We start from the raw sequence: 141200 nt of genomic DNA, 5'->3' as shown, positions 1-141200 counted from the left end.
AGGGCGCTTCTGTTCTGGGGCTTGGCTAGAAGGGAGCGCATCTGTAATCTCTGAGTCACTCGCCGGGATGGGGCCAGTTCTGCGTTCCGGAGGGCGCTTTGCAGGGACCCACTTCTCGCCTCCTTTCCAACATCCCTGATTGAACGTGAGAGGCAGCGATTCATTCTAGGGGCGGATGTGCCAGGAGACCGCCACCTTCCAATCACCCGGGCGCGCCCGCCACTCGCTGTGCACGCTTCTTGCTACATGCTTTCCTGTTTGCCAGGGCGAGCTGGGCGCGGCCAGGGTTTCATAGGGCCCCGCCCGCTCCTCGTCCGCCCGTATTTTATCACCAGCTTCTGCGGATAAGCAAGGCCTGTGCCATTTGGGGTGAAACGGTGCCAGGGAAGAGGCGAAAGCTGAGTGCAGCGAGAGCTTCGTTAGCGAGAAAGTGCGTCCTGGCCTCTGCCATCCAGGCCGCCCGCTCACGCGAGGCTGAGTCCCGGCGCCACCATCAGGGCGTGACTGCGCTCTGGTTCACCTGGGGGTGGGGGGCTGGTCAGTGCCCAGCTGGCCGGGCAACCACCAGTAATCTCTCTGTTTGCTCTACAATGTCAGTATGTCACACAGCACCCTGCTCAAGGCCACCCCCGGTGCCGCTGGCTCGCAGGGCAGACGCTCCGTCTCCCGCGGGCTCTGCTCTGGGCACCGGCTCAGCACCTGGAAGGTCATCTTTACAGCGGCCCCGGGTGGAAAAACAGTCCCGTTTATTTCCGTTATTCACGCGTGTAGTGACCCCCACCCCTGGCTCCTTCGGAAAAGAAAAGTGTTAGACGTACCTGGTGCCTCTTGAGCAGTTTCAACCTCAAATTCAAGCGGGGACGTGTGCCCCCCGACTGCTCATGCCCCGGATGCCTGCTCGGGGGCGGGGGGGGGGGGGTGGGGGAGGAGAAACCTCTAAGGAGACGGGGGCGTTGGAACACCGGGCGGCGGGTGTGTGTGGGCGGCCTGGCTCTCCCCGGGAGAAAGGCTGTGTCGCACGGTGCAGAGCGGAGCTGCCCCGTGTCCTGCCCCGGTGGCAGTTCTGCAATGTGACTGCCCCACTCACGCCTTCACCGCCGACACCTATCGGAACAGCCGTGTCTCCCTGTGTCTGGGAGGCCCTGGTCCCTGAGGGCCGGCTCTCCTTCTTCTCCAGGTGCCGCGTCCAGGGCAGCAGTGGGGTGGCTGCTGTCCCCTGGATGCCGCTCTGCACCCCCTTGCCCTCCCCACTGCACCCCATTCCCTTGGGTGGCCCAGCCCCGCCCGTGCCCCACAGCGCTTTTGCTCGGTGTCTGCAGACCCGGGCGTGCACACGATAGACTTCAGCTCCCAGCAAAGCCGAGAACTGCCACTGAGGCCTGAGCTGCCGGTGGAGGACCCGCCCCTGCCCCATCAGCCGGTGGGCGGGGCCTGCAGACAGGGATCAGGGCCTGTGGGTCACAGCCAGGACCCGCTCGCTGTCCCCAGGGATGGATGCGGCACACAGGAGGACAGGTGCTCGCGGTGGCCGAGGGCTCCTGCCCGAGCCCCTCCTCTCACAGAGAGAGGAGGACGAAGCGGGGAAGAGAGAGAGGGGAGCGTGGGTGTTTCTGCCCCTCCTGTCCAAGGCCCACCTCCCGAGCGCGCCCCTAGGCTGCGGCTCTCGGTGGAAATGCCTGTTTCTGTTGGACCCACGCGGGACTGTGTTGCTCGTGGGGTTTTCTCTCGGCAGCAGGGCAGCGTGGTGCACGCGGGCAGCTTGGCCCCACTGTGCCCAGTGTCCCCCCGGGGCCAGGGGACAGAGGCAGCAGCTGCTCGGGACCCTCGGGACCCTCGGAAGAGCCCCCAGCGCATTCAGAAAGCACCTGTTCACATGGTGCGGCCGGGGCTGCTAAAGCCGGGTCCGAGGAGGAGGGGGACCCAGAGGCCTGGGCCAGCGGCCGGGGGAGGGGCCTTTCTGAACTTTTGTTGGAGCGTCTGCCGGCGACTTTCACATCCTGGTGGCGGCAGTTTCACTTCTGGGCCCTGTTGATTGGGTTCTCGGCCCCAAGGACGGTCTCGTCTGTAACCTTCCCATCGGAGTCCCCCCCGCCCCGTGTGTCTGCACCCCGTGTGTCTGCTCCCCTCCCCCCATCCCGTGTGTCTGCACCCGAGTGTCTGCACCCGCGTGTCTGCACCCCATGTGTCTGCACCCCGTGTGTCTGTACCCCGTGTGTCTGTACCCCGTGTGTCTGCACCCCGCGTGGAAGTCGCCAGTGCGTCTCCCTCACCTGGTGGGGCTCATGGGGGTTTGACACAGTCTGGATCCAGCCCGCCGCCCACATCAGAGACGGGCGTCTTCCATCCCAGGACAGTGGCGCCCGCGCAGCCCATGAGGCCCGCCGCAGGCCTGTGTGAGGCCCGGGAGCAGGGACTGCGGTGGCCTGGCCCTCCGTGCTCTCGCTCGGGGACTTCCGCGGCCTCGAGCTTCTGCAAAATGACTCAGCGCCCGCGGGCTGCCGTTTTAAAGCATGTTCTTCTCACTGGGGCCGTACCGGTTCTCTCAGTTCCTCCTGCTCATCTGCGCGCTGTGAAACCACCTGCTGGGCTGCGAGCTACTGCCTGAGCAGAGGGGCTTTTGAAGGTGACTTTCTCTTGGGATGACGTCGGCGGGGACTTCTCAGGGCCACTCTGCCGGCAGCTGGAAGTTCAGCTCATGGGCAGTCAACTCCGCGAGCGCGCCCGGCCTAGTATTCCCCTCGCCATGCAGCGCGGCTCCTGGGAGCTGGCGAGGCGTCTGTGAGGGGCTCCCCACCCCGGGTCTGCATGTGCCGCGTGCAGGCGGGTGGGTAGCTGGACGGGGCAGCAGATAAGAATCGCTTTTCGTGATACGTCTCTTGGCTTTCAGTGTCGCGCCTGCGGAACTCTGATGCAGGGTGGCCTTTTCCCCGGCGCCTGGATCGGCCCTGGCCTGGGTCTTTGTGTAGCATCCGCCGCCTCCAGCTGCGTGAAGGGTGGGGAGGCTGGAGGTTCACTTGGGTCGGGGGCTCGGGGGGAGGAAGGTGGCATTACCTGTCGCTCAGACAAAGGTCCAATCTTGGGGCCTGGGAGCTGCTCGCACCGATGGCCGGTTCGGGAACTGGAGGCCCGGTGGTGATTTTGGCCACAACCTCATCTGGGTAGCCCGGCCCCCGTCCTGGGAAAGACGTGGATGTCAGACGGAGGAGACGGAGCAGTGGCTGCAGTGATGGGACCGCGGACTGGAGGGCAGCATGAAGCTGGCCATGGGCAGTCCTGCCATGTGGCCCAATGGGCAGCAGGCCTCCGGTCAGATGTGGGCTTGGGCTGGCATGGCAGGGCCACAGGAGGGGCAGCGTGGGGCGGCAGGGCGGGGGTGGGGTGGGGCTCCAGGACGCCCAGAGAACCTCATAGGACAGTGGGCTGCGGGTGGGGCTGCGGGTGGGGCTGCGGATAGCCAGCCTCGCAGGGCAGCTTCAGAAACTGGGCCATGTATAGCAACGATTTTGGCCGAAACACAAATTTTTTAAAAAAGCCACCCTTGCCCCACTGTTGTGGCTCAGCAGTTGAGCGTCGACTTATGACCCAGGAGGTCACGGTTTGATTCCCGGTCAGGGCACAGGCCCAGGTTGCGGGCTCGATCCCCAGTGTGGGGCGTGCAGAAGGCAGCCGATCCATGATCCTCTCTCATCACTGATGTTTTTTTCTCTTTCTCCCTCTCCCTTCCTCTCTGAAACCAATAAAAACATTTAAACAAAGCGCGTCTGTCCCTGCGAGTCTCGGGCTTTGTGGTGTCAGAGGAACAGGAGCAGCTGGGGTGCGCTGCGGTTCCCCCTAAAACCTCCTGTCTCACAGAGACCGCGGTCGGAGGCCGGCGGGAGCCACACGGAAACCCTGGGGCCTGGGGAGCGGGCGATGGTTTCAGTGGGAACTTCTTGCTCCCAGTGGGTTTCGTACGGGTGGCCTCTGCCTGCAGGTGCCGCAGGGCCTGGCTCCGTGACCTCTGCCCCGGCCCCTCAGCCCCACAGGCCCCCCTGGAAGTGAACCTGGGGCCCTGAAGTGAGAACCGAGGGGGGCCCGGGGTCCATTCTGGGGTTCTGACTTGGGAGTCCTCTCGCCTCCTTAAAGGGCAGGCTGAGCGGGTGCGTGGGGGACTTCACAGGCCGGGAAGCCTCCGCCTGCAGCCGTGTCCCAGGCGTCCCCGGGAGACCTGCTGGGGGAGGCTGTGCCCGGACCAGGGTGCAGTGCCCGGGCGCCTGCTCTGAGGAGTCACCAGTTCAGGCTGGGCCGGAGCAGCCCTTCCCAATAAGACTTAGACCTGAATCCAACCTGAGCCAACACACAGAGCCTATGGCCTCCTGGGAGCTCCTCTCCGGACCCCGATGGCCACCACGCCTGCCCGACTGGCCCTGCACTCGGAGGGCCTGGCTCCGTGTGTCACTCTCGGCCTCGGGCTTCTGCACAGACTCGGCCCCACTTTCAGCGGCAGGGCCTCCTGCGAGCGGGGTGCTGCCTTCTGTTCAAATGTGCGATGTTCACGGGGTCCCGAGGGAGACCATAATTGGAGGCGTCACGGAGCGAAGGAGCGTGTTCTGAAATGGGGGGTGTGCCCCCCGACAAGGGGCCTGTGTGAAGGTCGCTAGGCTGGGAGGGTAGCAGCTCATTTGGACGTTCAGTCACAGAAGATTCGGAAGCACAGAGGTGAGGGTGTGAGAGCAGCTTTCTGAGCGGTGGGCTCGGGTCCCCTCGCCTCTCCAAACTGTTCAGATATCGGAGCTTCTAACATTTAAGTTCTTTTTCACAAGAACAAATCCTTCAAAGTTTGGGGAAAAAGATATACATAAATAAATAAATATACATACATATATATATATATATATATATATATATATATACACACACACATCCTCACCTGATGTTTTTCCATTGATTTTTAGAGAGAGGGGAAGACAGAGAGAAACATCAATGTGAGAGAAACTCATCGATTGGTTGCCTCCTGCAGGAGCTCTGACCAGGGCCCGGGCAGGGGAGGAGCCCGCAACCGAGGTACGTGTGCGTGACCAGAATCGAACCCGGGGCCCTTCAGTCCATTGGCCAACACTCTACCCACTGAGCCAAACTGGCCAGGGTAGGGAAATTTTTAAAAAAATGAATGTTGAATTTCTAATTACATTAAAAAGCAGACCTCTGTGAAAGCGTAATTTTTAAGAAGAGTGCACATCAGAACCCTTAGAATAATGCGGATGAAGGCCTGTCCAAGATGGCCCTTAGCTCATGAGTTAAAGAAGGAACCCATGTCACAACTAGTTCAAAGGAGAACTGGAAATGCACAGGGACCAGGCCCTGAGGTGGATTTACAAGTAAACCCCGGGGTATTCACAGCTCTGGTTTCGGCTGTGACATTTCGCAGGTTTCCCCGCAGGCCTCTTATCATAAATACACCAGAAGGAAGAGGAAAGGAGGTTATGACGTCATCGCTTTCTGCCTCACCCAGCCTTCCTGTTGGTACTGAAATGATGGAGAAAAGGGGCCAAGCAATGACGGGCGGGAAGAGGGGCAAAGGTCCTGGGGCACCACAGCAGGAGGCACCAGGGGACGGAGGGCTCCTGCGAGGCCGTTTCCTGTGAAACTGTCTGGACTGGAGCTACCAATCGCAGGCGCCGATCGGTGTGGCGGCCGCAGCCGGGACAGGCCCGCTTCTGCGTTTGCATGTGTTTTCACGTTAGGTTTCAGGTTGACTTAGCAGTTCATTCTTTCAAGGACAGAAGGGGATTCCTCCTCCCGCACTGACAGGAACTTCCCCGGCCGTCAGCTGCAGGGCCGCGGCCGGTGTGCGCCATGTTGGAGGCTTTCACCCCTTCTGCTCTGAAAGAAAAGCTTGTAAGTCGATACAGATGCTCTGGTTCTAAGCAGATGTTGGAGCCTCATTTGCATCTATTAAGGGTGATGTGGACTCAAGCCCTGCAGATCATCATGTTTTCTTTTAATAAATCTTTATTGTTGAAAGTATTACATATGTCCCCCTTCGTCCCCCTTTAAAAAAATATATTTTTATTGATTTCAGAGAGGAAGGGAGAGGGAGAGAGAGAGATAGAAACATCAATGATGAGAGAGAATCATGGATCAGCTGCCTCTTGCACACCCCCTCCTGGGGATCGAGCCCGCAACCTGGTCATGTGCCTTTGACTGGAATCGAACCTGGGACCCTTCAGTTCACAGGCTGATGCTCTATCCACTGAGCCAAACCAGCCAGGGCCCCTCACAGGGTTTAGACACAGGGATGCGTCTGTATCGATAAATGAGAAGGCGCCTGCCTCATGGGTGTCCTCCACCAGCGGTGCTGGTACATCCCTGTGCCCCCATCCACACAGCAGGGCAGGGCAGGGCGTGGCGTGCCTGATATTAGTTTCATTCTCCCTTGCGGGCAGATTCTTTCTGCCACATGCTCACTTAATTCTAATTGTGTGGCCCAAACATTTTGTGTCATGTGTGGCGTGGAAGGCTGGCTCTGTCCGCTCAGGGCCTCCTGTGGGCTGTGCCGCCCGGCGTGGGCCTGGACTTTGGACACACACGCTGAGTTCTTGTCGTTTGTGGTGTGGTGTCAGCCGTCCGCCAACAGGGCAGGTGGCACCAGCTTCATTGTTCGTTCGGCCCGTGTGGCTGACCCAAGGTCTTGGGTCCGATCTGTTCCGAGCAATTTAACAGGATGAGGCCTTTCTTTCTTTCTTTCTTTCTTTCTTTCTTTCTTTCTTTCTTTCTTTCTTTCTTTCTTTCTTTCTTTCTTTCTTTCTTTTTCTTTCTCTCTCTCTCTCTCTCTCTCTCTCTCTTTTTTCTTTCTTTCTTTCTTTCTTTCTTTCTTTTTCTTTCTCTCTCTCTCTCTCTCTCTCTCTCTCTCTTTTTTCTTTCTTTCTTTCTTTCTTTCTTTCTTTCTTTCTTTCTTTCTTTCTTTCTTTCTTTCTTTCTTTCTTTCTTTCTTTCTTTCTTTCTTTCTTTCTTCTTTCTCTCTTTCTTTCTGTAGTAGATATGAACCAGGCTGTTTTCTATCTTTGGGATTTTCCTGGGTTCTCTCTGTCTCAAATGTCCTTTTTTCCTTTGTACACCCCAAAAAAGGAGTACTCGTTCCTAAAAAAAGCCCCACAGCTAGATCTTAGTCATCTTCCCTGACAGCTACACATATATGTACATGCACGCACACATATATGTACATGTATGCACACATGCACGCACATGTCTGTGTGTATATATGTATATGCGTGTATGTGTATAAATATCCAGTTAGCACATAGAAAGGATCAACAGTGGCAGCTTCTTCGTCATCTCCCTTTCTGTTTACCTTCGTGCCTGCGGGCCCTGCTCAGTTAATGCCTCAGTCTTCGTACCTCCACGCGCTCTGTCCCTCGAAGCTCTCAGCTTTTCGCTGGTGTTCGTGCCTCTCCTCTGGCTCTCTGATCCCTCCCCCTGGAGATACCATCAGCACAGCAGGGGCGTTTCAGGGGAAGACGAGTTCGCTTATCATCTCACGAAGGTTTGATCTGATCTTGTTTGATTCTTGAGAACTGTGTCAGCTGTGCAGCTCGGCAGATGTTTCTTGTTGCTTTATGACCATGTTTCCTAGTTGGGCGCCCGACAGAGAGCAGAAGCACCTTGAACTTTCAAGAATCAGCCACACCGGTTCCTTGAGGTCGCCTTTGCTTGTGAAACAGCCTTGCTTCAGATCAGACACGGGTGCATTTACCCCACGGAAATCGGCAGACACTGCAAATCAGGGCTTTTTAAATTTTTTTTAAATAAATGGGGAGCCAGTTTCCTGTTGCATCACTAGTTCCAATGGATGGTTTGGGTTCCCATGACTCTTGCGTCCAATTGCATCAGCTGGCAGCTCATGGAACATCGGTGTTCTATTCGCCTGTTTTAAGTGCTCATTCAGATCAGGGGCTTTGAACAACGACGGGGCAAACACGATTAAAAATGGTTTTTTAAATCCAAGGACTTCTTACGGGCTTTAAACACGGTAACGTGCATGGTGACTGCTGAAAAGAGAAAGGGAGGCGGCAGGTCTGGCTCAGTGGTCGAGCGCCGCCCTATGAGCCAGGAGGTCTCCGTGCGATGCAGACAAGTCAGGCCTGACACAGGCGGCCGTACATGTGCGGACGTTAAACACCACTGCTGTTTACCGTGGAAACAAGGCCTGGGGTCTCCGGTGGGAGGCTGGAGGTCACATGGCTGGGCGTGGGGGAGGGAGAGGGGCTGGCACCGCCGCTCCCGTTCTAGGACCCTCGTTTGTCTGTGTCGTATCCAGCAGGATGGGTTTATCGACGGGCGACCTCAGGATCCGTCCTGTCCTGGGTGGGTCTGTAATAGGCCCGGGAGGGTGCAGAACAGGTGAAACCAACACTTCGAGAGCCAACTCCAGCCCAGGAGCCACCGCCGATGGCTCGCTTCGCTGCCACCTTCTCGTCAGTCAGGCTGCCCGGAAGTTGATGCAGGGACTGACATTAGCTTGGAAAGCACCGGATTTTGCCTCTGCAGCAGGCGGAGAATCTGGGAGGAGGTTTTCATCTGCAGCTGCCCGCCCCCGCCCCCCCGCCCTCCCGCTTGGTCACCTCATTCGTGTCACAGACGGGCCGGACCGGCCACTTGCTGTGTCAAATGTGCTGATGAGCGATGCGCAGGCACAGCTGTCCAGGTGCTGTTGTTTCCCGAGGCCGCACCTCCACGTGCACTTCCGCTACCGAAGGCTGCCCGCTCCCCGTTGGCTCCCACAGTCAGCGCCCTGGCCAAGCGCGAGGGGTAAGTCAGACGCGATGGGCGCGGCGTGGAGTGGGATGACAGCAGTGGCGGTGGGCACAGTGGGGGCCCGGGCCTCGGGGCAGCAAAGGAAGCTCTCTTCTCGCCAGACACAACTCCCAGAGCATCATCCCTCTCTCGCTTCCCGCCCCGCCCCGCCCCGCCCCCTTTGAATGCCATTTCATAGGTCAATGCTAGGTCCCTGGTGTCAAATAATCGATGCAAAGGCCTCTGCTCATGAACGGGCTACTTGCCAAAAGGGAAAGCGTTTTGCCATGAAAGTCAGGCTCTCCGGGTCGCGGCCAGGACACCGCCCGCAGAGAGGGTGCCCCGGGAAGCCGTCCATCGGGCATCACGCACGCGCAACGTTTACTGCCCATCAGAGCCACCCAGTTCCACGCAAAGCCATTTCTGGGTCTTGCCGACGTGGCTTCTTTGTTTTGCATCCCTATGTGGCCTACACCATCGCGGGGGGTTCCTGAAAGAAGTCTCGGAGTTTGATGCGCAGCGTGAAACTGCCCGGAGCGTGGACGCCAGAGGCTCACGTATGGCGGGTCTCCCGTCATTTGTCCCCTGCTGAGCAGCAGGACGGAAAAAGTAAGGCATCGTCCCCAGGAATGTGGACTCCATGTTACAAAAGTCGCTGGCAGCCTCGTCTCTGTTCTCCCACCACCCCCGCTGCTCACCCTGCCCCATCCCCCTCCTTTCTCTTCCGTTCTGTTCTGGCGACGTCTTGCTGTACCGTGAGCCAAGCGGCCGTGTCGTGACAAAGGACGATGACCGGTGGATACGGTTTGTGATTGTGCGTCAGGATGTCCGGCCGGGCTGGGCCGAAGGCTCCTGGGTCTCCCTCGGGGTGGCCTGGGATGGCTCAGTGGCCTGCCCTCCGTGGCCGGTCTGGCCTGGACCGTCCAGGCAGCTTCGCTCACACACGTGGAGCCTCGTGGGGCAGGCTCTGTGGTGGGGCCCCGTCCGTGCATCCACGCGGCGGCCTTGGCTGTGATGGCGGAATGCCCGTGCGCAGCCCAGACCCGACCCTCCTTCTCGCTCTCACCCCCGGCTCAGCCCGAAGGCAAGGCTCCCGGGGTCCTGGGGGGAGGCAGGGAGAAAGACGGAGATTTATTTGACGTCTAAACATGGATGGAATTAGGCACAGGAGAAATATTTGACAAGATGCACGTGAAAACAAAGATGAACTGAGGGCCCGTCTCAGCCAGCAGTCGCTTGGATCACAGGCCCCGTGTGTAATGCGAACGCCTCACGGAAGGAAGGAAGGAAGGAAGCCATCTTGCCATTTGTAACCAGGACGCACCGGATTCTAAAGCAGAAGGAGCTGCAAGGAGGCTGGTGAGTCACCGTGGCCTCTCCGCGCGAGGCATTCCTCAGATAATTATTAATTAGCACCAGAGACGAGTGCGAGGGAACAGTGTGGTACAGATCCACACACCCACGTGGAAATGCCTCTTATTCAGGTTTCTCATCTCTTCTTACAACGAAAATGCTAAACTAATTAAAACCAAAGGTACTTTGGAAGCAGTTTGCTTCGAAGCAGATTTCGAATAGACGGCAGCCAAGAGCCGGGAGCTGCTTCCTGGGGTGGCCTCGGGAAGCTGTTGACGGTGGGGTGTCTGTGGATGTCCACACGGCCGCCCTCATCGCCAGGGAGCGTGTGGCAGTACAGCGGCGTCGGGCAGAGCCGGGCGCCGGGGGCGTGTTTCAGAGCACTGGCCACGTTTCTGAGCGGCCAGCCGCTCTTCATCACCGCCCTGCGGCAGAGCTCCCGGCCTCCCGTCGCCCCTGCAGCGAATTCCAGCTTCTCTGCGAAGCCTGCCACGTCCCCGCCTCCACCTACTTTTTCTCCCTCATCTTGTTTTTGTTGGTCTTCAGCCATTTTAGCCTTGTTTTGCTTTTTATTTTTATAAAAAAATATATTTTCATTGATTTCAGAGAGAAGGGACAGGGAGAGAGAGAAACACCAATGATGACAGAATCATGGGTCGGCTGCCTCCTGCACGCCCCACGCTGGGGATCGAGCCTGCCACCCTGGGCATGTGCCTTGACTGGGAATGGAACTGTGACTTTCTGGTTCATAAGCCAATGCTCAACCACTGAGCCACGCTGGCTGGGCTACCTTTTTTTTTTTTTTTTTGAATAGACCATGCTTCTTCTTGCTCCCAGAGATTTTGTATGACGAATTCCTTGTAGAATGTTCTGACCCCAAAGCGTCACCAGGCCTCTTCCTTCTCACCACCATGGTTCTCGCAGTCCTGTCCGAGACCCAGGCCCGTGTCGGCCTCTTCAGGGCACACAGCTCTTGCTACAGTGTCTTAGCTTTTGTTTTCTCGATTATTATCTGCCTTCTTTCAACCAGAAGGCAAGCTCCACTCGAGGGCCGGGCCCTTCCCGGCGTCGTCCCGATCTGAATCCTTAGTGTGGACAGCGAAACTCCATCCGACGCGGTGGGAGGAGCGGAGGGGCTCGAGCCGTCCTTGAATGACAGTCGGGGACGGCCGGCGGCTGGCTGGGAGGATCTCACTGGTGTTGACAGAAGTTGCCTGTGTGCAACTGTGAGACCTTGAAGAAATGTAGATAAAAGTGTGTGGGCAGGAAGTGGGAACCATGTCTTCATACGCTTGGCTGATCTGTGAATCAGAGAGAAAGAAAGGATGACGCGTGGAAATAACAAGGCTGATAACGGTGAGGGGCCCGAGGGATCCATGTTAAGAAATAGAGGCTGGTTTTTGTAAAGTTTTATTTATTTTATTTTTTAATTTGCATCCTCTCTCTCTCTCTCTCTCTCTCAGGCCCAATTTAGTCTCTTCCTAGGTTTGGAGGTGTCACAAAATGCTTGTGAATGTTTATTTGAGAGTCCATCTTTTCTAGTTTTCTTTCTTCTTCTTCCTCATAGTTAATGCTGACTCACAGAATCCCACCACGACTGTGAGGAAATGGCTTGTTCACGACCTGACCAGATTGCTCTGTGTCACCCCCGTCTCCTCGAAGTCCCTCCAGGCTTCTCCATCGCCCCTGCCCCACCGCCCTTTCTGCCCCGGCGGCCCCTGGGGCCCAGGGGCCCATCTGACAGGATGTTGATGGGGTTCAGTGGGAACTCGCTTGCATCCTGGAGGGACGTTCCTCAGGGAGACGCCTGTCCCAGATGTTCTGGTGAAATAATCGATATTTTTGCATATTTCTACTTGTGTGAGCACCCCTTTCCCTCCTCTGTCTAAACCAGTGGTTCTCAACCTTCTGGCCCTTTAAATACAGTTCCTCATGTTGTGACCCAACCATAAAATTATTGTCGTTGCTACTTCATAACTGTCATGTTGCTACTGTGATGAATCGTCATGTAAATATCTGATATGCAGGATGGTCTTAGGCGACCCCTGTGAAAGGGTCGTTCGACCGCCAAAGGGGTCGCGACCCACAGGTTGAGAACCGCTGGTCTAAACCGTGGTCTCATGCACATCGCGAAGCCGTGCGTTTGGTGCTGGTTCATCAGGAAGGTCCGGAGCAGCGGGCGGCAGGTGCGGTCCGCAGCCCGGCACGGAGGAGCAGGGCCGGGGCCGGGCTCGCCTTGGGCACCTGCCAGTCACGTAGCGACTGTAGATCAAACACACAAGGAGGAGGGCGAGCTGGTGGCGCCCTCGTGTCCGTGCCCCGGGCTCAGGCTCTCAGCGGGGACTGCAGTGCTCCCTCGGCGCGCTCTCACGGAGCTCACAGACCGTCTCTGTGTCCAGGCTGGTCTGTCTTACACACGTCACACCTGCATGTATATATTACATGTGTCATCCATGTGCTGCACCAGCGACTCGACAAGCCCGTGTCCAAGGGTCACGTGCCTGAGTCAGGGCCGACTCCAGCCCAGGGGCGGCCAGGGACCCGGGTTTCAGGAAGTCCCTCTACGCTGGGTCATGGTTCTGAAATTTTCAAAATATAGTTTCCGATTTCAAAACATTGAGCAACTGCCCTGTGTTCACACGGGGACACTTTTGTCAAGAAGAGAAGACAGTGAAGCAACAGACAGGGGAGGGAGTCCCCCCCCCCCCCCCCCCCCCCCCCCCCCGTGAGGAGGGGCCTCCACCCGCCAGGGAGGGGGTGGGTGGGGGTGGGTGGGGACCAGGGAGTGAGTGTGAGCAGGGGAGGGTGTGAGTGTGAGCGGGGGAGGGCGCGGGCTTGGAGCCTGTCCCCGCTCCGCCGGCTGCTGACCCTGCCTGACCTGGGGGCGCGAACCCCGTGCTGTTCGAGAGCGGTTTAGGGGGACATGGGAAGGCAGACAGCGCGGCGCCCCGTGCTGGAGCCGCTGAGCAACCAAAGCGACCACAGGTGTTTTCCGAGAGGAACAGGCTGTTTCCAAGCCATTAACCCTCCGGCCTCCCAGGCCTGTGGCAGGTGTCAGGGCTGGCTCGTTCCTGTCCTCCTCCTGCCCCCCCGACTCCAGGGGCCTTTCACCCGCCAGCCACCGTGTGGTCCCCTGAGCCCTGGGAAACACGGCTTAGCATCGAACCCTGGATTGATTCCTAGAAAGTGGGAGCCTGGCTGTGCTGATGGGGTTAAGCTGAGGCCGCGGGGGGAAGGCGGGTCCTTGCCTCTCGGTCGCTTGCTGAGTCGCCAGCAACCTCCCTGACACCTGCCGTGTTACTGGCCTGGCCTTGGGGACGCAGGCCCCGTGGGGCAAGACCCACACGGAGCTGGGACACACCGTCCCGTCCCTGCTCTTCCTGCTCCCGCCTCTGTGCTCTGAGTCCCCAGGTGGCGCCCCCAAGCCGCTGCCTCCCCAGAGCGAGTTCCCTGCTCCTCTTGCCCGGGGTCTCCAGAGGCTGCAGCCAAGAGCTTGTCGTGTCCCTGGGCTGGGTGCTGGGGGGTGGATGGGACAGGAGCCCTGGGCCTGGGTGCTGGGGGGTGGATGGGACAGGAGCCCTGGGCCTGGGTGCTGGGGGGTGGATGGGACAGGAGCCCTGGGCCTGGGTGCTGGGGGATGGATGGGACAGGAGCCCTGGGCCTGGGTGCTGGGGGGTGGATGGGACAGGAGCCCTGGGCCTGGGTGCTGGGGGGTGGATGGGACAGGAGCCCTGGGCCTGGGTGCTGGGGGGTGGATGGGACAGGAGCCCTGGGCCTGGATGCTGGGGGGGTGGATGGGACAGGAGCCCTGGGTCTGGGTGCTGGGGGGTGGATGGGACAGGAGCCCTGGGCCTGGATGCTGGGGGGTGGATGGGACAGGAGCCCTGGCCTGGGTGCTGGGGGGTGGATGGGACAGGAGCTGCTGTCACCCCCCCTCCTGCCCTGCGGCGTCTCCCTGTGGTCAGCTGCGGCTGCGCAATGCTGGCCAGCGCCTGGGTGGGGGTGGGGGCGGGGGCGGGGGTGGGAGCCGCGCTGTTAGCTCACCCGCTTCCCTCCCAGCTGTTTGCTGCACAACAGGCTGCTGTTGGCAATTGCGAAAGGTTCCACACAGCCGCCCACGCCTCTGCTCTGTGCGGCTGCCACCCCTCGGGCTGACCTGCTTTATCTCACTTTTTACTTACAGGGGGACTGGCAGAATTCTCGAGTCTGGGAGCAAGCCAAGCCGGCCCAGCGCTGAGGGCAGAGAGATCCCATCTGCCTTCGGTGCCCGGAATTATTTTTGTTGTCTCCGGTGCACAGCCTAGCTACGGCTGCGGCAAGGAAATCGGTTGATTTCTCAAAACCAAACGCCTTTCCTGTTTATCAGCCTCAGAAAATCCCGCCATCATCGATCTGGGCCTGGCCTTCGCTGTGGGCGGCGTGGGCTCCGCTGATCTTTCTTGTTGTTTTTTTTTCTTCTTCTTGTTAATCCTACCCGAGGGTATTTTTTCATTAATTTTTAGAGAGAGTGGAAGGAAGGGAGGGAGAGAGGAGAGAGAGAGAGACAGAGAGAGAGAGCGAGAGAGCGAGAGAGAGATGGATGTAAGAGAGACACATGGCTTTATTGCCTCCCACATGGGCCCTGACCTGGGCCGGGGACCAAGCTTGCAGCCAAAGTACGTGCCCTTGACTGGGAGCCAAACCCTCGACCCCCAGTCCGCTGTGGGCTGATGCCCTAACCACTGAGCAACCGGCCAGAACTCCGTTTCTTCTTTCATCTGCTGTTCACTCCTAATACTGTCCCAGAGAAAGTAGCCATTATGTCTCCAGGCTAACTTAGCAAGTTAATATTAATATGAGGAGTCATACTAATAGGACCCAGAGGGACCTGGGCTTGGAGAGCCTGCGGGCGTTGACATCACGGGGTCACGTCGGAGTGAGGTGGCCACGGCGGGTGCCCCGCTCGCCTTCCCAAGCCTCAGGGGCCTTCCCTGCAGAGCGAACCTCGGGCTGTCTCATCGCCTACGGCCACAGGGAGACAGGACGCACCGGTCAGGGGTTCTGCCCGTGTATCAGTCTGCTACTGGCCTGCCGGTGCTGGTGACAAACACCCGGACAGTCTCAGCCGCTGTCACCCATGTATGTGTTGCAGACCTGAGTGTGGGCGCTGAGGTTCTGCTGGTCTTGGTGGGGCGAGGCCCCAGGCTCCGGCCAGGCTCGGGGCTGCTGCGTGGGTTTCTTCGGGGCTCACGGTGAGTGGGAAGTGGGCAGTGCTCCTCGCCTGCTGGGTCACAGGATCTCAGAGGACAGACCCAGCACACAAGCCCATGTGAACCTTCCATCCCATCCCCTGTGCTCACATCCCATTGGCCCAGCCACTGGCCAATCCGCAGTCAGCGGGGCAGGGAGGTTTGCTCTAGGCCAGCGATTCTCAACCTGTGGGTCGAGACCCCTTTGGGGGTCGAACGACCCTTTCACAGGGGTCGCCTAAGACCGTAGGAAAACACATATATAATTACATACTGTTTTTGTGATTAATCACTATGCTTTCATTATGTTCAATTTGTAACAATGAAAATCCATCCTGCATATCAGATATTTACGTGACGATCCATAACAGCAGCAACATGACAGTAATGATCCTCTGAACCAGCTCCCGGCGGCAGCCACTCCTGCTGGGATGTCATTGGTCGCAGGCTCTTATGTGAACATGTGATTTTTAAAATTTCTCTGTGTTTTTAAGGAGACTGTGCGTTCAGTGATGAGCACGGCGGAGGAATCGAACAGCGACTTTTCCCGGGAGAGTCCTATTCGTGGTGCCTCTCGGCGCCTGGAGTTACATGGACGGAACTTGAGACACGGGACCAGCCTTTCGCACCGCGGCTCCGGCTGGGGCAGCAGGCGCGGGGCCAGACCGAAGGACTGAAATCAGTCCTGACTTTGTTAGAATCGGAGGCAACAGGTCCCGAAAGAATGCCTCTCCCTGGAGCGTCTAAGTCTGAGATCAGGACTTGCTCATCCTTACGCGACCCCGGGAACCGTAGGGGCAGCGTCGCCTTTTGTAGGAACAGAACCTCGGCACCCACTTCCCGAAGGAACCAGGGGGAGGCCAGCGGCCCTGAAACCCTTCGGTCTGGCCCTGTCAGGCTACCCCGGGCGGGACTCGAGGTCCAGTGAATCCAGGGGCCTTTTTCATAGCAACGCTGAAGAGGGGCGGCTGAGAGGCCAGGTGCGGGAATGTGCCCTTTCTTCCTCCCTCCCCCCTCCCTCCCTCCCTCCTTTCTTTCTTTTTTTTTTGTGTCAATCCTCATCTGAGGATATTTTTTCCCCATTGATTTTTAGAGAGAGTGGATGGGAGGAGGAGAGACACACAGAGAGAAACATCGCTTTGAGAGAGACATCGATTGGTTGCCTCCCGCCGGCTCCCTGACCAGGGCCGGGATCGAGCCTGCAGCTGAAGCTCATGCCCTTGACCAGAATCGGAGCCGGGACCTTCAGTCACAGGACCACCTTCTCTCCACGGAGCCGCGCAGGCAGGGCAGTGCCGCGAACAGCGCTCCAGCTGGGGTAGCCGCCGGGGGTGGGAGAGAAGAGTGAGGGGGCGCAGTGCCCTGTTTTGCACAAAGAACGGGTAGCTGAGCGGAGCGTAGGGCAGAGGGTGGTTTTGCAACGTGGAGACCAAAGGACACGCCCTTTAAAAACCAACGCAAAGCTGGGTGGTAACTGGAAGCTGGGGTGCATGCTGCTACAAACGCACTGGAAGGGGGAGAAGAGAGCGCGCTCCGGCGGCCGCACGGGGCCCGCAGAGGCTCCCCAACGAGTGTCCGGTGAGCGAGACCACACGGCTCCGCGGTGCGTGCTCCTGAGGAGAAGTGGGGAGAGCGTGTCTTTTGCCAGGGGACCTGCGACTTCATGTTTCCACGCCAAAGTCAAGGTTTGATCCTGGTTTCCAGGTGATTATTTGCAGCTTAGCGACACCGCCCCTGTGCCCCGGGCCTGGCTTTTCGTCCGCTCCGGCTCCTGCCGTCTCCTGGGTGCCCTGGTTTCCTGAGGAGGTACGAGTGACAAGGGTGCTCCTAACACCTGGAGACATGGCAGACCAGCCGCAGGTCATTGTTGAAGTCAAAACATGCCCTGGTAAGCGTCAGTGGCAGCCAATGATACAGGGATTAGCCTGCCTTAGTGCACGCGTGTGCACACATGTTTGTGCATGTGTGTGCATGTGAGTGCACAGGCCGCGCACCAGGTCAGCCGTGAAGAGCTGGTATATGACAAGCTCTGACACTAAGTGATCGACACATGACACATTTTGTCAATACTTGTTTTGTATGGACAAAAACAAGTGCTTTTTCCTGGCCTTTCCCTTTCCTTCTTCCTAAGTTTGAGGGTCCAGGGCAAACTGGACCGGAGGCTGCGTTTCGGGGGTGGGGGGAAGGGGGGCTCTCTGAGCTTGGCATCCGCCAAGGAGCTGGGTTCAGAGGGTGCAGGGAGCGCCCGCCAGCCGCTCCGGGTGCTGGCCGGCGGCCAGGGCGGCACCGTGGGCCTCCCTCTGAGAGGCTGCCTCTGACCTGCCCCCCAAAGCGGGAGCAGCAGCCAGGGGGTCAGTCTCTCCTGACCTTCCCTCCTGGGACCGGGGGCCGGGCTGGCCAGTGGGTGCGAAGGGGCGGTACTGCTAAGTGTTGAGACGGTGCTTTCACAGGAGGGGGATGGTCTAACGGCTGAGGTCCCGGTGCTCCTGGGAGGGTGGGGAGCGGGAAGGGGGCTTGGTCTACATACGTCTCTGTGGTTGTGGACGCGGCTGGGGGTCGGCAGTGTGACCATGTGTGGGAGCAGGTCCTGTGGACGTTTCGGGATCGTGAGGTGGAGGGTCTCTGAGTCACGAGGGTATCTGAGTGTGATGCGTGTGGATGGGGCGCTGTGCTCAGCGGGAGGTGGGCGCTGTCACGTTTCTGAGGACGGGCAGGGAGAAACGGGCTCCAGGACAGCAGCCAAAGATGGCGCCTCACGCCGGGGAGGGCGAGGGAGCGTCTCTGAGTCAGCTCGGCAGCCATAATAAGATGCGTGGGCTTGGGGAGTCCGAGATGGAGGCGCCTCCCGTTCATGGGCGCTGCTCCTTGCTCTCCTCTGCGCAGAAGGCGAGGGGGTGCTGCAGGGTCTCTAAGAGGGACACTAACCCTATCCACGGGGGCTCCCCCCTCCTGACCTCCTGACCTCATAAGGCCCCATCTCCAAATACCATCAACTTTTGGGTTAGGCTTCAACATACGGATACTGGGGGACACACCCTCCAGTGGGTGGCACATCCATGGAGTCCTGGCTGGGCTCCTTGGCCAGGCTCCCCCGCCCTGAGTGGGACTGGCACTCCCACGGAGGCCGTGGTTGGACCAGATCCATGAGAGTCACTTTTGGGGCTGCAGGTACAAGCATGCGATGTGGACAGTGATCCAGGGCGAGGCGGACAGTCAGGGGCTGCGGCGGGAGGGGCTGCGGCCAGTCCTCTCTGCTCACGGCGGCCGGGACTCGGCTCTGGGCGGCACGCAGGCCACGCCATGTGTTTGCATTTGGTTCTCTCAGTGGTGAAAGGAGGGTTTGTGTTGACTGAACTCCACAAACCACTCTCAGCCGCCGCCTCTGCGAGCCCACAGTGCGCTCGTGACTGCCTTTCACCTTCGCCTTCGTGCGCCTTGGTCCTGGGTCCCAGGGGCCAGGACCCCTCTCCTGCCCTGTGTTCAGAGACGAGAATCGACAGCTGGCTCTGCTCCTCCACGTGTCCCAAGCCTTTTGCACAGAAAGAGGGGCTCGCCGGACCGTTTCTTCCTCCTTCTTCTTCTTGAGCAGATATTTTTAGCTTTTCTAAAAGCTCCTCACTCTGAGCCTGAAAAAGAAATCAGAACCTCTTCCAAAAATGCAAATACGCTGGCAAGAAGCGAGAGGGGTGTTTTCAATCTTCCCTGACCATTGTTTTCTCTTGCACGGATGTTCCAAGGGCGAAAGGGTGAATGCGGGGGGGGGGGGCGGGGGGGGGGGGGGCGGAGGGGGAGATGGGAGGGTGCAGTGACAACCAGCCAGCCCCTCCCCACATCCGTGGGTTCCATTGATGTTAAATTCGTTAAGCGTTTGTGAACGGAGCCTCTTTGGGGGACGTTTAGTAGATTCTGGCTGGAAGTAATTCTGCAGGACGTGGGTAGATTGACACGGCGATCTGAAAGGGAAGGGTCGCACCCTTACACACCCAGTCACACTTCCCAGGGCGGTAGTGGCAGGAGTGGGACCTGCCTTAGTGGGGAGCCAGGCAAGGTGTCCACGTTCAAACCCCACAGCCTCTGTAAGCCGGCCCAGCGTGTCTGTGGGGAATCTCGGGCCACAGAAGGTGCAGGTGCAGAGAATTCACGGGCCAGGCAGGTAAACCTCACGGGAACTAGACCTTCCACTAGTTCAGTGGTTCTCCACCTTGGCTGCGCATTAGAATCACCTGAGAATCTTTTTAAAATCCTGATTTCTGGGCCTCATCCTCCGGAAATTCTGTTTCTTTGTGATGGGGTGAGGCCACAACATGAGTAACAAAGAAACAGCATTTCCGGAGGATGAGGCCCAGAAATCAGGATTTTAAAAAGATTCCCAGGTGCTTCTAATGCGCAGCCAAGGTGGAGAACCACTGCGCTAGTTCCTTAGAGAAGCAGGTGAGCCGCGATTTACAACCGAGGAACCTGCTGGCTGCAGCAGGAACGGCAGAACCAGATACGAAGGGGAGGGGACGAATAGGGCTTTTATCCGAGAAGAGCCCCCCAGGTTGGGTCAGAGTCTGCTCGGTGCTGGCTGGTTAGAAGGCAGGGGAGGGAAAGTGGCAAAATAGGGTGTTTGAAACACAGTGTGTCCGTGTCTACGGCACCGGGCTTCTGACCTGCAGAGAAAGAAGATTCCGGGGCCGGAGACAGGCCTCCTCCTCCTTGGCTCACACGGAGCAGTGCAGGAGCTGCAAACGGCCACGAAGGTAAGTCTTCGCAGGACTGCGAGGGGGGCGGCATCATGCCTGCCATTTTGGGGTGCTTAAAGCTGCATTACCCTGCCACCCGGGATTGTATTTCATCCACCAAACATTTAGGGGAGCCAGCTATCTCATAATTACGATGATCCGGATTTTTACCACTTTAAACAGTTGCACAATGTTTTGATTGATTGTGTATTGCTATTTGAAAGTGATTTTTTTTAACATATTTTTTTATTGATTTCAGAGAGGAAGGGAGAGAGACAGAAACATCAATGATGAGAGAATCATTGATCAGCTGCCTGTTGCACGTCCTCATACTGGGAATCGAGCCTGCACTCCGAGGCATGTGCTCTGCCCGGGAATCGAACCGCCAACCTTTCAGTGCGTGGGACGATGCTCAACCAACTGAGCCACACGGGCCAGGGCAGGAAGCGATCTTTGAACAAGAGCCCCATCTATGCATAATTATTTATTTGTGAACTGTATGCTATACGATCGTGCGACTACATAATGCTTTTGTATCCTATGCCAAAACCGAGGTCTTCAATGAATGAGAAGCATAGAGGTTCTGGAAGTTTCTGCCTGAATCTCAGTGAATGTGCAGGTGTGGAAAACACTGGTCTAGCCTGAGACCTGGGAGAATATCCTCCCAAGTGACTCCCCTGGTGTCTTAGGGCCGCCACGGCAGAGTGCCCTGGACTCAAACCAGTCTGTTCTATGCCTGACCCCCGCCTTCTGGGGATTGGCTGGCACCTTGGTATTCCTTGTCTTGTAGAACAGTCACCCCGAATCTTGCCTTCATCTTCACAGCGCCCTCCCTCTGCGCGCGCTGGTCTCTGCCCAGATCCCCCCTTTCTGACCCCTTCACCAGGGTGTATTGACTAGGGCCCACCCTAATCATCTCATTTTAATGGATGGTCCCTGTAAAGACCCTATTTCCAAATAAGGTCACATTTTGAGACCACATATTTTTTTTTGGGGGGGGCACAATTTAATCCATGACACCTGCTACCCCTTAGTTTTAAGAAGTTAACTCATCCCTTGGAATTTGCATTTAGAAAGCGTTAGCAGGCGTTGCTGATGAACTGGCCCCTGGGATGCCCTCCCTTGCCTCCCCCACGATGGCAGTGCAGGCAGCGTCCTGACCCTCTGCAGCTCCATGATCCTGTCCTGGCTCCTGCTGCCATGGCGGATGCTCACACAGACCTGCAGGCTGATGGGGAGAAGTGTTTCCATTGACATTTCTGTTTTCTTCCTCTTCTAACAACTTCCCAGCTTCCCACTGCCAGGCCCAGGTGTCTTTTTTTAGAATCTCCTTGTACACGGCAGATGATCAATAGCGGCATCTTGAATCACATTGACCTTTTCGTGAAGTACGGGATCCTGGCATGAAGCTGCGGTAACTCCCTACCCAACGCCTTTGTGTGTCAGGCCTTGGCATCACTGGGTCTGGCCCTGCCACGGCGGCCGCAGGTGGGACTCAACATCCAATACATAAATCTGGGAGCTTTCTTCAGAGCAACATGCCTTTATAGTAAGTGAATTCCATCATCTCTCTATATAAAAGCCTAAGTGACCGAAAGCCCAGTCGACCGGTCGCTATGACGCACACTGACCACCAGGGGGCAGACGCTCAATGCGGGAGCTGCCCGCTGGCGGTCAGTGCGCTCCCACAGCGGGAGCACCGCTCAGCTGACCGATGGGTGCCAGAAGCCGGGCTCACGGCTGGCAAGGGCAACTGCAGCTGCACGAGCCTCTCCCACCTCCGTGGCAGCGCTACCGAGTGGCGGCAGGCGCCGAGGGGCTGGGATGAGCCGCAGTGGTGCTGTGCCTGGCCCGGGCTCGGGCTCCTCCCCGGCCGCCTGCCGCTTCGTGCACTACTACATCCCTGTGGCGATCGGGGCCGAAACTGGCAGTCTGACATCCCCCGAGGGGTCCCGGATGGCGAGAGGGCGCAGGCCAGGCTGAGGGCCCCACCGGTGCACCGTGTCCACGGCCCATGGCTGGAGAACGTTCCGCCCCTGCTGGGAGCACCCCTGCCAGCTGTGTTGGCCCAAGCGTCATCCCGTCAGCCACGTAGGGGGCAGTCAGAGGCCTGCGGGGGGCTTTTAAGGCTCAGGGGCAGATGTGGAGCCGAGAACGGTGCCTGACACAGCGATGGCACTCGACACCCGCCAGCTGCCCTGCTGCTGCTGTGACCACTGGTCATCGAGTCACTAATTCGCCTCCCCGCTTCCCAGAGGCCGCGGGCATTGGCAACAGCAGCTGCATACGCAGGGTCTCCAAGGGCACCGGTGCCTAGCCTTCCTCGCTGGCTCTGGATTCAGGGGAGTCACTTAACTCTGTCAACCTCGGCTTCTTCACCCACAGACGGAGCTAGGACAGCTCCTGCTCAGGGGGCGGTTGGCGCATTCAGCGATGTAGCCTGTCCAGGGCTATGCCCACGTGGGTTAGCTGCGGTGGTTTCTAAACTGCTTTTTTCTTTTTTTAATCCTCACCCAAGGCTGTTTTCCCATTGATTTTTAGGGAGAGTGGAAGAGAGAGGGAAAAACAGAGAGAAACACGAGTCCCGGCGAGGAGGAGCCTGCAAGCAAGGTACGCGCCCTTGACCGGAATCAAACCTGGGACCCTTCGGTCCGCAGGCCGATGCTCTATCCACTGAGCCACACCGGCCAGGGCAGCCAGGGTGGCTTCAATGCCGTGTCACCCGCACTGGAGGCACCGGTCACGCCCTCTCAGTCCATGGCTCCTCCTGGGACTCGCGCAGAGGTGGCCCCGTGTCTTCTGTGCGGCGAGCCCGTTGCTTCACTCACTCTGTGTCCATTTCTGACCTCGACCAACACCGTCCCCTGGACCTGAGATTTTGCAAATCAGAGTGAAGCTAAGATGGGATGAGACTGCTGACCCCCCACCCCGCACCCCCCGGGCATTAATGAGCCACAGATGGTTCATGTCTCGGCCATGGCCAGGCCCATCCTTTTCAATGTGAGTCACGTCTGGTTATTCCCCCGGATTCACAGGGTGTTTCCTGGAAAGAGGCCTGGGAGCTGAGAGCCTGGACCCGCGGGAGGAGACGGCAGAAGAGCTGAGGTGACTGGTCCTGGTCGGCTGTGAGCTCGGGCTGTGGTCGCCCCAATGGGGTCTAAAACCGTGTTTCTCAACGTCGTTCCTAGGCCCTCTTCTCCCCTCGCCCTCGGGGGTGGGGAACGTCCGGCCTGAGGGCCGTACAAGCCCTGGGAGTCATTGGGTCTGGCCCTGCCAAGGCGTTAGGGGTGAGTTAATGAAATGTTTGTCCAAAACCAGCAGGCTAGTTTTCTTTTTGTTTGTTTACAATTTTTTTTGTATTTATTTCATTGTTATTGTTAATCATCACTGGAGGATATTTTTCCATTGATTTTTAGAAAGAGTGGAAGGGAGGGGGAGAGACGGGAGAGAGAAACATTGGTGTGAGAGAGACACATTGACTGGCTGCCTCCTGTACCTGCCCTACCCAGGGCTGTGAATGAACCTGCAACGTGGGCACGTGCCCCAACTAGAATCGAACCCAGGACCCTTCCGTCTGAAGGCCAACACTCTAACCACTGAGCATAATTTTGTGTGGCCTGAGAATGATGTTATAAATATCCACATGGCCCCTGGAAGAACAAAGTCCCCCCTGCCTTAGAGCAAGGGGCCCAGCGGAGACCTGGCGCTCAGTGGGGCACAGAGCGGACACTCACTGGCCTCTGCCGAGCAGGCGTCTCACAGTCGAATCAGAAATCCGCTTCCAGGACTCACTTCAGAAACGAGGAAGGACTTCAGGACCCACCCACATGCCTGTCACCATCTGCTCGCGCCGCTGGCTTCTCCTCCTCCCCTTTGTCTAAATATAGGTGCACTGAGCCTGGCCAGGGTGGCTCAGGGGCTGAGCATTACCCTATGAACCAGGAGGTCAGGGTTCGATTCCCGGAAAGGGCACAGGCCCGGGTTGCGGGCTCGATCCCCACTGTGGGATGTGCAGGAGGCAGCCGATCAATGACTCTCTCTCATCATGGATGTTTCTATCTCCCTCTCCCTCTCCCTGCCTCTCTGAAATCAATTAAAAAATATTTTTAATAAATGAAAATAGGTGCACGGAAGCTTTGGCTCGCTGAGCAAGAAGACGGGGCGGGTTTCATTCCTGCTTGGCCCCTCGCCTGCAGGCTGGCGGCTCCCCGACTTCTCATCCCTCCTCCTCGTCCCCAGGGAGGACGCCTGCCGCTCGCAGACCCGGGCGTTGGAGGGTTCAGGAGAGAATGCCGCCCTCTTGGCTATAATAGGGTGCTGCCAACGGCCTTGAGGCCCGGGTGAAGGATGCTGTGAGAGAGCATTGTTACTGTATTTTGTGAAAAATATGGATCAAAGCCTGGCTATACAGCACATGCTAAATGTTAATTATTGTTATAATATCATGACGAAGCCTGTGCCAGCAGGCTGGGTCCCACGGGAAAACCTATTGTAAGGAGCCAGTGGGAAATGTTCATATTACAAAGATATTTGGCAAGGAGGCCGGTTTGGTTTTGAAATCTCAATGAACAATTAAACAGCATAAAAAATAACTTTTAATGCTATGAAAAATATAAGTGTCTTGACAAGCCTGTAACATCCAAATAAGAAGCTGCCTTCTCCCCAGAGAAAAGAGGCAGCGTTATCGGCCCCCCCGCGTCCCCCGCCCGCCCCGAGCAGAAGCTGTATTTGTGGCATCCTTGGATACAGGGGGGAAAAAAAGCCATATTTTTCTTCACAATGACCCCGAAAATAACTCTTTTTATAAGAGCTGCATTGGGAGGATTCTTCACGTTCATAATAGAGCTACGAGTCAATCTAATTTTTTTCTAACTTCACATGAGTTCCTGTTCTCTTGCCTGTCTCTCTCTCTCGTCCTCCAAACGTACTGATTGAATAGCAATGGAGAGGGGACCTGGGCGGGAATTCACAAATGCCCCCGGCTCCTGTCAGCTCCGGCTTTTCACATCTTTTCCGACCTGGGAAGCGGAATGCATCATGTGGTAGCAGCTGGGCGAGGGGGAGGCAGGGAGGGGACGCATAGGAAGACGGGTTTGGAAAGAGCCCTACAACACCAAGGGCGGGAGGACCTCACTGCCGTGTCCTCCTGCTTCTGCAGACTGGAGTGTGTGTGCCCTCACCCGCCACACGCAGCCTTTGCTCAGAGCATCGCGAGCAACGCGCCCCCGACGCGGGGGCAAGCGGAGCGGGTTGGCATCGGGCTGTTTCTCGCTGGGAAGGAGGGGAGAAAGGAGGGAGGAGGGGAGAAAGGAGCAGGACTGCCCACCCGGGAGGAAATTCCATCGATGTTCCCTCGGCGAGAAGCCGAGGGCCAGGCTTTCCCTGTGATGCCTCGGCTCCATCCCCGTGTCTGTCTGCCCGACGCACACCCAGCCGCCTCCCTGCTATGCAGTCCTTCAACGCTAACCTCCGTTTTCCCTTCTGATGGGTCCCCTGTCCCCTAACTTTAAAAGTGCAGCTGCTGCTAGAGATAAACGAGCCCCGTATTTGTGGGCCAGTCGTTTCACGTGCTGCACTGGGCAAAGGGGAGGAAGTGGGGGAGCAAACGTGGGAAGAAGAGCGTCTTTGGGTTTGAGAGGAACCGGGAAACCATCTAGAGAGACTTAGTTATTTCACAAAAATTCAGGCCGGCCGGCATGGTCAGCGGCTGAGCATCGACCTGTGAACCAGCAGGTCAGGGTTCGATTCCCGGTCAGGGCACAGGCTGGGGTTGCGGGCTCAGTCCCTAGTGGGGGGCACGCAGGAGGCGGCCGATCCATGATTCTCTCTCATCGTTGATGTTTCTATCTCTCTCTCCCTCTCCCTTCCTCTCTGAAATCAATAAAAAATATTTTAAAAAAACAACCTTGGAGACTTTTAAATGATGACTTGGGGTTCTGGCTCCCAAGGGATTTCTGTGGAAGAGGAGGTACCGTGAGCCCCGCAGGAAGCATGGAGAGTGAGGCAGGACCCAGCCGGCCTTTACCGGCTGCAGCCCCGGGCGAGGCGGGGCCTCGGGAAATGTCAGCGTGGGAGGGTCCCAGTGCCACGGTGGGGCTGCAGAGAGATGACCTTCGACCTCGGCCTTACAAGATGGGGAGGTTCCCCATTAAGTCTGGGGGTGGGGGGCATCGGACTGCAGAGTTGAGAATGACAGCTGACCTTGAACACACGGGTTGGACCTGCACGTGTCTGCTTACACATGGGTAGATGTTTTGTGATGAATACACAGCTGGCCATCCGTGCCCTGGCCTCGCACCCGCAGATTCCACATCTCCATCGCGGTGGCGAATCTGCGGTTCCGAATCTGCGGTCTGGAATCTGCGGTCTGGAATCTGCGGTGGCGAATCTGCGGTCGGGAAGCCGCGGCTGGGATCTGCGCATGCGCAGGGCTGACAGGCCCTATAAATGCCGAGGGCGGGGGCGGGTCGGACCCACAGTGCGGGGCGTGGGGCTCGCTGGCCGTGGCCCTGAGCGGAGGCGGTGCTGGGCCTTCTGTGGACCGGTCCGGCCCTGCCTTCCGGCTCCCCCTCCGCCAGAACCCGACGAGCAAACCCTGCGAACCAGGGCCTCGGCGTGGACAGCAGCGCAGAGGGGACGCGGAAACGACAGCTGTGACCCTGGGAGGCACGGACACCGGGGACACACCGGGGACCAGGCCTCGGAGCGGCAGGGGTGCAGCCTGGTCCCGCGGAGCGGCCTGGCGACCGAGACCCCGCGGCTGGGCCCGGCCGTCCCCCCAGGCGTTCACCCGCAGGCGGCCCACGGCCCCGAGGACGTCCCGCCAACACGAGGCCTCGCGGGCACGACGCTGAGCGCGGTGAGTCGGGGGCACGAGGCTCAGGTCGCGGGGGTCCAGGAACAAAGTCCCGGCACCGGCACAGGAGGCAGCGGGCCGGGCCGGGCCGGGCCGGGCGGGGGGCCCGCAGAGGCCAGGCCGATGAGGCGGGAGCCCGGGTGAAGCTGCTGAACCGCGGGTTTGCTCGGAGGGGAAGGCGATGCTCCCCCAGCGTTACCTGTGGGGACGGTGGTGCCGGCTGACCGATGGGGGACCCGGGCCCAGGGGCCCTTCCGCCGCCCGTTAGCGCTGCGCTCCGCGGGGGCTGCAGCCGCGAGCCGGGCTGTCCTGTGATTTGGTAAAAACTCTGGGATCCGAATGGGGGCCCACGTTCTGTCTCCAGCTCGGAGGCCAGGCCGAGCTGCCCGTCTCTGTCCCCGGCAGCAGGCGCCGGTCGGGCGGGCCGGCTGCACAGGGCGCGGGACGGGGCCTCCTCCCCGCAGGTGCCGGCCTGGGAATGAGGTCTGAGCGGGGCAGGCCCCCCGCGCTGGGGGCTGACCTTTGCGACACCTCGTTGTGGAAAAGCGGACGCTGGGGTTCCCTCCCGGGAGACGCTGCCCCGGCTCCTGCGCCCCTTGTCACCAGGATGGGGGTTGTCCCAAGTCTCCGAGCACAAGTTGGTCCCTGCGGCTTCATTAGCTTTTAGGGTTTTTATTTTCAGTTGGAGACACCAAGAGGGAAAGCAACCCAGGCATCCTCCCAGCCCCCGCTCCCCGTGGGCCTGCGGAGCGGAGGCCGAGGCTGTGACGCGGACTGGGGAGGGCCTGCGTGTTTCCTTGAGACTGTGATGGGCACCGGCGGGTTTAGGGCTTCAGCCGGGCTCTGTAGGGACGGCCGAGAGGCGCCGGGAGGATCCCAGCCCCAGCGGCTTTGCATTTGAGTTTGTGTACGAGCATCGGAAGCGTCTTCATGTCTCTGCTTGCGTTCCTGGTTTCTGCACTGCCCTCCCCGCTGGACTCGCCCCGTGGGCGGTAGCTGAGCCCGTGGGCAGGGCAGGGGCCGCTGGGCATGCTTCCTGGTGCCCCGTGGCTGTGCTGGGCCGGCATCCTCTCGGGCAGGGAGGGGTGCACCATTTCACGTGTGGCTGCTGGGTCTATGGCCTCAGGAGCCAGGGAGGTTCAGCTACAACACTGGGTTTCCTAAGACCGTCACGGAGTCCTCAGGGTCTTTGTGTGTCCAGTAACCCTGCTGCCATCAGCGCTTCCTCCGGTTGTTACACATGCGCAGCGGCAACGGTGCGGCCAGCGTGGGGGTAGGTCCCTGCGTGTTTGTTCTTTTTATCTCAGCGCCCACAAGAGGGGTGAGACGTGGTGATTCGGGGGAAAACCCGGGAAGTGTTTCCTGACGGAGGCAGCCCGGCGCCGCAGGCCCTGCTGAGCCAGAAGGCAGCTCCCACGGAGCATTTGACAGGCCTCCCGGCCTGGCCTCGGAGCCTGAGGTCCGAAGGCCCCTGGATCTCAGGGAGAGGAGGCTGCGCGGAGCCCGCCCTCGCAGGAGCTGGCTCCTTGGTCCTCGGGGAGGACAGGCACAGCTCAGAGCGAGGCCCCACCTTCAGGGCTGGGCTGGGCCTGAGGGCTGGGGTTAGGCCTCCGGGACCACCTTCCTCTCTAGGGGCTGGCTCAGGTCTTGGGAATGGGAGTCAGCCCTTCAGGGCCGGGCTTTGCGGTTTGGGGCTGGGTCCAGCTCTTCAGAGCAGGGTCAGCCCCCTGGGACCACCTCCCTCTCTAGGGGCTCCGCCCTGTGGGCCTGGGCCCAGCTGTTCAGGACCAAGGTCGGCTCTAGGGGGCTGGGCTCTGCCCTTCGGGTCCCGGCTCAGCGGTTAGGGATTCGGTTCTACTCGTTGGAACTAGCTGGGCCCTTCGGAACTAGGGTCACACGTGGAGGGGGGGGCAGTGCTGAGAGCGCCATTTGCCCTAAGCTCACCGGTCCTGCTGCCAGCTCCACAGGACCCCTGCGGGTTCCTCCAGGGTCACTCCCCACCCCCCGCCCCGCCCCAGCTCTCCATGCGGAGACGCCGGATAAATGCTGCCGGTGTTCGGGCAATTAAATGAAATATTGGGGGGAGGGGGCAGGTTCTCAGAAGATTGCAATGCAGAGTGAGAGCCCCATTCCACCCAAGGCTGGAAAGCAGAGGAGACCTGCTGATGGCCCCTCGGGCCCGACAGCGCCCGTTGCTGGTCGCGTTCGCTGTCCGCGTGGTCAGAAGCAGCGGGACCCGGCGCCCCCGCAGTGGGTTTCATTTTGAGAGGCTGGGCTGGCAGATTTAAAATCCCAATTCCCGTGAACAGCAGAGAATGTACTGTAAGAGTGCGTCTGCCCCGTGTTTGAAATGAAGGTTAGTTTTCTGATCAAATGAGAAGCGGAGGGAGAATTATCTCCCTGCACACACGCCGGCTTGCAACACTGCAGTGCAGGGAGATGCTGTAATTGTGCAAACAGTCGGCGTCACGTTAAACGCTCCTTTGAAATGACGAAGCTGTTCTCTGGCGAGATCCACGGGGTGCTTGCGAGATGGCAGATAAAAGACCCGCCGGGCTCGAGGGAAAAGGAGAACTCGGGGCTCAGCGCTCAACGAGACCTTTGGGAAGTCCCGCGGCATCCAGAGTTATTCACAAGTACTTGTCCGCCGTGGAAATAACGGCGCGCGTCAGAGGGAAGGGAAGGTCTTCCTCTTTGCTTCCCCTCCCCTCAAGGTGTCTGAGCGCTTCCGTGGACTTGCAGGTCAGCTACCCGTCCTGTGTAGCGACACCCAGGCCCCACACGGGCTCCCTGCAGAATCGTCGGGGAGGCAGCAGGTCTTCTCCTGGGTCGGGTTTTGGGGGAGAGAAAGCAGAGAGCGGGAGTTTCCTGCCTTTGGCTGCAGCGCACATGGGGCGCCATGGGGTCATCTGTACGCGTTTTCCTGCTTCACCCTCAGCCTGCGTGTCCGTTTCTAATCGGGTGGCGTCCAGGGCAGAGAGCTGTGTCGCCACTCTGTGCTGACGGGGACGTCGCAGTGTTAACAGCACGGCAGGCACATGGCGGGGGGAGCGGGGGGGGGGGTGCTTGCTGAGGGGACGGCCTAGGCCTGGTCTTGGTGAGACGCGTGGTCACCGCCTGCCGGTCTCCCCCTCATTCCTGCTCTCTGTTTGAACAGGGTAAACACTCGCAATAAGAATCTTGCTACGGAAGATCCGATAGGACCTTCCCTCTGAGCTGGGACTGTGGGGTGATGGTCTCCGAGCTGCACCCCCTCCCTGAGCTCTGCCCCCTGCCCTCCCCCTGCAGGTGCTCAGCCTGCGTCCTGCGTCCTGAGGGCTAGCCCTGGGCGTCCGTACGCACACCTTCCCCACGGGGCTTCCTTCTCTCGCATTTCCCTCCGGTCCCCAGCCTCCTTCCCAGGCTCTGTGCCAGCTCAGAGGGCACCTCTTCCAGGAGGCATTCCCTGAGCCCACCCCAACCGTGGTGTCGGGGTTCCCCCTCAGGAGCACCTTCCGCACCTCTGGTTGTTCGGGCTGCTTGTCCGTTTCCTCCTGGACCGAGAGGCCTATGGGTCAGGTCGCCCTGATATTCTGGCATGTGGCACAGTACCTGTCCCGTAGTGGGTGCTCGACCAATGTGTGTGTGCTCCCCACGCAAGTAAGACTTGGATTTATTTGGGGTCCCTGGAGGAGACACAGGTTGTTTTGGGGTTTTTCTTGAAGATGAGATGTACCCTCCCTGGAAACTGAAAATTGTGACCCTAGACGTCTAGGATGAAGAGCTGAGGTCACTTAGCACAAAGGGTCCTCGCCCCTTGATCCCCGGGTTGGGAGGAGGAGCCGGTCGCGTGGAAGGAGGAATCTTAGGGGACTGGGGACCAGTGAGGGCAGGTGCTGTCACCTGCAGTTGCCTGAGGCAGTGAAGGACGAGCGTGATCGTGGGTGGGACGTTACCTCTCAGGAGGAATCTAAGAAGCGCCGTCCTGGACGCCCGACATCAACTCGCTGCTCTCAAGTGCATCCAGCCGCTTGTGTTTTATCGGGAAGGACTCAGGAGTCAGCCGCCTGCGTGCAAACCGCATCCTTCCGCTCTCCCAGATCCTAGGAATCGGGCTCCTCTCCCTGTGCCTCATTTCCCCACGGGTACGACGGGATTAAACAAGGGACCAGGAGGTCAGGGGTCGATTCCAGTCAGGGCACAGGCCCGGGTTGCGGGCTCGATCCCTAGTGGGGGGTGTGCAGGGGGCAGCTGATCAATGATTCTCATCATGGATGTTTCTCTCTCTCTCTCTCCCTTTCTCTCTGAAATCAATAAAAATATATTAAAAAAATAAGACTGACAGCTGCAGTGGGGAAAATGAAGAGGGATTGGAATAAAAACAATAGAGAGCATTTCACACCCCAGCCACCCTCCCACCCCCGCCCTCTTTGTTCCTGTGAGTCCGGAGTCTTGGCTCAGAGCAGGAAGCCTGAGGCTGGCCTGCTGGGAGCGCAGGGACTGGTCCATTGGCTCTGCTTGTGGTCGGAGACCTGCAGGCTCAGCCGCAAAGCCGGTGCCAGCCACCGTGACACACGGTCTGAGTCATCTCACCAGCCCGCCATCTCGAGCAGGAAGCCGTGCACCTGCGCTGCTCTGCGGTGAGGGGGTGAGCTCACGTGGGGGCGGGGTTCAGCCGGCCTGGTCCTGCTCACAGCCACACCCAACCCTGGGGCGCTGTGGGCGGATAAATGACCCCAGAGGGACACGCAGTGCTAGCTTCCCCCTGCACGTGGGTAGAAGGTCATCCATCAAGGAACAACAACAACAAAATGAAATTCCACGATTTCAGGAGAACTGGGAGGGTGTAAGATGAATAATTCTTGGTGCTTCCATGGGACGAGAGGTCCAGGTTGCAGCCAGCGACAGCGACAGCAGAGGCTCTCTGTGATGCTTGGGGCTGTGGACAGCTCTCCGTGATGCCTGGGGCTGTGGACAGCTCTCCATGATGCCTGGGGCTGTGGACAGCTCTCCATGATGCCTGGGCTGTGGACAGCTCTCCATGATGCCTGGGGCTGTGGACAGCTCTCCATGATGCCTGGGGCTGACATAGGCACCACCGGAGTCTCCCCTGGCGGAGGGAGCAGGGCACCGGAGAGAGTGTGTTCCCTGGTGCGTGCCATGTTCTCCATGTGCTCATGGCATCACTTGCTGGTACTGCTCACATGTCGGTCTCTACGGACAGTCCAGGTGCCGGCTCTCTCAGTGACTGAGGAGGGCGTTACCTCTTCACCCGGGACCGTGGACTGACCCTGTGATTGGCTGCGGTTCTCTGACTTTTAAAATGCACACATCCGAGGCTTTGCTGTCAGGGGTGCTCAAATCCAGGGCTGTTATAGCCTCTTGCTGGGTGGATCCCTGGTCCCTGTCAGGGCGCATGCGGGAGGCAACCAGTGGATGTGTTTCTCTCACATCCATGTGTTTCTCTCTCTCTCTCTCTCTCTCTCTCTCTCTCTCTCTCTCTCTCACTTCCTCCCTCCCTCATGCCCTTGCACTCTCTCTAAAGATCAATGGAAAAAATATCCTCAGGTGAGGATTAACAAAGAAAAATATTTAAAAATGCTCAGTTCGTATGGATTTCTGGAAGATGTCACTCTCTCTGGCCTTTCACCACACGACACACAGACATTTCTAAAGCAGCTTGACCGACAGGGACAGATGAGCCTGGCCCGGCCAGGCCTGGCCCTGGTCTGAGTCCTCTGGCTGTGAACACATTTAACTCTGATCCTGAGCAGAAACATGTGTTTTTCAATCTCACCCCTCAGTGCTCAGCTTTCTCTGCAATAGGTATCCACTTCCACTTGGAAATGACAGAGGATGGAGAGACAAGAGAGAAAGGAAGAAAAGCAGGAAAGAAAGAGGAAGGGAGGGAGGGAGGGAGGGAGGGAAGGAGGGAGGGAGGGGAGAGGGAGAGGCAAACGGAGGGAGGGGAGGGGGATTTTTAGCCACCCGGGCTCTCCCAGTCCTCTTTTTAGCAAGTGGTTGTGGGGAAGCTCCGACGGGTATCTGTGGGCCACTTCCCAGCTGACACCGTCCCCAGAGCATGATTTCCATCCCGTGGTCACTTCTAGTGGCTCGTGCCCGCTCAGAGGGCTCTAAGCCCGAGTGGGCAGGTCCTGGAATTAATCTGAAGCGCCTCATTTCCACCTTCCATCCGTCTCCTGACACACACTGCTCGGAGGGCAAAGCAGATGTGACACCAGGAGATCAACGGGCCTGTGCCTGCGGTTAGAGGAGGCGGCATTGTTCGCCTGCATTTAAGGAGAAAAGGACAGGATCCGGCAGTGGGTGCCTGGCCTCTCAGAGCTAATGGAGCTAATGATCACCGGGGAATTGAGCTGTGGGATCCCCCTGAGATTGAGCTGTGGGATCCCCCTGAGATTGAGCTGTGGGATCACCCTGAGATTGAGCTGTGGATCACCCTGAGATTGAGCTGTGGGATCCCCCTGAGATTGAGCTGTGGGATCCCCCTGAGATTGAGCTGTGGGATCACCCCGGGGATTGAGCTGTGGGATCACCCCGGGGATTGAGCTGTGGGATCACCCTGAGAATTGAGCTGTGGGATCACCCCAGGAATTGAGCTGTGGGATCCCCCTGAGATTGAGCTGTGGGATCACCCCGGGAATTGAGCTGTGGGATCCCCCTGAGATTGAGCTGTGAGGTGGTGCCATTGATGGGCCTGGCTGCCTGGCTGACAGGCGCTGATGGGCGGGGCAGGCCACAGCTGCCTGGACAGGAGTCCCATCCCCGCAGCTGGGCACTGATTCGCCCTGTGGGCGGTTTCCTCTGCGTGTTCATTTCAGACACACATTTGCCTCTTGTTTAGCGCAGTCAGAGGTGCTCGGGGCCGGAGCCACGGGAGCGGCCTCCTGTCCATACGCAGAGGCTGTGTCTGCAGGGACGTGGGCTCCTCTCACTGACACCTGTGAGGGGACAGGCCTGGGAGACAGCTGTGCGGCTGGGTCATTGCCCCAAGTGCATCGGGAATTAATGACACGAGGCAGGAACTGGTGACACGAGGGGGAATTAATTAGTGACACGAGGTGCACCTTGAATGTTTCCCCGTCTATAAACAGTGGCTCTCATTTTAAAACTTGATGTTTTGCACAGGAAGTCAGGAAGCGATCCCACAGCTTGGCCGTGTAAGCCCCTGAAATGCCCTCCCTTCCTTAGTGGACAAGCAGCCTGTGGAAAGTCTCTAGAGATCGCGAGGAGGCGATCCCTGCCCCCCCCCCCCCCCCCCCCCCGGCTGAGCCCATTGACGGGTTTGTGTTGCAGGGCGGTCTGCAGAGGGCCTGTTGGTCATAGTTAAAATGACTGTGATTCTCTCTCATCATTGATGTTTCTCTCTCTCTCTCTCCCTCTCCCTCTCCCTTCCTCTCTGAAATCAATTTAAAAATAGATGACGATGACTGGACACGTGTGTGAAGATGCTGGTTGTGCAGGTGAGCGGTGGCAGCTGGCACTTGGAAGGGTGACACACTGCACACCAGCTCTAATAGGGGTCCCAGCGCCTTTACGGCCCTGGTTCCTGTCAGAGCACACGCACCCGCCTCGTTCCCACGGCCCCCCAGGCACCCACCCCCTGCAGCTGCATGGGGGCACATTGGACCCTCAATCTAGGATTCTCACTGTTTATTGGCTCATAAAAAAAATAAAAGCTCTTTTGGAAGCGTTTTCCATAGTTTCTCATGGAAAAGGGATTATATTCACAAGGACAGTAACATACTTTGAAAATGAGAGGAAGCGTTAACGATTTAAAAAAAAATATATGTTTTTATTGATTTCAGAGAGGAAGGGAGGGGAGAGAGAGAGAAACATCAATGATGAGAGAGACTCATTGATTGGCTGCCTCCTGACGCCCCCCCACCAGGGACTGAGCCTGTAGCCTGGGCATGTGCCCTTGACCAAATTCGAACCCGGGACCCTTCAGTCCGAAGGCTGATGCTCTATCCACTGAGCAACACCAGCCAGGGGGTGTTAACAATTTTAATGGTTAGAGAGGAATCTCCTGTTCTGTGTGTGGAGTTGGGATCTGCCTAAACCTGGGTCCCTCGGGGGAGAGGCCAGGCCTGTGATGACGGAGGATTGGGGGGATTTGAAATGTCACTGGTGCTGCTGCAGGGCACCTAGCTCTGATGCTGGTGCCTGTTTTAATGTGGTTTAAGGTACTTTCTGGAAAACTGTTATGAAATACAAGTGCTGGGCTGATTCGACATGGTAATAGTCGGGGAAGACCACCATTCGAGGGCATTTTCTATGTAAACAGAGCTGCGTGTCCTCGCTATCATGGTGTAGGGACGGGCACTTACATATGTCTCTTGTTTTAGAGCAGGAGAGAGCTTTCGCACTGGTGTTGTGTTGTTCTATTTGACCGCAGGGCTGCATTGAGTTCATCTCGTCCCGTGTTGAAGTGATCTGGCGGGAGAGCCACTATAAATGCTGCTCAGTGACACCTAGAAGCAGCCTCGAGCCGAGGTGCTGGCTTCGAAGCTCACTTGCTCTGCAGCGCGCTTTGGCTCCTGCTGCTTGATTCTTGCTGCTTTTAACAGGAAACGCTTAACGTGCACCGAATTCTCGCCCTGGCCGGAGCGCAGTGGCTTAGAGCATCGTCCGGATATGCTGAGGTGGTGGGTTCGCTCTCCAGCCAGGGCACCTACAAGAAGCAGCCAATGAAAGCATAGATAGGCGGAACAACAGATCGATGCCCCCCTCCCTCTTGCGTGCGCGCAAATCAAGTTAAAAAGTTTTAAGGGCCCCCAGTGCCCTCTTTGTTCTCTGTGTCATATACCGCTGTGACTTCCATGCCAGATGCTGTGCCCCCCGGACCACTGCTCCGGAGAAGACCGGGTAAAGGGCGGTCAGGTAGCAGTACACTCAGTTTTCTCAGGAATGCACGCTGCGTTTGGAATCTTCTAGCAATCTTCTAAGTGCTGTCCTCCACTTTCTTTAGTGAAGAGTATTTGGGGAAATGTACTTTACTAAGGGTTTCCTGTGGCCTTAGTCAGTTTGGCCAGTGGTTAGAGCAGGGATGGGCAAACTTTTTGACTCGAGGGCCACAATGGGTTCTTAAACTGGACCGGAGGGCCGGAACAAAAGCATGGATGGAGTGTTTGTGTGAACTAATGTAAATTCAAAGTAAACATCATTACATAAAAGGGTACGGTCTTTTTTTTTTTTTTTTTTTTAGTTTTAGTCATTTCAAACGGGCCGGATCCGGCCTGCGGGCCATAGTTTGCCCATGGCTGGGTTAGAGCATCTACCCGAAGACTGAAGGGTCACAGGTTTGATTCCGGTCAAGGGCATGTACCTCGGTTGCAGGCTCAATCCTGGGTCCCGGGTGGGGCATGTGCAGGATGCAACCAGTGGATGTGTCTCTCACATTGATGGATGTTTCTCTCTGTGTCTCTCCCCTTCTGCTCTCTCTAAAAATCAATGGAAAAATATTCTGGGTGAAGATGAACGACAACAAAAAAGGGTTTCTTCTGTTATAAGACCCTATTCCTACCCGGCCAGTGTGGCTCAGGGGATTGAGTGTCATCCCATGCACCAGGAGTTCCTGGTTCGATTCCTGGTCAGGGCACATGCCCAGGTGCAGGCGTGGTCCCTTGTAGGGGGTATGCAGGAGGTAGCCGATCCATGTTTCTCTCTCATGGATGTTTCCATCTCTTCCTCTCTAGCTAAAAATCAGTAAAAACATGTATTTAAAAAGCCCTCTTATTATGTTGTCCCCAGAGGTCTACTTGAGACTTCTTTGTTGCTCCCGATGGGGATAACAGATTTTGGGGAAAAAAGTAGCAAAAACAGTTCACAACAGGTATATAGAGAGTTTTGTTGAAAAACATTTTTTTTTTTAAAAGCCTGGATTTTCTCAAATACTCCCTGCTTCCATTCACTCACACAGTCATGCATTCTTCTGTCTGTTTAACACACAGTTATTGAGAATGTAGGGGCTGGGGCCCTGGGTGCCCTAATCATGTGTTAGCTCTTGAAGCACTACGCTCGAGTGTTCTCAGGCGGCGGATTACACTGTGGAGCCGTGTGCCACAATATTACTGTTGTGCCCGTACAGTGACAGCGCTCGCTGCTCCCTCTCCCGGTGCTGCTTCCCTGCCTGCCAGCCGATGGCGAACCAGCCGGAGGCACAGAGCAGACCCGGCCGGGGGCGGGGCCCGGTCCCACGGGGACATGCTTGGGGTGTTTTTCACCAGGCACCTTGCACTGAGCCCACTTTCCCAAGGACGGAAAGCAAAGCACCACACACAGGCCAGGATGGGCGGTCTGTTTGAGTTGATGGCTACCTGGGAGTCGGAGCTTTGCCTGTGGAGTCAAGAGACGTGCACTCACGCATCCGGCTCATTTGTACGGATCCTCAGGGACCGGGATCTACCTTCCAGAGCAGGGGTGGGGAACGTCCGGCCCGCAGGCCATAGAAGGCCCGGGAAATCATTTGGTCCGGCCCTGCCAAGGCATTAGAGGTGAGTTGATGCAATGTTTGACCAGCTACAGCAGGCTGATTTTTAAGTGGATAATTTTGTATGGCCCACACATGATGTCATAAATACCCAAATGGCCCTTGGTAGAAAAAAGGTTCCTCACCCCTGGGTTAGACCAGTTACTAAGAAAAAAGCCACAGGACCGGCCAGCAGTAAGTATCACCTCCACCCGCTCTCGTCCAAGACTAGACGGAGCTGGCAGTGCTGTCTCCACGCACACACGTGTGGGAAGAAGAGGCTTTCTGCTCTTTAACCGTTTTTATTTATTTTATTTTATTTATTTACCTTTAAATATATTTTTATTGATTTCAGAGAGGAAGGGAGCAGGAGAGAGAGAGAGAAACATCCATGATGAGAGAGAATCACTGATCAGCTGCTTCCTGCACGCCCCACGCTGGGGATCGAGCCTGCAACCTGGGCATGTGCCCTGACCGGGAATTGAACTGTGACTTCCTGGTTCATAGGTCAATTCTCAACCACTGAGCCACACTGGCCAGGGCATCTTAACCATTTTTACATGGCTCCACCCTGCGGCTGGGAGAGAATGCTGGGCCCAGGCAGAGGGTCCTTATTCCAGCGAGTGCGCAGTAGGGTTCGGGATGGGAGCACGGGACAGAGGGGACCCGGTGAGCAGGAGGGACAGTCAGGTCACGTCTCTGAGAGGCGACTGAGCACAGCAGTGCTGTCGTTTGCTGATCACGTGCTGAAAATCTCTTCCCACTTCGTAAGAACACATTTCATCCCTACGCACGATATCCACCCTCATCGTGTAAAAGGCAAAGCAACATGAATCTTTCTTACGTGGCTTTTAACTTGGATTTGACAGGACGACTAAGCCGTTTTGAATTCATAAATATATTCCACTTACCTAATGTGTCCACAATAGATGACCACCAGGAGGCCAGCGGCAGGCCTGCTCAGGCTGGCACTGCCAGGATCAGAGGGGCTGCTGTCTAGACCTCCTAACGGGGGCGGTGGTGGGGGTGGGGCGGTGGCAGCCTGGGTCACGATGCCCCGGCTGGTGCCATCCCAGTCCGGCTCCCAGACGCCTTTAATCTGGGCTGTTTGCAGACAGACTGTGCAAAGCTGTCCCAGAATACATCTCGGCCCGTGGTTTAGTGTGTCCGTCCCGGGCAGGCGTTTGCTCTATTCTTAAACGCAGCGCTTGTGTGCTGGGAACACAGCTGAGGAGAAGGAAAGGCAAAGGTCAGGCAGCGCTGAGGCTGCTGGGAGCTCAGGGCACCGCGGGCTCAGGAAGGGCCTGCGAGGTGGGGAGGATGGGGGGGTAGGTGCTCCCCCAGGTGGTTTTGTGGCTTCATGAGATTGTCACCCTGCACACTCAGGATACAAGTGGGAAATGGTCAGCCTGGAAGAATCCCGTTTATTTAAAAAACTAGAGGCCTGGTGCATGAATTCGTGCACATTCAAAGGAAATTATATTAGAAGAAATATTTTAATATCGCTACTTGCCCTTTCTCTATAATAGAAGTGTCAACCAAATTCACAATCGACAATGGCAGATGGAAACACACGTGCGATTGGCGCCAGCGAGAGCTCTATGTGTATCGCGCATGTGTGAGTCAACTTAGCCTTTTATATATAGGGAATAAACAATTACACCTGCTTTCTGATGTAGCTAAACTTTTTCCAGCCCAGTGAAGCACCCCAACTTCTCTTTCAGGTAATTGTCAGCAACACAGCAGTAAATACCAACATGGAACAGGTTATTACTGTAGATCACGCAGGGGGAACAAAGGGTAAAGTATTGAACTGCAGCAGTGTTTGACTATATTCTGTGCAGTGAGAAAGCCTGAAGTCATTTTCAAGGTCCACCATTTCTTTACTTCTTTTCAGTCGGGTCAAGTTTCTAAACTTTCTAAATCTCTGTTTTCCGGCCAATGAAAAGAAAATAGGATTCCACCGAGTCTCCTATCTACCTTCTCCAGGACTTCTGTGAGGATTAAATGAGATGAGGCACGGAAAACGCTTCCAGTCATTTGGTTACAGTGTAAAATGTTTGCACCTGGCTATAAAGCAAGTCGTGTTCCCAGGCAGAAGAAACTGCAAGGAGGCTAGTGGTCGCTAGGGGGAGGAAGCCGGCGTTGCTGTGTGACGTCATTCCCCATGGTCAGACATTTAGCACGGTAGCCTTTTGTATATAGGTTATACTATACATCCAGGAGAACAAGGAGAGTTTGTATATATAGATGCTCACATCATTTCTTCTGGAAAAATAATAAAACCCTTAACAGGAGTGTGCGGGGTGGGGGGTGGGAGCGGGGGCGGGGAGACGGGGGACGCTTGTTGAGAGGAAGGGGCGTGAGGAGTGTCGGGACAGCCTTCCTTCTGGGAATGGCCTGGGGAGGCTGTCGGTCACGCACAGTGTGGTGTCCTGACAGCTCTGAGTGCTTTTATTTAAAAAAGAAAAGGCTCGCAGTCAGCACCCCTGTGCTGGCTACTCGCAGGCAGAGAAGGGAGGATGGAGGGTGAATGCATGCTCCATATTGAGCCGGGGGACGGCCCAGCCACCTGCCCACCAGCCCAGGGCGGCCTCGGGCCCAGGGAGTGGCCTGGGACTCGGGTGTGAGTGCAGAAAGCCCAGGAGAGGGGACCTCGTGCATGGCACGTGCTTTGAGAGCCGTTCACCAGCAAGGGGCAGCCAGCTGCCCACTCCCTCAGCAAGTCCACTGTCTCCACGCCTCTGAAGGACACACGGGAACACAGACCCACCACCACAAGGGAGATTTGTGCTGATTAGCACGAGGTCTTGAATACTTCCTAATGACGCCTACACCCCGAGGTGCAAGGTCAAGTGAGGAGGGGCTGGGTGCCCCCCTCCGCCGGTCAGGCCCCGCCCGGCCACACTCCCTCCCTCCCTCCTGAGTGTCAGTTCCACCGGGGAAGCAGCTCATGAAGTCACAGCCCCCAGGCAACCACTCACCTGGAGTGGCCAGACCTGGTGGTGTGTGCTGATCGCAGCCGCGGACGGACGCTGCTTACGTTGTAACCTGGGGTGCAATGACCTTTAGTTCAGTTCCTCAGTCTACACAGAGCAGGTGTTGGAAATGCCCAGAGCGAGGAGCTGGAAGTTAAACACGGACAGGGGATCCTACATGCCCAGGAATGGAGCCTGGGCTGCTGTTCGGCCGCTGACCGCACTTCCCACGCGGCCGTGGTGGGACGGGGATGCGCTGATGCTACGGCAGGCGGCATTGCAGCAGCATGCGATCGCTGCACAGAGCTGTGGAAGTAGCACTTACATACGTGATTTTTAAAAATCAAACTCTAACTGATCAGTCTGCTCTGAAGAGCCCAATAATTTACTGATGTTGCTTAGGTAACAGCACCACATCTGTTTTCCTCGGGATGTCTCTCTTGAGGGCGGAGGTGGGTGACCTGTGTTCAGTCCTCAAACGAGGACCTTCAGAGAGCATTTCTGCTCTGATGGAGAGGACAGGTGTGTGTGCATTCGCGCGCGTGTGCATGCATGTGCACATATGTGTATGTGTGTGCATGTGCATGTGTGCACATGTGCCCAGGAATACAATGTAATGATATGTGAGAGAAAAGGAATGATTTAACAGTGGTTCTCAACCTGTGGGTTGTGATCCCTTTGGGGGTCGAACGACCCTTTCACAGGGGTCGCCTAAGACCATCCTGCATATCAGATATTTACATGACGATTCCTAACAGTAGCAACATTACAGTTATGAAGTAGCAACGAAAATAATCTTATGGTTGGGTCACAACATGAGGAACTGTATTTAAAGGGCCAGAAGGTTGAGAACCACTGATTTAGGACATTTTAGATGGAACACAAATCAAGAGAGAGCTCAGACAGGAAGAGCTGCCCGAGTCAGATACGGGGGAGGCCTGGGACTTTGCTGGCATGAGAATGGGGTGCAGCAGGCCCAGCAGACGGCTTGCCCACCGTCCTGCGACCCCTCTCGGGGCTGTCGAGGAGGAGGCCTGGACACCTCATGACAGTGCTGGGACCCTGACGCGGCTGTGGTTGGTGTACCTTGAGCTGGTCAGCTCCGCTTTTGGGGGAAGGGGGGTCATTATAACACTGTCCACTTTCTCAGGATGGAGTGAAGGGTTTCGGGACATTAGCCTGATGCTGATCCAGAGGGGAGCAGAGGCAGCCAGTCGGGGGAGAGGGGCTGGGGACCAGAGGTAGGGGATGAGAACTGGGGAGAGAAGGGAGGTTACTTGAGGCAGGAGGTGAGACTCCAGGGAGCCTCTGGGACTCCCTGCGTGTTGAGGGCCCCTCTCTCTCTCTCTCTCTCTCTCTCTCTCTCTCTCGTAAGCAGAAAAGTCACGCTTGGCGCGATGGCCCCTGCACAGTGTGAGCTGATGAAGAGCGAGTGGCCTGAGAGTCTGCAGTTCGGTTGCTGGTGGTGCCAGTCAAGCCAGGAATATTAGCCAGGGCACCGCAGCTCTCCTCTCCTCTCCCCTCCCCTCCTCTCCTCTCCCCTCCCCTCCCCTCCCCTCTCCTCTCTGGAAGCGGTGGGGCGGTGGCTCTTTGGGAACTGCGGGGTCCAGGAAGGGACAGGGCCGCTGCGCAGGTGGCAGGGCAGGGGGACAGCGGCTGGCTCCCGGGAGTCCTGCTGTGCTGCGTCGGGGGCAGGGGGCGGGGGGTTGTCTTCTGTGCAGAGCACCTGCGGGAGTCCAGGCGGGGGACACAGTGGGGATGTGAATGGGTGAGAAGAGGGAGCTACGAGCTGTGGATCAGGGACACTCGGGACCACAGTGCTGGGGGACGTGGCTGTGGGTTGAATTGTGCCTGCGAAGTGTCTAGGGTGGGGTCCTAAGCCCCAGGCCCTCAGTGCCTTAGCGACAGGTGTCATGAAGATGCGGTCACACTGGAGGAGGGGGGCCCCGAACCCAGGATGGCCAGGGTCCTCAGCAAAAGGGATCCTGGCCACGGACATGCACAGGGAGAACGTGACGAGACGACGGAGATGAGGGTGATGCTTCTCTGTGTTGACTTGGTGCGGCCACGCTACCCGGGATCTGGTCAGACATCTGCCCGGAGCTGCGGTGAAAGCCGTCTAGGTGAGGTTACGGCGTTAGACCTGCAGGGAAGCAGGTTATACTCCCCAGCACAGTGGGCCTTGTCCAATCAGTCGAAGGCCTTAACACAGTGGTTCTCAACCTTCTGGCCCTTTAAATACAGTTCCTCATGTTGTGACCCAACCATAAAATTATGTTCGTTGCTACTTCATAACTGTAATGTTGCTACTGTTACGAATCGTAGTGTAAATATCTGATATGCAGGATGGTCTTAGGCGACTCCTGTGAAAGGGTCGTTCGACCTCCAAAGGGGTCGCGACCCACAGGTTGAGAATCGCTGCCTTAACAGAAAAGACTGCTGACCCTGGAAGCGCTGCTCGCAGGCCAGCAAGCTGGAAACAGACAGGGCATGTGGGGCCCAGAGGCCCCCTGGGCCTGGCTCTCGGCAGGGAGAAGGGCGGGCGGGAGACACTGGCTCCTGAGGCTGTTTCCGAGGGCGGCGGCCTGTGGGTGTGGACGCCCAGTGGGGGCACATGCTGGGACCACGTGGGTTCGGTTGGGAAATCCCGTTGGAAGTCGAATGCAGCGGCACCTGTCACAGGACCTCCCAGAAGCAGCCAGCACAGCTCGCGTTGTCTGGGTTGAGTGTGCGTTACCGAGGCGCCCTACGCACCAGCCCACGCACGGGGAGCACATGGCAGTCTCTGCCCTGGGGAGAGATACAGCAGTGCCCATGCCTGACTCCAGGGGTCCTTGCAGGCCACGTGGTTGGTTAGGACCAAGTTCCCATAAGAAACTTTGTAGAATTGGGTCTGGAACCTGTGGAAACCATCAAAGGGGTCACCTCCTTGCAGAAGCGAGCCCTCCCAAGGCCGCGCACGCTCCTGGGAATGGGGGCAGCACCTCCTGTCGACACGCAAGCACAGGTCGTGGGTGAACACAGGGTTTCCTGAGGGAAAAGTTCCACCGAGAAAGGAGCCTGAATCTGAATTAGAAATCAGGTCACTCAGAGGCAAGGGTGCTTCCCGCGGCCCCGATCCCTGAGACAGGACGGGAGGCCCAGGCAGACGGGCCAGGAGAGGCCAGGGAGCGAAAGCTGTCAGACGCCGAGGCAGGAAGCTGGCTCCACGGAGAAGCTAACGTACTCGGCGAGTCGGGGGCCAGGCGGTCCTGGCGGGAGGACATGGAGTGGTGTCCCCACAACAGAGCACATTTAATCTCAGAGTTCAACTTTGAGAAACACTTTTAGAACGAGATCCAATGTAACTTTGGTAACTTCCTGGCCAGCCCTTTCTTCCTTTTTATTTGTTTGGGGAAAAAAAAAAATCCCAGTCTCCTCGAGATGGAGTTTGCACAGTCCCGGTGGGATTCGTGGAGCCTTATAAGTTGCTGGCATTCCATCCTGCCATGTCTTATAAGCGTAGAAAGGCTGCTGTTGTGGAGAGCGAAGGTTTCAATACTTTTGCGGCTCCTCTTCCTCTGAGCCCGAGGAGGCTCCTGTGCAGGGAGGTGGTGGTGAATGTCAGTGCGTTTCACTGGACGGAGGTAGCCTCTGTGCAGAGCAGTTCCACGCTGGCCGAGGCTGCACCACGTGACCCCGAGGCCCCTTGTCTCTGGCTTCTGGGTTCTGTGAGCATCATCGCCCGCATGAGAGGCAGATGTTGGCTGGCAGACAGTGGCCGTGAGGACCCGTCTTCCCGCATCGGCCCCTGCACAGGCGCAGGCTGCCCCCCCATTCCCCCCAAACTCTCTGTGGCAGCTGATGAGATATTTATAGCTCTCATCGTCAGCCTGCCAATTATAATGATCAATATCTCCACTGATAGAAAGAGGCTCCGTCAGAGTTGGGCACAGACTGTGATAAGCCAAGTTTGAGTTGAAAAACAAGAATCATTTCTTCCAGCCTCGCCCGTGGCTCGGGTTGAGCGTCGACCTATGAACCAGCTCAACGTTTGATTCCGGTTGGGGCACTGCCCGGGTGGTGGGCTCCATCCCCAGTGCGGGGTGTGCAGGAGGCAGCTGATCCATGATTCTCTCTCATCATTGATGTTTCTCTCTCTCTCTTCCTTCCTCTCTGAAATCAATAAAAATATATATTAAAAATATGTTTTAAAAAAAGAATCATTTCTTCCAACGATGGTCAAAAGAAGTGCGTTTGGTGGCAGGGCCGCCTTCCTGGCTGTCAGTGTGGCCCCAGGAGGCGTTTGAGGGCACCTTGTGGGCCGAGGGGTCCAAGCGCACCTCCCTCAGGAGCAGCTCTTGCTGGACCGGCTGCACGGAGTCGGCGCCGCGTGAGCCTAATAAACAGGAGCGAGGCGTGCAGGAGGCGGAGGCGCTGTCCTTGCTGCTGGGAGCGCACGTCCGTCCCCGCAGCCATGGAGCTCAGCGCTCCGTCCCCAGCTGCAGCGCGGTTTCTGCCAAATAGAAGTGAAGTCCCAGCTGTTGGCAGCCACGGGCTCCGGGCCTGCTTGGATTTGTAGGTGTCACAGGAATGGCATTGCTGGGCTTCCAGAGCAGCCCTCTTCCCGTCTTCCCGGGGCAGCCTGGGCGCGAGCGGGGGCGGAGGCCGAGGCGGAGGCGGGATGCGAGGGCGACGCGGGCAGCTGGCGTGAGGTTCCTGTCGGAGCCTCGGACCAGTGGACGTTGGGAGGGGAGGGAAGACAGACTCTGGACTCCACCAACGTGTTGGGGTGCCCAAACCTTCCGGGGTTTTAGTGAAGAGGGTGCGGGTGCTCCCTTGCATGGGGGGGCAGCAGGGACCCCATCCCGCTCTGCAGCCACCCTGAGCTCCCCTTCGGAGGCCAGGGGCTCCCATCATCTGAAATCCGTGTTTGGTTCCAGCTTTTTATCTCTGGTGCAGAGCGAGGCCATAAAGTGTCTTGTTTATGGCTTCTTGTGAGCACACAGACCTCCTTCTTTTCCATTGCCAGTCCCAGTGCTTCTCGTGGCCACTGATTCGTCCAATAGTGACCGCTTTTGCTCTCATCACCACTTGGTTAGCATCATGTGCAGAATAAGTAACAGTCATCACAGTCCTGAGCGGGTTGGGTTTTGTCCCAGGTTTGCTCCCAAGGGGCGGCGTCTGGGTGAGTCCGCCCGGGGTCAGAGCGAGCTCCTGGAGGCTCCTGCGACGGTGAAGGTGGCCCGGATGCGAGCTCATGGCACCCCAAAGTGGCAGGCGCGGCCCTGATGCCTCTCAGGCTCTGTCTCCCCTGGTCCTCACCACGAGCCCACGACGTCGGTGCTCGGCCACCTTGTCTGATGGAGGAGGAAACTGAGGCACGTGGGCACAGTCAGGAGGCTTCCTCGTGGGGCTGGCCCAGGGCTGCATTGGGGGCAGGATGCCAGTCTCCCCGTGTGCCACTCGGCTCCTCGGATAAGGAGACCCAGGGAAATGAACCCAGGACTCCCGCTGGCTTCTTTGCTTAGTCCCCAGGACAGCACGGAGGGGGACTTGCCTCCCCCTCCCCCCATGGGGCCTGTGTCTGAGAAGGGTGGTGCCTGGGGGCCGGGCTCAGAGACACGTGGCTTTACCCTGCAGAGCCAGACTTCCTTACACTGTCGGTTTTACCTTCAAAGGAGATGAGGCCAATGTTTTGGACTCGGGGTTTTCCTTTCCACGTTGCAAGGGGAAGCGTGGAAGTAGAATTCTGTGCTGTCTCCAAGGGGGCACCTGCACATTGGTAGTTAGCTCACGTGTGCTTTTTTTTTTTTTTTTTAAATACATTTTTATTGATTTCAGAGAGGAAGGGAGAGGGAGAGAGAGAGAGAAACATCAGTGATGAGAGAGAATCATCGATCGGCTGCCTCCTGCACGCCCCACACTGGGGATGGAGCCTGCAACCCGGGCCTGTGCCCTGACCGGGAATCGATCTGTGACCTCTGGTTCCTAGGTCGATGCTCAGCCCCTGAGCCGTGCTGGCCGGGCTCACGTGTACTTTTAGTCCCAGCACAAGGCCCGGCAGTGACAGGTCCTCAGTTTAAATACTTGGTGCAGGTGTGAGGCTCGGGGGCTCCTGGGGTGGGACTGACAGTGACCACCCGTTCTTATCATTGCTCCCGTCTGTCACCTTCAGCCCTGGTAGCAGGTGCTGTGCCCCAGGGCAGCTCCTGCCTGAGGAGTGGACGCACAGCCCTGGCGGGGAAGGGAAGTGGGAGGAGCTTAGGGCCCCTGGTGCCCCTCCCACGTGTCCAGTGGGAGAGTTGGCAGCCCCGTCCAGTGGAAAGCGCTGGTCCCAGGTGCATTGTAGGCGGTTGACCAGCGCCCTCACTGCCTTCTCCTCGCTGACAGGTTTGATTCAGGTGAGACCAGGGCGGCAGGGAGATGCGGCGGATGTGACGTCTGCTCGGCAGAGGTTGTGGGAGGGCTTTGGTGACAAGGACTCTGAGGCCGAGCCCTCAGGGCAGGTGCCCAGGATGGAAGGGTGTCCTCACGGTGAGCAGGCTTCGAGGCAGCGGGCACAGCGCCCACGTGACCAGGGGAGGGTGGTGGGGAAAAGGTATAGGTGGATTAACTTGGACTAAAAGTGCGCACCAGCCCGGCCGGCGTGGCTCAGTGGTTGAGCATCATATCGACTGGTGAACCCGGAGGTCACTGTTTGATTCCCGGTCAGGGCACAGGCCTGGGTTGGGGGCTCGATCCTCAGTGTGGGGCGTGCAGGAGGCAGCCGATCATTGATTCTCTCTCATCATTGATGTTTCTCGCTCCTCTCCCTCCCTCTCTGAAATCAGTATGAATGTATTTAAAAAAAAAAGTGCACACTGGATGTTTCACACTTGTTAACCGATTAGTTCTCTGGCCGCCCTGCAAGATGCTTGTTATCCGGTTCGTTTTCCAGATGAGGTCACTGAGAAGGAGCAGCTCAGGGCCTATCCAAGTTGCTGGCCATGCAGGGGCAGAGCCCGGGTTTGACCTCATGTCTGTCTCGTCTTGCGATCCCGCTCTGGCCACCAGGCTCTGTTGGCGGCGGTCGGGAGCCAGCTGCGCTCCTGCGGGTGCGTCCAGCACATCGCTGATGGCTCTGTGTCCAGGGATGACCCAGGGCGTGGCCTTTCCCGGTCCACATACGCCCATCTTCCCTCGGACATAAAGTCCCAGCAGAAATATGGGCTTGGGAACAACCAGTACAGTGACATCCTCCTGCCTCTGCTCTGCGGGTATCCGGTGTGGATCCCTCTTTAAAACACACAATATTTTTACTGATTTTTTTTTTTTTTTAGAAGAAGGGGGTGGAGGGAGAGAGAGAGACAGGGAGAGAGAAACATTAATGTGAGAGTGAAACGTTGATCAGCTGTCTCCTGCAGCCCCCACTGGGGATGGAGCCCACAACCCAGGCCTGTGCCCTGACCGGGAATCGAACCAGCGACCCTTCAGTGCACTGGGTGATGCTCAACCACCCGAGCCTCACCAGCCAGGGCGTGGCCTCTGTTGTTCAAAGTGAGCAGGTTGGGCGTGGAGAGCCCGCTGTGCCCGGTGGATCCCCAGGCCCATGTTCTTGGTGTGTGTTTGTTTCAGGAAAGGCCATGTCACTAGGGCTGCTGCCTGGCTGGTCACTTCACTTTCCGAGTCTGTGCATGGCCCGGGGAGGGAGCCCCCCCGCAGGACGCCCCCCTCCGGTTCTGCCCGCCACCCAGTTCATGGAGAGATGAAGAAGGAGACTGCCCCCCCTGCGCCCCCCCGCACCCCCCCCCCCCCCTCGGCTGGTGAGCGGACTGAGCAGCTCCGCTCCCGGCTTGGCTGACGGCACTGCCAGCTTTGCCCGAGGACAATCAGCAGCCACGTCTGGGTTCCCGTGTTCACTTACATGTGGACACCTTGTCATCTGGGATCTGCCTGGCGCATTGCTGCCCGATGCTCTGTCCCCTCAGCGTCTCACCCCCACCTCACGCCCCATATTTCTCTCTTCTCCAAAGACTTTCAACAAAAATGTGGGCTTCTCCTCCCCCCAACGTCTCACGCCCGAGCCGTGCACATGCGGGGCTGAGAGAAAGAGACCCCCCTTTTCTCTGGAGCGATCCCAGGCACATGTGTGCGTACGTGTGCCGTGCAAAGCATCGGAACAGCTGAAACCAGCGGGACCTCCAGACCCCGTGTGTTTAACTCCTCTTCAGCGGAGCCTGCAAAAGATCATCCCCACCCCGAACCGGCGCACGCCTCGGGGCCCCGCGTGCACATGGCCTCCCTCCCACGCCACACGCTCCCCCCCTTGCTCTCTTTTTTTTTTTTTTATTAGGAAACACTTGAAACTGATCATGTGCAGCAGATGGGAGTACAAAAATGCAACTCGAAGACAGTTATATAAATACATCCTTGATGTCTGTTTTGCTTTTCAATTTGCAACGCGGAGTACAAAGGTGCCGCCGCGCCAGCGGGCCAGGCCGCCGCGCCTCTGGTATCCGTCCCAGATGTTGGCTAGACTGCGCGGAGCCAGGCTTACGGCACGGGGCCGGAGCGGCCGCTTCTCCAGGTGTGAGGCCTCATGCCGACCCCCTACAGCTCGCGGGCCTTGTGCAAACACTCTAACCCCAACCCCGGGCGCCTCCACTGCCCCCCGCAACCCTAACTTACCTTCCCTGTTGTTCCTGGCTTGGCGGGGGGTAGAGACAGGGTCCTGCCTGCTTGCTTATCGCCTGGCCTTTCAAAGAGGAGAACCTTTGAGAGGGAAAAGGGAAATAAAAACACAAAGGAAAAGGAGAAAGGAAAAACAACAAGGAAAAAAATCACAAGGAAAAAGTTCACCCCAAGTTGTTGGGTAAGGCTGTTTCCCAGCCTGCAAGGGGCATGTTCGGGCCGTCTCCCGAAGGGGGCGCTGTTGGACCCGGGCCTGGCAGAGCCCTGAGGGTGGCTGGCTGTTGGCGCTTGTAAAGGACTTGACACCAAATACGTGGACTTCCTGACTGGCCAGGGCTACGGCAGGAGCGGGTCGTACACCTCGCCACACCCGCCTCAGCGATCTGAGCCTCGTTACTGTCCAGTGCAGTGAGCACGACGGCGCGGATACGATGTGGGGGACGGTGTCCGGTGTCCCCTCCCGGAGGCACCTTGTCTCAGAGGGAGAGTGGGTGGCCTCCCTCCATCAGAGGTGGTCCGCCCACGGAGGCGCTTGGCGAATTTCCTCAAAGCGTTCAGGTTAACACGCGTTGGGCAAGCGCAGCCGGCCTGGCTCGGGCTGAGCCTCCACCTGTGAACCAGGAGGTCAGGGCTCGATTCCGGTCAGGGCACAGGCCCGGGCTGCCGGAAGCAGCCAATACATGATTCTCTCTCATCATTGATGTTTCTATCTCCCTGTCCCTTCCTCTCTGAAATCAATAAAATATATACTTAAAAAAACGGATTGGGCAAAACCAGGAACCTTCCATGCCCCCTCCCCCTCCAGCGCCATGTGGAGCCCGAAGGGTGGCCAACGACCCCTGACCCTGGGGCGGCCCCAGTCCGTTCTGACGGTGCTTTGTGGCCCGAAGGGTTTTGGGCACAGTGTCCCCGGGATGTTGCCAGGAATGACAGGCTGCTGAGGCCGGGACGGAGCAGGGAGGCCTGGGCCCAGGGAGCCCCTCTCCCTGAGCCTCGGCAGCAGGAAACGCACTGCCCTCGGGGTTTCCCCCGGAAAAAGGCTGGGAGACTATTTCGCTGCCCTGCTGCCCCTCCTCACCAAGAGGGCCCGTCTGATGGGCACCTCTGCTAATTTGAATCGTGTGTGCGCGTACATGCATGTGTGTGTGCATGTGCGTGTATGTACATGTACATGACATGTGACGGGAACAGAAATCCGCCAGCTGTGGGTGGAAGCACAGGGAGAGAAGGTCTGAGTGCGACCTGCTCTGTCTCTTGGGAACCACATTCGCACCGGTGCGCATTCACTGCGTGAAGTCAGCGTTTGGGTGTCATTCGCTCTCCCCTGGAAGCTGTGTTGTCACGGGGAATATGAGTCTAAAGCCTATTTTTTTTCACCTGTAAAATGAGGAGAAGGGCTTGAGCTTTAAATAAAATACTCCTTTTATGGCTCGGCCGGCGTGGCTCAGTGGTTGAGCATTAACCTACAAACCAGGAGGTCAGGGTTCAGTTCCCGGTCAGGGCACATGCCCGGGTTGTGGGCTCCGTCCCCAGTAGGGGGCGTGCAGGAGGCAGCCAATCGGTGATTCTCTCTCATCATTGATGTTTCTCTCTCCTCCCTTCCTCTCTGAAACCGATAAAAATATATTTTAAAAACCTTTTTTTACAAAAGAGCCCAGCGGAGCGGAGTGCCGGGCAGTGTCCAGAACAGCTCAGCAGGCGGACCCAGCGGGAGAGCGCTCCGGCTAAGATGCCTTTGACGGGGAAGCCCCAATACCTGTTGTCAGAGTTTCTGTAATTACATTTCCTTTCACAAACACGCGTGGAGACGGGGCTGGCACAGCCGGCGTGCAAGGCAACGTGTCCTACGATCGTGGGGCACAGAGTTGAGAAAGGCATGCCCCGTCCCCAGGGAGTTATGTTCTCACGGGAGGACCCCTGTGGGCTCCACGCCCCTGCTGTTTGGCGGAACGTGTTGGCGGAATGGGCTTCGCCTCCCTAGGAGTAAATAGAGGAGAAACCTTGGGTCACCTGCCTCAGATAAAATCCACAGAGCCGGGTGGGAATGTAGCTGATGGCCCCTTCCCACCCCCTTCCTTCCCCCCAGCACCTCCCCACGTCCCCCCACACGGGTGGCTGCTCCCCATCTTCTCTGGGCTCCACTGTCCTCTCTGCCCATGATCCATCTTCTCCTATTCCCCCCGGGTTCTAGGTCCAGGGTCGCTGTGAAGCCCTTCCCGGCTCCTCGGCGGAAAGTAATCGCTCCCATCCCTGCACCCCCACCCCACGCCCTGCTTAGCATTTTGAAAAATGCCCTTTTTAGACCAGCTGCCTCGGAAGGCAGGGCTTGCGGGGGCCACGTCTCGTTCCACTCCACCTCCTGGCAGCAGAGTGGCACCCCAGAGGGCTGTCAGGGATGGGGGGAGGAAGAGAGGCACCCCAGAGGGCTGTCGGGAGTGAGGGGGGCGGTGCTCCATTTCCTCTCTGCATCCAGGTGCCGCATCTTTCCCTCCTGGCCCCTGGCCCTTCCCAGCGAGGCCGCCAGGGAGGCGATGGCGGTGCCTCTCAGGTCAAGGAACTGCAGCTTAAAGCGACTGAGTAGCGCGTGCGAGGTCACACAGCGTCGGGTGGGACAGGCTTTGAGCCCGGGTGTTTCTGATTCGGGGCCCTGGTCGGGCAGGACGCCCGGGAAGCAGTCAGGACGGGCCGGGCAGCTGGTCCCAGGGTGCGGCTCACTGCCCAGCACACTTGGGGGGTCAGCCTCCGCCTGCAGCTCGCTCACTGTGTCCTCCTGAGACCGGCCGTGCGGCAGGTGGTGTGAGTCAGCAGCGAGAGTGCAAAGCGGGTGCCCTGCTGCCTGCACAGCTCCGCTCGCCAGGGCCAGAGCAGCGCTGGGCACGGGGGCGGCGGGCGGGGGGGGGGGGGGGGGACGTGAAATGCTGGCTGGGGTCTTATCATCACATGTGTCGCCACTGGCTGCTTGCCCTTGCACTGCCCAGCAAATGCTTGTATGAGAACCAGCGACGTCCACAGACTTGCAGACGGGCAGAGGTGAAAGGTCGGCGAGGGGGAGTCAGACTTTCTGCCTCAGGTTCCCCAGGTGAGCGGTTGTTGGGAGAGCTGTCTAGGGCGGGATGAGCACAATGCGGCGGCGGCCACGTCCAGGCCATGCCTGTTTTTATACAAACCACGAGCTAGGAGTGGTTTTCACATTTTTAAAGGGTTGGAAAAATAAAGCAAAACAAAACAGACTATGAGACAGAGCCCATCTGTGACCCGCAAGGCCTGGACTCTTCCTTCCTGGCCTGTGCAGACAGCGTGTCCACTCTGTCTGGAGCCCTCGTTGTCTTCCTGTGGGTCCTGCAGAGGCGGGGATCGCACCAAAGCGGAAATGCTGGGTGAGCAAAGGGGAGAGAGCCCTGAGGAGCCTCTGGGCCCTTGAGCTGCCCGACTGGGGGCTCCTCCGTGTGCGTGACCTTGAGGACACTGGGGGCTCCTCCGTGTGCGTGACCTTGAGGACACAAGTTCCCAGACTGCACTTGGAGAGCTGCTGATGGGAGAATTTGGACCCAAAGGCGTCTCTGCCAGTGAAAATCCCAACGAGCCAAGTTCAGGCAGGAGTCCCAACCCACAGACGGGCAGCTTTCAAGGTGCCGGTTCTGAGAGGCTCGCCACAAGGGCGGACGGAGGCCACCTGAAATGTCCCCGACCGATCTCTCCTGGGGGCGATCGGTGTCTGAACTGCGTGACGGGGCAGCACTGAGGCGGGCAGGCTGTGTCACCCCGGCCAGCGCCCGGCACGTGTTTCAGGAGCCGGGCCCTTGGTCTCCTGCCCTCCCTGCCCGCCCGCCCCTGAGGTCCACCCCGGGGACACGGTGTTTGTGCAGAAGAGATTACTCACAGATGAGAGCATCCGCCTGGCCAAGCCGAGCTGCTTGTTGAGCTCAGTGGCCGCCAAGGAGCCTCAGTGAGTTATGTAGTGAGGAGGACTGGAGAGGCCAGATGCGGCCGAGGCTGACAGAGTCCGGCCAGGACGGATGGGGTCACGCGGGGCTCAGCCTGCCTTCGCTTGGTCACTTTAGACAGGTGGCGGGCACCTGTGACGCGTGAGGCATCGTGCTCCGTGCTGGCGGGTGCCCAGGGAACTGAGACCTTTTACCCTCTAGAAACTCAGAGTTGATTTGTAGACATACACACGTCTGAGGCACCCACTCCGCACTGTGTAGGGAAACCCCGTCAATCTGACCCTGGCCTTCATGGAGCCCAGCACCTAGCAGAGAGGGTGGCATTGGGCAAGTAGCTGGAGCGCAGGGCAGCTGAGTCCTGGGCCAGGCGCTGAGCCAGACAGACTCAGCCCGCCTCTGGGAGGTCGCAGCTCCACGGAGGACATGGGTGGGCATTAAGTCCCAGGCACCGATAGGAGGCTGAGAGCTCCTGGGAGCCCTGATGCTAATTGCACAGGGTGGGTGAGAACATGTCCGCTGGACGAGAGCCGGTTACAGGGGCCTCAGTGCCTGCGGGCAGAGAAGGGAAGGGCGTTCCCGGCGGGAGATACGAAAGAGCGTGTGTCAGACAGAGAGGAGGTGACCAGGACCACGTGGCACCAAACGGTGACAGAGGGGACCTGACGGCCAAGCAGAGTTTGTTCTTCGGCTGCATGTGTTGGGGGCATCCCCAAGGTTTACAGTATGTGCACGCGGCTGGCGGACGCCGTGAGCTCGCTGTGTGCTCTGTGAGACGACAAAGGCGCCCTGGAAGCCACGGCCCTGTCTGCCGAGGCGGAAACTTATCAAGATTCAGCCGCTTTGCATCTTATCAGTATTGTACCGACAAGTCAGCTGCTCTCAGACACGAGAGTGCAGTTGTAACGGCACAGATAAGAGCCCGCTGACGCCGCTGGAATTGGTTGCTCACGACACAGGCTGCGTCCCGCAGGGCCCTTGGCCAGAGCCGCAGTCTCCCATCAGGAAGCGCGCGGGTTTCGTTGACGCTTGTCACAGCACCGTCTTGCGCATGTCTGCTTTCTCAAGAGCAAAGATCTGAATGAGTTTCACCTACGCGTTTTGTAAGAGCCTTTGGTGGCCTGGGGCGTGCGCAGCTGTGGAGGACGCGCGGCCTCAGCCCTCGGTCAGGGCTGCGGGTCTGGCCCTGCCGCTCATTAGCCAGCTCGCTCGGGCAAAGTCTCTCGCCTTCTTTGATTGTAACACTTTTTATCTTTATTTATTTTTAATATGATTTTATTGATTTCCGAGAGGAAGAGATAGAGAGAGAAGCATCAATGATGAGAGAATCATTGACTGGCTGCCTCCTGCACGTCCCACATTGGGGATGGAGCCCACAACCCAGGCATGTGCCCTGGCTGGGAATCGAACCCGGGACCCTTCAGTCCGCAGGCCAACACTCTATCCACTGAACCAAACCAGCCAGGGCTGTAATTATTTCAAAAATCAAAGTGAACATGGAAACCATGTAGTCGGCTCCTTAGCTCCTGAAGGAGGCAATCGAGGTGGAAGAGACAGGCTCCCCGACGAGGTGGGGGCACACCCGGCGGGGCGAGGAGTCCTGGGTCTGATGCAGGTGCCTCCGCACCCCTTCCTGCCCCGCTGGGCTCCGTGTCCTCGCCTGCAGGGGTGCTCTGAGATGCCTGTGTGGGGTATCGGGGACCTGTTGTGTGATTACCGTCAGACACCCTGACGCCTGTCACAGCGAGCCGCTCTGTCGCTGCCTCCTCTGGACAGCGCCTTAGTGACTCCCTGCTCGCCCTGCTGTTCCTCCCCTTTCAGGCCGGCTGAGCCAGAGGGAGCAGACAGCTGCTGGCCGACTTGGTGTCCTCCCTGCCCAGGTGCGAGAGGTCGTTCTCGGGGGGGCAGAGCCCTGAGCGGCTCATGGGGTCCAGCTGCTCGCTCTGGGAATGCGCACCTGCAGCTATAGCTGGATTGCTCTTGGGAGCAGTTTGTCACGTGACCCCAAGAGCAAGGCCACATCAGTGAGGAGCGGGCTGGAAAGGGTCCGCTGTGAGGTGGGTCCTGCAGCCTGGCCCCCCCTGCCCTCCCCATCTGCCCTCTCCCAGCCTTGCACCCCCTGAGTCCTGGCGCCTGGGGCAGGAATGCCTCTCATCCCGTGCGCTGTGCCGCGCGGAGTCGCCCCTCCCAGCCCGGGTTTGGAAGCGGGGCTAGAGCCCAGGCACCCGGCTGTGCTCGCCCACAGCACGTTGCCAGTCAGAAGCTCGAGGCTGCGGCCATGAATCATGCACTTCGTATAAAGTCTGCGACGTGGTGATATATGTTCTTGACACCAAATAAATTACACGGGTGAACTTGGCCTCCATTTGTAACCTCATAAGGGGATTGATTAGAATGACAGGGAATTTAGCGGGCGACGAGGACTCTGTAATTTGGACCCTTTAGGCAAATTCTTTGAGAAAAGTAAAGAGTCCAAAGAGCTCTTAGGAACCAGAGGGGTTTGCAGTTCTTAGCGGTCCTTCCAGAGACTTAGAAACCCACCTACCACCTGTGATGAAAGCGTAACCTCCCCGGGGAAATGCCAAGCCCCGGCCAGCCCTCGCCGGTGCTGGGAAAGAGCGCTGACCCACCCCCTCCCGGGGACGCAGGGCCACCTCTTCCCGGGGCCTGCCTCTCCTCTGCCCGCAGGGAATGAATTGCTGTTTGTCTAGAAATCAACCCAAAGGTGGACCTGGGACGGGGAGGGAGAGCTTGTCTGAGAACATAACAGGGACGTTCCATTTCATGCTGCTTCGGCGTCTGGTGAGTTTTATGTCAACCCGGCTGGGCCGGGAGCTGCCCTGACATTCGGCTCAGTGTGTTGTCGGTGTGCCTGTGAGGGTGTGGGGGAGGCTGACGTTTGAATGAGGAGTTGAATGGAGCCTGTTGCCTCCCCAGTGTGGGTGGGACGCGTCGAATCAGCTGGAGACTCAGGGAGGAACAAAGCGTGCAGTGAGGGGCCTTCCGGCCTCCGTCTGTGCCGACCAGCACCCTGGCTTCTTCCTCTTCGAAATTGGATGGAGGGGCTGCTGGGGAAACCAGCTCTTTGGAGGCGTTTGGTGGGTTCTTACAAAACTAAGCACACTCTCGCCTCAGGATCCAGCAACTGCGCTCCTTGCTCTCTACCCCAAGGAGCTGAAAACTTAGGTCCACGCAGAAACTGGCGCCTGGATGCTTCTGGCCGGACTGCCTCGTCGGGAGCATTCGCTGCGTGTCGGGACGCACCACCTCGTGTTGAAGGAAGTAGCAGGCTAATCCCCGATTACCTGGGAGCATCCCCATACCGTCCAGGTCAGCCCTGGGGATGGCGGGTAAGGAGCCAAGTCACAGCCCCCGCCACCAGGCCTGTGTGGTATGGCACAGACTCCCACGCCTGCTGTTCTGTGTTACACGCAGGCAGTGAGCTGGGCTCTGGGAGTCCCTGTCGGGTGCAGGGCAAACCACAGGAAATCACAGCGTTGTTTGAAAATGTGAACTGGGCACAAAATAAGTGGTTTCTGATGAGGTCCCATCAGGGAGCTCAGCTCTGATGAATTGGTGGCCTGGGTGAGCATGTATCTCGAGCAATGAGGGGCCGCCATGACCGCGGTTGTTTTATAAAAGCTTCATAAACACGACCCGTAGTGAACGTTTGCTCCCGGGAATGTTTGCCAAGAGCGTGGGACCCATGTACAGGAGGTTGGGCTGCTGGGTTTGTGGTCAACACACAGAAGTCCTTTTGGTAACATTAAAAAAATTAGTGTGCAAACAGTTGTCCCCAGGAAAGCTGAAATCTGAGGGAGACGGAGGGAAAACCTTTGGGATTTTGCGTAGTCAGCCAGCGCTGTCCATCGTAATGAGTTCCAGCCAACGAACTCTGCCATCGATTTAGTCTCCAGAATGACCTCATCCCAGATCTATCCCGGGTGCCTGTGCGTGTCAGAGAGCGACAGCAGTGGCCGAACTCTGGCCGATTTAAAGATCAGATGGCGTACTGCTCTGCAGACGGCTCTGTTGCTTTCCTGTGCCATGTGCTCAGTGGGGGGAATAGGGAACCCGTTCTTGACCTGTGAACCTGGTGAGGTGGCGAAGCGTGGTTCCTTATTTAAGGGGGTTTTCTCTGACTGACACTCCTGGTGGACAAGTGTACGCGAGTGGGCTTGACTTTCAGGAAACATGTTAGATATTCACACCTCTTCTGAATTAGACCAGGGGTCCAGGAAAAAACTAAAATTTTATCATACTGGTATCATAGCCAAAGTACAGAATCCTTGTCAATTTCTCAAAGGATTAATCTTTATGTCAAGGGAGTAAGCATAGCCAGGATCCCAAACTGTAATTATTTGTGATTGTTGACCTAGAAAAACAAAGCTGTGATTATAGCCCCAGAAAAACAAAGAAAAAGAAAAGAAAGAAACTATTCAAGTTCATAAAAGAGTTTTCTAGGTCTCCAGACACAAGATCGGTGAAATCATTCCTATGCTATTCATCAGCCACCAACTGGAAAACTTAATACAAGATCCCCATTGCCGTCACAGTAGCCCGTGTGCTGATGATCAACTTAAACAAGAACATGCTAAACATTGAATAACGTGCACACGATATCCTCTGAGTAGGTAAAAGGCGTTACATGTCATTGATGGAGCATGTTCATCTCGGGAGCTTTGGAGGCGTGTGGAGAGCTGGAAACCTCCCATTCCCTCGTCAGAGAGCAGCCGTTCTGCGGCGAATGCCCACTGGAGCCCGCACAGCAGGCTGGGCACGGGTCTGGCTTCCTGGTGCCCGTGAGCACGTGTCACCCAAAGACCTCCTACGGGGGCGATGGAAGCCTTGAGGGGGGCGAGTACAGACCAAGACTCTGGATTTCCCACCTGCTCAGACATCCCCTCTCGTGGCGCTGCTCCGACACATGGGCTCCGGCTCTGCGTCCCCTGTGCGCATGCGTCCCCCGTCACTGCAGCTTGCGTGTGTTTCTCCTGCAGTTTGCGTGTGTAGTGTGTGTGTTTCTCCCGTAGTTTGCGTGTGTAGTGCATGTGTTTCTCCCGCAGCTCACATGTGTAGTGTGTGTTTCTCCCTCAGCTCGCGTGTGTAGTGTGTGTGTTTCTCCCGCAGCTCGCGTGTGTAGTGTGTGTGTTTCTCCCACAGCTTGCGTGTGTAGTGCATGTGTTTCTCCTGCAGGGCTGTGAGTCCTCTGGGGGCAGGACACGTGTGTCTTCATTCAGTTCTGTATTTCCTTGGCTGAGCACAACATCTGAGGAGAAACAGACACTTAACAGCCCTTTAGTTGAATTCACAGAAAAAAAATCGTTATTTTCTTTTAAGTTTTCTGGCTTCGCTACAGATTGCGGTGATTTTGTGGGGACGGGTTTAATGCTGTGTTTGAAGATGAAAGGAGAGCGATCTGTTGTGCCGATCGAACCGTTCCTGCCCCTATTCCCAGGCCGGAGGTGAAGGGGCGTAGCCAGCCGATGGCGGACCTGGCCCTGAGGGAGCTGCCCGAGTCTCCAGATAAAACTCCCGCCGAGGGCTCCTGCTTAAGGGAAACATCTAGAAGGAAGCCTCCAGGGAAGGACACAGCATGGGCCACCTGCCCCTCGTCCCAGCTTGCCCAGAGCATGCAGAGGGGAGTGCACACACTGGCAAGGCCGCAGTGCACAGTAACGCTTGGCAGACACGCGGCAAACCCCCACTTCACACGTCCTGGCTCAGGCCCAGGCGAAGGGGAAGCGGAGAGGTGGAGGGAGGCTGGGCCGGGTCCTGGCTCGGCCACCTGCAGGCTGGCACTTTGGCAGCGGGAGCTCTCCACGCCCACCTCGGCGTCTCCATCTAGAAAATGTGTGGTGGATGGAGATGGCTCTGCATCTAAAATCCAGCAATGCTCAGAAGGATGAGAGCGTCTCTCTCTCTCTCTCTCTCTCTCTCTCTCTCTCTCTCTCTCCCCCCCTCTCCCCCTCCCTCTCCCAGATGGTTTTATTAGTTTAATTTTTTCTTTTTCAATATATTTTTATTGATTTCATACAGGAAGGGAGAGGAAGAGAGAGAGAGGGAGAGAAACATCAATGATGGAAAAGAATCATGGATCGGCTGCCTCCTGCACGCCCCACACTGGGGATGGAGCATGTGCCCTGATCGGAAATCGAACCATGACCTCCAGGTTCATAGGTTGATGCTCAACCACTGAGCCAAGCCGGCCAGAAGGTTTTATTAGTTTTACAAATGTTTCTGGATCCTGGAGACTTCAACACCTGGTTGGGCACCGACATATTTTCTCGTTACAGAGATTTTCTCTGAGGATTTCTGGTGCCATTATATAATGTGTGTGTTCTCTAGGAAAACTGTTATAAATTGTTTATCAGGTAATTTACATATTCTTCTAAATATTTGAATTTCAGATTTATTTTTAGCTTTTAAAGAAGTTTGAACATGGATCTGGGGCACGGGGTATTTTCCAATGGGGATACTTGCCCCGTTTCTCAGATGCTAAGATTAAGCTCCCAGCAAAGTTGTTCAAGGCCTTTTCTTTCTAATCACATTCCTCTAGTAATTTCTCCTCTAAAAACCAGAAAATAGCAATATTTAAATAATATCTTCTTGCGTTTTTCCCTTGTTTGTAGTTGGCTGATTATCTTGTGTAACAGTTTTATTGAGGTAAAATGTACGTACCATACACTTTGCCCATTTAAAGTGCATAGTTCTGTGGTTCTGACTTATTCAGAGAGTTATGGAGCCTTTTCCTAAAACAATCTTACACATTTCCATCAGCCCAAGGCGAAGGCTGCCCTTTAGCTGCCGCCCCCCCCCCCCCCCCCACACACACACCAGTCCACTTCTGCCTCCAGCTTACACGGCCACTCACGGAGTTTCCGTCTGTTATTGCCCCATTCTGGACATTCCATATACAAGCACCAACGACGTGTGGTATTTGTGACTGGTTTCTTCCACGGAGCTTGGTTCCAAGGTTCATTCATGGTGTAGTGTGGCGTGCACTTCATTTCTTTATGGCCGAGTAATACTCCGTCATATGGACATGCCACGTTTTGTTTTTCCATTCATCTCTCATGGCCAATTGTGTTTTTTTCCCCACCTTTGGAAACACTTCCCACCACTGTTATAAATAACTAGAGGCCCAGTGCATGACATTCGTGCACTGGGGGTGGGGGCGGGGGGTGTCCCTCAGCCTGGCCTGTGCCCTCTTGCAGTCCGGGATCCCGCGGGGGATGCCCGACTGGGAGCGGGCCTAAGCCAGCAGTAGGACATCCCCAGAGGGATCCTTAGCGCTGCAGTGCAGGCGGGAAAGGCTCTCGCCACCGCCTCTGCGCTCGCCAGCTGTGAGCCCGGCTTCTGGCTGAGCGGCACTCCCCCTGTGGGAGTGCACTGACTACCAGGGGGCAGCTACTGCATTGAGCATCTGCCTCCTAGTGGTCAGTGTGTGTCATAGTGACTGGTTGTTCCGCCGTTTGGTCGATTTGCATATTAGCCTTTTATTATATAGGACTAGAGGCCCGGTGCACAAAAATTTGTGCACTCGGGGGGGGGGGGGGTCTCCCAGCCCGGCCTGTACCCTCTCACAGTCTGGGACCCCTCGGGAGATAACGACCTGCTGGCTTAGGCCTGCTCCCAGGTGGCAGAGGGCAGGCCCAATCCCTAGGTGCAGCCCCTGGTCAGGCTCAGAGCAGGGCCAATTGGGGAGTTGGGGCGCCGCCCCGTCATGCACAGAGCAGGGCAGATCGGGAGGTTGCAATGCCACCCTCAGTCACACTCAGAGTAGGGCCGATAGGGGGGTTGGGGCACCGCCCCCTGTCACACTCAAGGCAGGGTCGATGGGGAGGTTGCGGCGCCACCCCCTGTCATGCACAGAGCAGGGCTGATCAGGGGGTTGAGGAGCTCCCCACTGTCACTCACAGAGTAGGGCCAATAGGGGAGTTGGGGCACCGCCCCCTGTCACACACAGAGCAGGGCGGATCAGGGGGTTGGGGCACTGCACCCTGTCACACTCATGGCAGGGCCAATGGGGAGGTTATGGCTCTACCCTGTCACACACAGAGCAAGGCCCGTGGAGGGGGGTTGGGGCGCCACCCTCTATCACCCACAGATCAGGGCCGATCAGGGGGTTGGGGTGCCGCCACTGTCACACTCGGGGCAGGGCCGATGGAGAGGTTATGGCTCTACCCTGTCACATATAGAGCAGGGCCCGTGGGGCGGGGGTGGAGTTGGGGTGCCGCACCCTGTCACACACACAGCAGGGCCAATCAGGGGGTTGGTGCGCTGCACCCTGTCAAACACAGAGCCTCAGGGCAATCAGGGGGGGAGCTCCCACCTATCAGGCACAGAGCAGGGCAGATAGGGAGGTTGTGGCCCTGCCCCCTGTCACACACAGAGCTGCAGGGTGATCAGGGGGTTTGGGCGCTGCCCCCTGTCACGCTGATCCCAGTGCCGGGAGGCATATTACCCTTTTACTATATAGAATAGAGGCCTGGTGCATGGGTGGGGGCTGGCTGGTTTGCCCTGAAGGGTGTCCTGGATCAGGGTGGGGGTCCCCACTGGGGTGCCTGGCCAGTCTGGGTGAGGGGCTGAGGGCTGTTTTCCGGAAGCGAGTGACTAAAGCTTCCAACCGCTCCTTGTTTTCTTCTTTTTTTTTTTTATTCTGGGCCAGCTTTAGCTCTGAGGCCTTGCCGCTGAAAACATCGATACAATGTTGCTAAAGCCCAGCTGAATGAAAGCTGGTTTCTGGTGTTTTGTTTAGCTTCTTATTTGCAACATAGTACATAGTTGCTTAGAGTTGCAACTCAGAGGCCGGCAAGGCAGGCGGGGAACGTTGGAGTCCTCTGTTACTGAAGCAAGCAAGCCTCATGTTCGCTTCCAGCTGCCTGGCTGCCGGCCGCCATCTTGGCTGACAGTTAATTTGCATATACTCACTGATTAGCCAATGAAAAGGGTAGCGGTCGTACGCTAATTACCATGTTTCTCTTTTATTAGTGTAGATGCTGCTATGAGCACTTGTGTACATGCTTTCTGTGGACACATTTTTGTTTCACCTGGGTATTTGTATGCACACCTAGGAGTGGACCTGCTGGGTCACATGGTAACTGCATGGGTGACGAGGTCAGGAACCGCCAGCCTGCTCTCCCTCCGGCAGCGAGTGGGGCTCTGATTGCCCACGTCCCGCCAACACCTGTCACAATCTGTCTGACTGCAGCCGCGAGGGTGCACATAGAGGTTTGATCCTGGTGACGTGCCCACTGGCCCTTGGCAGGCCTTCTCTGGAGAAGCCCCACTGTCGTTGAGCTTGTGTGTTGGGGCGCACTCTGCATCCGCTTTCTTCTGTTGTCTAGGGGCCTCCCAGGGTAGGGCAATTGGCCAATCATTTCAAGTCTGGAGATTTGGGGAACCACGTCACGGTACGATGAATTGCACATCAGTTTTATGACTCCCCGATTCCATTTGGAGAAATAAGTGCTATATCCCCACTTTCATGAGGAGGCCTGGTCTGTCCTCTACGAGCCCAGGGCAGCATGACATGGCTCAGCTTTCAGCTTGAACGCCTTCGTTTTCTGTATTGGATTAGGGTAGTTCTGTTCTTAATATTGTCTCCATGTAACGAGAAGCCACTGGTTCCCGACAGATCAGCTTGAAGCATGAAGATCCCAGCTTATTTTGGAAATAGCAGCAGTCAAATCAGCATTAAAGTAAAACAAGTGACCACGCTTCTGCTGCTTCTGCTTCCCGGCCGCTGCCGGGTTCTAGGCGGCACCACCCCCATTCTTTCTCTCGCCCCGCGGCCGGCGTCCAGCCAAGTCGCCATGTGGTTTTCATCCAGAGAGAGGTCACGGCGGAGCGTCAGACTGAGCTCTCATCTCCTTGGATCGATCTCTCCAAAGAGCAAGTCATTCGTCACGCCCGCAGCCTGTTCCAGGCGGGATCTTCTCGTCTGGGGCTCCCCCTGATTGAATTCACACCGGGAGGTGTAGGTCAAGCAGCCATGGGTCCTCTCTCTCTCTCCCTCTCCCCCTCCCCCCACCCCCGAGGTTCTTAAGGGTCTGTCTGTGTCGGGGACCAGGAAATCAGTGGGACCTGCTGGGAGCTCAGGGAATGAGAGAGGCGTGCCCAGGTGTTGAGCCGCCCGCCCATGAGGCTGCGTGAGGGAGGAGCGCCCAGGGCCTGTGGTGCAGGGACGGTGCTGGGCGGGGTCCTTGCGGGGCGGGGTGCTGGGGCTCCCGGGGCCCATGGGTGCAGGGACGGTGCTGGGCGGGGTCCTTGCGGGGCAGGGGTGCTGGGGCGCCCGGGGCCTGTGGTGCAGGGACGGTGCTGGGCGTGGGGTCCTTGCGGGGCAGGGGTGCTGGGGCGCCCGGGGCCTGTGGTGCAGGGACGGTGCTGGGCGTGGGGTCCTTGGGGGGCAGAGGTGCTGGGGCCAGGATCTCCCGGAGGAGGAGTTGCCAGGCCCACGGGATTGAGCAGGTGTCGCTGGGAGACGATTAAGCGAGGCCGTTCCAGGGGAGAGGCCCCGCGATTAGACTGAGAGAGAACTGGGCACAGGGAGGGGCGCCATGGTGGGGGGAGCTGGGGAGGGGACAGGAGGACAGACAGACCCGTGCTCAGCGGCGTTGCTGCTTATGCTGCTTCCTGCCCGGGACCAGGAGGGGACTTCCCGAGAGCTTTGGGCAGATGTGACGGCACCGTCGCTCCTCTCCCCCCTGCCCCACCTCCGCCCCGTCCAGGGGGACCCTCCCGTTCCCTCGCCCTCCTCCCGTGGAATGGTTCCCAGGACCTTCCCCTCTGTTTGCTCTAGTGGAGATGCTTCCATTGCCATTTTTCTCCCTGAACTGGGGCTCCCAGCAGATTGCAGATGTGGCTTCCTGGGGGGCGGGTGCCCTGGGCCGTCCCTCCTCTGTCATGAGCACCAGCTGTGGCATCGGGTCACTTCCACCAGGTGAGCCCACTCCCCCCGAGCTGTGCCCCCCTGAGCCGGTCCCTCCCCCGGGCCATGCTCCTCTGACTCAGAATTGGCTCTTGTGCATATTTATTTTTACCTCATGAGCTCTGGCGCGCTTTCCGTCATGATGCCAGAACCTTTGCAGTCCTGATTCAACTGTCCAGTAATGTCTTGGCGTCTCTCTCTACCTGGTGTCATCTGATGACTCCAGACACATGGAATCTTCTAGTTGGAATGCATCCAACCCTTTGATAAAGCTCTTCCTGGTTACGGGCTGAGCACACACCCAGCAGCCCTGCTGTATGGGGAGCGGGTGTCTGGCCTGCGGGCTGAATGCCTGGGTTGCACCTGATTTGTGAAAGCGGCCGGAGTTCAGCAAGTGCTGTCCGCTGCCTGGGAAGCAGGCACCGCAGCGGCTGTCACACCTGCGGCCCCCTCTGTCGTAAGGAGCGGAAACGCTGCCGCAATGCAAACCCCTGGGCCTCACGGAGGCCCTGCACCAGGCCCTGGAGGACATGCACGTTATTAGGTGCTTCACCCCCGCCGGCGGGGCTAGTGGGTGAGTGTCAGCCCATGACCTTCACTCGGCCTGGCCATCAGCGTCCTCGCGCCGGGGTCACTGCTGGCGGGAGGGAGCGTGACTTCTGCCTGGCGGGGGCATGGGAAGAGGCGGACCTCATTCTGGGGGGGCAGGGCCCGCCCCTCAGCATCTGGAGCCCGAGCCTCGTGGGACCGACTCCCAGTTCCTCCCGCACACCCGCAGCTGCGGCCTCACACAGCGCAGCGTGGGCTGGCGACGTGCGAGGGCAGCAGCTCCTGACACGTGTACTTCCTGCATCGCCCGCTCTCGACTCTCAGTCTCTCCTTACCCGTCTGACATGGCTGCAAGGTCCCACCTCGTTGTGTGACTCTATGTTTAAAGCAAGTGGCGAATGTCACAGCTTCCTCCCCCTTAGAGGGTTCTAATGACCTTGTGTCAGACGTCCCTCTGGCCTCTGCACATTTCTGCACCTCCCCAGCTCTCTTCTTATTTTAGGTGCAAGTTGTGCTTCCAGATTTCTGTAGGGAGGTCTCACTGTCTATCAGCGGTTCTCAACCTGTGCGTTGCGACCCCTGAAAATCCATCCTGCATATCAGATATTTACATGACGATTCATAACAGTAGCAAAATTACAGTTATGCAGTAGCAACGAAAATAATGTTACGGTTGGGGGTCACCCCAACAGGAGGAACTGTATTAAAGGGTCTCGGCATTAGGAAGGTTGAGAACCACTGGATGCTCCCCCTCCTCTAAGCTACAAGTGAGTCTGGGGGTCGTTCTAGAGCCTCCCAACATCTGACCACTCCCCCGCCATGATTACCTACTTCTTACCTCAATGTCTCCCTTGAAATGTGTCTTTCTCTTGCTTCTTATTTATAAAATGAATATCTGTCAATGTCCACCATTCTCCTTTGATTATGACATCAAGAAGAAAAAGCTCTCCAAAAAGTAGAGATTTATTTTCTGGTTATAAAAACAAATATGGTCATTGTAAAAAATGTATTAATTATGGAAATGTTGAAAAAAATTGATTATAATTATACCACAGAAATACAACTACATTTTTATTTAATTAAACCTTCCTCAGTGCACACTTTTTTGACCGTGGTCAGCATTACTTACCTACAATTTAGAACCACCTTACACTCAGCATACAGGTGGCCTGCTTCATGTCATGCGCACATCAAAGTACAAATGACCATGTGGCTGTACCATTTGTTGATCATGTATGATGTTTCTTATCAAAGCATCATGACGATATCTTTGATATCAAGGTTTTTATTTTCTGTGTCTGTTGAGTAATGTTCTCAGATAAAGTAAAATGAATGTTATTGTACCAAGAGGACCTTTTTAAGGTTCTTTTTTAAAAATATATTTTTTATTTTATTGATTTTTTACAGAGAGGAAGGGAGAGGGCTAGAGAGTTAGAAACATCGATGAGAGAGAAACATCAATCAGCTGCCTTCTGCACACCTCCTACTGGGGATGTGCCCGCAACCAAGGTACATGCCCTTGACCGGAATCGAACCTGGGACCCTTCAGTCTTCAGGCCGACGCTCTATTCACTGGGCCCTTTTTAAGGTTCTTGATACAGATTTCCAACTTGTTTTCCAAAAATGTTGAATCCATTTATATACCTACCAGCAATAGGATTTATCCTAGGAGAACCCAGGTACACATTTTAAGGGGGAAACGTGGTATTCTGTATTAGGAGAAGGTGCGCATTTTTGTAGTTGAAGCAGATCTCGAGACATGTTCCATGAACACATGGTTTACAATGTTCAGCAAATCTATACCCCATCTCCCTAATTTAACCACTGTTAACGTCTTGAAATATTATTGCCTTCCTTTTTTTTGTGTGCTTTAGTTTGTACAGGATTGAGATCATATTTTTGTCCCTTAACATTATATAGTAAACATTCCGCAAATCACTGTAAGATTTTAGAAAACAAATTTAGTATGGCTGTAAGACATCCCATTGAGAGCATCTACTGTGAACTCTTCACCATTCCTCACTGTTGGACATGCCAGCACATTGCTTTTCTTATATTATCCTATATAATAAAAGCCCAGCGACCAAAATGGCGCAATGGCCAGAACGACCGCTCGACCAGTCTCTATGAGGTGCATTGACCACCTCTCGGTCCCTCCCCCCGGCCCGCAGGCTCCGATTGCAGCGTGGCAAATGGGGAACCACGGGGAACCGGGTGGGGGGCAGTGGGGCGGGACTGGGGATTGGCAAGTGGCGGAATGGCTGACCTCTTGGTCCCTCCTCCCTGCCCGCAGGCTCTGATCACAGTGTGGCGAATGGGGAGCCATGGGGAACCGGGTGGGTGGTAGCGGGACTGGGGACTGGCAAGCGGGCGAAAGATGGCCCTGATCGCAGGCTAGGCCTAGGGACCCACCCGCACACGATTCCCTGTGCTGGCCTCTAGTGCCAATGTAAACAGTATGATAAACAATGTGAGTGTGTGTGTGAATCGTTTCCTACGGCATTGCCCCACTGTACTCTCGGGCGGATGGGAGCGAGCATGCATGGTATGACAGTGTTGTAGGATGTGTGTGAACCTTCCTGTGGCCAGGCTGAAACCCAGAAACGGCAGTTGTGTTTTCTATCCATCTCTGGGATTGTGTGGCTCCTGGATGGCCGAGAAAGTCTACAAAAGGACAGAGCAAAGATTTCCAGCCAATAACAGCTTTAATGAGGATGATGGGGTGAGAGTTACTGAAAGCACATGAGCACAGATCGGCCCTCCCGCGAATGCCCGATGGTTTGGGCAGATTGGACGGGAACCTGAGCCTTTTTAAAAAATGTGTTTTTATTGATACTTTTAGAGAGTGGAAGGGAGAGGGAAAGAGAGATACAAACATCCTTGAGGGAGAAACATCATCAATCAGCTGCCTCCTGCACGCCCCCTACTGGGGATCCAGCCCACAACCCGGGTGTGTGCCCTGACCGGGAATTGAACCATGACCTCCTGGTTCATGGGGTGACACTCACCCATTGAGCCACCGGCCAGGCTTTTTTTTAATTTATTTTTAATGTCGTGATTAGTATTTCACGTTTCTTTTTGTCTGGCAGCTACTTCCATGGCAACATCACATAATCCGTAGTGTCTACTAATTTAATCGGTCACACTGTGCGTCCCTGCATCTCTGCTGGTGCTTAGAGCCAGTTCTCTCTCCACGTGCCAGGCAGATTTCAAGCCCTGCTAGGCCAGAGATGTGTGTGTTCCTTGTAACCCTGTTGTTTTATGAAACACCCCCCCACGCGCACACACGCACACATACACACACGCACACACATTTTAAGAACCCACCCTGAAAAACAAAAACAGGAGAAGACAGTTTACGCTGTCGCGTGGCAAGGACCACGCTCCCTCGCGGTTAGGAGCAGAGCCGTGTCAGGCTGCGTGGAGCGCAGCGCGGCGCTCACCCTGTAACAGCCCGCAGCACTCTGTTTGCGACTGTTGCTGTGTGTTGTGTGTGTGATTTCACCCCCCAGACCTGCCTCCTATAAAAAGATATTTCTGTTTGCTTAATTACAAAGCTCTTTATGAGCAGGCTCCTCCGCAAATAGCTCGGGGCGGCGGGAATAGAAATAGAATGATCATGCAGGCAGCTGTTGGGGAGATAGCGGCGCAGGAAACTGGTGCAGAATCTACAAAGGAGAAGAGCGCGTGCCTGCCGGGCTGCGCTGGAGGCGGAGGCTGCCTCTGCCCTGACCTTCCGTCCTCATGTCCTTGCCTCCTGCGGCCCGGACCTCTGCCATCTGGGAAGGAAGGGGGTGGCTCACTCCTCTTAGTATGAGCTCCGGGGAGAGCGATCGATAGAAGAGGCTGCGTAAAAGCCAAGAAGGATAAAGTGACGAAGTTGGGCTAAGAGAAAGGAGCTGCATTTGTGGCTGGACGTCCATCATTCACGCGACTTGGGTTGAGGCTTAGCGGCTTTGCATTTGGGGTCTAAGATTGCGCTGCGGTGGGAATGGCATTCGTTGTGGCGTTTGGTGGATGCCAGTTTCTAGAAGACACACAAGGAAAGTCTATGGTGTGAGTGGAGGATGTTGGGAAGTCCCGATTCAATAAGCTTTCAGCCCGTTTCCGTCCCAGAAGGAGCATATGCAGCAATAGGCAACCCTGGTGAAGTAACGCATAGGGACTTGGGTGGACACAGCAGTTCATGGGAGGTTCATGGGAGGTATCCAGTCAAATAATTATTTCCAGGCTGATTGTCAGTTGTCTTATTTAAACTTTGATTCAAACAAAATTCTGTCTGAATCCTTTTGCCAATGGACATGGTCTTAAAGTGACATGTGATTTGTCTAATGTTTCTGAGCCATCATTGCATTGGGGTCTTTTCAGCGCTTTAAAATACTTTAAAACAGGGGTCCTCAAACTACGGCCCGCAGGCCACATGCGGCCCGCCGAAAACATTTGTTTTTTACTTCAAAATAAGATATGTGCAGTGTGCATAGGAATTTGTTCATAGTTTTTTTTTAAACTATAGTCCGGCCCTCCAATGGTCTGAGGGACAGTGAACTGGCCCCCTGTTTAAAAAGTTTGAGGACCCCTGCTTTAAAACATGAGCGCTTAATTGTTAGGATGCGGGGTAATTGGGTGAATTAGGAGCGGCTGCTCTCCGAGGTGACCCTGCTGTGGGCACGCTCTTCGTGGTGCCGCGTTCCAGCCGTTTCCGAGCACCGTGGCGTGTCACCGTCTGCGGGCACATCCATAGACAGCAGTCACTTCGGTTTTCAAATGTAAATAAACATGGATTCCTTCCGGGTGATGACGCAGGTGTGTCCCTGAGGCACTGCCTATCAAGTGCATTTTAAAGCCCAGCAGGACCCTCGGGTTCTGTGGATCTGCTTCTTCCACGAATTCTCTCGTAATGTGAACGTTCCCCTCATTGCTCCTACACGTGTTTGCTGTTTATACGTACGTCTATGGCGTACGCACATGTAAGTCACACCTCACTGTCTAGCCAGAGCATCTCTGCGCTTCTCGCACTGGGCGCGATGACGCCCACCCCCGTGATCCTGCCACAGGGCCCGGCGACGGGAGACCAGGCCTTTTGAACGTAAATGTGTAACCAACGCTGGTCCTCAGTTACCCGTCCCACACCCCCTCTCCCGCATGGAGCAAAAGTGGGCAGCCTGACCCACTAAAGAATGAGTTTCAGTAACAGGCGGCACTGTGAGCTGTTCCGTCTTATAGTGCACATTCATGTAATAGGAAACAATGCAGTTTAGATAACTGACTTTCGGAGACAATACAACAGTAATCAAGGTGCTATCTTTATGGCCCTGGAACAAGGGAAGGACTCTAACCCATCAGTACCTCTTTGCTGGTGGACTTTTATTAAGTGTGAGTTCACTATTTGGCCGACCATGATCCGAGGACCTGCGGCCATGCTGAATCCTCCAGGCACTGTCTGTTTTGTTTTTTTCTGGGCTGAAATTCTGTGTATTATAATTTTTTTACTCAAGCAAGTCTGGGAGGCAAATTTTAATTTTGATCTAGAAGTGAATGAAGTAAAAGACGTCACATTTAATGGTGGATTCATTGACTTGTGCGGGGAATTTCCATTTTAGAAATGAAATGAATGCTGCCACAGCCACGGTGGGTGGCAGTTGTCCGTCCCAGTCCTCGCCCGGGACACTCGCTTTCCCCCTGGAAGCAGGCGGGGTGGGTCCAGTCCCAGCTGGGCCCCTTCTCTGTGTGACTTGGAAATCACGCACCCATTAGCCTACTCCGCCTGTCAGGCTGCTGCGAAGATACGGGGATAAAATAGGCCACGTGTCTGGGGAATCGTCATCGAATGAGAAGTGAAATTCCCTCCCTGGTGGTGCCTTTCATGTAAAGGGGTGACCTACATTCCAGCTGGAGGTCAGCCTCCTCCCACACAGAACCCTACCCTCTCGAGAGGAAAAGCAAGAAACTCAGAAGACGACACTGGCTGAACGCCTCCTGGGATGGATGCTGCGGATCCGGTGGGGGAGGGGGGAAGGTTGTGAAACATCCTTGCGTTTCGTTCCTTTTCCACTGTTTCCTCTGACATATGGAGGCTGCGATTTCACAAGGAAGTGACACCTTGCCTCCTGCCAGGTGCCAATGTATTTTCAGCGAAGAGAAGAGATGTTACAGCTCTGTGGTGCTTGAAACCCACCTCCTTCCTGCATCGCTCGAGGCAGATGTAAATCAGTGTGGAACCAGCCCTGACGTCACGGGGCGGGCTGTGGGGAGGGAGGCGGAGGGTGTGGGAGGCAGGGGCGTCTGCGCCCAGGAATCCGGAGAGAAGGTCTAATTTTAGGTCCCGCTGGGCAGGGCTACTCTGACGCTCCAAACACTGTGGAACTCTCATCTCTGAGTCAGTTGATACTCCGTGGCCCTGCATTCTAAAATTCTTTCAAATGTCCTATCTTTCCCAGCTCTGACACTTTCTAAAGGCTAAACATCGGAGTGGGAGTTGCCGTGTCCCCTCCACGCACCCAGTTTCAGCTCATTTTAAATGTCTCGTTGACTTAGTCTCCAGTTCATCTTGGATCTGTTTCAGTACGGCAAGGAAATATAAGGGGATATATGACCTATTGACATCATAGCATTTTGAAGAAGTGTGTGCAAGCATGTGAGTGTGTGTGTACCTGCCTGTGAGGATATGTGAGTCTGTGTGAGAGTGAGTGTGGGTCAGAGTAAGTGTGGGTGTGAGTCTCTGTGAGTGTGTGTCTATGAGTGTGTGAATGTGTATATAAGCATGTGTGTGTGTGAGTGTATATATTTGCCTGTGAGTGTGTAAGTGTGTGTGAGTCTCTGTGAGTGTGTGTACATGCCTGTGTGTGAGTGTAAACATGTGAGTGTGTGAATGTGTGTACAAGCATGTGAGTGTGAGGGTGTGCGGGCATGTGAGTGTGAGAGTGTGCAAGCATGTGAGTGTGTGAGTACATGCCTGTGAGGGTGTGCAAGCATGTGAGTGGTTGTCACCTCCCAGGGAGCAGGAGTGCCCGGGCCTTCCCCACTCCTATTTTTGTCTTTGCGTCATGCTGTGCCGAGCCCACTGTCATCTGGTGGGAACATCTGCCCACTGGGTGGGCCTTGGCTGGGACAGGGAGCACATCTGGAGTCTAGACTTGGTGGCTCTGTGGGCGCTTCGAGTCCCAGGGCCCGGTCGGCCCGGGGCTCCAGCACCCGGCGTCCTGCGATGGTGACAGAGGTGGTGTGGGCCGGGTTTCATCCCTGGTCACCCCAGCCTCGCCGCCCACTGCGTCCTCGCTGCGTGCACTTAGGATACAGCCCCAGGGCCCCCCTGCTCCCTGGTGGCCCTGCTCCCGCCATGACCCCCTGCTCCCTTGGTGACCCCTGCTCCCTCGGTGACCCCTGCTCTGCCGTGACCCCCTCCTCTCAGGGCGCGTGGCCCAGGTAGTGGGAAGGAGGCTTCTGCCCGGGGAGTCAATGCCCACGAGATGCCTGGTGACGGTTGCACTGTCGTGGAGGGGGGCAGGGAGACCTCATTCCTGCAGGAGAAGTGGGTGTGGAGGGTGGGACGCAGAGGTGGGGCTGCATGATTGGGGTCCTATCCTGTATCAGCCATCGCACCGGTTGTGTGACCCGCAAGGTCCCTGAGGTTCAATCTGGGGCCAGAGTGGCCCTCAGGTCGCTGTGAGGACCGACATCAGTGAAGGGGAGAGTCCTCATGGGAGAGGAAATCTGGGTCCTTGCCTTCTGCGCGTGGACGCCACCGTGCAGACGGGGCTGCGCCGTGGCCCAGGCAGGAGGAGCTGGACAGGAGGCGTCACACCTGGTCCCCGACATCATGTACCATCCCACATGCTCCATCTGGTCAAGGTCCAGGCACTTGACCAGAACCGAACCTGAGACCCTGCAGTCCGAGGACTGATGCTCTGTCCCCTGAGCCAAACCGGGCAGGGCTCGAATTAAGTTTTCTCTATCGCCCCTAAAGCCCGCGGTCAGAACTGCATCACAGGGCAGTTCCAGGGGCAGAGGGAGGCCCCGAGGACCACCTGGCTGCGCAGCCCCTCCCTCGCCCTGTGGCCTCGGACGGGGTCTCACCTTCCCACCTGATTCCCACCGGGACCGAGCGAATGCCCCAGGGAGTTGTTAAAGGAATGAAGCGAAGCGATCGGTGGTTCTAATTCTCCTGCCTTTTATCTGTGTGCTGCCGTTGTTCTGTCCTCCTGTATGAGACAGTGGTGACAGCAGAGCCCTCGGCTCGGGACGGCTGTGAGTGGACAAGGCCGTCCTGACTGGCTCTCTCTCTTTCAGGGACTCTCCTGGGGCCCTGACTTGGCCATGGGATGGAGGAGGCCTCTGCCCGGGACCGAGGGAAAGCTACGCCCACAGGCCCTGAGACATAGAGCAGTGGGAGCCACGGCATCTGGGAGCCGGAGAGGAGCCATCGGACCAGGGGCTGCGCCGGGGCAGGAGGAAGCACCGGGTCCTGGGTGAGTCCATGAGCCCCAAACCCACCTGGTTCTGCTCTGTCCAGTCTTGTTTCCCACGAGATCATCCAGTGTCTGTGTCCCAGCGGGCCAGGCGCCGTGCCGCGTGCTCCCCAAGCGTGCTGCCTCCTGGGTACGAGAGACGTGCCCTCTGATAGGTCAGACCTGCCAAGGAGGAGGCGGGCCTTGCCAGGCAAGCCCCTGGGAGCCGGGAGCGTCCTGGGAGCCAGGGAAAGAGGAATGCCTGGTGTCACACGGCCCCACGGCAGAAAGCGGGGCACACTGCAGGGGACACGCCCTTGTTCTGGCGATGAGTCTGAGAAGCCATTTCTCATCTGCGGTGCCGTAGCGGGGACGTGGGATGGTGCAGCAGCACCTTTCTGACCATATTAAGCCAATTAACCTTGTTTTCTAAAATGGGATCATATTATTGGATGTATTTCCCTCTGCTGCCTCCCCAGCCACGAGCTGTGTTACCTCATTTCAGTCCATTTAATCCTTAATACAAGGCTATGCTGAAGCTCTCATTACTGACTGGAGGCCCAGTACATGAAATTCATGCACGGGTAGGGTCCCTGGTGGCTGCCGGCTGCTGGCCGGGGCCTTCTTTCGTTCTGCGCCGCCGCCTGGTGGTCAGCGCACGTTATAGCGAGCAGTCGAACTCCCGGTCGTCAAACTCCCAAGGGGACACTTTGCGTATCAGGCTTTTATATGTAGATGTCTCCATTGAATGGGCAAGGAAACGAGGCCCAGGCGGTCAACTGCCCAGGTCACACAGGGGTCACGAAGCCAGGCTGTGTATTTCCTGCACTGTCATGCGTCCTTCACACCGGATCACGCTCCGTCTTTCCCGCCTAGAGCAGGGTGCCTGGCACTCAGCGCGTGCTCAGTTAAGTGCAGCGACCGGATTCACCGCCTTTCTAATGAGAAGCGGTTTCGGTATGATTCCAGCACTCGCTTAGATGTTGTTTGATGACAATTATTTGCTCCACGAATGATCTGAATGGCCCCTGCCCCCGGTCTGCCTGGTGTAGGAAGTTCGGTGACAGACCCCAAGCCTCGCGGCTCTTCCTGTTCCAGGTGAGCCAGGTGCCCGGGGGGAACATTGGTCCCAGGACTCTTGGAATCTGTGCCTTAAAAGCAATGGGCACCCCTTTGGTGGGAAGGGAAGGTTCCGCGGGGAAGGTATTCTCTTCAGATCCCTGGCCTAGGAGAGTGGATAGTGTTTTGAAGGTATAGAGGTCAGGAATACAGGACTCTCTCTCCCGCCTCCCACCCTCTGGCCCTCAGATTCCCTCGCTGACCTGCGCTTCCGACGTGCAGCCGGCGCGCCCGGCACAAGGGAGCCCGCCCCGCAGCTGCGCTGGTGGCCACGTTGGCCAGTGCGGCCGGTCACACAGCTGTGTCCTCCCAGCCCCGCGGGCCCCGTGGTGAATCAGGCCAGGAGTTGGTATTTAGACAAATCGGGCAGGATTTCCTGAACTCTCTGTGCCATATGCTCGCGGCAGAACGGGATAATGAGTGTGTGTGGCGGCAGAGGCCCGGGACGTCAACAGAAATAACATTTCCACACCCGCCTTCTGCACACGCCCGGAGGCGAACCTTCTGAACCAGGCTCACCCCATGGTCTCAGGTTACAGGACCCCTGGAGCCAGGGGTGTCTGCGAAGTCCTTTCCCAGCTGAATGAGACGCTCCTTTCTAGGTGTCCGTGCGGACTATGCGGAGTAACTGGCCGTCATCCTTGCCTGCCTCGTCTCCATATCAAAAATATCTAACGGGGTTCTTGGCTGTCCTGGGGGGGCCGTGCTCCCTGAACGCCATGTCCACCTGGAGTCTGAGGATGTCACTGTGCTAGTCACTCAGGTGGCCACAGCAAAACATGGCTCAGGGGTTGAGCGTCAACCTATGAACCAGGAGGTCACAGTTCGATTCCGGGTCAGGGCACAGGCCCGAGTTGCGGGCTTGATCCCCAGTGTGCAGGAGGCAGCCGATCAGTGTTTCTCTTTCATCATCGATGTTTCTCTCTTTCTCCCTCTCCTTTCCTCTCTGAAATCAGTAAAAATATATGGAAAAACAAAAACCACATGGATAACCTGGCGCCAGCATGTGCTAAGCCCTTCACTGCTCAGTGAATGATAACTGTTAACGGGCTCGTCTCCCTGCGTGTTTAGGGGCAGCGGCATCTCTGGTTTGAGCCGAGCGGCCCCTAGCGCAAGGCCTTACCCGGCGCCTTCCGACTCCCACAGAGCGAACCGACAGAGCGAAGCTCTCCCTTGGGGCTGGAAACTTCTCCTCCGTAACCCACGCCAACAGCAGATTGACTTTGGAAAGTTTCTTTGAGAATTCATCAGGCTATTGTTTCTGGGGTTGGAGTTGGTTTGGTTTGAATTATGGCCGTAAAGAGTAAATACTGTAAATAAATTCCAGACCCTTTCATTTCAGAGCTGAGGAGCCTCAGTTCCCGGGTAGATTGTAAACACCCAGCCAGTTTCCCCGGAGACAGAGTCCCGGGCGGGCTGCTCTGATGCTCTGTGTGACCACGGGGGCAGGACCAGCGCCCGGCTGACCCCTGGTCCAAGGCTAGTCATTGCATGTCCTCCAGTCACAGTGCACAGCACCCCTCCCGGGACGGAATTGCCCTGTGCAGCTGGAATAGGCAGTTGTCAGGCGTGCACCCTCACCGATGGCTAAGGTTTCCCAGGGAGCTGTAGTGCTGGCTTTTGCGTGGTTGTGGGTGAGACTGAGGGTGGGAGGTCCCGGCTACCTCCCAGGGGAGCCCACGGGGAGGGCCTTGGGGACACAGAACATCCGGCGGGTCAGGTCTGGCCAGAATCCAGACCAAGGTGAGAGGGAGGTAGACTTTGGTCCTGGAGCTGGCTCTTTGCAGGATGTGAGCTGGAGGCCCGGGGAACTGCCCGGGAGAGACATCTTGTTTACAGTGTCGGTGGGAATGAGCATGTTTCCCAGAGAGGGCGGCCTTGCTGGCTTGGGTAGTAGGGAACCTCACTGAGTTCTGGTGGCTCAGCTCTGAGTGGCCGGCAGGAGGGAGACCCTGCCCTGCTTCCTAGAGTTGGCTTCGGACTTTAAGCCTTGCTCTAAAGCTGTCCCCCCTCCCGGGGATCCCAGAGGTGGGGGTGCTCGCTCGTTCCTGTCTGATACCGCGTGCAGGTGCCACTCCTAGTCACTGCTCTGCGGGAAAGCAGACCGTGGACGTGCCTGCTGGCTTGGTTGAACCTACTTTGGGGGGTCGGGGGTAAAGGCCCCTCTCCCGCCCTGACCTGCAGCCTAGTCTTTGGATCCTTTTTCATGTCCCAGAGCCATGGAGTGACAGGCCAGGCTCCTCGCTCTCAAGTCACAGAATGTTTCTAATTAGAGATGCAAGTGGGGGCATTGCTTTTGAAACATGTCAGGGAAAGGTCTGAGCTTGCAACCGTTACGAGGTGGACCCAGATCGCATGCTCCTGGTCCCAGTCAAACTCTCTTTCCTTTAACTCGGGTTCTCAACCTTCCTAACGCCGCGGCCCTTTAACACAGCTCCTCATGTGGTGGTGACCCCCAACCATAACATTATTTTCTTTGCTACTTCATAACTGTAATTTTGCTACTGTTATGAATCGTCATGTAAATATCTGATACGCAGGATGTATTTTCATTGTGACAAATTGAACATAATTAAAGCATAGTGATTAATCACAAAAACAATATGTAATTATATATGTGTTTTCCGATGGTCTTAGGTGACCCCTGTGAAAGGGTCATTTGATCCCCAAAGGGGTCTCGGCCCACAGGTTGAGAACCGCTGCTTTAACTACTCATTTCCATTCATTCATTTGCTCACTCACTCGTTCACTCATTCACTCATTCACTCACTCACTCACTCATTTTTTCATTCACTCACCACTCATTCATTCATTCATTCACTCATTCACTCACTCATTCATTCTTTCATTCACTCATTTAATATTTAATTCACTTTTTCATGCAACCAGACAGCTGTCAAGCCTCTCCTTGGAGGCTGGATCAAAGCTCAGCTGTAGGGACAGAATTTTCTTGCATTTCTTAGGGTTCCAGGGGCCTCATACACAATATATATATATGTGTGTATATATATATATATATGTATATATACACACACATATATATATATATATATATACACACACTGTGACACATTTATGCATTTCAGTTCTCTGTTATATGTTTTGAAACTTTTTGCTATTTTTTCATATCACTTCATATTATTTTTTTAAAACAATTTCTTAGTTATTTCTTCCTAGTACATCTACTGCCCTTTTGTTCTTTTATTTTTCTCTTTCATGGATGCCATGTTCTTTGGAAGCTTGTTTCGACCAAGTTCATGGCCTTTTAGGCTTCCTCCCCGTGAATAGGAATCACTTTTTGAATAATAAGAATTAGGTGTCACAGGGGGGCATCCGGATGTTAGAGATGCTCAGGTGGGCGTGGCCAGAAAAAGGCTAGGAACCATGCACTACAGTGTGTGTGTGTATGCATGTGTGTGTATGTATGTGTGTATGCATGTGTGTGCATGCATGCATGCGTGCGTGTGTGTGTGTACATGCATCCTGGGGCCTTGCAGAGGCTGGGATGCAGCATAAGGACTGGTTTCCGGTTTCCCGGTGGACGAGCGGTGCCTCCCCTGGAGCCCTCCAGTGTGCCAGGCACTGGGCCACGTGCTGCCACCGTCCTGCCTGCAGCACCCCACGGGCAGGGGTCCGTCTCATGTCGCAGACCGGGGAGGCAGGGCCACGCTCAGGGACAGACAGAGCCCATTCCCGACTCCAGCCTCTCGGGACTATTTCACAGACAAGGAAATCGTGTGCCACGCATCATGATTCCAAGCCATCCCCACTGCGGAACCAAATGCCACGGAAAACATTTATTCTCCACACAGAAAGGTTCACTCGGCATGTTTATCCACATAATCGTCGGCACATTATCATCATTGAGCCCTGAAAGGGGAGCACCATGAGGGCTCCCCTCCCCCCCCTCACTGCCCCCCGCCCTGCGCCCAGGGAGCCGCGGAAATGGAAGCTGTGTTTTGCTCTCCTTTCATCTGCTTCCTTCTTGAATAATCACAAGAAGCTAGAGGCAGAGGGAACAGTGGCGGAGACGTGACTCAGCGCATACTTGTCACTCCCAGGGGTGCCAGGGGTTTTGCATACATTTTCCTATGAGTTATTTAAACTACCCCCCCCCCACACACACACACGCACGCACACGCATGCACCGAGCTGCCTGGTGAGATTTCGGAGCAGATAGCACCTGAAATCAAGACCGTGGATTTGGGTGCCACTGTTTTCCAGAGGCTCCGGCCTCCGGGACCCTGGGATGTGGGCTCACCCACGGGGGCGGGTAGGGGGGGGGGCGGGTGCCGGGCCGTCACACTCTACTTGGCACCTTCACTACCAGCGCAGTGTTAGCAGCTACCCTCATGACGGTGACTACCTCAGGACTTACTCATCTTAGAGCTGCAAGTTTGTGGCCTTTACCCACCTCTCCCTGGCCCACCCCGACCCCAGCCTCTGCGACCGCGTTCCGCTCTCTGTGCCTGTGAGTTAGACCCGTGGTCGGCAAACTGCGGCTTGCGAGCCACATGCGGCTCTTTGGCCCCTTGAGTGTGGCTCTTCCTAAGCCTTAGGAGGACCCTAACTAAGTTAATAACAATGTACCTACCTATATAGTTTCAGTTTAAAAAATTTGGCTCTCAAAAGAAATTGCAATCGTTGTCCTGTTGGTATTTGGCTCTGTTGACTGATGAGTTTGCCGACCGCTGAGGTAGACCTTGGTTTAGGTTCCCTGCGCGAGGCTGCGCAGCGTCTGTGTTCTCCGCCGGCTCCTCTCCCTCGGCATGAAGCCCTCCGTCCCTTCCATGTTGGCACAAGCAACAGGACCCCCTGCTCTGGCGGAGTGATTACTGCTCCATGGACATGCAGGGCAGGTGCTGTCTTTCCTGACAGGATGGTTTACTCCGTGTCCATGGGCCCTCACCGCCCTGGGGACACTGTCCATCGGCCCTTCACATGCCTCCGTCTGCCTCCAGCCCTGGGTGGGTCACTCAGCTTTGCTCAGTGTTGAAAAGCACCTTTCTCCTCTGACCCCTGGTGCCTCTCCGGGATTCCTGCTCACCACCTCCCTCAGATCCTACCCCTTATCCAGCATCACTTCTTGACCATCTGCACCCAAGTGAGCGTCTCCTCAGAGCGCCACCTCTGGCCCCCAAGGCTGCACCCATTCCTGGGAAGGCCCCGTGGACCTCATAGACTTCTGGGGACCCCCAGCCCCTCCACCTGCATTCCTGAGGCTCACCCAGGTCTCTCTACCAGGCCCTGCACCCTGTCTTCCCAGCCTTGCCCGGCAGCTCAGCGTGTGTGTGAGTGCGGCGGTGGGGGGGTAGGAACCCAGGTAAGGGACATTGTCTGCAGCCAGCCTCCCGCCTCCCGCCTCGCGGGTGAAAGGGACAACATGCTCATTATTGCTCTGAGCGCGCACGGCCAGAGCGGGCTCCTTCTATCCGTCCACCCCGCACCGTCCTCGCAGGAAGGACCACCATGGAGAACAAGGGCCTTTCTCAGGGACCGTGGCCACGCGGCGGTGCCTGCACATTTGCGCTGAGCGAGGGACAGATTCCTGGAGGTTCCTCGAAGCTTTCGTGTTCCGGCCCGGGAAGCAGATGTGGGCACACAGGAGAAGGACGGTCCCACAGCTGCAAGATGCAGGAAATGATCGCCGGGTCACGGAGCCGCCTGTAACGCACCATGGCGCCCAGGCCTGGCGTCTCCTCGGGACACCAGTTTCCACCCAGACCCGCTGGTTTCTTTGCAAGTCCTCCCGCCCCGCCTGCCCACACGCTGCCTGCCCAGCGGGTGTCCTGGGGGCTCCCGGGCTCCCTGAGGCTGCCCCCCTGGGGGGTGGTTACGGCTTAGAAGGATCGGTCCCCAAGTCAGAGGAGGATTGAGCGCAGGCCGGCTCCGCATTAGCTGCCGGCTTGTTACCATGGCACACAGTCAGGGCGGGATTCCTGCGTGGACACAGGAAAGGGGTCCTGGGAACAGCTCAGATGTCACCGTGCTGCTCAGAGAAGCCATCCCCGAGTCTGGGGTCCGGGCACTTCGCCGGGGGCTTTGGAAGCGCGGGGGCCTGGAGGGGTGTAGGTTCCTCCAGCCACACCGGCACGGTGGAAGCCGAGGGGTGATCTGCCAGCGCCGGGCCGGGATCTGGAGGCTTTCCTGGGAAAGGCGGGTCGGACCCAGTCTCCTGACATTTCACAGGGACGTTTAAAATAGCTGTGACCTATTTCACACCCTGGTTTCAAGCAAGTAGGACACGGAGTTTATATTTAACTTATTCTCGAGCTTCTCACGAGTCTGGGTGCCCAGCCTGATGCCCACCCGGGGAAGGGGGCGCCGTGTCTTCTGTCTGGGACGCCAGGAAGCGCAGGGGCGAAGCCATTGTTGTTCTCCTGCCTCTGCTCCAGTGTCTGCGTGACCATCACCCACTCGAGTGTCGCCAGGTTTCCCCATAAACCTCTCCCCTTGCACGTTCCCTTTGGGCTCCTGGACAGAGCCCGGCTCCTGTGGCCCACACCGCGCCCTCTGCCCAGGCTGTCAGAACCCCCCCGGCTGCTCACACAGGGTCTGTGGGCATCTCAGAAAATCTTCCCTAATCTTAATTTTAAAAATACCCACCCAGCCCGGCCGGCGTGGCTCAGGGGTCGGCTGGGCCAGGTGCTGGTGGGTGAGGTGCTGGTGGGGACAGGTGCTGGCGGGGGCAGGTGCTGGCTGGGGCGGGTGCTGGTGGGACAGGTGCTGGCTGGGGCAGGTGCTGGCGGGGGCAGGTGCTGGTGGGGGCAGGTGCTGGCTGGGGCAGGTGCTGGCGGGGCAAGTGCTGGCTGGGGCAGGTGCTGGCTGGGGCAGGTGCTGGCTGGGGCAGGTGCTGGTGCTAGTCAGGGACAGGTTCTGCACACGCCCTGGGCTCCAGCCCTTGCTGGTGGCCAGATGTGCCGAGGCCACCAATGAAGGCTCTCCTCCAGACGTCCCCCACGACAGGGGCGACAGCCCGCCTGGAAAGGCCATGGTCAGCAGCTCCTGACCTTCCTTCACACTTCCCCCCATCCCCGCCCCCCCCCCCCCACCCGCCGCTGCTCCTGGCTCCGGCCCGTGCGGTGCAGGCACGATGCGGCAGGAGAGGGCTGAGTGCCCTGCGCTCCCTTCCTGGCTCGTTCCTGGCGCTTCGTGATGAGAGGAAGTCGCAGTAGCTCCTGAGAACGTGCCTCTGAGGGTCCCGTCCTGCCTGCCCTCTGGTGGGGCCGGGATGGAATCAGCTGGTCACAGCCGCTCCAGCCTCAGGATGCTCACCCTCCAGAGCCCACTGCCCGGGGAAGGCCGCTGTCTGCTTCCGGCCCTTCCACACCCTCCGAGCCTCACCTCTGGGCCGCAGGCTGATGCACAGGTGTGCCCGGGGACGAGTTTGCGGTCTCTTCTCCCTGGAGACCTCCCTCCAGCTGGCCTGTTGGCTTTAACAACAGCTCAGCTCCTCCTCTGTCTTCCCGGGGCTGCTCTTAGGAACGCTCCCCGGAGGTCCCAGCCCGTCCCGCTGAGGCCCCCCCGCTGCCACCAAAGGTCTGAGCCGGAAACGAGCAGCATCCCCGGAGGCAGGCCCCGGGCGCCAGGTGAGCCGCCTTCTCCTCCTGGTGCGGGGACAGCACGCGGCGCCTCCCGGGTGCGGCTCCTTCCCTGGCGAGGCGCACGCAGGGGCGGCCATGCTCACCGCCATCACAGTCCGCCCTCCGGCAGCTCCTTCGCCTCCTTGTCTCCAGCAAAGAAACCCTCCGGCCTGGAGGCCAGCTGGCAGACGGCAGTGCCAGGACCTCGTTTCTGGCACCACAGACCCGAACCCTCTCGTCTCCCAGCACCGCACTGAGTCCCACCTTCAGCCGTGACCCGGAGAGACCCCGGAGTGGCCCCGGGCAGAGCAGCCGGCTGAGGGCTCTCCCCCTTCCCCGCAGAAAGGAAGCTGCTCGCCCGCCTCTGCTTCCCAGAGAAATATGCCCACGAGGGGAAATTAAAGAGACAATAGTGCCCCCACCGCGGGCAGCTGAGTCCAGACTCCGTCCCAGGCCTGTATTTATAGCCGGAAACCGGGGACTGAGAAGCAGCTGCTCGCTGTTATTTCGAAGAACTTGAGGCTTCCGACCAAAATAGTCTCTGAACTTTGAAACTCTTTCTAATAGTCTCCGGGGAGGGGACCGTCCCCTAGGACCTGAGGCGATATTTGGAGTAAACCGTGCCTCTCCTCGCTCCCAGGCCGCCATCCCCTCCGCGGCCGGTTGAGCTCCGTGGTTTTACACAGCGCAGGTCTGGGGCGGGGGAGCAGGAGACACAGATGAGGGCTCCATTAAAAAAAAAGACCTCAACATATTTATAAGTTTAAAAATTGCCCTGTGGAGTCAAGAAATAACTTAAAACATGCTCATCAAATTTTTAAAAAACAAGATCGCTTGTTTGAAGCTTAATAAAAATGCCTATTAAAATAGACCTGCAGATGCCTGGCCCATATGCATAGTGCATATCTGTGTTCCTATGCGAATATATTAAGCTCGAAGCGCTCATGCCATCTGCCCAGATTCGTGCCTGTGTTAGAGGCAGGGCTGGTGCAGGAACAAGACGAGCCACTGACAACTGAGGCCAGATTCCCATCCTCACCCAGAGCCGTGGTGTCACACCCTCCTTCCCCGTCTCATCCCCGTGCGGCAGGACCCGCTGGCTGCACCCGGACTGTTTCTGATGCGCCCGGTTAGGTGGGTCACCCGGGACTCCGCCTGCATCTCCCACAGCCTCCGGCCCATCCCCTGCCGGCCCCGGGCTTCTCTCCGCCCGCCACCCCAGAGCCAGGACAACGGAGCTGGGCCTTGGCAGCTGAGACCTGTTTCCTGTGGCCGTTCAGGTGCCTGGAGGCTGGATCCCGGCCTCGCTCACTCTCGGCTTCTTTCTGCCTTTGGCCGAAACGCCCTGCTGGGCCCAGGGGTCGCTGAGAACGTAGTGAGGAGATGGATGTTACACACCAGCTTCAACCTCAGTGGCTTCCGCACGTGCTGAGAATCAGACAAGAGGTTTTTGGGGAGCTGGGCTGGGAGAGGAAGGGCAGAGCACTGAGCACCTCCCGGCCACTGTGCAGAGCGGCAGGTGCGGCTCCTACTCGCTCCATGGACTTGGCTGATGCCCTTACGGAGGCTGCGCAGCCCCAGGAGCTGCCGTCCGCAAGCTGGAGGCGCGGTGACCAGTGGTGTCCAGTCTGGTCTGAGGCCTAAGAACTCGGGGCCCACGTGGGAGTCCTGGTCTGAGTCCCGAAGCCCGAGCGCGAAGCCGGGTGTGGGGCAGGAGGAGAGGGTGCCAGTTCAGCACAAGGCACATCCTCCGCCCTCCTCGCGGTCCTGCCGGGCCGGCTGGGTGCTGCCCGCCTTGGCCTTGGAGAGGCTGAGCGTCCTTCTCAGGCCGCTGCCTCAGACCCACCCGCCCGGAAGCGCCTCACAGACGCACCAGGAATGGTGTCGACCAGCTCTCTGGGCGTCGCAGCCCAGCCCGGCCCGGTGGACACACAAAATGAGCCGTCACGAGCCCTTTGCTGTTGCCTCCGCGCCACAGGAAACCTGGCTTCTTCTCTCGCCCCCTTATTCCCAGGGCGCAGCGCGACGCCGGAAGTGTCCCCACTGGTTTCTAGCAAACAGCGGGGTCAGTGGCCCCCGCCCCAGAGGCCTTGGACGCCTCCCCGAATGAGTGTCGAGTTACGTGTTTAGCTTGTGTCACATCTTTGCAGATGCGGTGTGAATCTTTAATTACATGGGAAGTTATGTTGGCGACAGTAATTATGGAGAAACTAATTCAGTAGGGCACCATGTGGGGGTATGCAATGGGCATGGCGGAGAAGGCGGCAGAAGTGGCCTGGCGGAGGTGGCGTGGCGGGGGGTGGCGTGGTGGAGGAGGCGGCGCTGAGGTGGCGTGGCGGGGGTGGCCTGGCGGAGGTGGCGTGGCGGGGGTGGCGTGGTGGAGGAGGCGGCGCTGAGGTGGCGTGGCGGGGGCGGCGTGGAGGGGGCGAGGTGGCGGCAGGCCTTCCCGTCTGCGTCCCTCCCCAAGAAAGGGCATCGAGAGACGCTCCCACACTCAGAACCCGCGCTCCCCTCTCCGGGAGACACTATTTGCAGAAAAGACGAAGGAAGACTTCCCAGGAACTGGGAACAGAGTGGGCCACGCCGCACTCCTGCCGCTCCTGCCAAATACTCTGTAAATTACAGCCGTCGCCGTTTTCTCATTAATTGCACATATTCTTTTTTGTTTGGCTGCAAATCCCATCACTTTGGCCAAAAATGTGTACTTCTCCACAGCACAAAGCAAGCACTCTGAAAGGACAGCCGCTCAGAGAGAGGAGGTAATTGGACCAAGAAAACCGCATGCGGAGGGGAGCGCCGTCCCCGACGGGAGCAAACGGGGTGCACGGGAGTCGGAGTCACCTGCAGCCCCGCGGGGACGGGCAGAGCGGCCTCCTCCTCACTCGGTGCCCTGCTCCTCCCGTCTCTTTGGGCCGGTGCCACAGGAGCAGTTGCCCTGGAGACAGCAGCACCCGCTCCCCCCGCAGCCCGGCGTCCTCCAGCCCAGGCCACCCACCCGTGCCATGCGGCCACGCTGCCCTCACTGCTCGCTTACACTGTGATGAGCCGTTCCTGGGTCCCCTCTCCCCCCAGAAAACAACACTGAGCGGAGAAACCCCCGCAGATTTTCGCAGGCACTCACTGAGCATCCCACAGTCGGTCCTGCGGCCCAGCCATCTGACGGCCGGCTGGGCGGGCGTGGCGCGTGAGTCCCGTGTGGCCTCCCTTCCTTCTTCCAGAGCCTCCCGAGAGTGTGGGTGACGAGGGAGCGCTCAGACTTCCTTCCCAGGAGCCCAGGCTCTGTGTCCATAGGTTCCCCGTCAGCCAGTTAAACTCTTGCTCTTGGGGTGGGAGCCAGGCCGGATGAGGGTCCACTCTCTTTGTCGATTTCGCTGCCGTTGGCCAAACATGCAAACTCTACGTGGAAAGGCTGACTTCCTGTGTGTAAATTACACCTTCATTATGAACATGGGAGTAAATGTCTCATAATTACTCCCTTTTGAGTCACAAACCCAGAGCTGCCATTGCGGCCTCATCCTTGAACCGACTCCTGGTCAAGTTCCCCTGGGGGCTGGGACCATCAGTGGCTCTGCGTCTCCACCCCCTGAGTCTGGGCACCTTTCACACTAATCATGTTGAGAAGAATAAGATTTAGCCCGGCTGACATGGCTCAGGGGTTGAGCATCGACTTATGAATCAGGAGGTCACAGTTCGATTCCTGGTCAGGGCACAGGCCCGGGTTGTGGGCTTGATCCCCAGTGTGGGGCGTGCAGGAGGCAGCCGATCCGTGATTCTCTCATCATTGATGTTTCTATCTCTCTCTCCCTCTTCCTTCCTCTCTGAGATCAATAAAAACATACACAAAAAGAATAAGAAGTATTGGGCTAAAGTGAAGGCACAGTCCCCGCCCATCCAGAGAGGAGCACCTTTGTGGAAATTGGAGGGACTGAGTTGCTGAGCTCACGCTGCGGGAGTGTCTGCAGGTCATCGCTGCCCACACTTAGCACAGAGTCACATGGTTTGGATGGAACGCTGATGTGTAGTCTCTAACAGGCAGCGTCCGCTGGGAAGGGCTCTGGGATTGGGGAGCGGATCCCCACGCAGCTCACGTTTCCCGGGCCCCTCCCTGTACCACAGAGGAGAAGAGGAGGCACGTTGACAGGGAGCTCCGAGCTCCTGCCGGGAAGAGCAGAGAACAGTGGGCGATGTGTGGCGTTCCCAGGCTCGTTGGGCCTGCAGTGCTCACAAGGCACCTGCAGCGCCCTGCGCCCAGGCTGCAGGCCCGGTGAGCACGGGGTCCTCGGGGTCCCTCTCGGGGTCCCTTTGGGGCCACTGTGTTTGCTTCTTATGGGCACCGGCTTCTCCGACTGCGGGCTCTCCGTCTCCTGTCCTGTCCGCGTGGGCTCATTAGGGAAAGGCGGCACTGTGAATGTCCAGAGGGAAAGGGCATGGCGGGGGCTTCGGGCTCACCTGGCCACTGGGGGACGCGGGGAAGAGGGGAGGGGACTCCAGCTGAAAGATCAGAACAGACCCGGAGACTCAGCCTCAGACATCGGGGGCGTTCCCAGAGGCTGACAGAAAACAAAAGCGCGCCCTCATTCTCAGAAGCACCCGAGGAAGCAAGCCCGCAGCCTGGGTCTGCAGCAGCCCCCTGTGGGGAAGCCTCTGTGAGTCCCGCCTCCACCCCCAGATCTGGTGCCTCTGCCTCCGCAGAGCTGTGGGGGCAATTCCTTTTCCGGTTCTAGATCCATATGGGTTTCTCTTGCTGGCAGATTTTATCCTGGATCACACAGGAAAGGGGAGCGGGGGGTGTCGTTGCTCCCAGCTTCTCTTCCCAGGGCCCATGGGTCAAAACAGATCCTCCGTCGCACACAGGCTGTTCCAGATTCATGGAACACTGTTCCCCTCACTCCTGCCCTCAGGTCTCACCCGGAGGCTCACACATGTAGGGCAGCCTTCCTCGGTGCCTCAATCTAAAGCTTGTCCTTTTTTCCCCTAAATATATTGTTATTGATTTTAGAGAGGAAGGGAGAGGGAGAGAGATAGAAACATCAGTGATGAGAGAGAATCATGCATGCCCAACACTGGGGATCGAGCCCACAATCCGGGCACATGCCCTGACCGGGAATCAAACCATGACCTCCTGGTTCGTAGGCTTATGCTCAGTCACTGAGCCACACCAGCCGGGCTAAAGCCTGTCCTTCTTAATTAATTTCTCATTGAACTCTACTTGTTTCCTCATAGAACTCAGCACAAGTGTAAGAATGCAATGGCTGGTCTCATCCACACTGTCTGTCTCTACATTAGACGTAAGCTCCCATGAGGCCAGGCGCCAGATCTGCTGTTTGCTACTGGATATCTGCATTCTAGCACAGAACTTACCAACAAACATATGCTAATTCAGTTTCTGGATTTAAATTTTTCTGAGATCTTCCAAGGCTACTTTTTTAAAAAATCATTTACAAGGTATCTATGCCCATCTAAAAATAAAGGAAGCCTGGCTTGCTCAGTGGTTGAGCGTTGAACTATGAACCAGGAGGTCAGGGTTCGATTCCCAGTCAGGCCTCATGCCCAGGTTGTAGGCTCTATCCCCATTGTGGAGTGTGCAGGAGGCAGCCAATCAGTGATTCTCTCCCATCATTGATGTTTCTATCTCTTTCTCCCTCTCCCTTCCTTTCTGAAATCAATAAAACCATATTTTAAAAATAAATAAATAAAAGGAGCTAAGCAGCCCTATCCGGTTTGGCTCAGTGGATAGAGTGTCGGTCTGCGGACTGAAGGGTCCCAGGTTTGCTTCCATTCAAGGGCACATGCCCAGGTTGCGGGTTCAATCCTTAGTGCAGGGCATGCAGGAGGCAGCGGATCAATGATTCTCTCTCATCATTGATGTTTCTCTCTCTCTTCCTCTCCCTTCCTCTTTGAACTCAATAAAAAAATATTAATACATATATATACTAGAGGCCCGATGCACAGAATTCATGTAAGGGGCTCGGCCCTCACAGCCCCTTACAGCCTTGACCGTTCCTCACAGCCCCGGCTTTGTCTGGAAGGAGGTCCGGAAGGTCATTTGGCTGTCTGGTGTAATTAGCATATTACGCTTTTATTATTATGGATTAAAAAAAGAAGAAGAAGCTAAGCAGAACCAGCAAACCGCAGTTATTTACACGGCAGGCTTCCAGATCCTGAGGAAGGGGCTGCAGGCAAATAAAGGGCTCCCGGGGCCTCGGAATGACTGATTCCTGAGCACATTGGTTCCAACATAACTCAGACCTCACCCCGAGAAAGCCATGTACTCGTGTCCTACTTATGTTTGATAGGGCCTCCATGTCTCATAGAAAAATATGGTTCTTTTTATTTAGTTAGTTTAGGCCGGTCTGGAGTGGAAGGGCTTATACTGGCTTCCAAGGCTGGGAACAGGATATATGAGCTGAGAAATTTGGAATTGGTCTGTGTAGCCAGGGTTTCTGACCAACACAAATACCATTGCCCAGAAAAAAAAAAAAGCTTATAAAAAGCCCATGGCGCCAGCCTGCTGGGCCTTAATGCTGCATGTTACTACTTCAAGCCCAGCGTCAGTCATGTTTAGCTAGTTCTTGATTTGGGGGAAAATAAAAGTGTCCCCATCTTTTCTTCGGTTTGGATAATATTGAAATCCCATAACTTTATTTTTGTTTCCCCTGTGAGATGGGGGAAATTTTAAAAAACTGTCTTCCGTCGGAATGTAGTGTCCCGGCATCTGCCCACCAGGTTGGATCCTATCTAGTTAAGAAGGGGTTTTAATTAAAGAACATAAAACTTAAATGGTTTGGAAAATGTCAACATGGTTTCCTATTTTGAGCCCAACACAGATGATAGAACAAGAGGGTATAAATGAAAATGAAAGAAAAACAAATTCAGAACAGATGTCAGGAAGCGTTGCTTTTTTAATTTTTTTTCCCACGCAGAGAATCATAAATGTGTGGAATAGCTTACCAGGCAAGATAGTTAAGGGAAAACGAGGGAGGTCATTAAGTAAACAATTAGGTTGCGAATAGATGGCACACACAACCGCTGTGGTGAGCCAGGTGGCCCAGCTGTCCCCGGGGTTTGGATGGAATCTGGGGGCACCCCTCAAGCCCTCACTGTCCCGCGCATCGGGGAGCTCGCGGACAGTCCGAGGTCCGCATTTCCACGTGTCCCCTGGGAGCTTGCTGAGGGTCATCTTGGAGATTTTCGTGTTGGAATTCTTCCAAACACATGTGCTCCGGGAGAAACGTGAAGCGTGGAAACCTTAAGTTCCCAGGGAGGAGAGGCGTGGCCACCAACGAGCGGGCTGAAATGATGGGTGGGTGTGGTCACAGCTGCATCGACTGCCCGTATCAAACAGTCGGAATTCATCGTAACATCTCAGCTAGTGACACCTGTGATCGTCCGGGCTGCAATAAGTAATAGATTGACAAGGCGTCCACTGTAGCGATGCCTTCTAACAGGATGCAGGCACCTGCCGACCAGGGCGTGTCCCGATCCCGTGATTCCGTCCTGATGCTGCATGGGCTTTGTCAGGAGGCCTAACTGTCCCAGATTCCGTGACTCACAGAGACCAGCAGGTAGAGCTGTTTCCCGTCATGGTGCTTGGGGCTTGGGCCGGTGCCGGGCAGCACCAGCTGACAGCTCTGCCCCCACACGCAGAGTCCTGGATAGTCTCTATGATTACCCCACAGGCTGAGCAAAAACCAAGAGAAGGGACTGAGGAGAATTAAAAGTACTTTTTTTTTTAAATAGTCAAGAAAGGAAAAATTGTTCATTGGCTGAAGTCCCAAGTTCTGAGCAAGGAAACTGTGTATTTGACATAACCTCGCATCACTGCCCAGGCTCTGCAAACCTCTAACTGCCTCGCTTCCGTGGGGGGTGATGCATCTGAGAATCAGCCAACCAATGACAGCCCGAGCTTTGGAGAGCCAGCCAATTACCGACAGCCTTACAGCTGGAGGCAGCAGCCCACCAGCGGACATGTCCCTCCAGCGACCTTGCTGCTGAAAGGCAGCCTTACTCCAGGGACCACCGGGCACCTTGGAAAGTTACTGATGTCGAAGCGCCTCCACTTGTCCAAGTCCAAGACCACCAGGCCTTGCGGGCAGGGCTCCCGGGCCTCCTGGACACCAGCTCGGGCTTCGTCGGGGAGACTGCCCGTGAGCACCCGGGAGGCCACAGATGCGACCTCAGGTCCAGAATGGAATGTCTTGTTGGTCATTTAACCCCCGATTGCAGTTACTTATCGGTTCACACTTGGGAGTGGCAAACACACTGATATGTTCAAACTCAATTTTTCAGTTCCCGTGGGGGTTACCGCCTGTCTTTTATTGAGGTGTTATTTTCAGAGCAGTTTTCAATTCACAGCAAATCTAGGCTAAGATACAGAAGTTCCCCGTCCCCCTGCCTTCACACGTAGAGCCACCCCTTTGTCAACATCCCACACCAGAGGGCACATCTGTGACTCATGAGAAACCTTCCCTGACACGTCACGATTACCCAGAGTTCATAGGCTTTGCAGTGTTGTATATGGGAGGGCTGGACAAATGTATAATGACCTGTGTCCGTCACTGGGGTATCATACGGAGTATTCTCACGGCCCTAAGCCTTATCTGTGTTCTGCCTATTCTTCCCTACCCTGCACCTCGGTCCCCAGCAACCACTGTCTCCTTATGTTGCCTTTGCAGGGTCCATACAGTTGGAATCATAGACTCTGTGGCCATTTCAGACTGAAATCTTTCACTCCGTCCTATGCATTTAAGCTTCCTCCGTGCGTTTATTCTCATGGCCTGATAACCCATTTCTGGAAAACGGAATAGGATTTTATTTCCTGGATGGACCACATTTTATCCTCCATTCCCCTCGGAAGGACATCTTGGTTGCTTCCAAGTTTTGGCGATGCCAAGGAAGCTGCTATAAAGGTCGCTGGGAAGGTTTTTCTGTGGACGTCAGTTTCAGCGCCTGTGGACGTCAGTTTCAGCGCCTGTGGGGAAATTCCAGTCTGGCTGCTGGGCCTCCGCAAGTCTCTAGCTTTGTAGCAAACCACCAGCCTGTCTTCCAAGGGGCTGTCTCGGTTTTCGTTCCCATGAATGTGAATGAGTGCGCGTTGTTCCGCGCCCTCCCGGCCTTCGGTGCCAGGGTGACCGACTTTGCCCGTTTTCACAGGTGGGCAGTGCCGTCTCCTGTGGTGTATTTGCATTTCCTGAGAGATGTGATGTGGAACATTCTTTCGTACACGTATTTGCCATCTGTGTATCATCTTTGTTGAGGTGTCTGTTGAGGTGGTTGACACATTTTTAATGAGGTTGTTTGTTTGTTTTTATAGCTGAGTTTGAAGAGTTTTCTGGTGTATGTTGGGGAAGTCTTCAATCACCTGTGTCTTTTGCAGGTAATCTCTCCCAGTTGGTGGCTTATCTTCTCCTCCTCCTGATAGTGCCTCTCACAGTGCAGATGCTTTCATTGCAGTGAAGTCCAAATTGTGAATCACTTCTCTCACGGCTCAGACCTTTCGGATGGGTGTGTAAAGGGATCCCGGCCCAAGGTCATCCAAGTGCACTCCTGTTCTCTCACGGGAGTTTCATGGCTTTGCGTTTTACGTTAGGATCTGTGATCCACTTTGAGTTAATATTTGTGAAGGTCGTAAGGTCTGTGTCTACATTCTTTTTTTTTTAATATATTTTTATTGATTTCAGAGAGGAAGGGAGAGGGAGAGGGAGGGAGGGAGAGAGGGAGGGAGAGAGAGAGAGATAAATGATGAGAGAGAATCATTGATCGGCTGCCTCCAGCACGCCCCCTACTGGGGGTCGAGCCCGAAACCCAGGCACGTGCTCTTGATCTGAATCGAACCCGGGACCCTTCAGTCCACAGGCCGACAGTCTATCCACTGAGGCAAACTGCTTACATACATCAGAGAAAAGTGGTCAACTTTCATATGTTAACCTGGTATCCTGCCGCTTTACTGTAATTGCTCATTAGTTCCAGGAGTTTTTGTTGATTTTTACATTTTCTACATTGATGATCATGTCATCTGTGACCAAAGATGATTTGTTCCTTCCTTTCTAACCTGGGGACTTACTTCCTTTCCTGTGTGCTTGCGCCGTAAGAATTTGCAGTTCAGTGTTGAAGGAAGTAGTGAGAGGGCAGCCTTGCCTTGTCCCCAGCGTCAGGGGGAGACAGTTTCTCAGCAGTAAGTACGACGTCAGCTGTAGGGTTTTTCTAAATGTCCTTTATCAAGTTCAGGAAATTCCCCTGTACTTCTAGTTTACCCAGAGTTTTTATGAGAATTAATGTTGGATTTTAAACCCTTATCAGATGCTTTTTCTGCATGCATTGATACGATCACATGATTTTTCTTTTTCAGTTTGTTGATATAATAATGGATTGCATTGATTTTTGAATGTTGAACCAGTGAGACTTGTATAACTGAAAGAAATCCTACTTGGTTTGTGGTGTAAAATTATTTTCCTACATTGTTGGGCTTAATTTGTTAATATTTTGTTGAGGACTTTTGCGCCTATGTTCATGAAAATATTGGTCTATAGCAGCTGTGGGCAAACTACGGCCCGAGGGTGGGATCCGGCCCGTTTGAAATGAATAAAACTAAAAAAAAAAAAGACTGTACCCTTTTATGTAATGATGTTTACTTTGAATTTATATTAGTTCACACAAACACTCCATCCATGCTTTTGTTCCGGCACTCCGGTCCAGTTTAAGAACCCATTGTGGCCCTCGAGTCAAAAAGTTTGCCCACCCCTGGTCTATAGCTTGCTTTTCTTATAATGTCTTTGTCTGGTTTGACTATTAGGGTAAAGCTGGCCTCATAGACTGAGTTATTCAATGGAAGTCCATTATCCATTTTTTATTTGTGGATAATTGAACTCCAAAATGTCAAAATGCAAGTGTAAATTTCACGATGTATTTTCTGAACAGTAGATATTGTCATTCCAATTACTATTACAGAGATGATCAAATATCTGAGTGGCCCACCTTTTTATAGAAAACTACAGGTCTCGGCCATCCAATTCAGACAGATGGTCCCTTTACTCGTGCAACATGTTTCTCACGCAGAAGCTGTCTTTACTGAGGGGAAAACCCCTTGCTCAGACTTCGGAGATAATAGTACAGTTTTGCAGACTCATGTGCAGTGTTGATTAGGTGAATAAATTGGATAAAATTCTTTTGGGTCAGTGAATATCCATCTTTCACCTTAAGTGACTATTTGAATGTGCTTCTACCAGAAAAAGTTGATCAAGAGATTCACTCTAATTGTGAAGAATGGAAACAACAGCATGATGCCATGAGCGATGGTATTCTGTGCTTGAGCTAATGGAATTTGAAGAGCAGCTCTCAGAGTGCCCACATATGTTAGCATCCTGGTTCTGAATGCTCATGTTGAGGGCGATGTGATTTCCAATGAACAAAATGAAATAAGTTGGGTGTGACCACCGTGGGAGCCAGGTTTCAACGTAAAGGCCAGAGACTCACCGAAAAGAACTGTGTGTGGACATTCATTAGAGCCAGTCAGTGAGGTAGAGGAGGTGGGAGTGGGTGATGGGAGGGAGTCCTGACCACCGGGTACAGGTGGGTGGGACTATCGCTGACGGAGGGAGGCTGACTGGAACCCTAAATCCAGAATTCTGATGGCTCTATTTGGAGTGTTTGTTTAAGCAGCCTGGTTAGGAGGGAGCAGGCTAGAGCTGGAGAAATGTAGCTGGCAGATCAAATTGCTGCTGTGATTTTGACCTTGGTGATGGGAGATACTGAGACCCAAGGGGTCTGAGTCCTAGGAGAAGAGCAGGGACGTCAGAATCTCTACTAAGCCCAACATGGAGGCTTCCACACCGGAGGGTGAGACAGAAATGCTCTCCCTGTGCAACCCCGAGTGTAACAATATTCATTTCTATACCCAAACCAACAAGCCCGGGCCTGATGCCAGGATTGGCGATTGGGGAAGCAGAGGGGCTCCTTGGCGTAGGACACTGCGCGCCGGGCACGGGTTCAGCAGCACCTTTGCAGCAGCTCCTGGCCTCTGGTCAGGATTATGGAATGACAGGCTCTCCAGGAAGATAAGACGCGTCAAAGGAAGCTATCACAGAGCCTGCCCCTGGTACTTAGGGGTGACGTGCTCCACCTGGGGATCTTCGTAAGCCCGGCCGGGGACCATCAGGGAGTGGAAGGCCTCACCCAGGGAAGGTGGCGGGCCACCTGCTCAGCCCTGGCCCGTGCCCAGGTGTTCCTCCCCGCTGCCTTTGGTTTTCAGGGGGATGTTTTAAATGTTGGTTCTCACGCTGCCATTTTCCCAGCGCTGCCCGCCAGGGCGGTCCCTTCAGCTGCCGCAATCTGCTCATCTCTGTTTATAAAGGGAAACGATTCCCAAACCAGCCCTCTCTCCTCCCCTCACTCTTGCACCGATTTATTTCACAAAGGCAAAGAGGCATAAAACTTCAGGGCTTTCTTAACCCTAAAAAATCTGGGCATTTCCTGAAACCCGTCTGCAGGTCCCGCACTGCAGGTGTTTATTCATGTATGTCTCCTGTCCCGTGGGCATGCGTTTGCCCTGCGCATACTGCTCACCGATGTATGTAAGCTTGCAGTGTTTATCCATGTATGTCTCCTGTCCCGTGGGCATGCGTTTGCCCTGCGCATACTGCTCACCGATGTATGTAAGCATGCAGTGGATTGGCATTAAATGGATGCACATGGCTGTGCAATCAGCACCATCCATGTCCAGGCTTTCTCATCTTCCCAACTAAACCTCGTCCCCGTAGAAATAGCCTCCGTGTGTCCGGGAGTCTGACCACCCCCCGTCGCTCACACGGGTGGAGCCACACAGTACTGAGCCTCTGTGTCTGGTGTTTCCTTCAGCAGAATGTCTCCAGGCTCATCCAGGTGGCCGCATGCTCGGGAGCGGTGTTCCCTTCGGGCTGACCAGATCCCACTGCGTGGCTGGGCCGCTGTGCTCAGCTTTCCCTCTGCTGATGGGCACGCGGTGGCTCTCACTGTGAACACGCTTCCATGGACGTGGACGGACAGACACCCGTCCCAGTCCCCGATTTCCGGGCTCCTGGGTGCGGACCCAGAGGAGGAATTGCTGGGTCGCGTGCTGATTCTCGTTACAGTTTTGGGAAACCACCAGACTAGTTTCAGGGGCAAAACCAGCTCACATTTTACCAGCAAAGCGCCGTGTTTCGTTCTATTGATTGGAAAACATTTGCTCTCTAAGGGCTTGCAAGTTTTGGTTCACCCTCATCTAGTTTCCCCATAGATTCAGCTGGAGCTGCTAAGCCACAGAGCGTGGCTGTGTGGGTCCGTAGCTGTGTGGGTCCGTGGCTGTGGGGGTCCGTGGCTGGTGAGGAGCGTGAGGGCTACTCTGCAGCAGGATTTCTGTGACAGGACAGAACACTCTCCTCGCAGGGTGCTTACAATTTCCCAACATTCTCCACAAACACCGTTTCCTTTGGTCTCCCAGCCTGAGAAACAGGCCCCGCTGCTGTGATCCCCGCCAGCTGCCCGAGGCTGCCTGGCTCGTGTAACCTGCAGTGTGTGCGGGAGGAGTGTGGGGTCTGAAGCTGCAGGGGCTGCCTGGCTCAGCCCCTCTGACCCCCTGGCCCGTGTCTGTCCGGCTCCATCACCTCTACTTGCTCTTCAATGCAGTCGGCACAGTCAGTCATTAAACATTCAGCATCTTCGTGAAAGAATCCTCCCCCCCCCCCCCCAAGAAAAGCCAGCTTCCATGCAGGGGCGGCAGATGAAGAGGACGGAGGCGGCTCAGACCCGGGTTCTTCGCCAGAAGAGAAAGTGAGTCAATCCGAGAGCGATGGATTCCGCGACGGCTCCGCGCAAGTGAAGCAAAGGCGCTTGTGAAACTGCAGATGATCCAGCGGCGACCACATTGCTCGTCGAGGGAGAGAAGCTTCGGTGCAGACTGAGAAGGGGGTTCACGTGTGGAGTGAGAATGAGCACAGGAAACAGCAGACTCGTGATGGAAACGCGCCGGCAGGAAGCCCAGCTCCGGGGCCGACGTTTCCACGGAGCAGCAGGTGGGGAAGAGCCAGCGTGGCACCTCCTCTCCCCCCCACCCCCCCACCCCCCACGGGGAGCGGCGCTGATGGGGAGCCTGAGAAGCATGTCCTCTTGGGCGACGGGAGGAACGTGGGAGCGATGGACCCTCCTGGCAGGTCAGCTTCCTCCCAGCAGCTCCTGGAGGGGACGGGCGGGACCAGCCCACCCTCGCACAGGGCAAAGACCTCGCGGAGGAACAGGTCTTCACGCCCGCCCGTGGGATCCGTGGGAAAGCGAGGCTACGGCGGAGGCAGCCAAATGCTCTCTGGACTTCGGGAAGGTGCTGAGCGCTGGGTTAGCCGAGCTGGCGCTGCCGTTCCTTGCCGGAAGCCGGTCCATCCTTGCTGCTTGACACAGTTGCTGCAGGAAAGAAACATCTGCACAGCATATGTTTCAAGGGACCTGGCATATATAGCATATTGTTCTTAATATGTTTGCTCTCCTTAGCGCCATGTGTTTTAACCAAGGTCACCTCTTTGAGAAAGGTTGTTTCCCCAGTTGGGGATTTTTCCCTGAGGTTAGGGATGGGATACAACCCCTTAATGAAGTGCCAGGCGGGTAGTTAAGCTACATAATCTTTACTCCCTGGAATGGAGATAAGAAACGCCCTAACCTTTGTAATAGAAATTGACAGGATTAAAATCGGCTGGTATAAATACGGATGTAACAAGACATCATCAGATCCTAACCAGAACCTAGCCAGAGAACATGGCAAAAGATCCTAGACAGAACCTGGCTAAAGAACCTGGTGACTGAACCTGGCTGGAGAACTTGGAGAACCTGGCTGGAGAACCTAGCGAGAGAACATGGCACCAGAACTTGGTTGGAGATCCTGACCAGAACTTGGTTGGAGTTCTTAACCAGAACCTCGCTATGCTGATGAACTGAAACCAGTTTCCATGTCATTCATTCTTCGCCGACTCCGTCCACACCTTTGGGGATCCCTGGACCCGTTGGGGTTGGACCCCAGCAGTTCCTGAAGCCCCAAGGCATGGAGAAGCAAGGACTCTGCCCTGGCTGGTGTGGCTCAGGGGGTAGAGCATCGGCCCTCGGACTGGAGGGCCCGGGTTCGATTCAGGTCAAGGGCACATACCTCGGTTGTAGGCTCCTCCCCAGCTCCGGTCGGGGTGTTCGGGAGGCAGCCAGTTGCTGTGTCTCTCTCACATCCATGTTCCTCCTTCTCTGTCTCTCCCCTCCCTTCCACTCTCTCTAAACATCAATGGAAAAATATCCTTGGGTGAGGATTAACAAACAAAAAAAAGAAGAAAGAGAAGAGAAAGAATGAGACCTCCGAGCCCGTATAATGATGTTGGAGAACGATGCTGGGAGCAGGCACGTGGCTTCTGTGCAGGCCGGCTGTGCCGTCGAAGCCCAAGTTGGGGACATTGAGACAAAAGTCCCTCTGGTAATAGATGACCGATCAACTGGACCCAAATCTGTGCTCCCTTCGCTGCTCTGTGCCCAGTCCCAGAGCTGGGTCAGGCAGGCTCCTCCCCCCGTGACGTCAGCGGGGGCGTGGACAGGTGTGAGCCCTTCTGGGGCCCCTCCCCCACCCGCTGCTGGCACATCTAGGGGAGAGCGAGGATGCCCAGCAGGCCATATGCTCCGTGTCGATTTTATAGGTTTTAAAGATATTTCTATCAATACTGTTCACAATTTAATTACAATAATTAACATGGTTTCCCAATATTATTTTTGCCTTTGATTGCATGCCTAAGGCTGCAGCTGTGTTTACCTAGGCGCCTTTGTCTCGGCTCCATGGAAGAGGAGCCGTAAACACCATTTTATATATAGCTTTGCACTTGCTTTGTGAACTATTTTCACGGCCCCCCGATTCAGCCCCGCGTCCTCTGGCGCAGGCTCCCTCCCACGGGGGGTGTGCGGGACAGAGAGCAGGGACAGCGGCTCCCTGCCCAGCGAGCGAGCGTTTCCAAGAGCCGGGAAAGAAACGGTTTTCCGCCTGAAGACAATGTGGATAATTTGTCCTCAGGTTTGGCTGCCCGTCGCTTCGCAGGCAAATGGAACAAAACCGAGCGCCGTTGGCTGTTGCGCTCGAAGGAGGGAGAGAAGGGAGCTGCGGACAGGAGCCAGCTCCCCGTGGTTTGGGGAAAAGGGAGAAGGAGAGAAAAAGCCTTTCGGAGCCCGCGTGGCCCCGCAGGCCGCTCCGGGAGTCGGCTGGGCGGGAGCTCCAGGTGATGGGCAGCCGTGGGGTGAGGGCCACGCTTGTCTCATTCACTCCCCGACCCGGAGGGCAGGCGTCTGCCCCTGGAACTCCCCAGAGTTTGGAGTCACGGGCGCAGCGGGATGCAAGCGACAGATTCCATCTTTGACACCAGCCCCGCTGTCCGCGAGGATCTCTGTGGAGGCGGAAGGAAGGCAGCCTGTGCGGTGGGGCGTCCCGAACGCTGTGGGTGCGGGGCCTGGGCCTGCGGAGCTGCTGTGCGTACCCACGGCAGCATTCAAACCGATGAGCCACGGCCATCGCAGGGGTCGGATACACCTCTGGGGGAAGAGGAGAGGGAGCGAGGGCCGGGTGTCGGGGCCTGAGGTGGGGGGGAGAGGAAGGAAAAGGGGCTGGAGAGAAGCCGGAAGGGGAGAGAGCAGCTGGCACACACACACACTCACACACACATGCACACACTCACACGTGCACAAAACACACTCATACACTCACACACATACACACACTCATATACTCATACACACATACACACTCATGCACAAAACACACTCATATGTACACACACTCATGCACACAGTCACACACACATACACACTCTCACACATGCACAAAACGTACACACTCACAAACACTCACATATGCATACAACACTCATACACAAACTCACACATATGTGTGCCCACAGACACAGTCATTTGCGCACACACGTGTGCACACACACACACACTGACGCAGACACATACACACACGCGCACGCACAAAGAACAAGCACTGCACTGTGTGTGTGACTGTGGCACCAGGTCGCTGTCTCCACTCTGAGCTGGTTCAGGAGGCGGGGGTCCCTAGCACAGCTGCCCGCTGGCCCGGCCGCACTGGGAGAAACCGGCCCTGCGTTTCCCAGGCCCTTCTCCTTCTCGCCCAGAGGGTCTGCGTTGTTCTCTTGTTTCTGTCCTTGCGGGGCTGGGGCTGCGTGCGGGGCTGCACCTTCACAAGGCGTCAGCGTGGTTCGCGGGAGGGCCCTTCGCGGGTTTTCAAAATTCCCTTCTGTTTCCAGCGAGAGCTGCTCCCCAGGAAAGAGGGGAAACGTGCCCGCGGTTCCCAGTAGCTGCGAGATCAGCGTGTGTCCTTCCTGTTCACTCAGCCGGCCGAAGGCTGAGCCGCCTGCAGTCGTGGCTCGGATCCTGCTGGTTTTCAGTGAAGTCTAGTCTCTAAGTTCAGTGATGAGTGTGACTTACTGATACATTTTTACGGGTTTCTGCGCGTGGACATGGCTGACAATGACTGACTGTCGTTTCCCGTTTCTCCTTTCTTTCCTTCCTCCCTTTTGTCTTGCTGTCCATTTGTCCTCAGTTTCAAAATGATGGTTGAAAATCAGCCCACCTTTCTCTGTCACGTAAGCATGATCTCATTCTTGAATATTTGGTAGAATGTACCTTATAAAACAGTGCAGGTTTGGTGTCTCTTTGAAATATAAATGCTACATGTTACTTAGAATTGGTCTTTGTGTTTTTAAAACGTTTTTTGAATAAAAATATATGTTACAGAAGATTTACAAAGGAAAGTTCCCACATAGCCTTCACCGCTTTCTCTGATGTTCGCATCACCGCCGTACACTTGTCGACACGCACTCGGGAAGTCAGCCAGCGGGAGCACGGCGGGGAGGGCGCCCTGGCGAGCCTGGGGCTGAGGCGGCTGCTCCCGGCCCTCCAGTCCGGCCGCTCATCTCGGAGAGGACCTCCCCAGTCCCCTGGACATCACCTGTGCCGCCGCGGGGAGGCGAGATGGTGGGTTCTCCGCCGAGGTCTGATTTCTGTGCATCTCATTCTGGAACATTCCACATGGGACCACACCTTCAAGCCCTGCAGCTCTCGGGGGCTGGAGGGAGAAGGGGACGAGTGTGGCTGTGGGTGGGAAAGGCCCTGGAACGGGTCCTGCACTGACCTGTCCCGGCTCCGCACCTGCTTGCTGCTGGGTGGGTGGTGCCCAGTCTGCCTTCTCACATAGAGGCTGTGCTCTTGGTTGGTTGTTGTTAATCCTCCCCCAGGATATTTTTTGCGTTGATTTTTAGAGAGAGTGGCAGGGAGGCAGGGAGGAGAGAAACATCTATGTCAGAGAGACTCATCGATTGGTTGTTGGTTGCCTCCTGCATGCACCCTGACCAGGACCCATGATTAAACCTGCAACCCGGGTGCGTGCCCTTGACCGGGAATCAGACCAGTGACCCTTTGGTGTGTGGGCTGACACCCTTTGGTCACTCGGATGCCTCTGGGTCTGAGGAGGCAGGACACTGGAGGCCTGGCGTCGGCCCCACTTGGCTGGGCTGAGATGGGGTTAGTCCTGCACGGAGCTGCTCTCCCCTCAGCACGTCCCACATCTTAGCATTTGGCGCTCACCCTGCAGCGCGGTGCGGCCCATTGACGCCGCTCCACGGCCCTCCGCCGGCGCTTGTTTAGCCGGGAGAGGAGCAGAGCGCCAGTGACTGGCACCGTATCGTCATGTCACGGAAAATTAAAAATCTGATTATTTGATTGGAAGTCTCCAGTGAGTTTTTTGTATAAAAACGTTAACCTCAAGTAGCTATAAGCAGGTAAATGTGGTATTCATCCCACTGATATGAAATAAATGCTTATGATATAAATTATGTGTAATTAATACTCCTGGGATAAGAACTGTCTGCTAATAGTTGTCAGTTAATTAAGAAAGGAGTAGAAGGCAAACAAAGGTGATTGTAATTTATCCTGGGACCACAAACAGCAATCGTGCCTTAAATAATCTCTGTAAACACATTACCAGCCAAGCCTGCGTCCTCGCCCAGAGCGGCCGCCGAGTGGTGGGCAGACACTGCTCAGGGAAGGAGCTGAATGGGGAGCAGCCGGTGACAGCGACCAGCCTGGGCCCTCGGCCTGGACCCTCTGGCCTGAGGCTGGGCTCAGAGGGTCATTTACAAGCAGACCTGGTCTCCTCAGAAATATTGTCTGAAATATAGGTTCTCTGGAAGCAGGAGACTATGTTAAGATTAAAAAAAAACCACATCTAACGAGTGGAAACTCGAAAAGGTGTACATGTGCTGACAGCAGTCTCTGCGTTCTGGCTGATATTCAGTGGACTCGGCACCAATTATTGAAAAGATAACTTTTCTCCAAGAGTTCTCTTCGTCTCTGCAACCAGGAAGCAGGTACATGGATGGCGCCTCTGCTTGGCTGGACGAAGTCACAGTGATGGATGGAAAGGCTGTCACCGGAGTACCCGGGGGCTCTTTGCCACTGATTCATTATGCGTTCATCACACGTTTATTAAGCACCTACTTCGCGCAGGCACGGGCTGGACTGTGGGACGGGCACTGCAGTCCTGGCCCCTCCGTCTCACGTGGTCCTCGAGGACCTGTAGTCCCGATACCCAGATGCAGAGCTGCAGCAGAGAGCTGGATGGGGACGTGGGAAGGTCTGGGGAGAAGTCTGGGGTCAAAATGAAGGTCAGGCTGTGCGAGGGAGATGAGCACGTTAGAAAGGGCGCCGTGTCCCTTTCTCGCCCTTCCCTCCTCAAGAGCAGTGACCAGCCAACTTCTAAATGACAGGCTGCATTCTTTCTGATTTTAAACTTTATACAAATGGAATTATCCAGTACATATATTTTTTACATTTGAGTTACTTTGATTGCAATGCCTTCATTTGTTGAAGGAAATTGTAGATTTTTTTTTCTCATCACTTCTTACTCCATTTTTTTGATACACCACAGTTTATCTGTTATCTACTATTGATTTACAGTTCAGGTGTTTTTCTAATAGGAGCCTATTCAAGTATTGCTGTTTTGAGTATGCATGAATATATTTTTTGTAAATATATTTCTATATATCTATATGTATATTTATCTATAATTCCACGTGTGTGTGTATATTTATATATATTTACTCCCCTATAATTATGTGAATTCTAGTTGCTCCAAACACAGCACTTGGTTTTGTCTGTCTTCTGAATTACAGACTTTCTGCCACATTTTAATTTCATTTGCATTTATCGGATGTGGTTTTAATTTGCAATTATCTAATGATTAATGAAGTTGGGCATCTTTTAAATATATTTTTTGCTATTTAGATATTATCTTTTTATGTGCCTATTACAGTCTTTCTCCTATTTTGGCATGCCTGAATTTTTCTTATTTATTAATAAAAGCTATTGATATGTGCTGCATAGTCCTTTGTAAGACACATGCCTTACAAAGATCTTTTCCTACCTTTGGCTTGCCTTCCACTTCTCTTAATGGTATATTTGGCTATTTAGAGAATCTTAATTGTAATGGAGTCCTACCTATCAATTTTGTCTATTATGGTTATCAATTTTTTGTTTTTTATGTTTGCTTACCCCAGGATTATGAAGAAGTTCTTGATTGTTTTCTTTGAAACCTTTGTTGTTTTACTTTTCACTTTTAGACCTATAATCATCTATCTGGATTTGGCTTTTCTGTATGGTGTGAGGTAGGGAGTCAAAATTCATTTCCCCTGCAATGGATATTCAGTGGATTCAGCACCACTTATTGAAAACATAACTCTTTTCTCAGAGGAAGATTTTAACACCTAGCAAAACATTCCTAAGGGCTTGGGGACAAATGACAGTGAAGTCATTGCAAAGTTCTCACCTGGCACCACTAACCGAGCACTAACGGAGATGTGCAGGGTTTACCTGGCGGTGCTCAGAAAGTCACACCCACTTTCTACCATAGTCCTTTACCTGAGAGTCTAACTATCCTTCTACCTGGGATTGCTGCTGGAGAATCCTGACTTCTCCCCTTTCACTGTTAGACACTCACCTGGGCACCTGTGGGGAAAGGGCTTCTGGGAAATGCAGTTCTGGGATTCTTCTCTGGGATGCGGAGAAGATTAGGGAAGGTGATAATGATGCCAGTTGAAAACATGGCTTAGCACAGGCACTTAATGTTCTTGTGTCTCAGATGAGGACACTACACTTGAGGTTGGATTAGAGCAGTGGGTCGCGACCCCTTTGGGGGTCGAATGACCCTTTCACAGGGGTTGCCTAAGACCATTGGAAAACACATTTATAAGTACATATTGTTTTTGTGATTAATCACTATGCTTTAATTATGTTCAATTTGTAACAATGAAAATACATCCTGCATATCAGATATTTACATTACGATTCGTAACAGCAGCAAAATTATAGTTATGAAGTAGCAACGAAAATAATGTCATGGTTGGAGGTCACCACCACATGAGGAACTGTATTAGAGGGTTGTGGCGTTAGGAAGGTTGGGAACCACTGGATTAGAGGGTTCTCTGAGGGCCTCCTGCTCTAACAGGTGGTAAGTGCTGTGGATTAGAAAGGCTCTCAGGAGAAGCTATTCATTCATCCAGGTGCGGTCCTAGGCCAAGAACATGAAAGTGTAAAGACGGGGAGCTGCTTGCAGTAGGTGCATTTCCAACGCCACTGCAGCAGGGCCGTGCAAACAGGTGACAGCCCGCGAAGTAGCGCCCGTGGCTGTAAACGCACACAGCGCTGCAGAGTCCAGGCAAGGGAGCTGCTCCCTCAGCCTGCGGGCTCCTCCGTGATCCTCGAGGCTATGGGCCCCCCCAGAGGACCAGTGTGGGGACTGTGGGCCCCCCCAGAGGACCAGTGTGGGGACTGTGGCCCCCACAGAGGTCCAGTGTGGGGACTGTGGGCCCCCTCCCCAGAGGACCAGTGGGGGGACTGTAGGGCCCACCCAGAGGACCAGTGGGGGGACTGTGGACCCCCCAGAGGACCAGTGGGAGGACTGTGGGCCCCCTCCCCAGAGGACCAGTGGGGGGACTGCAGGGCCCACCCAGAGGACCAGTGGGAGGACTGTGGGCCTCCTCCCCAGAGGAGCAGAGTGGGGTTGTGGGCCCCTGAAAGGAGCCGCAGGTGCGCTCGGGCTGCCGTTACGTCACCTGGGAAATGTCAACCCCAGTGTTGTTGCCTTGCACCTTGAGCATGTGCAGGACCACAGGTGCCTTCCAGGACGCAGATGGAGGTTGTCATGTGTTTTGTGTAACAGAAGCATCAGGCGTGTTTGTGTAGCGCTCCGCTTCCTGCTGTGACGTCTCTCCGTGGACCCTCTTTGCATCAGGCTTTCTGGGGTCCTGACTTGACGCCTCCCGGCCCTCATTTTCGGCTGCACACAGGCAGCCCCCCAGCTGGCCGCCTGGGTAGCGTGGATTTGTCTTCTCTACAAGTTCCCCCAGAATCCGTGAAACGGGCGGTGTGGAGGCAGAGAGGGAAGAATGGACGGGCGGGTGTCTGTCAGTCACGGCCTATTTCAGCAATTTCCCACCCATCGCCTGTGGCAGGGCCAGGAGGCTGTCCAGAGGCCGCTCCCAGGAGGCCTGCTGGTCTGTGGAGTTACTGCTGCGCCTCCATCCCTCCAGGTCCCAGCGAATGGGCCGCCACTGCCTGGGAGGCTTCACAGCGCAGTGCTCCTGCCCCGGGCAGACAGTGGCTGGCGGAGTCGCTGATGTGGGGACAGAAAATTACAATGCGCCTGTAGCGAGCAGCACCTGGGAGTCTGCTAATGGCTCCACAATTACCAGCCGCAGCGTGGCCTCATTACTCACGCGCTTTCTATGAAAGAAAAGAAAGGAAGCAGATGTTGGGAAGAGTCACATGGCTGAGCTTCGGTGTCGGAGGAGGAGGTGGTGGAAGGTGGAGGGGAGGAGCAGAGGGAGGGAGGAGGGTGAGGCAGAGTGGCTTCCTGTTCTCCTCGAGGGGAGGCAGAGCGCCAGTCGCCGCCCAGGCTGGACGTTAACCCTCAGACACGCGTGAGATCATTCTGACGTTCTGCGGCTTTAATGCGCATTTAGTTTATGCTTACTGATTTCAGAGAGGAAGGGAGAGGGAGAGAGAGTAACATCAGTGATGAGAGAGGATCATTGATCGGCTGCCTCCTGCACTCCCCTTACTGGGGATTGAACCCCGAAATCCGGGCCTGTGACCTTGACTGCAATCGAGTCCAGGACCCTTCAGTCTGCAGGCCGAGGCTCTATCCACTGAGCAACACCAGCTTGGGCTGTGGCATACACATTTAAAATCCGAACTGCCTCCAGCCCCTCCCTCCTGCTGCACCGTCCTGGGCACCACGCTCTCCACGTGGCGTAGCTGCGGCGTGGGGCCGGCCATGGAGGGACCTGCAGGCCCCCGTGTGTGAGACACACACCGTTGTTGTGTGACTTCGCAGACCAGGGGTTGTTGGGACAGCAGGGAGCTGGCACTACGACACTGACTCTCAGGGTCCCACGTCGGCCCGCGTTTCCTCGCTGTAGAACAGGCGCCCGCCAACCTATGTCCTCTCCTGGCCTCCGATAGAAAAGTCAGCGCGTGGTGAGAGTCCGGGATCCCTGACTTGCCGTGCGGGTCACGACCCCAGTGGAGGCTGAGGAGCCCCTTCAGGTGTGTAGACGGGGTGGGGGCCGGGGGTGCAGACCCCAGTTGGCAGCCTCACCCGCGTTTCTGAAGTTTATATGGTTTGTAAGTTTGACTTTATTTACATTCCCAGTCCACTAAAGAGAGATGCGTTTTTTATGTTTATGAGAGGGCACAGGGGTTGAAGACACTTTCATATACAAGATAGAAAAGAATTCGGGAGGTCGGCTGCAGGGAGGGAGGTGCTGGCCTCACTGCGATTATATGTGTGTGTGTATGTGAGTGTGTATATGAGTGTGTTTGAGTGTGTGTATGTGTGTGTGAGTGTGTGTGTGTATATGAGTGTGAGTGTGTGTATGAGTGTGTATGTGTATGTGAGTGTGTGTTTGAGTGTGTGTATGTGTGTGAGTGTGTGTATGAGTGTGTGTGTATGTGAGTGTGTATATGAGTGTGTGTATGTGTGTGAGTGTGTGTATGAGTGTGTGTGTATGTGAGTGTGTATATGAGTGAGTGTGAGTGTATGTATGAGTGTGTGTGTAAGTGTATGTGTGTGAGTGTGTGTGAGTGTGTGTGTGAGTGTGTGTGTGTGAGTGTGTGTATGAGTGTGTGTATGAGCGTGTGTGTGAGTGTGTGTGAGTGTGAGTGTGTGTGAGTTTATGTGTGTGTGTGAGTGTAAGTGTGTGTGTGAGTGTGTGTATGAGTGTGTGTATGAGTGTGTGTGTGTGTGTGTGAGTTTATGTGTGTGTGTGAGTGTATGTAAGTGTGTGTGTGTGAGTGTGAGAGTGTGTGTGTGTGAGTGTGAGTGTGAGTGTAAAACACCTGTGTGCACCCACCTGGAAGATGAGGGCGGGGTCTCCCTGAGGCATCGTGTAGTCTAGTGCCTGACGCTTATTTGCCCCCATGCCCAGTGCTGTCTGCCGCCGGGTCAAGGATGGGGTGCATTACCAGAGGTGTCCCCCACTCTGTGGAGCTGGAAATCAAACGGGGGAGGGAAATGATCAAATTCTCACCCTAATACATACGCAGTTACTACTTACCGTGCCCTCCGTGCAGAGAGGCCTATGGGAACGTGTGGCAGAGGCACCACCTGGACTGGCAGTTACGTAACTTTTCCCTGAAGAGACGGGCTCAGGTTCATCTGAAAGCGCTGGGCGTAGGGCTCAGGAGGGAGCAGAACCGCGGCCAGCCGCTTGGGCGGTGACGGATAGCTCCGCCACATGAGGGCTCTCACCAGCCTCTGTGCTCCCAGGGCCCTGCTCCTCCCCGCTCCGCACTCACCCGCTCCCGTGTAACCGGGCGTGGCCGGAGCAGAGGCTTCCCGGTAAATGTCCTCAGTCACACGGACCCGCCCCCGCTGACCCAGCCGCCTCCCCCAGCAGAGAACCGCTTCCCAGGGACCAGGCCAGCCGGGGCCCCTCTCCTCCTGCGGGGCGGGGAGGAGGGGAAGCGGATAATAGGCGCTCGCAGCCCCTCATTAGGATTTCTGGGAAAACATAATAAGGCTGCAGCTGGCAGGCACTTATTTTTTTCTTAGCGTTTAATAATAGAATTAATTGCTAAGTGGAAGGCTTGCAACCCCCTTTCTGTTGTGCGTTGCCCTCTGCTATCATTATGAATAGATGTAAAAATCAAAGCTAATTATCATTCAGAATGTTTGAAGAAATAGACGGAACCACACACACAAAACTCATTGTCCCCCTACCCCAGCCGCGGGGCACAGAGTTCACACACGCACGCACACGCCCCCCGGTAGGCAGGGCAGTGCCCGCGGTCCCGCTGCTCCTGAGCCAGGTCCCTGGGCCGTCCGTGGCCTGTGACATGATGGAGCTGGGCCCTGCCGGCCTCGGGCAGGACTCGGGCATCGCGAGAAGCTCCACAGAGCGAGCACGCGGCTCATTTGCTGGGACGTGAGGGGTGGCCCCCTGAGCTGCCGATGGCACCTGGCCACGTGTGATGTCAGGGAACAGGAGTGGCGGCTGCAGACACCCGAGGAGCGGGAGGCGCCACAGCCTCGTGGAGAGAGGAGGGGGCAGGGGGCAGCCAGGGAGCCAGGCCCGAGGAGAGGAGGCCGTCACATCACGGGATGAGACGCAGACACCACAGGAAGCAGGGAGATTGGCACAAGGAGAAATGGCTGCCCCAGACCCGACGCCCGGAGACCCCAAAGGAGGGCTGGAAGCAGCGAGAGCCGGTTTTAAAACCAACAGAGTCAAGTTGGGAATGGAGGTGCAAAGGTTCATTTCAATATTTAAAAAAATGCCTGTTAACTAAGGGATATTAGAATATAACCTTCCAAACGTTAACTTAACTCTTCTCAAGTAGATGTGGAATGAGCACGGGCCAAAGACTTCAGCATCCCGGGAATGAATGGGCGAGCCCGGAGGTGCCACACAGACTCACCGACCAGTGAGAAAGCTGAGTGTGGACACAGGCGGCCGGGCAGCGGGTTCCCTCAGCGAGACCTGAGCCTCAGACCTTCCTGTCCGGCAGAGAGATCGGCAGCACCTCCGACAAGCAGACACTTACAAGCGAGCATGCGCCTCCACGGGCTCAGGCCTTCCATGGATGGAGATAGTGAGCTTGGTGTGTGTCTTCTAGATCACTAGTAGCCCTGCGCACAAATCCGTGCACCAGCAGCTCGCTGCCGCCCTCCTGTAGCTCCCCCCGCCCCCTCCTCCCACCCCCCATTGGCTTGCTGCCCTGTCCCCTCCCATACCTCTCCACTGCCTGCTTGTAGCTCACTACCCCACCCTCCTGCTGATCCATGATCCGGTCATTACATAACGACCATTTGCATATTACATCTTTATTATATAGGATTTTGGGGTGGCTTCTGCCCCATATGACATCGAGAGGGCGCAGCCCCCACCTGTTTGCCTCGTTTCCAGGTGTGGGGTCCTTCCCCCGTCCATCCTTGGGTGGCGACCAGCACTGTGTGGGGCTGTAGGGGAGGGCCCCTGAGGACGGGGCTGCTGGCCTAGGAAGCGATGTGGATGGAGGACTGTTTCTGTCTTTGACATCTTCAGCACAGCCACGTGGCTGGCTAGCGTGTGTAGCGTTGGGGGAATGCAGTAAAGTCTCACATCAGTGTCTCTCTCTCCCTTCCTCTCTAAAAAAAGTCAATAAAAACCCTTAAAAGTGTTAATGCGATCTGCCGACCGCCCTCTGACATAGCCAACGCTCCATATCACCAACACGTCAGGAAGGGGTCGGGGGTTTTCAGCTCCTCCTGCAAATATTTTGACAAATGGGCCTCCCTGTATATCCCTGCCCTGGGCCTGCATGTTCAGGATGGGCCCCTCGGCTGCCCCCCACTCCCGACATCTTTAGGGGCCGGGCCCCACTCTTCATCGGGGTGCCCCTGGGCTGTGGCTTCCCCTCTCTGAGCATCGGGCTGATCCCAGAGCTCTGCCGTCCCCAGAGTTTGCTTTTTGGAAAGTGCTCTGGGCCTGGCCGGGTAGCCCAGTTGTTTAGAGGTTGTCGCCATACGCCAAGGTTGTGGGTTCCATCCCTAGTCAGGGCACATATGAGAATCAGCCAATGCGTGCATGAGTAAGTGGAACAACACATCCATGTTTCTTTCTCTCTTTCTCTCATCAACTAAAAAAAAGTGCTTTGCTGGCCAAAGGGCCCTTGCTCAGGTTCAGTGTCCCTGTTTCTGGAGCAGACGCCACCTGCCCAAGGACAGGGACCACGACTCATCTGTCGGGCATTTCCTCAGCCCCTTCCAGCTCCCGTGTCACGCCTCCTCGGAGGAGCAGGGAGTGAGGAAGTGATTTAAGTCTTCAACCCCTGGCCTTGGGTCTTCAACCTCCTGCAGGGAAGGACGGACCTGCGGCCTCCCTCGGCCCCCAGGCAGGTGGTGGACCTGATGTCCCCACTGGCGTCTCCTCTCAATGCGCCCCCCCCCACCCCCGCACTGTACCCTCTCGTCCCCTCTTCTGGCCAAAGCCTCCCAAGTGGGTTTCGGTTCACCTGGGAGCTCCTGGCCCGGCCATGTGATGGTGGTAGGAGCAGAGCTCACCTGGGTGCACAGTGGCTGCCCAACGCACTCGCAGGCTCTGAACAGGCGGAAACAGAGCAAAACGAGGGCTGCTTGACCGGCAAGGCTCGCTGTTTTCACCAGCGCTGTCCTGCTTAGAGGGAGACAAATACTGTAACAAGCCGCCACCTGGCTCAGGGGCTGAGCGTCAACCTAGGAACCAGGAGGTCAGGGCACAGGCCCGGGCTGGGGGCTCCATCCCCAGTGTGGGGCGTGCAGGAGGCAGCCGGTCCAGGATTCTCTCTCATCATTCATGTTTCTCTCTCTCTCTCTCTCTCTCTCTCTCTCTTTCTCCTCTCTTCCTCTCTGAAATCAATAACCATATATATATTTTAAAAAAAGAAATATCATGACGAGGGGACCCTGGCGTGGGAGCAACCAGCTCTTCTCGGGGCCCACGGTCAGGACCTCTGTGAGCAATTCGTGTGATCTCTGTGTAGAAATAGTTCTCGGAGTTGCTTTTTATGTAAAATTATAATAATTCCATAGGTTCCAATTCCCTTTCTTGTGAGTAAAACAATAAAGTGGACCATATGTGAGTTTTTAAAGAGGAATCTCCCGGGAAAGCGCCCAAGGCACACGTCAACTTCATGCCGTTTTGTCTAAGTGTTTGGGACGGAGAGCAAGAGTGTCTTCCAAATCCCCCCCCCCCCCCCCCCCCCCCCCGCGGAGCCCTGGGGGCGGAGGAACGTGCCAGGGAGGTTTGTGTCCAAAGCCGATGCTGAATTACAGCCCATCTGACACCTAAACCAGCCGCGCTCTCCTGACTCGCCAGGGGCATCACTCCCGCTCCCACTCGGCAGGCAGGGGCTGTGGGTCAGGCCTGAGCCAGAGGAGACAGTTCCTAGCGCCAGTGACACGCAAGGAGAGAGGATTCCTCCTTCTTCCTTGAGGCCCTCGAGGATTTGGAGACGAGAGCGGAGATGTGACTGCTCGGGCGTGAAAGGGGTGAGGGACGCGGGGCTCCGCAGGGTGAGATGACGTTCCGATGGCGGGAGAGCCAGCAGCGGGGACGGACAGGACGGGGACGCACGGGCTCTGCGGTGTGACCAGGGCTCCACGCTATGGTGCCTTGTGCCCAACGCAGAAGGAGGGCGTGGGACAATGGGACGGAATTCACAGCTGCACCTACAGGTTGTATCAGCCTAGGGCCGCTTCTCAGGGAAAACCTTCATGCGAGCGAATTCCCATGAATGGCCCCAGGCGATGGCGGCATCAGTGGTGGTTCCGCCCCCCATGCCGTCCGTCCCCCATGCCGTCCTCCCCCCATGCCGTCCGTCCCCCCGTGCCGTCCGTCCCCCCGTGCCGTCCGTCCCCCCGTGCCGTCCGTCCCCCATGCAGTCCTCCCCCCGTGCCGTCCGTCCCCCATGCCGTCCGTCCCCCATGCCGTCCTCCCCCCATGCCGTCCGTCCCCCCGTGCCGTCCGTCCCCCCGTGCCGTCCGTCCCCCATGCCGTCCTCCCCCCGTGCCGTCCGTCCCCCATGCCATCCTCCCCCCGTGCCGTCCGTCCCCCATGCCGTCCGTCCCCCATGCCGTCCGTCCCCCCGTGCCGTCCGTCCCCCATGCCGTCCTCCCCCCATGCCGTCCGTCCCCCGTGCCGTCCGTCCCCCGTGCCGTCCGTCCCCCGTGTCGTCCGTCCCCCGCCAGGTTTGGGTGGGAGGGGAGGTGAAAGGAGCTGGGGGTTCTGATGCGTGAGTCAGTTTAGCAACTTTTCCTTTACGTTTTTTAGTTTATAAACGAGAAGAGTACAGTTCAGACATCTGGTTCCTCTGGTCACGTGCCTATGGCAGGAGGTGACAGAAAAGGGGGGTGTGGCCCTGTAGTGAATTGAATTGTGCCCCCCAAAGGATCAGTTGAAATCTGAACTCTAGGAACCTGTGAGTGTGACCTTATATGGAAACAGGGCTGTTTGCCAATGTAATTAGTTAACATGAGTTCATAGTGGGATAGCCTGGCCCCTACATCCAGTATGACTGGTGTCCTTGTATGGAGAGGAGAGACACAGACACAGCAGCACAACACCGTGTGAGGACAGAGGCAGAGGTTGGAGTCCCGTGTTCACAAGTCAAGGACTGTCAGCCAACCAGAAGCCAGGAGACGAGGAAAGATCCTCCCTGGAGCCCTCAGGGGGAGCTGGGTCCGGGGTTGCCTGATTCCTGACTTCTGGCCTCCAGACCATGAGAGAATAGGGCCCTGTGGTCTGAAGCCACCCTCCGTGGCACTCGGTGACAGCGGCCACAGGAAGCCAGGCCCTTCCAGTCCAAGGCTGCCTTGTCTTGCTTCCAACCCCCAAGTTCCACCTGAGCTAGACGGGAGATGCTTAGAGATAAGTTACTTTGTGTTTTGGATCTTTGGGTTTCCTCAACCAAAGGTCAGCAAGCCCAGTGCGCTGCCCGATTGTGTAAGTAAAGATCTAGTGGCAGCCGGTCATCGTGGCTGCTGGTCAATAGCAGAGGTGCGTGGTCTTGGTCTTAACAGAGAAACATCGCCAGGCCCTGCACAAGGCCACCAGAAGCACCTCTACATTTCAGACCGATGAGATGGACTGAATGGACCGACCCCCATACCTCACCCCCTCAGCCACCTGGGAGGAGGCCTGAGGCCACTCTGCTCCCCACGGCCCCGCCCGGAGAAGACGGCCTGAGCTCTTCCTGGGACGTTCAAGGGGGAAAGGACGCTGTGATGAGGATGGACTCCCGAGCGTTAGAAAGCCGGGCTTGTTTGAAAGAAAGAGCTGTTTGTGGTGGAAGAGAGGGCAGCCCGCCAAGGGGGAGGAAAGCCCTCGTTCGCAGACAAACGGGTTTCAGAGTGAAACCTGAGTCAGGCCGGCGCTGTGCTGGTGCCTGGGGTCGCTGGGACGCAGCTTCCTGGGCAGGACTCGAGGGCCTGGATCGGAATCGGGTGGTGCCGGGCCCCAGGCGGGTGGCCTGGACCGCGCTGGCTGACGTCTGAATTGTAATCTTCTCGTTATTAATAAAAGACGTAAATGCGCCCTGGCTGGTGTGGCTCAGTGGGTAGAGTATCGGCCTGTGGACTGAAGGATCCCAGGTTTGATTCCAGTCAAGAGCACATGCCCAGGTTGCAGGCTCGATCCCCATAGGGGTGTGTAGGAGGCAGCCGATCCATGATTCTCTCTCATCATTGATGTTTCTATCCCTCTCTCCCTTTCTCTCTGAAATCAATAAAAATATATTTTAAAAAAAGACGTAAATGAGAAGTAGCCAAATGGAAATACACATTAGGATGACCTGGGAGCTTGTGAGAAACGCTGATCCTCAAAGGAAGCCCCGAGGTTCTCGTTCCCGAGTGGGAGTGGGCGCGGGTCCGGAATATGGCTCTTCGGGAAGCCGGGCTGAGGCGAGGCAGCCGCAGGGTGGGGATCTGCGGGCTGACCTCTGGGCTCCTCGGAATCAGAGTGGGCAACAGGCCTTCCAACTCCGTGGCATCTAGTTAGTGAGTCTAGATAACCCAGTAACCTAATCTGGTCTCCATTCACACTCGGCACCCCCTTCCTGATATTCTGGGGTTCCCTGTTAACGGGGAAACGATGGGTTTGTCGTTAACCTGAGCTTTCCTGGGGGCACTTGGTATCCCGCCCCACGGTCCCCGCCGCCGCGTGTTTCACTAAAGCCAGCGGCCTCCCAGCGGCTTTTGGGTGGTTGGTTTTTTGATGGTTTAAGAAGAAGGTGAGTAATTTCTGATCAAACTTGATACATTATTGGAAGGGGTTCCAACAGCACCCCCCAAATGAATGTCACTCTCTCCCAGGCTGAAACAATTGGGCCGTCGCCTACCTTTCCAAGGGGATCAGCTTGTGTTCTTCGAGCAGATTGTCATGCATTTCAGCGGGTGAGTCAAGGCTAGAGGCACCTGTGGTTCCAGGGACCGAGCGACGAGCTCAGAAGCCTGGGAAGCGGGGTAAACACCAGCCCTGCACCAGCTCTGCCTCTCGGGGAGGGCCGCTGACAGGCGGGTCCTTATCTTGCAACAACCTCCCTCTACCTGCCTATCAGCCAGCCCCTCTCTCTCTCTCTCTCTCTCTTTCTCTCTCTCTCTCTCTCGGTTACCTGGAGACTATAAGCCACCATTGTGCTCGTTACGTCAGTTCCTTTCCTTGGTAGCAGGACTCCATGGACACAGCCCATGCCCCACGCCGCGGAGATGCTGCTCAGAGACTTCCCTCTTCCAGGTCCTGGGGCCTCAGTTCCGTTGAAACAGCCGATCACACTGCTCCTCCCGCCAGGGCTGTCCCAGGGCCTCTGGGCAAACAGTCAGCTCCACCCCAGGCCTCCGAGATAGGCATCAGGCCGGCTCCCACCTGCCAGTGGGAACACGCTCTCCCTTCTGCCTCCTCGCCTGACCCGGGTGCCAAGCACCTGCTGGCAGAGCGGGCGGAGTGGGTGCGGCCACCTGCCTGGCGCGGGGACCGCGCTGGATCGGGGAGCGGGGGTGAGAGGTGTATTTCCTCACTGGGACCCTGGAGGCTTCATGGAGAGACGGGTGTGAGCAGAAATAACTCAAATGCAGTTATAAATGCCGTGCTGTGCTGTGTGGGCTCATTTTAACAGCCTTTATCCCCATGATGCAACTGAAGTTCCCTTCCAAAATAGAATGAGTCGGGGGAGGGGGAGGGGGGCGGGCTAGTGACCAGCGCATCCTGATGCCGATTTCCAGGAGGCGGGTGCAGGCGGGTGCAGGCGGGAGGGCGGGCTGAGCAGAGCCCCGGGGGCTGGGGGCCAGACACCGGCTCCTCTTAGCAACGCTTTTCTAACTTCTGGACTGAGGTTCCCTTAAGACGTCACCTAACCCCAGTGCTGCTGTGGGAGTTCCATGAAGTGACCGGGTGACTGACATGGGCGGAGCCGCCGGTTGATTCCTCTTTCAGAACTCAGAGCCCCTTTCTCAGCGAGCCGGCCCCGCCCACCTGTGGAAGCACCATGGGGTCCCGGTCCCGGCCCCCCTCAGGCTGTGTGTGCAAACCTCAGGAGCTTCCGTCCCCCCGCACGCGTGCACCTGGGGGAGGGCCGCGCTTCTCTCCTGGGCGGCGGGCAGAGGACCGCACACAGGGCCTGGCACCTGCCAGCTCCATGTGTCACAGGAGACATGGTGCGCTGCCTCTTCCAGGGGACACATCGCCTGCCCGACAGGCTGCCCGGGCAGAGACACCCACCCCCACCTCAGTCTGCACCAGCGCCGGGACCTCCTGGAGTCAAGAGACCAGGGCTGTCCACCTCCGTGTCCCAGGAGCTCCCTCGGGAGCAACAGATGGTGGAGGCCAAGGGCACAGCTGCCCGCACTGTGTCTCTGGGTTGCTGTGCTGGCCCAGGGGGCACGGGAGCTGGAAGGGCCCCGAGGCAGCTTGTCCTTCCTCCTCGTTTCATAGAGAGCGGGTCAGAGCCGTGGAGGAGGGAGGGGGCTGGGTCCCTGTGGGTCCCCACCCTGCCTGCTGCTTCTTCCAGACAAGGGAGGGGCATGGAGCCAGGGCAAGGACCAGGCATTTAGACTTGAGGCTGCGTCCGATCCTGCCCCCCCTGAGCTGCCACTGACCATCTGCATCAGATAAATAAAGGTGTCGGCGCCTTTGCCCCCTCGCTGTGAGGACCATGCCGGGTTCTGTGGGAGCACCTGGCTCGAGCAGGTGCCGAATGCATGGGAGTCCCTCCTGTTGCGGTGGAACTCGCGTAGTTAAAACTGCGAGGAGACGGAGGGACCCGGAGGTGACCAGGCTCCCACACGGAGGTTGGCGCTGTGCCCGGCTCAGAGGCGCCCAGGTGAGTGCCTCCAGGCGCAGACCCGGGCAGATCCCGGGCCTGGAGGAGGGCAGCCACAGGATCTCGTTTTTCCGGGAACCGGAGCTACCTGGCCAGGCAGCTGTGGGGAAGGGGAGGCAGGTGGTGAAACCCACAGGTGGCCGAGCGGCCGTGACCCGAGGCCTGTCCAGGGTGTTTCCCTCCCGGCTGTGCCCACCGCCAGGTTGGCAGGGCTGTGGCCAAGTCAGACAGGGCTGCCCACACCCAGGGCTGCGCCGGCTCTAGGCGCTCCCAGGGGACTCGGGGTTCAGGGTTTGCCCCCTGCCGCCAGGAGGCAGCGCACCTGTGGTGCTGTCCTGTGCCCACCAGCAGCCAGCCCCTCTGCTCCCAAACAGCTCTGGGTGTGGCCTGTTCTTTAAAGCGCGAGCAGGAGGGGCGTGCCCAGCCCTCAGCCAAGTCTAACATTTGCCTTGGCGCCCGGCCAGCCCTGGCTGCGCCTTCAGGGGCTCCACAAGCTGAGCTTCCGGGGATCATAACCAGGCCAGGTGGACAGCTGACTCTGCAGGTTAGCGTCCAAGGGGGGCGATTAAATCCAAGAAGTCAAGACGTGGACCATCCCCCAGCGTCCTGGACACCTCAGGTCCAGGATGGCCTCCCTCCAGGGCGTGCTGCCGGGCCACCTTCCTCCTGTCCTCCTGTGTCCTCCTGTCCTTCTGTGCCCTCCTGTGCCCTCCTGCCGTCCTCCTGTGTCCTCCTGTGTCCTCCTGTGTCCTTCTGTGCCTTCCTGTGCCCTCCTGCCCTCCTGTGCCCTCCTGTGCCCTCCTGTGTCCTCTTGTGCACTCCTGTGTCCTCCTGCCCTCCTGTGTCCTGTGTCCTGTGCCCTCCTGTGCCCTCCTGTGCCCTCCTGTCCTCCTGTGTCCTGTGTCCTCCTGTGTCCTCTTGTGTCCTCCTGTGCCCTCCTGCCCTCCTGTGTCCTGTGCCCTCCTGTGTCCTCCTGTGCCCTCCTGTCCTCCTGTGCCCTCCTGTGTCCTCCTGTGTCCTGTGTCCTCCTGTGTCCTCCTGTGCCCTCCTGTCCTCCTGTGCCCTCCTGTGCCCTCCTGTCCTCCTGTGCCCTCCTGTGTCCTCCTGTCCTCCTGCCCTCCTGTCCTCCTGTGCCCTCCTGTGTCCTCCTGCTCTCCTGTGCCCTCCTGTGCCTCCTGCCCTCCTGTGCCCTCCTGTGCTCTCCTATCCTCCTGTGCCCTCCTGCCCGGCCCTCACCACAGGCTGTGGTTACAAGGCTCATTTTGTCGGTGCACAGACCCAGGCTGGCAGGTGATGGGACTTGGCCCGAGGTCATGAGCTGATATGTGATGGAGCCAGACTTTAAATCAAGGCTGATTGAATGTTTTAAAAAGCTCAAGCACTTTTCAGTGTGTTATACTAGGAAACCATCAGTGAGGAAGAAGCCCATATCTTCCTGAGAGCAGAGCAGAGTGTGGATTTCTTCGGAGGAGTCTGCACACGGGATAGTGGCTCTGCCAGGAGTGGGAGACGGAGTTCAGCTCAGCTGGTGGCCTGTGACACTCCTGCAGGCGCTGAGCTGTCACAACGTGGACGCCTTTCAGTCCACGCCCACGGCTCTGCCTGTCGCCACTGCCGCTCCTGCTGCTGAGGCCCCCTACCAGTCTCTGGCCTGTGAAATCTTCACCATCCTCACCTGCTGCGTGTGTGCAAGTCCAGGACAGCATGATTCCCAGCTAGAGGCCGGTGCACAAAATGCGTGCACTGAGGGGGGTCCCTCAGCCCAGCCTGCGCCCTCACAATCCAGGACCCCTCGCTCCTTACCGCTTAGCTCAATGCTCCTTAGTGCTGCCGCGGAGGTAGGAGAGGCTCCCGCCACCACTGCTGCACTCCCCAGCGGTGAGCCCGGCTTCTGGCTGAGCGGAGCTCCCCCTGTGGGAGTGCACTGACCACCAGGGGGCAGCTCCTGCATTGAGCATCTGCCCCCTGGTGGTCAGTGCGCATCATAGCGACCGGTTGTTCTGTTTGTTCCGCTGTTATGGTTACTTAGGCTTTTATTATATAGACTAGTGGCCCGGTGCATGAAATTCATGCACTTGGGGCAGGGGGGGCAGTCCCCCAGCCTGGCCTGTGCCCTCACACAATGTGGGAGCCCCGTGATTGATCACCCCAAAGAGATAGGCCCCGCATCAACAGTGAACCTGACACATCAACAGTGAACTTGGAGATCATGACATGAAGTGAAAAAAGCCAGTCACAAAACCCCACATGCTGAATGCCTGCCTTTATTTAGTCCAGAATAGAAAAATCTATAGAGACAGAAAGCAGGTCAGTGGTTCTGAGGGTGGGTGTGGATGTGCCTGGGGGGAGGAGATGGATCAATTATGGTTTCCTGGTTGCTTTCAGTGAAAAGAAAATGTTCTAGAACTAGATTATGGTGATGGTTGCACAACCCTGTGAATATACTAAAGAATATTGAATTGTTGCCCAGTTGGTGTGGCTCAGTGGTTGAGTGTCAGCTTATGAACCAAGAGATCAGGGTTTGATTCCCAGCCAGGGCACATGCCCAGGTTGTGGGCTCCATCCCCAGTAGGGGGCGTGCAGGAAGCAGCCGAACAATGATTCTCTCTCATCACTGATGTTTCTATCTCTCCCTCTCTCTCTGAAATCAGTTTTAAGAATATTTAAAAAAAAGAATATTGAATCATGTACTTGAAATATGTGGAGCATGCGGTGTGTGAATTACATTTCAATAGCCTTTTGAAGAAGACTAGAACAGATAAATGATGGTTCGTCTGTACATGAAATGATACACAGGAACGAGAATGAAAATTCACACGGGGAACATGGATGTACGACCCAAGGATAATGCTGAGCGGAAGAAGCCAGCCACAGAGTGCACACGCTACGACCATGTATGTGAACGCATGACGCGTGGGGAGCGAGCTGGAGCCAGGGGTCCCCTTGGGGAGGCGGGGCAAGAGGGAGACGCACAGGCTGGCCGCCTCCTGACTGCAGCGCCATCCCTGGGTGCTCGGCGTGGCAGACTCTCGGGGAGGAGCCCTGCTGGTTCTGGGCCGTTCGGAGCGCATGTGGATTCCAGGGAAGAGGTGACAGCCCGCCGTCTGTCCCTTCATCGCACACCTTCGTCGAGAGCTGCGGAGGCAGCAGCCGACCGCACAGGATTCCCAGTTTGGCAACGGGCTCCTCACTGATTCCACATAAACTCCAGAGCCCCAGGCAGAGCTTTTGGAAATGGCCCTGTTTCTGGATCTAAACAGTGGACGCCCACGATGGAGACCTGCTCTATGGTCGCTTTATGGCTGTAGCCAAGGTCTATTTGGGTTTCGAGGTCTTTGTTGGCAAAGGGGGCTGTACCTCCTGATCTGGTCTCTTAAATGCTTTCCCTCGTTCACACCTACTTTCTGAAAGCACTTTAATCAGGTTTAACTTGCCTCGGATGGGACGCAGGTGGCCGCAGCCCACCCTCCAGGCCTGAGTCCTCTCTGAGGGTCTGGCAGCCTCCGGCCGGCTCCGCGAGGCCGTGGGCAGTGAATGCGCAGGGCCAGGCTCCTTAGGGACCCCAGCCCCCCCGATTGAGGACTCACTGGGGTTTTATCTTCCCTTTATTCCTGGGTTCCTTTCGTCTGGCGCCTTTGATCTCCTGTCTTCGACTCAGTGGTTTTCAGTGCCCCCTCCCCCCCCCAGGTGTCTGGTTCAGTGGGTCTGGGGTGAGGCCTGGGCCTGTGCATTCCAGCGGATTCCCAGCAACACTGCGCGGGCGGCAGGAGGCCCTGCTCAGGGGACCCTGCTGCACCGTGACCAGAGGGAAGGCCGGGGTTCCTGGGTGACCCCTGGCCTCTGGCCCGAACCCCACACCTGGAGCAGGGAGGCTGCAGACCTGGAGTGAGGACCGGGCCGCCCACGGAAACCTGGGCGCCAGCCGCGTCCGGCGCTTCAGGCTCAGTCCCGCTCAGGCCGCCCCGGGCAGTGTGGTTTTGGGCTTCATGGCCGAAACCAGCAGGTTTGCGCCACCTGAAGTGTCACAGGCTTGCACCTGGCGTGGGCTCCCCTTCCTCCTTCTGCGGCGTCCCCGCTCCCCCGCGGGTGAGAGTCCCAGCTGCTGTGGCATCGGGTGGGCGGGGGGGACGTGCCACACAATGAGGTGACTGTCCCGGAGGGCTGACAATGCCACGTCTGTGAGCGCGCTGACTTCCTCCGCCGAGGAGCCGTGGGGGGCGCTCCCCTGCGGCATTGCTCCCCCGAGGCCCGAGTCAGAGGACCTCGGACGCATCTTAGGTGGTGCTGGGTCGCCTTCCCTCGACGGCAGGCAGACGGGCCACTGCGCCTGCTCTGGGAGGAGGTCCAGGCCCCGGCCAGGCACCAGGCATTCCCACCGGGACACGGCTCTCCCGCTGTCAGTCTCGTGCCCCTCTGCGGGTTTCTCGGCAGCTTTGGGGAGGGAGAGCCCAGGCCCGGGGCGGGAGGCCTGGCTTTGCTCACCTTTTCCACGGCTCCTCCATTTTTTCATTTTTAAGATGCAGCTGACATACTCCAATGTTCCCTTGCAAATTCACGTTTATGCAAAACGTTTGCACGCAGTCCCATGTGTTGGCAGCTGCGGAGTCCGCGGTATTTGGGGGGAAGTATTGCGCAATCTAGGGTTTAACCTGTGGTCCCCAGCTCGTTCCTCCCACGGCTGCACAATGGGCCTCTGTGCCTCCTGCTTGCGCAACAGCCGCAGGTGCCCAGAGCCACCTGGCCGGGCCTTCGCCCGGTGAGCTCTGTCCCCGCTCGGGCGTCCTTCTGGCGCCTCCAACGCTGACCCCTCGGGGCCGCCTCCCTCGGGGGAGCTGCTCTGCGGTCTCGATGCTTCTTCCCTGGGACAGTGGGGGGCTCTGGCGCTGGGCCTGAGCCCCGTACGCAGGGACAGGCAGACCGATCAGAGCCTGGTCTCCCCGCCTGTCCCTCCTGCGATGTATTCCTTCGGCCGTTGCCCATCCCGCCACCCCTTCGTCCTTCCATTTAATGCAGCACCGACCACGTGCCGAGCGCAGGCTCGCTGCTGAGCGATGCGCTGGTGCAGCGTTTGCAGCGGTAGCGGGAAGTGTCCCCCAGGGCCGTGTGCAAGCTTGGGAGACGCAGGTCGTGTGTCTGAGGATTCACTCTGAGCTGCTGAGCGATGCGCTGGTGCAGGGGTAGCGGGAAGTGTCCCCCAGGGCCGTAACGAAGCTTGGGAGACGCAGGTCGTGTGTCTGAGGATTCACTCTGACCTGCTGAGCCCCAGGGGGTGGAGCCATGGGATGAGTCGCCCTCTGGCCCTACCTCACCTGTCCTCCCAGCCACAGTTCTCCTGGTGCTCCACCTGGGCCAGGTGAGTGGTGTGCAGAGATGGGCCTGTGCATGCCCCTGTGTGTGTGCATGTGTGTGTGTGCGTGTGTGTGCATGTGGTGGGAGAGGTGCTCATATAATAGGCTTTAATTTGGGCAAATTTTTAAATCACTCAGTAGAATTCACTCATCCAATAAGTGCTCTCAGCCTGGTCGGCGTGGCTCAGTGGCTGAGCATCGACCTATGAACCAAGAGGTCACGGTTTGATTCCCGGTCAGGGCACATGCCCAGGTTGTGGGCTCCATCACCAGTGTGGGGCATGTAGGAGGCAGCCAATCCATGATTCTCTGTCATCATTGATGTTTCTCTCTTTCTCTCCCTCTCCTCTCCTCTAAAATCAGTAACATATTTTTAAAAATAAATAAGTGCTCTCAGTTAGAAGGAGGGACGAAGGGACTCGAAGAGCTGAGGGAAAACCCACCCGCAATCCTGGGTCGCTGTGGGAGCGCGAGGAGGCCTTGCTCCCTGTTCCTGCAGGTAAAGATGGGTTCAGCCAGTGCACAGCCCCCACCTGGCAGAGCCACCGGGCAGGGCGGCACCTGCGCCTGCGCTGCTGTGAAATGGTCCATCAGCGAGCGAGGCGCGTGCTGCCTGCCCAGTGCTGTTAGCTGCCTGGTGCTGCCCTACCCGGTGCCGCCCTGCCTGGTGCTGTTAGCTGCCTGGTGCCGCCCTGCCCGGTGCCGCCCTGCCTGGTGCTGTTAGCTGCCTAGGGGAGCCCAGAGCATGGGGCTGGTCCCGCAGGGCCCTGGCGGGTGCTCGTTGCCAGCAGAGCACCCAGCTGCCCGGTGGCTTGAGGACTAGCTGGTGGCCAGAGCCGCCTTATTTGGTAGCAAGGCCGCTGTGTGCTGGGCGGGCGGCGGCCTTGGGACCCAGGCCTGGGGTCTGTGCTTCCTCACCGCACAGGCCTGGGCTGCTTCCCGGGAAACACACCGGCTGTGCTGGCAGGTGACGGCTGCCAGACGGCGCTGACAGCGAGGACGAACTTGGACATGGCGCTCGGCAGGACCTTGACTGCATCCGCGGGGGCTGCCCAGAGCGCAGGAGAGGCCGGCAGCCCGGCCTGGGGGAGCCGGAGCCACTTGGCCCGTGTATCATGGTCTCAGGGAGCCCAGGGCTTCCCGGCCTCCATGCTCCCCAGTCACCGCTCAGTGTGGCCGCGCCAGAGGCAGCCTTCTCCTGGGAACAGCGGGCGGCCGTGCCGGGCAGGGACAGGGCGGAATGCTCCGGCGCAAACACAGCGATTCTACTCACCTTTGCTTAACAGGAGTTAAGCACACTTCTTCCAGGTTAAAGCACGTTCCCATGGCATTAGGAAGGGAGATCACTTTTTAAAAATATCTTTTTATTGATCTCAGAGAGGCGGGGAGAGGGGGAGAGAGAGAGAAACATCAATGAGAAGAGAGAATCATTGATCGGCTGCCTCCTGCATGCCCCACACTGGGGATGAAGCCCACAACCTGGGCATGTGCCCTGACCGGAATCGAACCCGGGACCTTTCAGTCCGCAGGCCAGCGCTCTATCCACTGAGCAACACCAGCTGGGCTGGAAGGAAGGTCTGGATCCAGGCCGTCATCACTGAAGTTGGAGGCCCCGGCCTCTTGCAGACGCTGGCGTGTAGCTGCTGGGCTGTGTGAGTCATGGGCTGCTGCAGTCGAGCGTCCTCACCTGCTGTGCAGGGCCCAGGACAGGAGCAAGCCTATGTGAGGGGCCGTGTTCCCACGAGACTTCGTTTGCAAAAGCGCTGCCCGACCGCTTTGGGCCTGGGACCGTGATGGCCACCTGCGCTAGTTCGTCCCCAAATACTGTGTGAGCGGCTGAGTTCTAGGCCCTGGGACTCAGGACGACCTCGGAGGCAGAATGGTTGCCCGGGAGAGTTCGAGTTTGATGGGGAGAGATGCAGACTCCCAGATAACTCTGTGATGAATGACAGGTGGCGACACGTGGCAGGAAGGAGAGTGTTAACGTACATGCGACTTTTCCTCTAGATCAGCGGTTCTCAACCTGGGGTCGCGACCCCTTTGGGGGTCGAACGACCCTTCCACAGGGGTCGCCTAAGACCATCGGAAAACACATATATAATTACATATTGTTTTTGTGATTAATCACTATGCTTCAATGATGTTCAATGTGTAACAATGAATTGGGGGTCACCACATGAGGAACTGTGTTAAAGGGTCGCGGCATTAGGAAGGTTGAGAACCACTGTCTTAGAGGAAATTAGTCCTTCCCTCGTGAAAACAGTAAACACACACACACACACACACACACCCCTAATCTCATCTAATCACAGACGGGGAGGGGCCTTCTCTGTCCTATCATCTTATCCTGGCTGAGAGCAGGGCCACGGGGTCAAGGTCACTGTTAGGAAAGCCCTGTGTCACCAGGAAGCTCCACGGGGAAGAGGGGCGCAGGAGCCCATTTCAATCGGGAATCCCCTCCCTCCAAACCATATGGGTTTACGTGACATCTGTAATCCATCCCTGGGAAGTCTGACATCATTCCCATGAGGAGCTTTCCTATTCCAAAATAGAAGGCGCATTCCGTTTGTCACATACGCGTATGATTCTGACCCCAGGAGCACTTTGACACGTCCCTGTAGGTCGCATGTATCTCACTTATTCCTTAAATGTTTCGTCGTTTTCATTCATGTAGCTTGTTTCTCCATACATATGTGTGTGTGTGTGTGTGTATATATATATATATATATATATACACACACACACATCAAATGGAATCTGTGTACTTTATTATTCTAATAAACCCTTTTATTATATATTTATATATTTATGATATGTTTCTGCCCCCCTTACTAACTGATTTTATCGCTGTTTATAGCACTTTGAATAGGGGAGTATAAGCTGCCATCCACAGTTTGGTTGCTTTCACACTTGTATGTCTTTGGTTTCTTTCTCTTGTCTAATTGCATCGGCAGGAACTTCCAGGAGTGATCGTGAGAAAATACCACACAAGGTGTAGGGACATAGAGATAAGCTTGATCCCCCAGGTCCCTGTCCTCACAGCCCCCGCCGTCCTCACAGCCCCCCGTCCTCACAGCCCCCCATCCTCACAGCCCCCCCGTCCTCACAGGCTCGCATGCAGGACTGGAGCTTCTAGATCAGTGGTTCTCAACCTTCCTAATGCTGTGACCCTTTAATACAGTTCCTCATGTTGTGGTGATCCCCAATTTCATTGTTACAAATTGAACATAATGAAAGCATAGTGATTAATCACAAAAACAATATGTAATGATATATGTGTTTTTCGATGGTCTTAGGCGACCCCTGTGAAAGGGTCGTTCGACCCCCAAAGGGGTCGCGACCCGCAGGTTGAGAACCCCTGCTCTAAGAAAGTGGTGTGAAGATTCTGAATAAAACATCACCGAGTCCCGCCTGGCTGTGTGCAGTGTGACCAGGATCAGATAGGGCGCTTCTGCGCAGCCCATTGAAGGCTCAGTATCAAAACACCTCCTCCTGCACAATCCCATGAAGACTTGAAGGAAAAGGTCATCTAATAGATGCAGCGAAGACTCAACAAGTCCATTAAGGATTCCTGGTTGTTAGAAGCATCAGGACATTCGAGAAGGAGCCGCTAACCCGCGCCTGGACCCCAGAAACTGCGCAGGCTCACTGGCTCCCGGTCCTCGGGGTCCCGCAGGCTGCGAGCCAGACGTCGGTCGGCAGGGCCCGCAGCCCAGCTCTGCTGGAGGCTGGGCTCAGGGAGGCCGATTCCAGCTCACTCTCACGGTCACTGGTGACAGCCAGGTCCTCCAGGACAGTGACTGGTGGCCGCTGTCCCCTGGTGGCCACCTTCGGTGTCTTGCGTCTCCATAGGAACTCACAGCACAGCAGCTTGATCCTCAGAGCAAAGAGGCCGAGGGTCTGAGCGAGGCAGGAGCCGTGCTCCCTGTAACGGAGCGACAGGAGTGACGTCCTGTGACTGGCTCAGTTACCACGGCTGCCATCCTGCTGTTTCTTATCTCTCTCCCCCAAGCAGCCTTGGACTCGCAGCTAATCCAGAAAAATAAGAACCGTTCCCTTTTGCAGTGATGGTGAGTTTCAGTCACAAACAGATGTTCAGAGAATGAACTTTCTTATGTCGGCCACGCTGTTCAAGAGTCACGTAGCTCTCTGACCTTGAGGACAGGACAGCGGACCGTGTCCCACCTCGCTCGCGCCCATGCCCACCCCAAGGCGTGCCTTCCAGCCCTGGCAGCTGTTCTGCCTGCGGTGATAACCTACATGTAAAGCACCATGTGCTTCATCCTGGATTTTTCCGCTTTAGACATTATCTGTTGGCTTCTGGACGTGTGAAATGAGGCACCAGCTCTCTGCCCTCCTGCCCTGATGCGGACATGGCGGGCACACTCACGTGGACATGTCCGCACCCACTTCCCCAGCTGGCTGCTTCTGTGCGTTGTGCGATCCTGTTCTTCTGGTAATTTCTTTGTTGTTGCTTCGTTTTAATATATTATCTGTTACCCATTTAGATTTGTAAGTTGTGATAATTAATTCCTTCTACACCTCCCTAATGGAAATGGTCTCCTGTTAACATACTGGGTGTTGTAGTTTCTGAAGACACCCACTGGGAGTCTTCTGCTTCTCCCTCTCATGAGCGAGGCCCGTGCGTCGCCGTGCCCAGGGAATTCCCTTTACAATCACCCTGGGAATTTGCCTGCTCACTTTCATTTCTTTGGGGCTAATTATTTCTTTCTTGGAATTCATCTCTTCCTCTTTCACGGCATGGCCATGCCTCATTTATTGGAGTTCCTCTTCCAACAAAAAGTAATCAAAGTAAAATTTTGAGAACTTGTTTATCTGAAGGCATTCATTATTCCACACTTTGTCTTATTTAATAGTTTGAATATAAATAGGATTTCAGGTGAAAATTAATTTTCCCATAATAAATTTGAAGATGTTGATCATTTTCTTCTAGCATCCTCTGCTGCTGTATAAATATCCTATTTCAATTATCTCTTGTGAGTAGGAAACTATCACAGATGTTAGTGCCAAATAATAATAATAATAATAATAATAATAATGCTGCATTGTTTGTCGTGATCCTCTGGGTTGGCTGGTGGTTCCCAGGCTGGATTCACGGGTATGTTGTGATGGCATCAGCCAGAGCACAGCTTGGGACCGATAGCTCAACTGGGACGTCATCTCCTTATGGTGCTTCACCCTGAAGAGGGCTGGTCTGGACGGAGCTTCCTCGCACAGTGGCCGCCGTGCTCCCAAAGGCAAGGCCCCAACCAAACAGCAGCTGCTGACGCATTTGCTTGCCACATCCTTGCCAATGCCCATCGGCCGGGACAAGTCCCATGGCCTAGCCCGGGTGTTTGAGAGCTGACACGGGCCCTGGGTCCTGGGGGTTTGATTCACTGGGCATCATCGGTGTCACAAGACCCTGACCCCAAACTCATCGAGTCACAACAGTGAGTTGAAAGTGTGTGACGCCATGGTCCGCATTCAGCCCGGAGGAGTAGGCTCTGTGGGACGCTTCTCTCTGACCCGGAGAGTTGTGAATTAAACACGTGCAACCTGGCTCCCACACCTATGCACAGTGGGGAGAGGGGGGACAAGACAGCTGTAACAGACACTCTGAACAGGAAGGGACAGGGGACCCATAGCGGTCCCTGGTCCATAGCAATTTTGAAATCCAGCTGATCACATGTGAGGTTCCACGTCTGGCAGCGGGAAGTCTTCCTTGATGGGGGCCAACCCTGCCTCTCAGAAGTAGTTTTCTGATTCATGATTTTCTATGGTTTTGGGTTCCACCCGCAGGGAGCCTTCCCTCTGAAACAGCTTTTCTTTCCCATGAGAAATAGCCTATGATTTTTAACGGAACAGTTTTCTTGGCCTTTTTCTTGCCTGTAGAAAGTAGAAAGTTTCAGAAGTTTCTTTTCCTTTTGAATGATTCCTGCCCCCTTTTAAACTTGTACAACACCTTTAAAACCTTTGTGGGCTTTCTACAAATCTGATGGTGCTTCACTTCCTGTCCCCAAAGCCCTGCCCATAACACTTTTTGAGCGAACTCTCCCTGCTTTGGGCCAAGAGTACAGCTCAGGGAAGCAGCACTTTTCAGAGTCTTAGAAGTGCTTTTTCCGAGCTGAGACGGTCTACCAGGTTGGGGTCTCTGGATCTTGACCAAGGGTCTTATGGCCACATCCTCGGTTCACACTTTCCCCTGAGGCCCTTTCTTATTGTGAGAGGCTGTGCCAGCTGGAGAGCCTGGAAATGTGAAAGTTTTATTTTCAACCTCATGAGTATAGATTGGAAATTCTGCTCGCATACTGACTCGTTCTCTCTTTAGCTCATCTTTATCTTCCCATCTCTCACCACATGCAGCTTACAGAAGCCAGTTGGCACGGTCGCTGTTCTGCTTAGGAGTGTATTGCATGCATAGCTTCATTTGGTACATTTCTCATTTTCCAGGTTAACTCGAACAGTGGCTTTACTCGCCCCGTGACTACAAAGCATGGGTCACCATCTTAATCCCTAGTGTCCGTTTATTGCTGCACTCCCAGCGCCCCCCGCTGCCCTGGGACACAGCCAGCGCCCCGGGTTTGGGGTATGCGTTACAGCGGCACCCTGCTTCCAGACCACTCTTCTGTTTTCATGGTCTATCGCTGCAAAAACAAAGCCCCCTAAAATGTATGTAATTAGGCAAAGCACTATTCAGATGTGAGAGATGGTATCTCCAGTATTCTTTACGAAGACCCGCGGTCTGAGGATATGAAACTGCTCTGTTCTGTGGGAACGGCAGAAAAGAGGGAGCATGTCAACATCGTCCACCGGTCTTTGGAAGTGTGATACCTGAACGTCCCGTGAGAGGCTTTCGGCGTCTTTCATCCCCAGCAGAACCGAGGGGGAGGTGTGCTGAGTGATGGGGTGATAGGAAAGGCATCGCCCTGGAACCAGGAAAGGCGGGTGGTTTGCCTGGGCTTCTAGGAGTGGGTTTTAATGGCAAATACAAGCAGGGATTAGAGAGGCTGACTCCCCGAGTCGTCCCGACACCAAGCCCGGGGCCCTGGGCAAGTGCCTCCCACTGCAGCCGGGGGCCTCGTGGTGATGTGGCAAGGACAGGCCGCCTGCTCTGTCACCTCCCGAACCTCAGCAGGCAAGGACAGGACAGGCCGGACTTGTAAACAAGCTTCTCCATCTGAGCACTGCTCCGTCGAAAGCAGACAGTGTTAGTATTTGGGGACACTCTCCAGAGACAGCTGTCTAATAACAGCTGTCCCTGAGTTATTTTAGGTGAAGTACCCTAACAGCCCTACGCTTTCATTTACTAACTAGAGGCCCGATGCACAAAATTCGTGCAAGAGCAGGCCTTCCTTCCCCCAGCTGCTGGCACCAACTTCCCTCCGACACCCTGGACCCGGGCTTCCCTCGCAGAGGGAGGCCTTACCCACCTGCCACAGCCCTCCGGTCGGTGGCCTGGACCTCCCTCTTTGGGGTGATCATGGAGCCCCCCGATTGATTGTCTCGCCAGCTGGTGGCCTGGGCCTCCCCCTGCAGGGCAATCATGGGGCGATGGCCAGGCCCCCAACCAATCACATTGCACCCGCCTTTTCTGGCCTGGCTCCAGTGGGTGTCCTAGCGTGGTCCCGATGGTTGTCTGGATGGTCGTCTGGATGGTCATTCCGCTGTTTGGTTGACTTGCGTATTACGCTTTCATTACGTAGGATAGGATAAGTACGATGGGAAGGTAAACAACAGGGTTAGTGGTTTACTGTCCTAAAATGTGTCGATCACCCCTCAGAGGTCAGTGGGCTTCAGGTGACGAGTCAGCGTCTGTGGAGGCGCAGGGACACGCGAGCGTTACCTTTGCTGGGTGAGCAGCGGGACTGCTCCCCTAGGGAGCCCAGGTGAAGTGCGCGAGGACCATCTGTCGCCTGGGTCAGCACGCATCTCATTCTTCGTTTTCTCCGCAGAGGGGTGGGGTAGGACAGACTGAACGCATTCCCGAGAACAGGGTCTGAGGGACTCACTGAAAATCTCTCCCCAGGCAGGAAAGCAGAGAGGCCCCCTGCTCCCGGGAGGCCAGCTCTCTGAGCAGACGGGCCACTCTGGCTATTGCAGCTCACCCGGCGGGAGGCTCAGAGCCAGAGCGGAACACGGGCTCAAACAACAAGAGATGCAGCAGCGAGAGTCGCGTTGGGGCTCCGCTGTTGGCAAATGTCTAATTTTGGTCAAATAACTTAGCCCCCCCCCCCCCCGCCCCCCACCCCGAGCTCTATCTTTCCAGGCTGCTGACGGGCAGAGAGAATGCGTGGGAGATGCTTGGTGAAACGGTAAGTGGCTGTGATCATGTGAGAGCTTATTTTCACAATGTCATCACACTGTATTTCTTTTTATTAAAGACTTTCTAAATGGAAAATGAAAAAAAAAAAGCTGAAACAAATGTTAAGCAAGTTTTACTATTCCATGCACACTACGTTATTCCGGAAAATTGGTAGGCACTGCTATTTAATTTATTTTAGACTGAGAAGGAGAGAGAATTGTATCTTTTAAAACAATATGCAATATTGTAAATATTTTGCAATTAGTAACTAATTCCTTGAAACTGACTTTGAATACATATAAGTCAGTCTCCTCGGGGCGCCCATATTTGTGCTTTTAGCTTATTTAACTGGTCATTCTTTCCTTCGATCCCTCATTTAAATGTATTTTCCATTTAAAAATTATGATGTAGCAGTACTTGTTTTCTAAACAAACAAGAAAATGAGAAAATAGAAGAACACACACAAAGGAGCTATGTCTGGCCTGGCTGGGAAAACTGCAGAGGGGGGGAGGAAGTGGGCGGAGGGCGCTCTGAGGAGAGGATCGGGCGGACAGGGGAGAGGACTGGAGGGAAGAGGGAAAAGCTGGTAAACCCTGCTGTGCCGCCTCTGGGGACCCACGTGTTGGGTGCTCACGAGCCCGTGAATCCCACACGGTGGTGGGAGTGAGATGCGCCGCGGGGAGGGCCCGAGTATGGCTTTGCAGTTGGTGGTGTCCGTACCTGGGCTTTGCTCCCACCAGGTCCGCAGGCCCCGCGCAGGGAGCTTGGTGTCCTGCTCCCTCTGCTGCTCTAGTCCCTCCACTTCCAGGGCAGCGGCAATGCTTCTGGGGTTCGCAGCTGCCTCTCCGTGAGGCACTGATTAGAATCCTGTTTGCCTGGTGCTGGTCACGCTTCCTCAGTTCCCCCGTGAGCTGGCTGAGAGCTTGGCTGGGGGGCGGGAAGGGGGGCCCAGGAGGGGGGTGGGGAGGGGGTTGCGTGGGAGGGAGCGCTCCTGGCTCAGGGTCTCCTCCCCCTGAAAGCACCTCCTCCTTCCAAGCCCAGTCCCATCTGTCATCAGTCAGCTGGCAGCGCCCCCGCTTGAAACATCGTGCTTGGAAACTGCATGAGGCTGTAAGAGCGGGTCTAAGGTCAGGCTGAGCCAGTGGTTCTCCACCTTCTGGCCCTTTAAGTACAGTTCCTCATGTGGTGGTGACCCCCAACCATAACATTATGTAGTGACCCCCAACTTCATAACTGTCATGTTGCTACTGTGATGAATCGTCATGTAAATATCTGATATGCAGGATGGTCTGAGGCGACCCCTGTGAAAGGGTCGTTCGACCGCCAAAGGGGTCGCGACCCACAGGTTGAGAACCGCTGGAAGCTGTCTCGGGCCCTCCTTGAATCGTGGTGTCGGAAAGCATCTGTCCGTTGCCCCATCATTTTCACGAGGTCGCAGGTTGAGTGACCCTTTGTGACGGCAGGCGTTGGGCCTTCCCTGGAGGGAGGAGAGCGGGGCCTCCCTGTGGGGCCAGCGCAAAGCTGCGGGGCTGAGGGATGCGCTGGGAACGGTGGTGAAATGTGTGCTTCTCCCGCGGCCGGAAACGCAGACGCTGGACAAACGGCCAGGCCGCTGCACTGTTCGCTGTGTTGTTGCTGTTAGTCCTTTTCGGTTGGAGCCGGACACGTTCTCTTTTCGTCTTACACGGAGAACAGGACAAGGGTTTCCTGTCTGTGCCGTGGAACAGCTAGTAGTGAGGCCATTACGGGGTGTCACATTTCAGGGGTGAAAATAATGCCCATGGGTACACTGAGGGCTAGCCCACGCGGGGAGACCACGAGGAGGCTGTCTCGCAGGCCCCTGTCCCGGGCGGGCTGCAGCTGGGCCCAGGTAAGGAGCGAGCTTAGGCGCGGGGCCTGCGTCTCACCCGCCAGAGGGCCCGCTGTCACTGGTCTGGGCGTGACCTGGGGTCGGGTTGAAAACGATCCGACGTGCAGCCAGGGAGCACTGGCACTGGAAACCTGTTCGCAGTGGGCTGTCCCGCCCACACACACTTTTATTCCCACTTTACGGAGGAAGAACTGACAAATGCAATGACACGTGTGCGTCCGGACGCGGGAGGCCAGCGCCCAGGCCGGGCCCGGCATTCCGCCCGCCCCCTGGGGGCTCCATTCCCAGGAGCCCAGAGTCTCGCCTCCGTAGGTGCCCCTGGGCCTGCTGCCTGGGCCAGCACGTGGCCAGGGCAGCTCTTTGGACCCTTGGTGAGTGTGAGCTTCCAGAATGAATGCCACCGGCTTCGCGGCTTGAACTGGAGACATATATTCCTCCCAGTCTGCAGGCTGCAGGTCTCAGATCAAACACCAGCTGGCGAGCTCTCCTGAGGCGTCGCCCGCGTCCGGTGGCAGGTCGTCTCCTGTGTCCTCACCTGGGAGTCCTGCGCCACGGGCTGGAACAGAAGTCCAGGTACAGTGGTCACTGGGGGGGAGGTCTTCTCTAAACCCACCACGGGGCCAGGTGTTCGGAGCCACAAGTTGCTGCAAAACCCGCCCATGGCTGTCCCATCCGACCCTCGCATCGCTGCCCGTTGGCCATCTCACTTGCTGTCCTTGCCGCCACTTCGCTCTTAAGAAGCCCTGAGGACTTCATTTCCGCGTGTGGCACTTGGAGGCCCCTTAGCACAGCGGAGGAGGCGTCACCTGAACCTGAAGCTCCGAGCAGGAGGCGGCACGGGGAGGGTGGCTCCCGCTCACCTGGAGTCTCCCTCGTTGGGGTTTGGAATCGCATTCCTCCGGCGGCGCCGGTCTCAAGATTACCCGTGTTTACGTCTCCGCACGGTTCCCAGATATCCTTTCTCTCCTGTTGGTGGGTAAATACCTGCAGGTTCCCACACCTGTTTCCCTCTGGGGAGGATGCGAATCTAACAAAAATAATCAGGTTTTGTTTTTTCACTGACAGGTGGATGTTTAGTACAGTTTCATGGTAATTAAAGCCATATTCTAAATATTTAAGTAAGCAACGTAAACTAGGAGAATGAGTTTACATTCAAGAATGTGATGCTCATTATTCAAAAGCACCCGGTTTTCTCTCGAGCCTTTTGTGTGACTGGGGAGCGGGAGCCTTCGGGGCGCTGGCTCGGACCCGGCCAGTGAGGGTTGGAGCTCCCATGAGGCACCAGCGTCGTCATGAGACGAGAATTCAAAGAAAGTTTTGATGAAAAACAAATGGGCACGTTTATAGGATACGAGCTTCCTATCGGAATTGTAACACTCAGACCTAAAAATATCAACGTTAGAATAATGCCAACCACTTTCAGGAGATGGAGAGTATGAGTTTTAAAAATCTGTTTAACTTTAAGAATTCATTCTTCAGTACCTTTACGTTAAACCAAGCAAAAAGGATTGTAGCTTATGTCGCTGTTCTGTTCCAGGCAGATGAGGAGGTAAACGAGAGGGAACAGAGAGAGTTGGATGCACTGGGGGCGGCTGCCAGCGCGGGAATAGGTGTGGGTGTGGCCCCCACACGGGTGCGCCGTCAGGGATGGAAGTCGCCGGCGTCTGTGCGAGTTCCCTGTGGGGAAGGGAGCCAGGGCCGCTTTTGGGGGCTGGAGGGCTTTCCTCCGTCCGCTCCTCCGGCGCAGCGGGTCCATGTCCTTCCCGGGACCCCACCTCCAGCCAAGCAGGGCCACAGCGACGCCTCGGCTTCCCACCCCACCCCATCCCACGTGGATCAGGTGTCAGTTACAGCCGTCCTCTCCCTTCCTTCCTTCCGTGACCTTTCACCAAACACACCATTTCCCAGCTCGTCTTCACCCGTCAGCTCCATCTCTATGGGACGTGAGGCGGACACTCGTCTAGAATAAGTTGGGGCCCATCCCCCCTCTGGACTCCACCGGCCACTGTTGAGAGACTGGCCACACCAATCTTTTTTTAAAATATATTTTTATTGATTCTAGAGAGGAAGGGAGAGTGGGGGAGAGACAGAAACATCAACGATGAGAGAGAATCACTGATCCGCTGCCTCCTGCACGCCCCACACGGGATCAAGCCCCCAACCCGGGCCTGTGCCCTGACCGGGAATCAAACTGTGACCTCCTGGTTCATAGGTCGACCCTCAACCACTGAGCCACACCGGCCGGGCTGGCCACACCAATCTCGACTTTGGGCAAAGCAGCCAGGCCAGGAGCGAATGGAGAGGAGAAACAGGTGTGGGCGTCCCCACCCCCGGAGGCAGGGCGCACACTGAAGGCCCAGCACCTGCGCTATTGTTCCGGGGATCGCCCTGAAGAGCACGCGCTCGGGAGCCTGGGGAGACAGCGGCTCCTGTGTAATTGGAGGCTAAGTGCTCCCGTTCTCCCTTTATGACGGTTTATGCGAACTCTGAGGAAATGGCTTTCACACTCAATTGCACCATGTGACTGCCACTCGCTTTAACGGAGCCGGAGCCGGGACAGGAGGCGGGAGAGAGCAGGTTTCGGGGACGGCTGCGGGAGACCCCACGCCGCGTCGGTCCTGATGTCTTTGTGACTACGAAGTCCTGGGGTTGTTGCCCCCTGGCCTCCTGGGGGCTCTGCGGTGACCTCCATTCACCCCCAACCAGGCCAAGAGGCTGAGCGAATCTAAGACCTCATTTAAATGTGTCCCTGGTGCAGACCGCCAGGTGGTGAGGGCGGTGATGAGACGAGAGCTGAGACCCACACAGACCGCCCTGGAGTCAGCCACTCGTCTCCCTCCGCCATGTGCTGCTCGCGGTGATATCTGCATCAGGAAGTGACCACGTTCGTTACACAACGTATTCGATGTGGAAGCGGTCACATAGTAGGCGCATAACAAATGCTGGTTTTCATATATATGTAAATCATGAATTAACATATAAAATCATACATAGTGTGTGTGTGTGTGTGTGTGTGCGCGCGCCCGGTGGTACCTGTGTTCAATGCTTCTCTCCACAACTCTCGCCCAGTCTTGTCTTTTTGTCCCGTGGACATTGTGGGACACCCCTGGTGGGACAGCCCTTCCGACGGCCGACTCCTACGCGAAGGTGTAAGTTTCCACGTCACCTGGACGGCACTGCTTTGCCTCGTGGTACGTGGCTCCCTGCGCCTTCTGCCCCGTGACTCTGGGGGGTGAAAGGCCCTCTCGCCGAGAGTCCGCCCCCCTGGGTCACACCGTCTCTGAGGGTCGGCGCGGTGTGAACCTGAGCCACCAGACGCTGTTCGCAGGAGGCTGAGCCCCATGGAGCGCGTTGTTCCCTAATAACATGTTCACCTCGCTTTTCGTCGGATGAGATTTCCTCATAAGATGATAAACCCGAGTCTGTTCCTTTGTGCAAATATTTGCCTTCCTCTGTGGCACCGGCGCGTGCGCGGGCGTGTGGCAGGGCCTGGAACAGCACATGGGCTTCTGTTTCGCAAACGGGGGGGAAAGTGGGAGCCTGGGGCCCTCTGTCCTGGCACCTCTTCCCGGGGAAGGGAGTTTCTCCTGAAGCCGAGGACCGTGCTCCGGGGCAGGGGTCTGACCAAGGCCGACGCCGCTTGCGGGTCACAGAACTCCCGTGGGTCTCAGGCTCTCCCTGCAGCCTGTGCCACCCCCCCCACCCCCCGCTGCACTGAACCCCAGGAGGCCGAGCCTCGGGCTGCCTGTCCCAGCTGCTGCGCAGCGGGGAGCCCTGGCGGGAAATGGGAGGTGGGAGGCGGGAGGAGCCAGGCTCTCCTCTTTGTCTCCGAAGGTGGTGGCTCCCTGGTGTTGCATCTCCTACCCCGAGGACCTCAGGGCCAGGTGCCCACTGGTGACCTCGGCCCGTGTCCTGCAGTGTCACCTCTCAGTGGCCATCCCCGGCTACTTGCGGGGTGCCTCCTGCTCCCACTCATGAGGCCCTGCTGGCCTTGCAGCGGCCCGCTCCTTCCTGCCGCTGGCTGCCCTGCACCGTCCGCCTGAGCCATGGACGGGCTTCACGCCCCAGCGGTGGCGTTGGGCCACGGCAGCCGAGCGCTGAGGCCGGGGGAGAGTGTGGGAGGCCGAGCCATCCTTCCTTCCGGTCCCTCGGCCTGCGGCCCATGTGGCTCTACCGGGGGTGACCGTGTCCTCTTCTCCTGTGGGTGTGGGACTCGTCCTCCACGAGCCAGCAGCGTGAGGGCGCCGCATCTGACCAGGCGCAGGGTCTCTCGGGATGCCTGTCAGCCCCGGTCCAGGAATCCCCGTCTCTGTCCGTCTGCAAACACAGGGCAGCGCAGGGCCCCCCGAGAACCTGCGAGTCACGTTCAGACACGTGGCCGCTCCTCGGGCTGGGCTGCCCCTCCCGCTGCGGGCAACCGTCTGTCTCCTGAACCAGGGGCGCAGCTCCCACCGAAGGGAGTTTTTTCAGTCGTTTAATCATCAGCTGCCACGTGACCGCATTTCCAGGGACGGATCGGGGAAGCAGATGGTTTATCTCCTCTCGCGGAGCTGCGACTTGGACATGATCTCGGTTCTATATCGAGCCGCTCGCAGCGAAGGAGCCGTTCCAGGCTCCGCTCTGTGTTTTGACTTATTTAACGCGGACGCACTCTCCCCGCGGTAAACACGCCACCGAAACCCTTCAGCGCAGAGCTCGCTCTCCTCGGGCAATTAGTCACCCGCTCTCTGCATCCAGGGAGCTGGGTGGGGGCGGGGGACCACGCAGCATCTTGCAAAGGTGCCTGCATCTTCTCCGGCTGCCTCTCCCCTGAGTCTCCAGAGTGTGGGACTCTTCCCCTGAGGGCAGAGCCGTCCCCTAATCACAGCCTCCACCCCCCACACCGGGGAAGGGCCCAGCGAGCATGAGGCCCAGCAAGGGGCCGTCGCTGCCTTTGACGGGCTCCTCCTGAGGAGGGAGAGCCAGGCCCCTCTGAGAAGCTGTGACATTGTGACATGAAGGCGGGGGCGTCTCCGATCGGCACACACGGCCCCTCCCACAGTCGGACGCAGAGGGGGCGTCAGGCTCACTATGACCTGGGACGTGCAGGCAGACTCCTCCCGGGCGAGTGGCGCCCACGGCCGGGGCAGGATGGTCGTGAGGGTTGGGCTGGTGTTTGTAAGCTGCCAGGAGACAGTCGGGCACCGGCTGTGGGAGGGTCGGGGCCAAAGGACATGTCAGGTGAGGAGCGCCAACCATGTGGTGCCCGTGTTGGAAAGACGATGGTGCGTGGACAACAAGCAAACACCCGCTGCAGCCAGGGAAGGAGGAAGGAGGCGAAGTTCTCCCACTTCCCACTGTCTCGCTTCATCCTCCAGGAAACCGTGGACGCAGCCTAATGGCTCATTGCAGGGTCCGCTGGGCGGCTACGGGCTGCCCGCCAGCCTGGCAAGCTTTGTTTCTGGGTGTGTCTGTGGGCGTCGGGGGCAGAGGTTAGCTTTGGACCAGGGGACGCAGCGAGGGAGACGCCCTCAGCGGTGCGGGTGGCGCCAGCCAGACCCCGAGAGTCTGAGAACGTGAAGGTGAGGAAGGGACGCGCTCGCTCCTGGAGCAGAGGCCTCCGTCCCCTCTTCCAGGCTCAGGCCGGGACCTGCACCGTCAGCCCCTGGTCCGCAGGCCTTGGGCTTGGACTGAATTGCTGCTCCCTTTCTTCTTCTGCTTGCACGGGGCAGACCCTGGGATTCCTGGGCCTCATAACCATGGGAGCTACGTCCTAGAATAAATCAATCTCTCTCTCTCTCTCTCTCTCTCTCTCTCTCTCTCTCTCTCTCCCCCACTGGTTTCCTTTTTGGAGAGCCCTGACTATGCAGGTAGGCCTTTCATTCCCATCTGACCGGTGAGAAGATCAGGCCTCAGAGAATGAGTGGGAGTGGAGGTGGGTTGGGGCTCCCGTGCCCTTGGCCGCAGGGTCTGGACGCTCTGATGCCCGCGGTCAGAGCGGCAGGATTTGGCTCCTACGCTGTTGTCGCGTCTCTGCCACCTTCAAGGTCTGGCAGCCTTTTCCTCTCAGGTGGACATCATGGTTGGCCGCTGAGGGAGCACACGCCCTCCATTCTGTGACTGGGAAAAGGAACGAGCCACAGGACTTTGATATGAACCCGAGAAAGGAAGAAGGGGGAAGGGGAAACGGTCCCAGGCTCCATTCTGAGCTCCACCCAGGCCAGTGACACCCCTTCCCCCACAAAGGAGGGGTCTCCGCCCAGCTTTCCGGGGGAGGGAGCTCACTGCAGCCAGCAGGACGGGCTGCCTGGGACCTTCTACAGCCGCAGACACGTCACATTCTGTCCCCTGGGCTGTGACTCCTGGTCCATGTTCTTGCTCCCTCCGTCGTCTCTGTGTGCCGCGTGTTGTCTGTGTGTCGCAAACTGACGGCACCATCAGGGACCCCAGGGGTGCCCAGCCCCTGCTGAATCACGAAGTGGGCGGGAAGGAAGAAAAGAGAAGGGGAGAGGGGACAGGGGGCCGGGCACGCTGCCCTTGCAGAGGGCAGGGCACTCTGTGGCACCTGGCTTCAGAGATGCCATCGCGGGAGGGGAGCGGGCACCTGCAATTCAGTCCCCCAGCCACCAGGTGGCAAACTGCCTTTCCCAGGGTTCCCTTGGAGGGGTGCAGGTTCCACCCAATGCCAGGGCCCCTCTGCCACCCTTCCCTGTCCCTGACCTACACCCTCTGCCTGGGCACGTCCAAGGTCAAGGCCAACAGCCCACGCCCTGGGCAGGTGAACCTCAGAAGCAGAGGCCCCGTGGGACACGTCGATGCCATTCTCTGTGCAAACACCAGGGCCCAGCAGTTCTGTAAGAGCCGGAGACCCAGGGCTCTGCTCTGAAGCGCTCCGTCACCCCCATGTCCTCCTGCACGGCGCGGGCTTCTGCCTTGAACCCCCGCCCCCGCTCGGATCTCGGCACTGGGGTGTCACTTGCCCGCACCCTTCAAGCCCCGAGCTCCTCTGTGCTGCTCGCCTGCCCCCCTGCGCCCCATAAGCCTGGTAGGAGAAAGGAAAGGCAAAGAAAGGCCCCGTGGCTCTGATCCCTGAGATGTTTTCTTCCTTCTCTGGCCAGAGGGGAAGAGTCAGTCGCCCGCTTGGCCTGCAATTAATTCTCTCACCAGCTGTTGCGGCTGGCGCCCGCCTTGGTGAGTTTGGCTGCTCCCCCACTTGGCTGAGCTGCCCTGGGCCTGGCTTCGTTAGAAGCCATGTGGCCTCCTCGCTGGTACCGTCGCAGTCTCCAGAGCCGCCTGGAGGGCATCGCCTGCCCCCGATGGAGTGGCCAGAAGGAGGCTTCCTTTTCCTCTTTCGGAGGCAGCCCCTTCCCGCGCCTCCTGGCTCGTCCTGTCTCAGATGCGTCTCCAGTGCCGCCTCGGCTTCAGGTGGGGCCGTGGTGCTTTTGCAGGATGCGGTCTTCCTTTCCACCGGAGCCCGGCCCCCGACCAGCACCTGCGGGGCCGCTGTTCTCGGGACGGCTGCCCAGGATGCGCCTTCCTCCTGCAGGGTCCGAGTAGCATGGTGAGCAGACGGGTGCGCCCTGGAGTTCCTGGCAAACGGAGGAGCACGAGGGTCCCAGCAGATGCTCCGGAGAGCACCAGGCCCACGCAGGCCGGCCGCCTGCGGAGGCTCCTTAGATTCCGCGGGCCTGACCCCGGGAGGGGAGAGGTCGTGGAGGCGGGCGGCTCTTTGATAACATTAACGAGCCGACCGAGGTCTGAGCTGGATCCTCTGGCTTCGTTGGTGGGTACCACGTGGAAGGGTGTGGAACGTGGGGAAGGAAACTGGCGCATACTTACCACCCGCCACGGATTCGTGAAGAGCCCTCACTGTGACCTCCTGAGTATCCAGGTCCCTCTGAAGACATGAAACTTCAGGCCTAAGAGCAAGGAACTTTCCAGCAACGTTACCCAGATAACAGAGGTTCCAGCCGGATAAAAGTGTAGGTCCCGATTCAAACCTTGCATGACTAGAAAGCAGTATATTTCTTTCCTAAGTTAACTTAAACTTTTTGGTTATATAAGCAAAACTTGCTTAATGTAGAAAATCTGAAAAATGTTGAGTCCCCAAATCACCCTTAGCCTATTCCTTAGCAAGAATCACTGTTAGCATTTTGATATATTTTTCTTCCTCTGATGGTTTCCCAAGGTAATTAATGAGTTTGTCAGGCAGATGGATGGATAGATGGATGGATAAGTAGGTGGACTATAATATATTTACTCATTTTTCTTTTAGAAATGGAGGGTTTATTTTTCCACAGATAACTGTTCACAGTCACCACGACGTCACCGACTGTCGTCCGTGTGCTGTCTTCACGTCTCCCTGACTGTCCTGTGGCTCCAGTGTGCACTTCCTCAGGCTCACTCAGCGCCTTCAGTGCCCTCAGGAATCTGGAGATGCACTTTGAGTCCCTTCGTCTGCAGAGAGGATGAAGCGTTCCTCAGACTAACTTTGTGTCTTTGAGGGTAGTTAGTAAGTGTCCCCTGGACGGATTACTGAAATATTTCCTCCTCTCCATGTAGCCACGTCTCGCCACTTCCCAGGGGCAGACCACGCCCCTTCCGCCCGGCTCTGCCCTGAGCCGGGTGCCCCAGGCCCTTGGCCTCCTCTGCAGTTTCATTTTCCCCTTCAGTCTCCCTCGGCACAAATCGGCACAAATCGGCACAAATCGGCCACAGGCCCTTGCATCCCCGCCTGTTTGCTTTCCCCATTTCCACCAGCGTCACTGCGTGCGCACCACTCCGTTCCTTCCACGCAGCCATGGACCAGCCCCTTCTGCGTGAGGCTGTCACTGTGTGGTTTCACCATCTGTGCACTCACACTGGGAGGTGGCGTCGCCCTGGGAAAGGGGGGGAGGAGGAGACCGAGGTTTGCGCGCTCGCAGAGTGTTGGAGCTGACGCACTGGCCTGTGGCTAAGTTTTCAAGAACTTTGTACGTGGGATGTGAAACGCAGCCACTGTTAAACCCTAAGTGTGCCCCTGTGCATCGTGCCCACTTGGCACCCGGTAACATCGGGCTGGGCACTTGATCTTGGCCACCGTTGGAGTGTTCATGCCACAGGAATTGGCAAACACTAGAGATGGAATCTGATTGATTGCTCTGTCAAGTGACGAGGCTTTAGAAAAGAGGTTCTCAACCTATGGGTCGCGACCCCTTTGGGGGTCAAAGACCCTTTCACAGGGGTCGCCTAAGACCATCTGAAAACACATATATAATTACATATTGTTTTTGTGATTAATCACTATGCTTTAATTATGTTCAATTTGTAACAATGAAAATACATCCTGCATATCAGATATTTACATGACTATTCATAACAGTAGCAAAATTACAGTGATGAAGTAGCAACGAAAATAATGTTATGGTTGGGGGTCACCACCACATGATGAACTGTATTAAAGGGTCGCGGCATCAGGAAGGTTGAGAACCGCTGCTTTAGAAGGATGGAGACAATGTTGCAGATTCCACGTGAGAGTGTGTGGCAGCGCCTGCCTATGAGCAGCACAGCCACGGAGAGGAAGGCTGTCCGGGTTGGAGTGCGGTATCCAGCCCATCCCTCGCGCCGTGGAGCAAGGAGGGAGGTTCTCACACGCAGCGAGAAGCTGGACGAGGTTTCAGTCCAACGAACGCCATTGGTGTGAGAGTGGGAAGCAGTGTGACGATAGGTCACGTCTCAGACTTACTGGTCATTTAACGGGGAAAGAGCTATCAGACAGGAAGCAGCTCCACTTTCAAATCGTGGTTGAATTACAACAGTAGATTGGCTACAGGCAGAGCTTGGCAAAAGTCAATGAGCGCGTTCTGTAAGAATCGGCTGAATGTGCAGAGTCTGCAGGAAAGAGCATTGTGTGTTTTATTGCTATGTGTGAATTACGTGCTATACATTCTTTATATGGGTGCATTTTGTAATGAAATTATGTCCGTGTACATATACCAACATTTGTTATTATTATTATTGTTATTTTATTATTATTATTTCGTGGGTCTGTTAAACACTCAGTCTGCATGGCCAGACGCCCTCACAGTGACCTTTGAACCCGGGGATGGAGAGCCCGGGCTGCACTCGCTGCGGCATCGCCACACCCGCCCTGCAGCCGCTCCCCTGCCCAGGACCTGGGAAACAGCAGCACAGGCCATCGGGGGCTCTTCAAAAAGACCCCGTCTCTGTTCTGTCTGTAAATGACCTGGACGGGCTTTCTTTTACTTCTAAACGTGAACAGCACACACATCAAATCTTCTCCAGAAGAAACCTGGCCATGAAGGCGTGGGCCTCACGACTCACAGGAGCGGCCTTCCGTGGACCCAACACACAGACCTCAGCCCAGGAGCCCCGCCTCCCGTCCTCACTGGCACCTTCTTCCCCACAGGAACCCCAGAGAGGGAGCCCCATTCCAGAACAAGAGAGACCGCAGGAAAAAGACGCACATTTTCTATAAAAAGCTAATCTTTGGGACTCATGAAAGCCACGCTCAGCCTACACACCGCCCCCGCCCACTCGCCCTCCCTGGCCGGCCGTGACTTCCGGGAGAGGGTTCTGTTCAGCACGGCGCTCCTGTGCCCAGTTTGGGAAATTTAATGTTGGTTTCTCCGGAGTAAAATGTGGGAGCAGGAAGCCGACCGGGGAG

General features: G+C 56.4%; 1 long non-coding RNA gene across 2 annotated transcripts; it reads left to right on the top strand.

Moving 5' to 3' along the window:
* Nucleotides 1-22424: 22424 nt before the first annotated feature.
* On the top strand, nucleotides 22425-24787 carry LOC139019345 (uncharacterized). Of its 2 annotated transcripts, XR_011473089.1 has the most exons (4): nucleotides 22425-22687; nucleotides 23113-23182; nucleotides 23266-23364; nucleotides 23587-24787. It is a non-coding gene; the product is annotated as an uncharacterized lncRNA (long non-coding RNA). The 2 variants fall into 2 exon arrangements; XR_011473088.1 differs by having other exon boundaries at nucleotides 23113-23364.
* Nucleotides 24788-141200: the final 116413 nt, after the last annotated feature.

Source organism: Myotis yumanensis, unplaced genomic scaffold, assembly GCF_028538775.1.
Source record: "Myotis yumanensis isolate MYYU_CA2020_CCGP unplaced genomic scaffold, mMyoYum1.0.hap1 SCAF_11, whole genome shotgun sequence".
NCBI classification, from domain to species: Eukaryota; Metazoa; Chordata; class Mammalia; order Chiroptera; family Vespertilionidae; genus Myotis; species Myotis yumanensis.
The sequence above is the reverse complement of the archived record's forward strand: the minus strand, read 5'-3'. Positions and strand labels throughout refer to the sequence as shown.